This window comes from Tachypleus tridentatus, chromosome 3 (assembly GCF_004210375.1).
Source record: "Tachypleus tridentatus isolate NWPU-2018 chromosome 3, ASM421037v1, whole genome shotgun sequence".
Lineage (NCBI taxonomy): Eukaryota > Metazoa > Arthropoda > Merostomata > Xiphosura > Limulidae > Tachypleus > Tachypleus tridentatus.
The window spans coordinates 48,759,982-48,904,160 of record NC_134827.1 but is presented as its reverse complement, the minus strand read 5'-3'; the positions used below and the strand labels follow the sequence as shown (position 1 = coordinate 48,904,160).

At 33.4% G+C, this 144,179-nt stretch overlaps 1 protein-coding gene across 1 annotated transcript; it reads left to right on the top strand.

The window, feature by feature from the left end:
- Window positions 1–43,923: 43,923 nt before the first annotated feature.
- On the top strand, window positions 43,924–119,449 carry LOC143246812 (uncharacterized). Its single transcript, XM_076493981.1, has 18 exons — window positions 43,924–44,145; window positions 58,393–58,582; window positions 65,054–66,558; window positions 69,070–69,187; window positions 74,566–74,689; window positions 75,820–76,325; window positions 78,918–79,076; window positions 85,038–85,221; window positions 90,909–91,005; window positions 97,479–97,638; window positions 98,563–98,679; window positions 99,073–99,192; window positions 108,610–109,004; window positions 110,097–110,247; window positions 110,953–111,042; window positions 114,366–114,561; window positions 116,451–116,532; window positions 116,902–119,449. Exons 5-18 carry the CDS (start codon window positions 74,611–74,613, stop codon window positions 118,616–118,618), a joined length of 4,053 nt encoding a protein of 1,350 aa, XP_076350096.1. The 5' UTR covers window positions 43,924–44,145; window positions 58,393–58,582; window positions 65,054–66,558; window positions 69,070–69,187; window positions 74,566–74,610; the 3' UTR covers window positions 118,619–119,449.
- Window positions 119,450–144,179: the final 24,730 nt, after the last annotated feature.

The following is a 144,179-nucleotide window of genomic DNA, read 5'->3' as shown; positions in this document are numbered from 1 at the left end:
TGTACTCTGGTGTATGACACAATGTTGTACATTGTTTTTTAACCAGAACAGTTTAACACATGTGTGTACTCTGAAGTATCACACAGTGTTGTACATTGTTTTTAACCAGTCAGTTTAACACATGTGCACTCTGTGGTATCACTTGAGTGTTGTACATTGTTTTAACCAGTCAATTTAACACATGTGTACTCTGGTGTATGACACAATGTTGTAAATTGTTTTTGCTCAGTCAGTTTAACACATGTATACTCTGGTGTATCACACAATGTTGTACATTGTTTCTAACCAGTCAATTTAACACATGTGTACTCTAGGGAATCACACAATGTTGTACATTGTTTTTTAACCAGTCAGTTTAACACATGTGTACTCTGGTGTATATCACACAGGTAACATTTACCATTGTTTCTTAACCAGTCAGTTTAACACACATGTGGCTCTGGTGTATCACACAACTGTTTTTTTAACGCTGCTCGTAAACTTTATATCCTTTGGGTTTTTTTCTCAGCAACGTCTAATTTTCCATCTATTTATTTTTAAATAAAATATTATTATCATATATATAATAAAATATATTGTAGTTCTGTATGGTTAGTGTTACAACTACACTATAATATTAGAACAAAAATTGAAACAAAAAATACGTTGTTACAGGTACGTTACAGCAGAAATAACTACATTACATGTGGTTATATATTAAACACATACTCTAATATTAAACAGTTGTTTTATATTAACCCTGAGAAAATAGCAAAGGCAAAACTTTGGTTGGGTTAAAATAAAATTAAACCTATATATCTGCAGTAGGCTTGCTTTCTTCTGTCAATTTATTTGTCAAGAATCATATCAAGAGTATTACTGAAACCAGAAATAGAAATCTTGTCAAGTATTATTGAAAACCAGAAATAGAATCTTGTCAAGTTATTAGTGAAACCAGAAATAGAATCTTGTCAAGTATTGGTGAAACCAGAAATAGATCTCGTCAGAGTATTAGTGAAACCAGAAATAGAATCTTGTCAAGTATTACTGAAACCAGAAATAGAATCTTGTCAGAGTAGTAGTGGAACCAAGAAATAGAATCTCGTCAGAGTAGGTGTGGAGCCAGAAATAGAATCTTGTCAAGTATTGCTGAAACCAGAAATAGAATCTTGTCAAGTATTGCTGAAACCAAGTGGAATCTTGTCAAGTATAGGTGAAACCAGAAATAGAATCTTGTCAAGTATTACTGAAACCAAAAAATAGAATATTGTCAAGTATTACTGAAACCAGAAATAGAATCTTGTCAAGTATTGGTGAAACCAGAAATAGAGATCTTGTCAAGTATTACTGGAAACCAGAAATAGAATCTTGTCAAGTATTAGTGAAACCAGAAATAGAATCTTGTCAAGTATTACTGAAACCAGAAATAGAATCTTGTCAAGTATTAGTGAAACCAGAAATAGAATCTTGTCAAGTATTAGTGAAACCAGAAATAGAATCTTGTCAAGTATTGGTCAAACCAGAAATAGAATCTTGTCAAGTATTAGTGAAAGCAGAAGTAGAGATCTTGTCGTGGTATTAGGGGAACCAGAAATGAGAATCTTGTCAAATTGTACAGAAACCAGAAATAGAATCTTGTCAAGTATTATTAAAACCAGAAATAGAATCTTGTCAAGTATTAATTGAAACCAGAAATAGAATCTTGTCAAGTATTGGTGAAACCAGAAATAGATCTTGTCAGAGTATTACTGAAACCAAAATAGAATATTGTCAAGTATTGCACTGAAACCAGAAATAGAGATCTTGTCAAGTATTGGTGAAACCAGAAATAGAATCTTGTCAAGTATTGGTGAAACCAGAAATAGAATCTTGTCAAGTATTAGTGGAACCAGAAATAGAATCTTGTCAAGTATTACTGAAACCAGAAATAGAATCTTGTCAAGTATTACTGAAACCAGAAATAGAGATCTTGTCAAGTATTGGTGAAACCAGAAATAGAATCTTGTCAAGTATTGGTGAAACCAGAAATAGAATCTTGTCAAGTATTATGAAACCAGAAATAGAATCTTGTCAAGTATTACTGAAGAATAGAAATAGAATCTTGTCAAATTATTGGTGAGAACCAGAAATAGAATCTTGTCAAGTATTAGTGAAACCAGAAATAGAATCTTGTCAAGTATTACTGAAACCAGAAATAGAATCTTGTCAAAGTATTAGTGAGAAAACAGAAATAAGAATCTTGTCAAGTATTGGTAGAACCAGAAATAGAATCTTGTCAGAGTATTAGTGAGACCAGAAATAGAATCTTGTCAAGTATTACTGAAACCAGAAATAGAATCTTGTCAAGTATTAGTGAAAACCAGAAATAGAATCTTGTCAAGTATTAGTGAAACCAGAAATAGAATCTTGTCAAGTATTACTGAAACCAGAAATAGAATCTTGTCAAGTATTGGTAAACCAGAAATAGAATCTTGTCAAGTATTAGTGGAAACCAGAAATAGAATCTTGTCAAGTATTACTGAAACCAAAAATAGAATCTTGTCAAGTATTACTGAAACCAGAAATAGAATCTTGTCAAGTATTAGTGAAACCAGAAATAGAATCTTGTCAAGTATTACTGGAAACCAGAAATAGAATCTTGTCAGAGTATTAGTGAAACCAGAAATAGAATCTTGTCAAGTATTACTGAAACCAGAAATAGAATCTTGTCAAGTATTAGTGAAACCAGAAATAGAATCTTGTCAAGTATTAGTGAAACCAGAAATAGAATCTTGTCAAGTATTAGTGAAACCAGAAATAGAATCTTGTCAAGTATTAGTGAAACCAGAAATAGAATCTTGTCAAGTATTAGTGAAACCAGAAATAGAATCTTGTCAAGTATTACTGAAACCAGAATAGAATCTTGTCAAGTATTATTGAAACCAGAAATAGAATCTTGTCAAGTATAAGTGAAACCAGAAATAGAATCTTGTCAAGTATTAGTGAAACCAGAAATAGAATCTTGTCAAGTATTACTGAAACCAAAAAAAATAGAATCTTGTCAAGTATTACTGAAACCAGAAATAGAATCTTGTCAAGTATTAGTGAAACCAGAAATAGAATCTCGTCAAGTATTAGTGAAACCAGAAATAGAATCTTGTCAAGTATTAGTTTGAAACCAGAAATAGAATCTTGTCAAGTATTACTGAAACCAGAAATAGAATATTGTCAAGTATTACTGAAACCAGAAATAGAATCTTGTCAAGTATTAGTGAAACCAGAAATAGAATCTTCGTCAAGTATTGGTGAAACCAGAAATAGAATCTTGTCAAGTATTACTGAAACCAGAAATAGAATCTTGTCAAGTATTACTGAAACCAGAAATAGAATCTTGTCAAGTATTAGTGAAACCAGAAATAGAATCTTGTCAAGTATTAGTGAAACCAGAAATAGAATCTTGTCAAGTATTACTGAAACCAGAAATAGAATCTTGTCAAGTATTAGTGAAACCAGAAATAGAATCTCGTCAAGTATTAGTGAAACCAGAAATAGAATCTTGTCAAGTATTACTGAAACCAGAAATAGAATCTTGTCAAGTATTAGTGAAACCAGAAATAGAATCTCGTCAAGTATTAGTGAAACCAGAAATAGAATCTTGTCAAGTATTAGTGAAACCAGAAATAGAATCTCGTCAAGTATTAGTGAAACCAGAAATAGAATCTTGTCAAGTATTACTGAAACCAGAAATAGAATCTTGTCAAGTAGTATTGAAACCAGAAATAGAATCTTGTCAAGTATTAGTGAAACCAGAAATAGAATCTTGTCAAGTATTAGTGAAACCAGAAATAGAATCTCGTGAAGTATTATTGAAACCAGAAATAGAATCTTGTCAAGTATAAGATGAAACCAGAAATAGAATCTTGTCAAGTATTACTGAAACCAGAAATAGAATCTTGTCAAGTATTAGTGAAACCAGAAATAGAATCTTGTCAAGTATTAGTGAAACCAGAAATAGAATCTTGTCAAGTATTACTGAAACCAGAAATAGAATCTTGTCAAGTATTAGTGAAACCAGAAATAGAATCTCGTTAAGTATTAGTGAAACCAGAAATAGAATCTTGTCAGGTATTAGTGAAACCAGAAATAGAATCTCGTCAAGTATTACTGAAACCACAAATAGGATCTTGTCAAGTATTATTGAAACCAGAAATAGAATCTTGTCAAGTATTACTGAAACCAGAAATAGAATCTTGTCAGTATTATTGAAAACCAGAAATAGAATCTTGTCAGAGTATTAGTGAAACCAGAAATAGAATCTTGTCAAGTATAAGTGAAACCAGAAATAGAATATTGTCAAGTATTACTGAAACCAGAAATAGAATCTTGTCAAGTATTAGTGAAACCAGAAATAGAATCTGTCAAGTATTAGTGAAACCAGAAATATAATCTTGTCAAGTATTACTGAAACCAGAAATAGAATCTTGTCAAGTATTAGTGAAACCAGAAATAGAATCTCGTCAAGTATTAGTGAAACCAGAAATAGAATCTTGTCAAGTATTAGTGAAACCAGAAATAGAATCTTGTCAAGTATTACTGAAACCAGAAATAGAATCTTGTCAAGTATTATTGAAACCAGAAATAGAATCTTGTCAAGTATTACTGAAACCAGAAATAGAATCTTGTCAAGTATTAGTGAAACCAGAAATAGAATCTTGTCAAGTATTAGTGAAACCAGAAATAGAATCTTGTCAAGTATTACTGAAACCAGAAATAGAATCTTGTCAAGTATTAGTGAAACCAGAAATAGAATCTTGTCAAGTATTAGTGAAACCAGAAATAGAATCTTGTCAAGTATTAGTGAAACCAGAAATAGAATCTCGTCAAGTATTAGTGAAACCAGAAATAGAATCTCGTCAAGTATTACTGGAAACCAGAAATAGAATCTTGTCAAGTATTATTGAAACCAGAAATAGGATCTTGTCAAGTATTATTGAAACCAGAAATAGAATCTTGTCAAGTATTAGTGAAACCAGAAATAGAATCTCGTCAAGTATTATTGAAACCAGAAATAGAATCTTTTCAAGTATAAGTGAAACCAGAAATAGAATCTTGTCAAGTATTACTGAAACCAGAAATAGAATCTTGTCAAGTATTAGTGAAACCAGAAATAGAATCTTGTCAAGTATTACTGAAACCAGAAATAGAATCTTGTCAAGTATTAGTGAAACCAGAAATAGAATCTCGTCAAGTATTAGTGAAACCAGAAATAGAATCTTGTCAAGTATTACTGAAACCAGAAATAGAATCTTGTCAAGTATTACTGAAACCAGAAATAGAATCTTGTCAAGTATTACTGAAACCAGAAATAGAATCTTGTCAAGTATTAGTGAAACCAGAAATAGAATCTTGTCAAGTATTAGTGAAACCAGAAATAGAATCTCGTCAAGTATTACTGAAACCAGAAATAGGATCTTGTCAAGTATTATTGAAACCAGAAATAGAATCTTGTCAAGTATTACTGAAACCAGAAATAGAATCTTGTCAAGTATTAGTGAAACCAGAAATAGAATCTTGTCAAGTATTAGTGAAACCAGAAATATAATCTTGTCAAGTATTACTGAAACCAGAAATAGAATCTTGTCAAGTATTAGTGAAACCAGAAATAGAATCTCGTCAAGTATTAGTGAAACCAGAAATAGAATCTTGTCAAGTATTAGTGAAACCAGAAATAGAATCTCGTCAAGTATTACTGAAACCAGAAATAGAATCTTGTCAAGTATTATTGAAACCAGAAATAGAATCTTGTCAAGTATTACTGAAACCAGAAATAGAATCTTGTCAAGTATTATTGAAACCAGAAATAGAATCTTGTCAAGTATTATTGAAACCAGAAATAGAATCTTGTCAAGTATAAGTGAAACCAGAAATAGAATCTTGTCAAGTATTACTGAAACCAGAAATAGAATCTTGTCAAGTATTATTGAAACCAGAAATAGAATCTTGTCAAGTATTATTGAAACCAGAAATAGAATCTTGTCAAGTATAGAGTGAAACCAGAAATAGAATCTTGTCAAGTATTACTGAAACCAGAAATAGAATCTTGTCAAGTATTATTGAAACCAGAAATAGAATCTTGTCAAGTATAAGTGAAACCAGAAATAGAATCTTGTCAAGTATTACTGAAACCAGAAATAGAATCTTGTCAAGTATTACTGAAACCAGAAATAGAATCTTGTCAAGTATTAGTGAAACCAGAAATAGAAACTCGTCAAGTATTAGTGAAACCAGAAATAGAAATCTTGTCAAGTATTAGTGAAACCAGAAATAGAATCTTGTCAAGTATTAGTGAAACCAGAAATAGAATCTTGTCAAGTATTACTGAAACCAGAAATAGAATCTTGTCAAGTATTAGTGAAACCAGAAATAGAATCTTGTCAAGTATTAGTGAAACCAGAAATAAAATCTTGTCAAGTATTACTGAAACCAGAAATAGAATCTTGTCAAGTATTAGTCAAATCAAACCAGAAATAGAATATTGTCAAGTATTAGTCAAACCAGAAATAGAATTTTGTCAAGTATTACTGAAACCAGAAACAGAATCTTGTCAAGTATTAGTGAAACCAGAAGTAAAAAATATCACATATTACTGAAACCAGAAATAGAATCTTATACATTGTTAGTGAAACCACAAGTACAATCCAATCAAGTAATCTGGGTTGATTTACACGGTGTATTAAAAAATGTTGTACACATAAAACAATGTATATAAAATGTGGTAACAGATAACACACTGTATTAAACAATACAGTACGCATAACATAGTGTATTAAACAATACAGTACACATAACACAGTGTATTAAACAATACAGTACACATAACACAGTGTATTAAACAATACAGTACGCACAACACAGTGTGTTAAAACAATACAGTACGCATAACACAGGTGTATTAAACAATACAGCACGCATAACATAGTGTATTAAACAATACAGTACAGATAACACAGTGTATTAAACAATATAGTACACATAACACAGTGTATTAAACAATACAGTACGCATAACACAGTGTATTAAACAATACAGTACACATAACACAGTGTATTAAACAATATAGTACACATAACACAGTGTATTAAACAATACAGTACGCACAACACAGTGTATTAAACAATACAGCACACATAACACAGTGTATTAAACAATACAGTACGCATAACACAGTGTATTAAAACAATACACAGTACGCACAACACAGTGTATTAAACAATACAGTACACATAACACAGTGTATTAAACAATACAGTACGCATAACACAGTGTATTAAACAAGACAGTACGCATAACACAGTGTATTAAACAATACAATACGCATAACACAGTGTATTAAACAATATAGTGTTTATCCTTTGTGTGTGTGAATAATTGTGGACCAGCTGATTATCGGTGCACTTGAACCTCTACTTCACAACTTGCGATTGCAGAGTATCGTCCTTCTCTGTGTTCTGCAGAAAAAAAGTAAAATATCGGTCGCTGAATCTCACGACATGTTGTACGATTTGTCTTGGTGAGACACAGTTTAGTTTTTAACAATAGAAAATGACAGAATTATATCAAAATATTTGGGTTGTATACAAGTGATAGTTAGGGAAGAACAGTAATTGTTATAGTATTGTCGTGAAATCACTTACAACGATGTACTGTCTGCATTTACAGAACTCTGTGGGAAGAATCCTTGCTCTTTCAGAATGAAAATACATCATTCCATACTTGAGAAAGTCCATGGTTCTATCAGTACGATGATACAGCATGCCATAATGCAGAAAGTCCATGGTTCTATCAGTACGATGATACAGCATGCCATAAAGCAGAAAGTCCATGGTTCTATCGGTACGATGATACAGCAAGCCATAATGCAGAAAGTCCATGGTTCTATCAGTACGATGATACAGCATGCCATAAAGCAGAAAGTCCATGGTTCTATCAGTACGATGATACATCATGCTATACTGAGAAATTCCATGGTTCTATAAGTGAAGAAGTGTTGACCCACTACCTTTCTTGGAGAAGTGTTGACTCACTCCTTTTGTGAAGAAGTTTTGACCCGTTACCTTTTGTGAAGTAGTGTTGATTCACTACCTTTTGTGAGGAAGTGTTGACCTACTACCTTTCGTGAAGAAGTGTTGACCCATTACCTTTTGTGAGGACGTGTTGACCTACTACCTTTTGTGAAGTAGTGTTGATTCACTACCTTTGTGAGGACGTGTTGACCTGAAGAAGTGTTGACCTACTACCTTTCGTGAAGAAGTGTTGACCCATTACCTTTTGTGAGGACGTGTTGACCTCAAGAAGTGTTGACCTATTACCTTTTGTAAAGAAGTGTTGACCCACTAACTTTTGTGAGGAAATGTTGACCTACTAACTTTTGTGAGGAAATGTTGACCTACTACCTTTTGTGATGAAGTGTTGACCCGTTACCTTTTGTGAGGAAGTGTTGACCTGAAGAAGTGTTGACCTACTACCTTTTGTGAAGTAGTGTTGATTCACTACCTTTTGTGAGGACGTGTTGACTTGAAGAAGTGTTGACCTACTACCTTTTGTGAAGTAGTGTTGATTCACTACCTTTTGTGAGGACGTGTTGACCTGAAGAAGTGTTGACCTACTACCTTTCGTGAAGAAGTGTTGACCCATTACCTTTTGTGAGGACGTGTTGACCTGAAGAAGTGTTGACCTACTACCTTTCGTGAAGAAGTGTTGACCCATTACCTTTTGTGAGGACGTGTTGACCTGAAGAAGTGTTGACCTACTACCTTTTGTAAAGAAGTGTTGATCCACTAACTTTTGTGAGGAAATGTTGACCTACTAACTTTTGTGAGGAAATGTTAACCTACTACCTTTTGTGAGGAAGTGTTGACCTACTACCTTTTGTGAGGAAGTGTTGACCCGTTACCTTTTGTGAAGTAGTGTTCATTCACTACCTTTTGTGAGGAAGTGTTGACCTACTACCTTTTGTGAGGAAGAGTTGACCTACTACCTTTTGTGAGGAAGAGTTGACCTACTACCTTTTGTGAAGTAGTGTTCATTCACTACCTTTTGTGAGGAAGTGTTGACCTGAAGAAATGTTGACCTACTACCTTTTGTGAGGAAGTGTTGACCTACTACCTTTTGTGAGGAAGTGTTGACCTGAAGAAGTGTTGACCTACTACCTTTTGTGAAGTAGTGTTGATTCACTATCTTTTGTGAGGAAGTGTTGACCTACTACCTTTTCTAGTACCTTCCGTTTTCTTTTCAACCGGCATTACATTTTAACTCAAAATTTATTTCGGTAAAATTCTCATAACTCGTTGCTCACTTCCCGCATAATGTAAATATGGTAAATGTTTGAAATATAGTTTTATAAAGAAATTCGATCTCTACACAACTTCTATCTTCTTATGTTAATGAATGACGTGTTCCAAACACAAAACAGGACCAGAAGTTTCCTAATGTGTTATAATATATTCATCCTTACCTAAAACAGATATATCATCTTGTCGTATGTAACCATCTATAGGTTATTTTTTTCACCTTTTCCTCAGTTAGTTAACATTCAAACCCGAATCTGTGGTTATGATTGGTTAAGTCAATACCTCTGCTCAACTCAGTAAAACCCTGAGATAAACTCACACTGTATAACATCGCTTCTCGTCACTATTAAACAAAAGTGATCAATGGGTAACAAGACAGATATTTTTCCTAACTCAAGGTATCGATTTTCGAAAATTATAGACTAAGTTACCAGAATAGATTTTGTTGTCAAGGCAACAAATAATATATTATATAAACAAAAGACAGTAGTAAACAATTAAATCCGATAAAATCAAACAGTTGTTATGGTGAAATTCTAATTTTAGTATAGGAAGGACAATTTGGGGTAGAAATAAAGTATGTCAGTATGTGTTGCTTGAGATAACTACTTTGTTATGTAATTCTAACCACTAGAGTATATCAGTATTTGTTGCTTGAGATAACTACTTTGTTATGTAATTCTAACCACTAGAGTATATCAGTATTTGTTGCTTGAGATAACTACTTTGTTATGTAATTCTAACCACTAGAGTATATCAGTATTTGTTGCTTGAGATGACTACTTTGTTATGTAATTCTAACCACTAGAGTATATCAGTATTTGTTGCTTGAGATAACTACTTTGTTATGTAATTCTAACCACTAGAGTATATCAGTATTTGTTGCTTGAGATAACTACTTTGTTATGTAATTCTAACCACTAGAGTATATCAGTATCTGTTACTTGAGATAACTACTTTGTTATGTAATTCTAACCACTACAGTATATCAGTATATGTTGCTTGAGATAACTACTTTGTTATGTAATTCTAACCACTAGAGTATATCAGTATCTGTTGCTTGAGATAACTACTTTGTTATGTAATTCTAACCACTAGAGTATATCAGTATTTGTTGCTGAGATAACTACTTTGTTATGTAATTCTAACCACTAGAGTATATCAGTATCTGTTGCTTGAGATAACTACTTTGTTATGTAATTCAAACCACTAGAGTATATCAGTATTTGTTGCTTGAGATAACTACTTTGTTATGTAATTCTAACCACTAGAGTATATCAGTATTTGTTGCTTCAGATAACTACTTTGTTATGTAATTCTAACCACTAGAGTATATCAGTATTTGTTGCTGAGATAACTACTTTGTTATGTAATTCTAACCACTAGAGTATATCAGTATCTGTTGCTTGAGATAACTACTTTGTTATGTAATTCTAACCACTAGAGAATATCAGTATTTGTTGCTTGAGATAACTACTTTGTTATGTAATTCTAACCACTAGAGTATATCAGTATTTGTTGCTTGAGATAACAACTTTGTTATGTAATTTTAAACACTAGAGTATATCAGTATTTGTTGCTTGAGATAACTACTTTGTTATGTAATTCTAAACACTAGAGTATATCAGTATCTGTTGCTTGAGATAACTACTTTGTTATGTAATTCTAACCACTAGAGTATATCAGTATTTGTTGCTTGAGATAACTACTTTGTTATGTAATTCTAACCACTAGAGTATATCAGTATTTGTTGCTTGAGATGACTACTTTGTTATGTAATTCTAACCACTAGAGTATATCAGTATTTGTTGCTTGAGATGACTACTTTGTTATGTAATTCTAACCACTAGAGTATATCAGTATTTGTCGCTTGAGATAACTACTTTGTTATGTAATTCTAACCACTAGAGTATATCAGTATTTGTTGCTTGAGATAACTACTTTGTTATGTAATTCTAACCACTAGAGTATATCAGTATCTGTTACTTGAGATAACTACTTTGTTATGTAATTCTAACCACTAGAGAATATCAGTATTTGTTGCTTGAGATAACTACTTTGTTATGTAATTCTAACCACTAGAGTATATCAGTATTTGTTGCTTGAGATAACAACTTTGTTATGTAATTTTAAACACTAGAGTATATCAGTATTTGTTGCTTGAGATAACTACTCTGTTATGTAATTCTAAACACTAGAGTATATCAGTATCTGTTGCTTGAGATAACTACTTTGTTATGTAATTCTAACCACTAGAGTATATCAGTATTTGTTGCTTGAGATAACTACTTTGTTATGTAATTCTAACCACTAGAGTATATCAGTATCTGTTGCTTGAGATAACTACTTTGTTATGTAATTCTAACCACTAGAGAATATCAGTATTTGTTGCTTGAGATAACTACTTTATTATGTAATTCTAACCACTAGAGAATATCAGTATTTGTTGCTGAGATAACTACTTTGTTATGTAATTCTAACCACTAGAAAATATCAGTATTTGTTGCTTGAGATAACAAATTTGTTATGTAATTCTAAACACTAGAGTATATCAGTATTTGTTGCTTGAGATAACTACTTTGTTATATAATTCTAACCACTAGAGTATATCAGTATTTGTCGCTTGAGATAACTACTTTGTTATGTACTTCTAAACACTAAAGTATATCAGTATTTGTTGCTTGAGATAACTACTTTGTTATGTAATTCTAACCACTAGAGTATATCAGTATTTGTCGCTTGAGATAACTACTTTGTTATGTAATTCTAACCACTAGAGTATATCAGTATCTGTTGCTTGAGATAACTACTTTGTTATGTAATTCTAACCACTAGAGTATATCATTATTTGTTCCTTGAGATAACTACTTTGTTATGTAATTCTAACCACTAGAGAATATCAGTATCTGTTGCTTGAGATAACTACTTTGTTATGTAATTCTAACCACTAGAGTATATCAGTATTTGTTGCTGAGATAACTACTTTGTTATGTAATTCTAACCACTAGAGTATATCAGTATCTGTTGCTTGAGATAACTACTTTGTTATGTAATTCAAACCACTAAAGTATATCAGTATTTGTTGCTTGAGATAACTACTTTGTTATGTAATTCTAACCACTAGAGTATATCAGTATCTGTTGCTTGAGATAACTACTTTGTTATGTAATTCAAACCACTAGAGTATATCAGTATTTGTTGCTTGAGATAACTACTTTGTTATGTAATTCTAACCACTAGAGTATATCAGTATTTGTTGCTTGAGATAACTACTTTGTTATGTAATTCTAACCACTAGAGTATATCAGTATCTGTTACTTGAGATAACTACTTTGTTATGTAATTCTAACCACTAGAGTATATCAGTATATGTTGCTTGAGATAACTACTTTGTTATGTAATTCTAAACACTAGAGTATATCAGTATTTGTTGCTTGAGATAACTACTTTGTTATGTAATTCTAACCACTAGAGTATATCAGTATTTGTCGCTTGAGATAACTACTTTGTTATGTAATTCTAACCACTAGAGAATATCAGTATCTGTTGCTTGAGATAACTACTTTGTTATGTAATTCTAACCACTAGAGTATATCATTATTTGTTCCTTGAGATAACTACTTTGTTATGTAATTCTAACCACTAGAGAATATCAGTATCTGTTGCTTCAGATAACTACTTTGTTATGTAATTCTAACCACTAGAGTATATCAGTATTTGTTGCTGAGATAACTACTTTGTTATGTAATTCTAACCACTAGAGTATATCAGTATCTGTTGCTTGAGATAACTACTTTGTTATGTAATTCAAACCACTAAAGTATATCAGTATTTGTTGCTTGAGATAACTACTTTGTTATGTAATTCTAACCACTAGAGTATATCAGTATTTGTTGCTTGATATAACAACTTTGTTATGTAATTTTAAACACTAGAGTATATCAGTATTTGTTGCTTGAGATAACTACTTTGTTATGTAATTCTAAACACTAGAGTATATCAGTATCTGTTGCTTGAGATAACTACTTTGTTATGTAATTCTAACCACTAGAGTATATCAGTATTTGTTGCTTGAGATAACTACTTTGTTATGTAATTCTAACCACTAGAGTATATCAGTATTTGTTGCTTGAGATGACTACTTTGTTATGTAATTCTAACCACTAGAGTATATCAGTATTTGTCGCTTGAGATAACTACTTTGTTATGTAATTCTAACCACTAGAGTATATCAGTATTTGTTGCTTGAGATAACTACTTTGTTATGTAATTCTAACTACTAGAGTATATCAGTATCTGTTACTTGAGATAACTACTTTGTTATGTAATTCTAACCACTAGAGAATATCAGTATTTGTTGCTTGAGATAACTACTTTGTTATGTAATTTTAAACACTAGAGTATATCAGTATTTGTTGCTTGAGATAACTACTTTGTTATGTAATTCTAAACACTAGAGTATATCAGTATCTGTTGCTTGAGATAACTACTTTGTTATGTAATTCTAACCACTAGAGTATATCAGTATTTGTTGCTTGAGATAACTACTTTGTTATGTAATTCTAACCACTAGAGTATATCAGTATCTGTTGCTTGAGATAACTACTTTGTTATGTAATTCTAACCACTAGAGAATATCAGTATTTGTTGCTTGAGATAACTACTTTATTATGTAATTCTAACCACTAGAGAATATCAGTATTTGTTGCTGAGATAACTACTTTGTTATGTAATTCTAACCACTAGAAAATATCAGTATTTGTTGCTTGAGATAACAAATTTGTTATGTAATTCTAAACACTAGAGTATATCAGTATTTGTTGCTTGAGATAACTACTTTGTTATATAATTCTAACCACTAGAGTATATCAGTATTTGTCGCTTGAGATAACTACTTTGTTATGTAATTCTAAACACTAGAGTATATCAGTATTTGTTGCTTGAGATAACTACTTTGTTATGTAATTCTAACCACTAGAGTATATCAGTATTTGTCGCTTGAGATAACTACTTTGTTATGTAATTCTAACCACTAGAGTATATCAGTATCTGTTGTTTGAGATAACTACTTTGTTATGTAATTCTAACCACTAGAGTATATCATTATTTGTTCCTTGAGATAACTACTTTGTTATGTAATTCTAACCACTAGAGAATATCAGTATCTGTTGCTTGAGATAACTACTTTGTTATGTAATTCTAACCACTAGAGTATATCAGTATTTGTTGCTGAGATAACTACTTTGTTATGTAATTCTAACCACTAGAGTATATCAGTATCTGTTGCTTGAGATAACTACTTTGTTATGTAATTCAAACCACTAAAGTATATCAGTATTTGTTGCTTGAGATAACTACTTTGTTATGTAATTCTAACCACTAGAGTATATCAGTATCTGTTGCTTGAGATAACTACTTTGTTATGTAATTCAAACCACTAGAGTATATCAGTATTTGTTGCTTGAGATAACTACTTTGTTATGTAATTCTAACCACTAGAGTATATCAGTATTTGTTGCTTGAGATAACTACTTTGTTATGTAATTCTAACCACTAGAGTATATCAGTATCTGTTACTTGAGATAACTACTTTGTTATGTAATTCTAACCACTAGAGTATATCAGTATATGTTGCTTGAGATAACTACTTTGTTATGTAATTCTAACCACTAGAGTATATCAGTATCTGTTGCTTGAGATAACTACTTTGTTATGTAATTCTAACCACTAGAGTATATCAGTATTTGTTGCTGAGATAACTACTTTGTTATGTAATTCTAACCACTAGAGTATATCAGTATCTGTTGCTTGAGATAACTACTTTGTTATGTAATTCAAACCACTAAAGTATATCAGTATTTGTTGCTTGAGATAACTACTTTGTTATGTAATTCTAACCACTAGAGTATATCAGTATCTGTTGCTTGAGATAACTACTTTGTTATGTAATTCAAACCACTAGAGTATATCAGTATTTGTTGCTTGAGATAACTACTTTGTTATGTAATTCTAACCACTAGAGTATATCAGTATTTGTTGCTTGAGATAACTACTTTGTTATGTAATTCTAACCACTAGAGTATATCAGTATCTGTTACTTGAGATAACTACTTTGTTATGTAATTCTAACCACTAGAGTATATCAGTATATGTTGCTTGAGATAACTACTTTGTTATGTAATTCTAAACACTAGAGTATATCAGTATTTGTTGCTTGAGATAACTACTTTGTTATGTAATTCTAACCACTAGAGTATATCAGTATTTGTCGCTTGAGATAACTACTTTGTTATGTAATTCTAACCACTAGAGTATATCAGTATCTGTTGCTTGAGATAACTACTTTGTTATATAATTCTAACCACTAGAGTATATCATTATTTGTTCCTTGAGATAACTACTTTGTTATGTAATTCTAACCACTAGAGAATATCAGTATCTGTTGCTTGAGATAACTACTTTGTTATGTAATTCTAACCACTAGAGTATATCAGTATTTGTTGCTTGAGATAACTACTTTGTTATGTAATTCTAACCACTAGAGTATATCAGTATCTGTTACTTGAGATAACTACTTTGTTATGTAATTCTAACCACTAGAGTATATCAGTATCTGTTGCTTGAGATAACTACTTTGTTATGTAATTCTAACCACTAGAGTATATCAGTATTTGTTGCTGAGATAACTACTTTGTTATGTAATTCTAACCACTAGAGTATATCAGTATCTGTTGCTTGAGATAACTACTTTGTTATGTAATTCAAACCACTAAAGTATATCAGTATTTGTTGCTTGAGATAACTACTTTGTTATGTAATTCTAACCACTAGAGTATATCAGTATCTGTTGCTTGAGATAACTACTTTGTTATGTAATTCAAACCACTAGAGTATATCAGTATTTGTTGCTTGAGATAACTACTTTGTTATGTAATTCTAACCACTAGAGTATATCAGTATCTGTTACTTGAGATAACTACTTTGTTATGTAATTCTAACCACTAGAGTATATCAGTATATGTTGCTTGAGATAACTACTTTGTTATGTAATTCTAAACACTAGAGTATATCAGTATTTGTTGCTTGAGATAACTACTTTGTTATGTAATTCTAACCACTAGAGTATATCAGTATTTGTCGCTTGAGATAACTACTTTGTTATGTAATTCTAACCACTAGAGTATATCAGTATCTGTTGCTTGAGATAACTACTTTGTTATGTAATTCTAACCACTAGAGTATATCATTATTTGTTCCTTGAGATAACTACTTTGTTATGTAATTCTAACCACTAGAGAATATCAGTATCTGTTGCTTGAGATAACTACTTTGTTATGTAATTCTAACCACTAGAGTATATCAGTATTTGTTGCTGAGATAACTACTTTGTTATGTAATTCTAACCACTAGAGTATATCAGTATCTGTTGCTTGAGATAACTACTTTGTTATGTAATTCAAACCACTAAAGTATATCAGTATTTGTTGCTTGAGATAACTACTTTGTTATGTAATTCTAACCACTAGAGTATATCAGTATTTGTTGCTTGATATAACAACTTTGTTATGTAATTTTAAACACTAGAGTATATCAGTATTTGTTGCTTGAGATAACTACTTTGTTATGTAATTCTAAACACTAGAGTATATCAGTATCTGTTGCTTGAGATAACTACTTTGTTATGTAATTCAAACCACTAGAGTATATCAGTATTTGTTGCTTGAGATAACTACTTTGTTATGTAATTCTAACCACTAGAGTATATCAGTATTTGTTGCTTGAGATAACTACTTTGTTATGTAATTCTAACCACTAGAGTATATCAGTATCTGTTCCTTGAGATAACTACTTTGTTATGTAATTCTAACCACTAGAGTATATCAGTATATGTTGCTTGAGATAACTACTTTGTTATGTAATTCTAACCACTAGAGTATATCAGTATCTGTTGCTTGAGATAACTACTTTGTTATGTAATTCTAACCACTAGAGTATATCAGTATTTGTTGCTGAGATAACTACTTTGTTATGTAATTCTAACCACTAGAGTATATCAGTATCTGTTGCTTGAGATAACTACTTTGTTATGTAATTCTAACCACTAGAGAATATCAGTATTTGTTGCTTGAGATAACTACTTTGTTATGTAATTCTAACCACTAGAGTATATCAGTATTTGTTGCTTGATATAACAACTTTGTTATGTAATTTTAAACACTAGAGTATATCAGTATTTGTTGCTTGAGATAACTACTTTGTTATGTAATTCTAAACACTAGAGTATATCAGTATCTGTTGCTTGAGATAACTACTTTGTTATGTAATTCTAACCACTAGAGTATATCAGTATTTGTTGCTTGAGATAACTACTTTGTTATGTAATTCTAATCACTAGAGTATATCAGTATTTGTTGCTTGAGATGACTACTTTGTTATGTAATTCTAACCACTAGAGTATATCAGTATTTGTCGCTTGAGATAACTACTTTGTTATGTAATTCTAACCACTAGAGTATATCAGTATTTGTTGCTTGAGATAACTACTTTGTTATGTAATTCTAACTACTAGAGTATATCAGTATCTGTTACTTGAGATAACTACTTTGTTATGTAATTCTAACCACTAGAGAATATCAGTATTTGTTGCTTGAGATAACTACTTTGTTATGTAATTCTAACCACTAGAGTATATCAGTATTTGTTGCTTGAGATAACAACTTTGTTATGTAATTTTAAACACTAGAGTATATCAGTATTTGTTGCTTGAGATAACTACTTTGTTATGTAATTCTAAACACTAGAGTATATCAGTATCTGTTGCTTGAGATAACTACTTTGTTATGTAATTCTAACCACTAGAGTATATCAGTATTTGTTGCTTGAGATAACTACTTTGTTATGTAATTCTAACCACTAGAGTATATCAGTATCTGTTGCTTGAGATAACTACTTTGTTATGTAATTCTAACCACTAGAGAATATCAGTATTTGTTGCTTGAGATAACTACTTTATTATGTAATTCTAACCACTAGAGAATATCAGTATTTGTTGCTGAGATAACTACTTTGTTATGTAATTCTAACCACTAGAAAATATCAGTATTTGTTGCTTGAGATAACAAATTTGTTATGTAATTCTAAACACTAGAGTATATCAGTATTTGTTGCTTGAGATAACTACTTTGTTATATAATTCTAACCACTAGAGTATATCAGTATTTGTCGCTTGAGATAACTACTTTGTTATGTAATTCTAAACACTAGAGTATATCAGTATTTGTTGCTTGAGATAACTACTTTGTTATGTAATTCTAACCACTAGAGTATATGAGTATTTGTCGCTTGAGATAACTACTTTGTTATGTAATTCTAACCACTAGAGTATATCAGTATCTGTTGCTTGAGATAACTACTTTGTTATGTAATTCTAACCACTAGAGAATATCAGTATCTGTTGCTTGAGATAACTACTTTGTTATGTAATTCTAACCACTAGAGTATATCAGTATTTGTTGCTGAGATAACTACTTTGTTATGTAATTCTAACCACTAGAGTATATCAGTATCTGTTGCTTGAGATAACTACTTTGTTATGTAATTCAAACCACTAAAGTATATCAGTATTTGTTGCTTGAGATAACTACTTTGTTATGTAATTCTAACCACTAGAGTATATCAGTATCTGTTGCTTGAGATAACTACTTTGTTATGTAATTCAAACCACTAGAGTATATCAGTATTTGTTGCTTGAGATAACTACTTTGTTATGTAATTCTAACCACTAGAGTATATCAGTATCTGTTGCTTGAGATAACTACTTTGTTATGTAATTCTAACCACTAGAGTATATCAGTATCTGTTGCTTGAGATAACTACTTTGTTATGTAATTCTAACCACTAGAGTATATCAGTATCTGTTGGTTGAGATAACTACTTTGTTATGTAATTCTAACCACTAGAGTATATCAGTATCTGTTGGTTGAGATAACTACTTTGTTATGTAATTCTAGCCACTAGAGAATATCAGTATTTGTTGCTTGAGATAACTACTTTATTATGTGATTCTAACCACTAGAGTATATCAGTATCTGTTGCTTGAGATAACTACTTTGTTATGTAATTCTAACCACTAGAGTATATCAGTATTTGTTGCTTGAGATAACTACTTTGTTATGTAATTCTAACCACTAGAGTATATCAGTATTTGTTGCTTGAGATAACTACTTTGTTATGTAATTGTAACCACTAGAGTATATCAGTATTTGTTGCTGAGATAACTACTTTGCTATGTAATTCTAACCACTAGAGTATATCAGTATTTGTTGCTTGAGATAACTACTTTGTTATGTAATTCTAACCACTAGAGTATATCAGTATCTGTTGCTTGAGATAACTACTTTGTTATGTAATTCTAACCACTGGAGTATATCAGTATTTGTAAAGAAAGCGTGCAGGGTCGATCACCTGAAAATTGTCAAATAACTCTAAATAACTCCTTAATAATTTCTAAATAACCCTAAATAACTCCTGAGGGTGAGTGATAAAGAAACTGACGTCATAACCACTTAGTTCCTGGGGATTTCTTTTTTTTACATTACTGTTAGAACGATAAATGTTATAAGCTTTCATTAATTGTCTGTAAGCAAAACTTAATTTTACCAGCAAGAAATGATACGAAACTTCGCTGTTTGCTCAGTTCTACTATAATAAATAACAGTCCATAGAACAAGATATCTGCTTTCAACAATTATAAACATATTGATTGAGTCGTTACTTTAAAGAAATAAGTTCTTCTTTGAAATGTGAAAACATAAAACTCAAACCTGTAAACTTTAGGACTGGTGATGTTAACTTAATTGTCATTACTACAGTACCAAGATAAATATCATTACTACATCAGAGTTAATCTAATTGTCGTTACTACAGTACCAAAATAAATGTCATTACTACATCAGAGTTAATCTAATTGTTATTACTACAGTAGCAAGACAATTGTCATTACTACATCAGAGTTAATCTAATTGTCATTACTACATCAGAGTTAATCTAATTGCCATTACTACAGTACCAAGATAAATGTCATTACCACATCAGAGTTAATCTAATTGTCGTTAATACAGTACCAAGATAAATATCATTACTACATCAGAGTCAATCTAATTGTCGTTACTACAGTACCAAAATAAATGTCATTACTACATCAGAGTCAATCTAATTGTTATTACTACAGTACCAAGACAAATATCATTACTACATCAGAGTCAATCTAATTGTCGTTACTACAGTACCAAAATAAATGTCATTACTACATCAGAGTTAATCTAATTGTTATTACTACAGTACCAAGACAAATGTCATTACTACATCAGAGTTATTCTAATTGTCATTACTACATCAGAGTTAATCTAATTGTCATTACTACAGTACCAAGATAAATGTCATTACTACATCAGTGTTAATCTAATTGTCATTACTACAATACCAAGATAAATGTCATTATTACATCAGAGTTAATCTAATTGTCATCACTACAGTACCATGATAAATGTCATTACTACATCAGAGTTAATCTAATTGTTGTTACTACAGTATCAAGATAAATGTCATTACTACATCAGAGTTCATCTAATTGTCATTACTACAGTACCATGACGAATGGATACAGGATCAGTTTGATCTGTAACGTTAGTGGTTCTTTGGATACAGGATTAATTTGATTCTAACGTTACTGGTTCTTTGGATACAAGATCAGTTTGATCGTAAAGTTACTGGTTCTATGGACACATAATTAGTTTGATTCTAACATTACTGGTTCTTAGGACAAAGCCTGATGGCTGACAAACTATATTCAGTACCTAAAGTCTTGATGGCTGACAAACCATATTCAGTACCTAAAGTCTTGATGGCTGACAAACTATATTCAGTACCTAAAGTCTTGATGGCTGACAAACCATATTCAGTACTTAAGTCTTGATAGCTAACAAACTATATTCAGTACCTAAAGTCCTGATGGCTGACAAACCATATTCAGTACCTAAAGTCCTGATGGCTGACAAACCACATTCAGTACCTAAAGTATTGATAGCTGACAAACCAAATTCAGTACCTAAAGTCCTGATAGCTGACAAACCATATTCAGTACCTAAAGTCTTGATAGCTGACAAACTACATTTAGTACCTCAAGTCCTGATGGCTGACAAACCATATTCAGTACCTCAAGTCCTGATGGTTGACAAACTATGTTCAGTACCTAAAATCTTGATCGCTGACAAACCATATTCAGTACCTAAATCCTGAGGGCTGACAAACTATATTCAGTATCTAAAGTCCTGATGGCTGACAAACTATATTCAGTATCTAAAGTCCTGATGGCTGACAAACCATATTCAGTACCTAAAGTCCTGATGGCTGACAAACTATATTCAGTATCTAAAGTCCTGATGGCTGATAAACTACATTCAGTACCTAAAGTCCTGATGGCTGACTAACTACGTTCAGTATCTAAAGTCATGATGGCTGACAAACCATATTCAGTATCTAAAGTCCTGATGGCTGACAAACTATATTCAGTATCTAAAGTCCTGATGGCTGATAAACTACATTCAGTACCTAAAGTTCTGATGACTGACTAACTGTATTCAGTACCTAAAGTCTTGATGGCTGACAAACCATATTCAGTACCTAAAGTCTTGATAGCTGAGAAACTATATTCAGTATCTAAAGTCTTGATGGCTGACAAACCATATTCAGTAACTAAAGTCCTGATAGCTGACAAACCGTATTCAGTACCTAAAGTCTTGATAGCTGACAAACCATATTCAGTACCTAAAGTCTTGATAGCTGACAAACTACATTTAGTACCTCAAGTCCTGATGGCTGACAAACTATATTCAGAACCTAAATTCCTGATGGCTGACAAACTATATTCAGTAACTAAAGTCCTGATAGCTGACAAACCATATTCAGTACCTAAAGTCTTGATAGCTGACAAACCATATTCAGTACCTAAACCCTTGATAGCTGACAAACTACATTAATTACCTCAAGTCCTGATGGTTGACAAACTATGTTCACTACCTAAAATCTTGATCGCTGACAAACCATATTCAGTACCCAAAGTCCTGATGGCTGACAAACTATATTCAGTATCTAAAGTCCTGATGGCTGACAAACTATATTCAGTATCTAAAGTCCTGATGGCTGACAAACCATATTCAGTACCTAAAGTCCTGATGGCTGACAAACTATATTCAGTATCTAAAGTCTTGATGGCTGATAAACTACATTCAGTACCTAAAGTCCTGATAGCTGACTAACTATGTTCAGTATCTAAAGTCCTGATGGCTGACAAACCATATTCAGTATCTAAAGTCTTGATGGCTGACAAACTATATTCAGTATCTAAAGTCCTGATGGCTGATAAACTACATTCAGTACCTAAAGTCCTGATGGCTGATTAACTATGTTCAGTATCTAAAGTCCTGATGGCTGACAAACCATATTCAGTATCTAAAGTCCTGATGGCTGACAAACTATTTTCAGTACCTAAAGTCTTGATATATAAAATACAATATTTTCTTGCTGGCTAAAAAGCTGTCTTTATTGATTTATTGAAATCTGATACTAATCCTCATAGCTAAAACTAGTTAAAAACAATATAGTTTCAGATACCAAGTATGAAAGCTTTCCTTATGTTTTTTATATAAATAATTTTTCTTACAAGCTGTAGGTTTGATGTACGACAATGGCTGGCTTTAAAGATTTTTAACAGTAACTGGTTTCGTTATTTTGTATCTATATTTAGCTTACTCCAAGAGATAAGACACTAATAGCGTTCTTGTGTACCTGACACTCGTGTTAGGATAACAAGAAACCCGGATCGAAACTCTCTCAGGTTGATAATGCTTGGTCACGATAGACAGTCGTCCATAATTTTAACATTCTTTAGTCTGCTATATTGGAATGGGTTTATAGTTTCAAATATTCTTTGCGTTGCGTGTCCATAGTTTCTTTTTTCACCAAACATACAACATAAGCAGGTTATAACTCTCTCCTTCTTAGATATAACCTTCATTATCTACTGTTAGATATAACTTTCATTAGCTACTGTTATAACACTATCCTTCTTAGATATAACCTTCATTATCTACTGTTAGATATAACTTTCATTAGCTACTGTTATAACTCTCTCCTTCTTAGATATAACCTTCATTATCTACTGTTAGATAAAACTTTCATTAGCTACTGTTATAACACTATCCTTCTTAGATATAACCTTCATTATCTACTGTTAGATATAACTTTCATTAGCTACTGTTATAACACTCTCCTTCTTAGATATAACCTTCATTATCTACTGTTAGATATAACCTTCATTATCTACTGTTAGATATAACCTTCATTATCTACTGTTAGATATAACTTTCATTAGCTACTGTTATAACACTATCCTTCTTAGATATAACCTTCATTATCTACTGTTAGATATAACTTTCATTAGCTACTGTCATAACTCTCTCCTTCTTAGATATAACCTTCATTATCTACTGTTAGATATAACCTTCATTATCTACTGTTAGATATAACTTTCATTAGCTACTGTTATAACTCTCTCCTTCTTAGATATAACCTTCATTATCTACTGTTAGATATAACTTTCATTATCTACTGTTAGATATAACCTTCATTATCTACTGTTGGATATAACTTTCATTAGCTACTGTTATAACTCTCTCCTTCTTAGATATAACCTTCATTATCTACTGTTAGATATAACTTTCATTAGCTACTGTCATAACTCTCTCCTTCTTAGATATAACCTTCATTATCTACTGTTAGATATAACCTTCATTATCTACTGTTAGATATAACTTTCATTAGCTACTGTTATAACTCTCTCCTTCTTAGATATAACCTTCATTATCTACTGTTAGATATAACTTTCATTATCTACTGTTAGATATAACCTTCATTATCTACTGTTGGATATAACTTTCATTAGCTACTGTTATAACTCTCTCCTTCTTAGATATAACCTTCATTATCTACTGTTAGATATAACTTTCATTAGCTACTGTTATAACTCTCTCTTTCTTAGATATAACCTTCATTATCTACTGTTATAACGCTATCCTTCTTAGATATAACCTTCATTATCTACTGTTAGATATAACCTTCATTATCTACTGTTATAACACTATCCTTCTTAGATATAACCTTCATTATCTACTGTTATAACACTATCCTTCTTAGATATAACCTTCATTATCTACTGTTATAACACTATCCTTCTTAGATATAACCTTCATTATCTACTGTTAGATATAACTTTCATTATCTACTGTTAGATATAACCTTCATTATCTACTGTCAGATATAACTTTCATTAGCTACTGTTATAACACTATCCTTCTTAGATATAACCTTCATTATCTACTGTTAGATATAACCTTCATTATCTACTGTTATAACACTATCCTTCTTAGATATAACCTTCATTATCTACTGTTAGATATAACTTTCATTAGCTACTGTTATAACTCTCTCCTTCTTAGATATAACCTTCATTATCTACTGTCAGATATAACTTTCATTAGCTACTGTTATAACTCTCTCCTTCTTAGATATAACCTTCATTATCTACTGTTAGATATAACTTTCATTAGCTACTGTTATAACTCTCTCTTTCTTAGATATAACCTTCATTATCTACTGTTATAACACTATCCTTCTTAGATATAACCTTCATTATCTACTGTTAGATATAACCTTCATTATCTACTGTTACAACACTCTCCTTCTTAGATATAACCTTCATTACCTACTGATAGATATAACCTTCATTATCTACTGTTACAACACTCTCCTTCTTAGATATAACCTTCATTACCTGCTGTTATAACACTATCCTTCTTAGATATAACCTTCATTATCTACTGTTAGATATAACCTTCATTATCTACTGTTACAACACTCTCCTTCTTAGATATAACCTTCATTACCTACTGATAGATATAACCTTCATTATCTACTGTTACAACACTCTCCTTCTTAGATATAACCTTCATTACCTGCTGTTATAACACAACCAACACTGGTTATCATAAACCTTTTGTTCAGTCATAATTCAAGAAATCTTTTCACCACTTACAATTGGACAATTTACATCACATGTTTTACTGATTCAATGTTTTAAAAATTAAAACGTTTTCATCGTTAATTTAGTTAACTACTAATTGTTAAAGAAGACTTGCGTTTCATGATGCTGAAACAGGCATAAAATCAACATATGAAAAATCCAAGGTTCTAGCTTAAGATCAAATGCTGAACACTTTCAACTAGTGATGAAACCAGCAGTAAACTGATTTACTAGCTTAAGATCAAACGCTGAACACTTTCAACTAGTGATGAAACCAGCAGTAAACTGATTTACTAGCTTAAGATCAAACGCTGAACACTTTCAACTAGTGATGAAACCAGCAGTAAACTGATTTACTAACGTAATTTTTCAACTAGTGATGAAACCAACAGTAAACTGATTTACTAACGTAACCTTTAGACAAGATGGATATCCCTGAACCTTGAAATCTCTGGACTAGCTGTAAGTAAAATATGTTTTGACTGGCTCTCTTCCTACTGGTTAGAAGTTCTAAACTAGGGATATATATCCCTGAACCCTGGGCTCTCTAATCTGGCTGGTTAGTCCATGTATCACATGAGGCACGTTCAGGAGAAAATTACCAGATAATATTTAAAGATATATTGTTCTGTTCTTTATTGATTAAAATTATTCAAAACAAAGTTTCTATAGATATCCCTAAAATATGTCAGCTTAATAAGTTACTACAGAACCCATCATTTTGATGAACATTGTAGTAGTTCCTATTGTGACCTCCAACCCTAACTAATAAAGCATCAGATATTGTTGTAACTTATAACTTTGCGAAATAAAATCACACATAGTATTGGAAACTACAATCCTGACTATTAAAACCACAGATAATACATGTGGTTTTATTGAACAATAAATCCTCTGATTCAAAATGTAATAGTGTTGGTTTCAAAATTTAATAGTGTTGAGTTCAAAATGTAATAGTGTTGGTTTCAAAATGTAATTGTGTTGAGTTCAAAATGTAATAGTGTTGGTTTCAAAATGTAATAGTGTTGAGTTCAAAATGTAATAGTGTTGAGTTCAAAATGTAATAGTGTTGGTTTCAAAATGTAATAGTGTTGAGTTCAAAATGTAATAGTGTTGGGTTCAAAATGTAATAGTGTTGAGTTCAAAATGTAATAGTGTTTATTCAAAACGTAATAGTGTTGGTTTCAAAACGTAATAGTGTTGAGTTCAAAATGTAATAGTGTTGGTTTCAAAATGTAATAGTGTTGAGTCCAAAATATAATAGTGTTGGGTCCAAAATGTAATAGTGTTGAGTTAAAAACGTAATTATGTTGGTTTCAAAACGTAATAGTGTTGGTTCCAAAACGTCATAGTGTTGAGTCCAAAATGTAATTATGTTGGTTTCAAAACGTAATAGTGTTGGTTCCAAAACGTAATAGTGTTGAGTCCAAAATGTAATAGTGTTGGGTCCAAAATGTAATAGTGTTGGTTCCAAAACGTAATAGTGTTGAGTCCAAAATGTAATGGTGTTGGTTTCAAAACGTAATAGTGTTATTCAAAACGTAATAGTGTTGAGTCCAAAATGTAATAGTGTTGAGTTCAAAATGTAATAGTGTTGGGTCCAAAATGTAATAGTGTTGAGTTCAAAATGTAATGGTGTTGAGTCCAAAATGTAATAGTGTTGAGTTAAAAAACGTAATAGTGTTGGTTTCAAAACGTAATAGTGTTGAGTCCAAAATATAATAGTGTTGGGTCCAAAATGTAATAGTGTTGAGTCCAAAATGTAATAGTGTTGGTTTCAAAACGTAATAGTGTTGAGTCCAAAATGTAATAGTGTTGAGTCCAAAATGTAATGGTGTTGAGTTCAAAATGTAATAGTGTTGAGTTAAAAATGTAATAGTGTTGAGTTCAAAATGTAATAGTGTTGGTTCCAAAATGTAATAGTGTTGAGTCCAAAATGTAATTATGTTGGTTTCAAAATATAATAGTGTTGAGTTCAAAATGTAATTATGTTGGTTTCAAAATGTAATAGTGTTGGTTTCAAAATGTAATAGTGTTGAGTTCAAAATGTAATAGTGTTGGTTTCAAAATGTAATAGTGTTGAGTTCAAAATGTAATTATGTTGGTTTCAAAATGTAATAGTGTTGAGTTCAAAACGTAATTATGTTATTCCAAAATGTAATAGTGTTGGTTTCAAAATGTAATAGTGTTGAGTCCAAAATGTAATAGTGTTGGGTCCAAAATGTAATAGTGTTGGTTTCAAAACGTAATAGTGTTGAGTCCAAAATGTAATTGTGTTGGGTCCAAAATGTAATAGTGTTGGTTTCAAAATGTAATAGTGTTGAGTTCAAAATGTAATAGTGTTGGTTTCAAAATGTAATAGTGTTGGGTTCAAAATGTAATAGTGTTGAGTTCAAAATGTAACAGTGTTGAGTTCAAAATGTAATAGTGTTGGTTTCAAAATGTAATAGTGTTGGTTTCAAAACGTAATAGTGTTGAGTCCAAAAAATGTAATTATGTTGGTTTCAAAACGTAATAGTGTTTATTCAAAATGTAATAGTGTTGAGTCCAAAATGTAATTGTGTTGGGTCCAAAACGTAATAGTGTTGAGTCCAAAATGTAATAGTGTTGAGTCCAAAACGTAATTGTGTTGGTTTCAAAACGTAATAGTGTTGAGTCCAAAATGTAATGGTGTTGGTTTCAAAATGTAATAGTGTTGGTTTCAAAATGTAATAGTGTTGAGTTCAAAATGTAATAGTGTTGAGTTCAAAATGTAATTATGTTGGTTTCAAAACGTAATAGTGTTGAGTCCAAAATGTAATTGTGTTGGGTCCAAAATGTAATAGTGTTATTCAAAACGTAATAGTGTTGAGTTCAAAATGTAATAGTGTTGGTTTCCAAAATGTAATAGTGTTGGTTTCAAAACGTAATAGTGTTGAGTCCAAAACGTAATTGTGTTGGTTTCAAAACGTAATAGTGTTATTTTCAAAACGTAATAGTGTTGAGTCCAAAATGTAATAGTGTTGGGTCCAAAATGTAATAGTGTTGAGTCCAAAATGTAATAGTGTTGAGTCCAAAATGTAATTATGTTGGTTTCAAAACGTAATAGTGTTGAGTTCAAAACGTAATATGTTATTCAAAATGTAATAGTGTTGGTTTCAAAACGTAATAGTGTTGAGTCCAAAATGTAATAATGTTGGGTCCAAAATGTAATAGTGTTGGTTTCAAAACGTAATAGTGTTGAGCTCAAAATGTAATTGTGTTGGGTCCAAAATGTAATAGTGTTGGTTTCAAAACGTAATAGTGTTGAGTTCAAAATATAATAGTGTTGTTATTCAAAACGTAATAGTGTTGGGTTCAAAATGTAATAGTGTTGAGTTCAAAATGTAACAGTGTTGAGTTCAAAATGTAATAGTGTTGGTTTCAAAATGTAATAGTGTTGGGTTCAAAATGTAATAGTGTTGGTTTCAAAATGTAATAGTGTTGAGTTCAAAATGTAATTATGTTGGTTTCAAAATGTAATAGTGTTGGTTTCAAAATGTAATAGTGTTGAGTTCAAAATGTAATAGTGTTGGGTTCAAAATGTAATAGTGTTGAGTTCAAAATGTAATAGTGTTGAGTTCAAAATGTAATTATGTTGGTTTCAAAATGTAATAGTGTTGAGTTCAAAATGTAATTATGTTGGTTTCAAAATGTAATAGTGTTGGTTTCAAAATGTCATATTCGTTAAATAATCAAAAAATCAGGATTAAAAGTTGAAACCGATAAAACTCTAGAGAAAGAAACCGATCCATGTGTTGAAATATCTTTTTGTATTTAATGTGATTTACCAAACGCTTAGAACTAATGTGAAAGATCTTTATATATTACTTGCCATGTGTCTTACGAAACATCAAATGAAGTGCTTGTTTCCAGTGACGGTAGAACCTCACATTAATCTATCAAACCAACTTACTTCATGGACTTTTTTGAAACATTAACTGTGTTATAGTCTTGGTTCCACTTGTCTGAGTTACGTATATCTTCCACCACGTAATGTAATTGTAAACATTTCATCTGCCCAACAGTTACATACAGTAAATATATATTTTTATTATTTACGTGTGAATGATAGTATGATTAATTCCTAAATGTTTAGTATACAATGTCATCAATATTCATGATTGTTCTCCCGTCAGTTCAAAAGTTATTGTACACCTTTGACTGAATGCGCAGCTTTTCAGTCACCATGAGACAGACGAACATTTGGACAGACACAGCTGTTGGTAATATACATAAGATTTCCTCAGATGCCTATTTCTACACCATCATGTCACTACAATAGAAACAGAAAAACTTACAACAATCACTGATAATTGATTCTTACGATAAAAATAAACTGTACTTCTCAACAATACAAACTACTTAATTGTGCATGTCATACCAGTGAATCTTAAGCTGTACTTCTCAACAATACAAGCTACTTAATTGTGCATGTTATACCAGTGAATCTTAAACTGTACTTCTCAACAATACAAACTACTTAATTGTGCATGTTATACCAGTGAATCTTAAGCTGTACTTCTCAACAATACAAACTACTTAATTGTGCATGTCGTACCAGTGAATCTTAAACTGTACTTCTCAACAATACAAACTACTTAATTGTGCATGTTATACCAGTGAATCTTAAACTGTACTTCTCAACAATACAAACTACTTAATTGTGCATGTTATACCAGTGAATCTTAAACTGTACTTCTCAACAATACAAACTACTTAATTGTGCATGTCGTACCAGTGAATCTTAAACTGTACTTCTCAACAATACAAACTACTTAATTGTACATGTCGTACCAGTGAATCTTAAACTGTACTTCTCAACAATACAAACTACTTAATTGTACATGTCGTACCAGTGAATCTTAAACTGTACTTCTCAACAATACAAACTACTTAATTGTACATGTCGTACCAGTGAATCTTAAACTGTACTTCTCAACAATACAAACTACTTAATTGTGCATGTTATACCATTGAATCTTAAGCTGTACTTCTCAACAATACAAACTACTTAATTGTGCATGTAATACCATTGAATCTTAAACTGTACTTCTCAACAATACAAACTACTTAATTGTGCATGTTATACCAGTGAATCTTAAACTGTACTTCTCAACAATACAAACTACTTAATTGTGCATGTTATACCAGTGAATCTTAAGAACAAACTTCTAAGATATTTGTCGTCCTTGTGAGTCATCACTTTGGTTTCTTATCTGTATCTCTCGTCCTTGTGAGTCACCACTTTGGTTTTTTAACTGTATCTCTTGTCCTTGTAAGTCATCACTTTGGTTTTTTAGCTGTAGCTCTCGTCCTGGTTAGTCATCATTTCGGTTTCTTAACTGTATTTGTCATCCTTGTGAGCCATCTATTCGGTTTTTTTACCTGCATGTTTCGTCATGGTGAGTCACCACTCCAAGCATTTTAACTGTTTCTTGAATAGTTTTCTCATCACTAAATGTGAAGTTATGCTGGATAAAAATGAGAATCACTTTCAGAATAAAAACTCACAGTTTTAACAGTCTTAACCGTAAACTGTTTGTGTGTGAAATTCGTGCAAAGCTACACGAGGGTTATCTGCGATAACCGTCCCTAATTTACCAGTGTATGCTAGAGGTAAGGCACCTAGTCATCACCACCCACCGCCAACTCTTGGCCAACGAATAGTGGAATTGACTGTCACATTATAACGTCCTGATGACTGAAATAGCGAGCATGTTTACTGCGACGGGTGTTCGAACCCGTGACCTTCAGATTACGAGTTGAATGCCTTAACCACCTGGCCGTGCGGAGCCAAAATCTGTCTGTTTGTTTCAATCACCACAAGTTATCTGCTATGTCCACTACGGAGAATCGAGCCCTGAATTTTAGCTTTCCAAGTCCGTTTACTTTATGGCTGACCCATCATAGGTCAGAGAAGACACGAAACTTAACCACGTGACCAAACTCAGACAAAATGTATCCCCGAATACTGATTTTTACCAATCAAAATAAAATAATTAGAATAAGTTAATATTATCATGAAACTTCAAATTGTTTGACAGGAGAGAGTGAAATTCTTGATAGATTTTGAAAGAGAAATTAATTTTTTCAATAATTATAAATTTATCTCATTATAATTTTTCAATATCTGAAACTAAAATAAATTCACACATGTTATTATCTTTAACTGTACAGTACAATTTTGAAATATCGACTTGTTTCTCGATGTCTCATTAAAAATGTTCTGTTGCTTTTCATCTGTAAAATCGATAAATATCGAACAGTTTATGTTTTGCTAATTTTTATTTAATGTTAACTAGAACACTTCAAAACATGGATATTTTCTGACTTCTAGAGAAATATTCCAGAATAAATTCAAAATCAATCATGGCTCTACAATCAAACAAATTAGTAAAATGTAGCTGGTCAATATTAATCCATACTGATAGTCCTAACTCCTAACAGAACAAACCAATTGAACAATTATAATCAAAGTACTATCAGTTCATCTGCACTAAACAAGATCTTTTAAAACAAATGCTTCCGCCGCAAGCTACAGGTTCAGGTTTTTAAGTCATATGGTCTATCATAATTCACTATTTACTGCTTGTTAACGTAGGGCTTGGTGAACTGTAAGAAATAACACAATTATTCTGTGTATATAAGTGTGTGATATTAGTGTGCAGATGTTGGGAGGGATAATAATCTGTATAGATTACAAGATATTCAGGTCTTTTGTATTAATAATCTGTATAGATTACAAGATATTCAGGTCTTGTGTATTAATAATCTGTATAGATTACAAGATATTCAGGTCTTGTGTATTAATACACTGTATAGATTACAAGATACTCAGGTCTTGTGTATTAATAAACTGTATAGATTACAAGATATTCAGGTCTTGTTGATTAAGCTTTGTGGGATTACTGACTAGTGAATGTATCGCTTTAATGTTCCCTGTTTCTGGTCTTTATTTGTTTTTAGCGAAGTGTTTTCATTATGTTAGTTATTATCCTTATTGCTGGACTAATTCAGGCAAAATGTTTTTATAAACTAAGTATTACATATCTCTACTCATTTATTTCACACCTGATATTTAATAGAATTAAATAAACACGTAGTCGTGAATGAAAATAATAACAAAATTATCTTTGCCATTCGTCACAACCATTAAGACGTGTCCTGCCATCTATTCGGACTAATTACAACTAATACTTATTTTCGCAAATTTTATTTTGTATTATTTAACTGTACCTAAATTAAATGTATATATTTTTTCATAAATAAATATCTTTATATTTAACATTGTGTAAGAGGAGGAAACACTGTGCTACATTAGTGGATAGTAAGATTCATGATGTTATAAAATCACGCACGTTTAAGAACTCTTGATGAAAATGAAATATAAACCCTATAAATGGGATAAAGGAATTTGTTTTTCATTTCAGTGGAAGGTAAGAGAACTTAAACGTCTCTATAAATTTAAAAATATATATTAATAAACTTTGTAAATAAAATATTGTCCTCACACATCTCTGAAATAATCACAGAACGATGATCCATAAACCCAAGTCATTCATGCAAATTGTAATTTGTTAATGATTGATTCATTGGGCAGAAATTCACACGTTTATTTTCTCTCTAAAACGTAAGTGCATGTACGTATAGACGCATGTATTAACAAATAATTGTCTATAATGTTACTAGTTATATTAACTGTGAGATGGAGATCAAATCAACTCTATAAAAGAAAAGTGAAATTAATATAAAACAAGCATTACAATACCACTAAAATAAACAACGTTTCTGAATTAGCAGTCTTTGGTTGGTTGTTTGTTTGTTTGTTTTTGAATCTCGAGCAAAGCTACACGAAGGCTATCTGTGCTAGCCGTCCCTAATTTAGCAATGGGAAGGCAACTAATCATCACCACCCACCGCCAACTCTTGGGCTATTCTTTTACCAATGAGCAGTGGGATTGACCGTCACTTTATAACGCCCCCACGACTGAAAGGGCGAGCATGTTTGATGCCATGGGAAATCGAACCCGCGACCCTCGAGTTACGAGTCGAACGTCTTAACACACCTGGTCATGCCGTGCCCAGCAGTCCCAGTTGTCAAAATTAAGTTTTTGGTCATAACAAGTAAATAGATTTTGAATATTCTATACTAGATCGTGCTTCACAGCTTAATAAGATGAACTATGATCTGTCACGTGGCGTGTACAGTCAACTCATCAACTAGATTGAGCTTTGTCTAACTGTTCATTGCATGCCACGTGACCAGTAAACTAATGAACAAGTTGGAGCTTTGTCTAACTGTTCATTACACGTCACGTGACCAGTAAACTAATGAACAAGTTCGAGCTTTGTCTAACTGTTCATTACACGTCACGTGACCAGTAAACTAATGAGCAAGTTGGAGCTTTGTCTAACTGTTCATTGCATGCCACGTGACCAGTAACCTAATGAACAAGTTAGAGCTTTGTCTAACTGTTCATTACACGTCACGTGACCAGTAAACTAGTGAACAAGTTCGAGCTTTGTCTAACTGTTCATTGTATGCCACGTGACCAGTAAACTAATGAACAAGTTGGAGCTTTGTCTAACTGTTCATTACACGTCACGTGACCAGTAAACTAATGAACAAGTTGGAGCTTTGTCTAACTGTTCATTGCATGCCACGTGACCAGTAAACTAATGAACAAGTTGGAGCTTTGTCTAACTGTTCATTACACGTCACGTAACAAGTAAACTGATGAACAAGTTAGAGGTCAGGTCATCTTCAGGTTCACAAAGAGAGTTTGCAGCTAACCGTTGTCGTACACATGTCTTAAGGACGAGAGTATATATTGGTACGGTATTATAGGTGGCGTTGCAGTACATTTTTGGTTATTAATTAAATTAGGTATAACGGTGTCTTTATATTGGTTTAATTTTGGTTTTAGTTCTTGTATAAATAAATAAACAGCCACAAAACTTTGCTCACCCGATGAAATTAAGAAAATAAAATAACGCTTCATCAACTTCAACAAATGTCCTCAAAAAACGTTGAAAAAACTACACACACCTAGATCAACAACAAACAAACGACAGTAAATCCCAAGATAGAACAAACTACAACACCAAATTTATTCAAAAAACAGATAAAAAATTAAAATCTATACTATGTAAAAACTACACTGACAAACATAATCTATAAAATACAATGCAACAAGTACCATAACTTTGAGTAACAAGCAGTAAAATGGAAACTAGATTCAAAGAACATAAAAAAACATCTTCCCACGTTTTCAATACTGAAAATCAAATAAACAACATAACCAAAGAAAACTCCCAGATACTAAGCAGACAAACAAATATAAATAAATGCAAAATCAAAGAAGCCCTGCTTATACAACAACTTAAACCATAATTAAACCAATATAAAGGAACATCTTTATACCTATACTAATTAATAACCTAATGTATACTGCAACGCCCCCTACAATCTCGTATCCATTTATACTCTCGTTCCGAAGACATGTGTCTGGAAACGGTCAGTTGCAAACTGTCTTTGTTAACCTGAAGACGATCTAAGATGGCCGAATGATTGTTCTGTTATTTATTTTAATAACAGTTTTATTACCCATACCAGCCATCTCGAGATACGGTGTTACTACCAGTGGGTTTCTCGTCACTATCAATAACTGAATGTAATAACGCTTCACACCATAACATTAGTCAAAGATCATGATGTTGGATGTATATTTCGTATATTACCAAATGTATAATACATATAAATAATGTGTATCGATCTTTGTGTCTTTATATGTATAGCAAGAGTTTCATTCCAGGACAGTTCTCTTCCTTCTATTACATATCATCTAATTATAATACGATTATCTTCGAACACTTCACTTAAAACTAGAAATGCTGTATATTATTACTTTCGTTGTCTTGTCCTTCTTATCTGCTCAGCCAGAAGTCAGAATGTAAAATAAAACTAATTTTCTCACTCAGAGCTTTCGTTTACAGACTGACGAGCACGAGGGCTCGTTCAAGTCATGCGTGACTTCTAGAGTGTAGGAGATATACAGACTTACGACCTAAGCCGAAGTTTGAAAAACGTTCACTCATAGCCAACCTCAACTTTGGTATGTATAAAAACAGAACTTACTGGTACATCATACCAAGAAAATATTTTAAAAGCTCTTAATTACCACATAGCTTTTACACTCAATTAAAACAGGAACAGAAGTTTCCGTAGATATAATCTGAAGAACTTCAGTACATGATATCACATAAATATAATCTGAAGAACTTCAGTACATGATATCACATAAATATAATCTGAAGAACTGTAATACATCATATCACGTAGATACAATCCAAAGAACTGTAGTACATGGTATCACGTAGATACAATCCAAAGAACTGTAGTACATGATATCACGTAGATACAATCTATAGAACTGTAGTACATGGTATCACGTAGATACAATCTATAGAACTGTAGTACATGATATCACGTAGATACAATCCAAAGAACTGTAGTACATCATATCACGTAGATACAATCTATAGAACTGTAGTACATGGTATCACGTAGATACAATCCAAAGAACTGTAGTACATGGTATCACGTAGATACAATCTATAGAACTGTAGTACATGGTATCACGTAGATACAATCCAAAGAACTGTAGTACATGGTATCACGTAGATACAATCTATAGAACTGTAGTACATGATATCACGTAGAACTGTAGTACATGGTATCACGTAGATACAATCCAAAGAACTGTAGTACATGGTATCACGTAGATACAATCCAAAGAACTGTAGTACACCATATCACGTAGATACATTCTATAGAACTGTAGTACGCCATATCACGTAGACACAATCCAAAGAACTGTAGTACATCATATCACGTAGATACAATCTATAGAACTGTAGTACATGATGTCACGTAGATACAATCTATAGAACTGTAGTACATGGTATCACGTAGATACAATCTATAGAACTGTAGTACATGGTATCACGTAGATACAATCTATAGAACTGTAGTACATGGTATCACGTAGATACAATCCAAAGAACTGCAGTACAATTGTTACAAGACATGACTAGTATCATTACTAGTATCATACAAGTTTAAAATTCAGTTATAATTTACTATTTAACACAACTAAAATAAGACAAGTAATGACAACACATTTAACAAGATAATAAAGATAAGACGTGAAGAACGGCTGCGCTTATACATACCGTAGAAATGGTTGATAAAAAATTACCCTTAAATCTGAACCTATGAATACATATATATACAAACTTCTATCGTAAAGATACATTTGAAACACCAAATTAATTGCACAAATATACGTATAAAGTCACTAATTTTATGATTTATGAATGAAAATAAAGCCAATCTCATAGAAGACAGCAAGTCATCCATTGTATCTGCACCTCTTTTGAAAGCTGTAATAGCCTAGGAGATAAACTCTCACGAGGACTTTCAGAGTTTGTGTAAGACACTCTAGGTAATAACACGAGGACTTTCAGAGTTTGTGTAAGACACTCTTGGAAATAACACGAGGACTTTCAGAGTTTGTGTAAGACACTTTAGGAAAAAACACGAGGACTTTCAGAGTTTGTGTAAGACACTCTAGGAAATAACACGAGGACTTTCAGAGTTTGTGTAAGACACTTTAGGAAATGACACGAGGACTTTCAGAGTTTGTGTAAGACACTCTAGGTAATAACACGAGGACTTTCAGAGTTTGTGTAAGACACTTTAGGAAATGACACGAGGACTTTCAGAGTTTGTGTAAGACACTCTAGGTAATAACACGAGGACTTTCAGAGTTTGTGTAAGACACTTTAGGAAATGACACGAGGACTTTCAGAGTTTGTGTAAGACACTCTAGAAAATAACACGAGGACTTTCAGAGTTTGTGTAAGACACTCCAGGAAATGACACAAGGACTTTCAGAGTTTGTGTAAGACACTCTAGGTAATAACACGAGGACTTTCAGAGTTTGTGTAAGACACTTTAGGAAATGACACGAGGACTTTCAGAGTTTGTGTAAGACACTCCAGGAAATGACACGAGGACTTTCAGAGTTTGTGTAAGACACTCTAGAAAATAACACGAGGACTTTCAGAGTTTGTGTAAGACACTTTAGGAAATGACACAAGGACTTTCAGAGTTTGTGTAAGACACTCTAGGTAATAACACGAGGACTTTCAGAGTTTGTGTAAAACACTTTAGGAAATGACACAAGGACTTTCAGAGTTTGTGTAAGACACTCTAGGTAATAACACGAGGACTTTCAGAGTTTGTGTAAGACACTTTAGGAAATGACACGAGGACTTTCAGAGTTTGTGTAAGACACTCTAGAAAATAACACGAGGACTTTCAGAGTTTGTGTAAGACACTCCAGGAAATGACACGAGGACTTTCAGAGTTTGTGTAAGACACTGTAGGAAGTGACACGAGGACTTTCAGAGTTTGTGTAAGACACTGTAGAAAGTGGCACGAGGACTTTCAGAGCTTATGTAAGACACTCTAGGAAATGACATCCTCCTTTCTATAGCTGTGTTGACATCTCATTTCTCAACAACGGTAAACCTTTCTATTTACCGCAGTGGAACGTTAACACTGTCATCTGTTAGAGTGTTAGCTACTATTTTACGGCCATTAAGAATTCGTGGAGAACACAACCTTCTCTATAGGATTGCTATTTATGACACCAGAGTGGACTAGAAAAGGTTACTTTCGTATCTTCTGTCAGCATTCTCAATGTTTAACTGGATACTCTTGGAGCTGTGAGTAGGAAATGCTGCAGGGTGTTTTGTTGTTGTTGTTGGATAGGAGTCAGATTCCTCGTTTTCATGTGATAATACATGATTCTCTCCAATTAGTATACTTAGCCATCAGGTTACTGAGACAACAGTACTGAGTTTATTCTGGGTTGGTGTTAAAATAATCAACAAACAATTTCAGATGCGCTGGGAGAATACTGTTCATCTTTGGATCTAATACAATTCTAATTTTAGATCTAAAATCGACCCCTTTCTCTTTGTTTGCTGTTTTGATGGCTATAACAAGGTAGATAGTAATCATTTATAATTACATAGTAGCATTGGGACTCCATTTCCTGATGAACATATTACAACCAATGCTACTGCCTTCTTTCCGTGTGAAAGACAGTATCTCTTGTGCAATAGGATTACAACCACTCAGTCTGGTACAAAGTAAACAGTAGCATATCGCTTGTATACTTTTGTTCCCTGCTGGGTACATAAGAAACTCTCACTGTTTCTAGAGCAGTCCTGACTGGATGGATTTTTCCAACAAAACTCGATTCACTGCCACACACAAAACTGACAGAGAGTTTCTGCGGCACATGCTTAGTATAAGCAGAGCTAAATAAGGGTTATCTACAGTAGCTGTCCCTAATTTAGTAATAACAGACGAGGGACAATATTCTACAACACTCCTTTATTTCTGTAGATACAAAGTTAAATTCTGTTACTAGTAATAACACATCGTTTGGGCAACTCTTAAGACTAATCAACTAAAACACAAAGATTATTTTCTTCCATAACACTGTGGAGGTTATTTCCATCAAGAGTATAGTCATGATATAAGTTATTATATCTGGCATGCATTATCACGTGTATCTTATAATCAAAAGCTATCTACGATGTGTTCTCCCAACTCACCAGATAAATCTTTTATGAGGCTGTGAAACACTTCTCACCACTGATATAAAACAAATGTATCTATAATTACTGTGAATTTCATTTTACCTCAATTAGCTAATATGTAATCCTTTGGTAACAGTCCAATATTCAAGGACTTGCTACAAATAGTAGAAACTGGCTCACATATCCAATCTTTAACCTTGATGAAAGGTGGAAGACTTTCGAAACGTCGTCCTCTACACTTGTGTCTCCACAACAGGCAGCTGCAGTCCATTCCACGAAGTTTTGCCATGTATACTCTGCTTAAACAATCTGTCAAAGAATCTTTAACCTTCTTCAAAACCTTCGGGGAAATATGCTTTGCCTTAGTTTACCATTCTTTAAAGTTCCTTGTTTTTCCATATGAAGCTCAGAATTAACGTGATAATATTGTTCGACTTTGTTATATCCAGTAACTCTTCAAGATCAGAAAAACTTATTAAATGCTCATCAATTAAAATGTGATAACCCCACCACCTCACGATCGTCAAATATAAGCATTCTTTTAGCCAATCAATTTTCGTATTGGTTTTCGATTTCGTGAATATCCTTTCGAACAACTTTCTTGGTTCATATATATGTACACTGCTGGCCAAAAACTTAAGGCCAATGAACATAAAAAAAAATATGCATTTTGCGTTGTTAGACTCAACCACTTATTTGAGTAGAGCTTCGAAAGATGACAATAAGAAAAGTGAAAAAAAAATTATAGCATTTAATAGGGAAAATGTGAACACTATGAAATTAGCCTAAATATTAGATGGTCGAAAGTTTAAGATCATATTGAAAAGAAGCGTTAATCGGTAAACACGTAACAAAATTTAGTCATTTGTGTTCAAGCATTAGCGTTGTCAACATCTCCTACTGACATCTTTTGTGTTACATTTGGTAAAAATACGGCAAAGGCTAAAAAGTTAACAGAGTTTGAACGTGGCAGAATCGTCGAGCTGCAAAAGCAAGGTCTCTCTCAACGTGCCATCGCTGGTGAGATTGGGCGTAGTAAAACTGCTGTTGCAAATTTCTTAAAAGATCCTGAGGGATACAGAACGAGAATTTCTAGTGGTCGGCTTAAGAAAATTTCGCCAGCGTTGAGCAGAAGGATTCGACGGGCTGTCCGACAAGACACCAGCCGATCGACGAACCAGATTATGGCCCTTACGGACACAAAATGGAGCTCGAGAACAATAAAACGGTATCTACGAGAGAAAGGCTTTAAAAACCGTAAACATCTTCAAAGTCCACGCCTCCTTCCACATCATGAAGCAGCTCGGTTAAACTTTGCTGAGAAGCACCAAACATGGGACGTAGAAAAGTGGACACTTCTGATAAGAAAACATTTAAGCTGGATGATCCAGATAACTTTCAACGTTACTGGCACGATAAGGATATCCCACCGGAGACATTTTCTACACGACACAGTGGAGGAGGTTCCATCATGATCTGGGGTGCTTTCTCCTTCCATGGAACAATGGAGCTTCAGGTTACACAGGGGTGTCAAACAGTAGCTTGCTACATTGGCATGTTGGAGAGAGCATCCTTATTAACTGAAAAAAATTGTTTGTAAATGACTGAATCTTTCAGCAGAACAATGCTGCAATCCACAATGCCCGCAGGACAAAGGACTTTTTCATGGCGAATAACATGATTCTTTTGGACCATCCAGCGTGTTCGCCCGAACTGAACCCCATTGAAAATGTTTGGTGGTGGATGGCAAAGGAAGTCTATAGAAATGGACGTCAATTCCAAACAGTGCATGATCTTCGTGAAGCCATCTTCACCACTTTGGGTAACATTCCAGCCAGCCTTCTCGAAACGCTTATACCGACCATGCCAAAGCGAATGTTTGAAGTTATTCTCAATGACGGCCGTGCAACTCACTACTGAGACCTCTTTTTGAACATATCCTACTCTGTCTAGGACTTTTTTTTGGTATGTTCTTAAACTTTTGACCAGCTAGTGTTTAGGCTAATTTCATAGTGTTTACATTTTCCCTGTTAAATGCCAAAAAAGTTTTTTTTTTTATTTTCCCTTTTCTTATTTTCATCTTTCGAAACTCTACTCAAATAAGTGGTTGAGTCTAACAACGCAAAATGAATATTTTTTTCTTTATGTTCATTGGACTTAAGATTTTGGCCAGCAGTGTATATCACAAATATCTGTTCTGTTTGTTCGTTATCTAATTACTCCTGGGTCGCTAAGCCAATCATACAGAAACTTTATGGAATGATAGTTTGGAACAAGGAGCATGTTAATGGGGTCACAACCCCTTCCCCTGATTATTGCTCTTATTGAACATTGATTATATTTAACGTATGCTAACTTTAACTGAATTCATAAATGGCGGTATGCACTTACACAAAAAACAAAAAACTATTAATTTTCTATAACACAACATATACAGTTTAAGGGGGGCACCTAAACATCTTACATATCTCAAAGAGCACTATGAACGAATGCAAAAGGGAAAACAAATGGTCGCTACTACTACAGTAACACATAAACTCACCTAAAGTTTCTACTTCAACAGTCACCAAAAAGCTGATATGAAGAGCCATTTTTTGAGTTATACTCAGTTCATACTTTCTCGAGGGATCTTTCAACTTCGCCCCGTAAGACATTCCTGCGGCCAATGACCGTCAATTAATTATTCATGTGAAACATTGGGGAAGGGCATTAAAAGCCAAGTGTTAAAATTGGGTAAGAGAAACCATTCCTAACGCCCCCCCTAGTTTTCTGCTACTTCTTCATACAAAATCACTTTGACCATCGCACAATTATATGATGCTTTAAGTATATACATAGTTAGTTCTTGAGGATTGTACAAAAGTTTTGATGACGTAGTAAATACCCACTGAAATATTATGTTATGCTATAAACAACTTGTGCGAAAGTCAGTATTTCTGTATTACTTATTATAGCAGGGGCGTAGATTTTTTACACCCGATGTGGGGATGATTTTTGCAACCACTTATGTGGACTGTTTAATTTGCAAATTGGTAATCTCTGATTACGTGAACCTGAAAGCTGTAAACATGCAGTCACAGAGTAATCTTTTTGCCACGATACGTGCATGTATACTTAGGCCTACTGGCTGATATTTACGAACTATCGCTTAGATCTAAAAGCTTAGAAGCACGCCTATATTAGAGATATACATTTCGGCTGCTGAAAAAGCCTACATCTAGGCCTAATTATGTAATTCGATTGGTAAAAACACGAGAATCACAAGAACAAACACACAATTTGTAGGCCTGTGATACAATAAAACAATTCAACAGACCAAACTTTAGGGGGGATGATTGTATGCACTATACCCCCCACCTAAAATGAAGGGGGGGAAGTATACTCTCCATCCCCCTAGGATCCACGCCCCTGTATTATAGCATCCGTTCCCTTTCAAATCATAGGAGTAAAAAATGTTTAAATTTATAACGTTTTTTTAATCTTCTTCTTAACACACTTTGTGAGCCAACCCGGTTTTTGATTTGGTTTCTTTCATGTGCACGCGCCCTTTTTTCTATAAGGAACATGCCCGTCTTTAATATTTGGAAATTAATTTTAAAATGTTTTCTAATTTTGATGAAAATCTCCAGTTAAATCTGTGCGTGTGTGTTTCTTTATAGGAAAGCCACATCGGGGCATCTTCTGAGTTCAATGAGGGGAATCGAATCCCTGATTTTAAGTTTTAAATCCGTTGACTTACCGTTGTGACAGTATGGGATCAGTTAAATCTCTCACCCAATTAAAAACGGATAATTCTTGTCTCATCTCTTCAAAATTAGAGAATTTTGAAACCTAAATCTCCATATGCAGCAAATCATCTAACATAATCGAGCAATGATCACTTTCACCCTGCCCCAGCAACGGAGTGATATACCTAGGGACGTACAAAGCTAGAACCCTGTTTCGTGGAGGGCAGACCATAGATAGTCCATTGTATAACTGTGTGGATAACTTAAAACAAACATTTTTCTTCAGATGTTTCCCAATTTGACTATGCCAACCATAAACAATAAATCTAAACAGATTGTGTTTAGTATGTTAACAATTGGTGGAGAAAACCAACCTAAAAAGTTTATAAAACCTGACTCTTCCATGATTTGACTTCAATACCCCATGGTTATGGCCTGATTAACTATTGTAATGTTTATCTCACTTTTGCCTTTTCTTAATTTCACTTGGCGGGTCTTTAAGAAAGTAAAAATAAAAGCATTCTTCCTTCATAACCGCAATAATATAAATATTATTTTTGCATTGTTAACTTAGCGCCTTGCTTTAGAGCTACTTTAAATTCTTAAGCTGGCCGAACCTCGTAATATTATTCAGATTATTGCCGAATATATCAAGAAGGATGCTTCACTTATAAATAAATGCAACAAGTTATAATCATGATGAGTATTTTTTGTGTAATACTTACATTGATATATCAAAGTAGTGACATTATTCATTTGTTTAGTTTTATTTCTGATCATAACATATTGAAATACTGATACAATTTTGCTGTTGCTGGAAATTGTGAATCTTGAAACAGCCGAAGATCAAGTGCATTTCTGGTTTTTGAGTAATGTTAAAGAGAGGCTAATTTATCAAAATTTCACTGTATCAGCATACGAAATATGTTTTTAAGTACTATTAATTTCAAAAGTCCGATTTTTTATACTTGGATATATATGTATATTAGATTTATTTAATTAATTTTTGATTTTCATATACCTTTTTTAATTTCATAGTTTTAGCTTCAGTCACGTGAAATAAATGTCTGAATAACTGCAGCTGAATGTATTAACTCCAGGAGCGAAAAGTTGTAGTATCCATGTTTGTTTAGAAAACAAAGTGTAAAGTGGAAACACTTTTCTTTTGTTAATTTGGTATTTTCAAGAAGAATTTTATCATTTCCAGTTTTCATTAAGAGTTATAATAATTAATGAATCCGTAACGTACGGACTTATGTTTTACTTTTAGGTAAGTTTATTTACTGCAACTTACAAGGTCGAGTTAGCTTTATTCTTTAATAGTAAGTAATATTATTCCACAACACAGTGGCCGAGTAAGTTGCATTTAAGTGATCCTGTTACTAATAAATACAGTATTAACAGTATTACTAAAATAATTAGAATGATAAGGAGTCGTAGTACTAAAAACCCTAAGCCTAATTTATCCTCATTTTAATTTTTAATTATTACGATGTTAATGTTCTAAAATTTTAGTCTTTCGTTGTAATGATACTGCTATCTTATTAACGGTTATTCTGCCTCTGATCAGAGTAATTTCTGAGCAAATAACCATGTTATTTTGCCACATTATTGGACCTAGCCTAAGATGGGTAACTTTTCATAGGTTATAAGTAATGAGTATTCTATTTTTGTTTGTTTGTTTCAAATGGCTTTTTACCATTATATTAAGTTATAGTAAAATTTGTTTCAAGGCAAATTAAGGTTAGAGATGTTTAAATATAAAGCTTAAAGTTTGTATAATAAAGTAATATAACTACTACAACACAGTGCAACATATGAACAACAGGGAACCATTTGGTTCTTTAACTTATTTTTAAGGCTGACCATGTTTGAAAAAAAGTGAAATTTTAACATACCTTTAGGTTTTCAAGATATTAGTCATTTCTCTGTTAAGTTAATTGTTTTTTTAGGAATGTAAAACTGTTTTAATTGGAGCTTAGCTTGATTTAACCAAGTCTTTTAACTTGTGGCTTCTTATCATATTATTTTCAGAACTAAGCAAAAACAAGTCATAGACCTTCATTCTACTGATATCCTGGTAACCTTATAAACTTAGACAAACATGCATTACTTTACTGTTCTCAAATAAATTTGAGAGCTTAACCTACCACATAAAATAACCTCTCCTTCTCCAGAATTAATAGTATCGATATACTTTCCTTTGTTATATTAAGATTAGCAACAGTGTACGTTGTATTTCAAGTAAGGTGTGACTGATGATTTATGAAGAGTTAAGGCTGATGTTACGTGCCTGATTGTCAGATGAAAACAACTGAGCAGCCATTATTCAGGAAATCTATAACTTTCATTGTATATACTATTTTAAAATGTTACATACTACTATGTTAGTTATGTCCGCATATACAATATCATCCACAATATTGTATATAGTCTTGAAATGTTATGAAAAGAATGTTTTCTTTCCTACAGTACTTGCATGACCACTTTGAAATCAGTTTACAATATACATCCGGCCATCCCTTAAGTAATGTCTGATTTTAGGTTCAGAAAAAGAGAAAGGATTTCAAACACTTTTAATGTTATTTAATCAATAATGTATGTTCTATTATTATTAATTACTTCCTGTGAATGATTCACAAGCTTCTGAATGTCACTTCTATAAAATTCTTGGGGTTTGGAGGAACAGAATGTATACACGGTAGTTTTGAAAATACTCGTGTTCCAAGCTCTTTTCCATCAAGATAGTTCTGCAAACTTTGGAACAGGTGATAATCAGATGGAGAAGATCTGAAGAATAAGGAGGATGTGGAAGTTTTTCTCACTCTAGCTCTTCAATCTTTGCAGATGTGATCCTTGCTGTATGGGGCCGTGCATTATCCTGGTGTAACACAACACCTTTACGATTGATCAAAGCATGCCTTTTTCTTTTCAATGCAATATTCAAGCATTCTAACTGCTGACAATAGAAGTCTGATGTAATCATTACATTGATTGGCAACAACTCAGAGTGGATCACGCCAACATCCCACTAAAACACCAAATGGTTAACAAGACTTTCCTAGGGTGGAGATCCATTTTGGGCTGTGCTTTAACCAGTTTACCTGCACTGAGCCACTGTCTGAAACACTTAACATTTTTATAATATATCCATTTTCCATCTCCTGTTGGCATCTGTCAAATTATGCGGGAACCCATTTTCGCAGTTTTGATACATTTCCAAGCTGATGCGGGGGATGGTGTACTATTGAATATTGAATTAAGCTTCTGTGCTAATTCTTCAAGTGTTACAGCACAATAATCATCAACAGCAAGTCATCATTAAACTCAACAGGACTACCTGAATGTGGTGCATCACTTAAGCTGTAGTCACCTGATCTGAACTTGTGAAACCATCTTGACATTTTCTTTCATTAAGAGACTCCGCACTATAAACACCTTGAATGTTTTGTGTAGTTTCTGCTGCACTATTGCCTTTCTTGAACTCATAAAGCATCATATGTCTAATGGGCTCCTCAGATATCCATCTTCACAAGGGTTTATTTGAATAGTGATCTGAAAAAGTGGAGTTGGGTTAATTTCATTTGCTGAACATTTTTATATACATCCTACTACATGTTTTAGTCGTTAAATACTTCTACAAAGACAGAAATGATGATGTATTTTCTGTACATGATGGGCACACACAGACAAACTACTGTGTAACTGTATTTTACTGAAAACACACACAGCAATCACTTGAACTACATAATAATCAAACAACTCCAATTAATCATTGTTTCACTAACATCCAACAAAACCCTACTGTGGTGATGTAGAAAATATACGCTCCTTACGGTCAATCATTGTTCTACATGGAAACAGACAGGGGTAGACAACAGTTACTATTTTAATACTGTCTGTCATTGATCTACATGGAAACAGACAGGGTAGACAACAGTTACTATTTTAATACTGTCTGTCATTGATTTACATGGAAACAGACAAGGGTAGACAACAGTTACTATTTTAATACTGTCTGTCATTGATCTACATGGAAACAGACAAGGGTAGACAACAGTTACTATTTTAATACTGTCTGTCATTGATCTACATGGAAACAGACAAGGGTAGACAACAGTTACTATTTTAATACTGTCTGTCATTGATCTACATGGAAACAGACAAGGGTAGACAACAGTTACTATTTTAATATTGTCTGTCATTGTTCTACATGGAAATAGACAAGGGTAGACAACAGTTACCATTTTAATATTGTCTGTCATTGTTCTACATGGAAACAGGCAAGGGTAGACAACAGTTACTATTTTAATACTGTCAGTCATTGTTCTACATGGAAACAGGCAAGGGTAGACAACAGTTACTATTTTAATACTGTCTGTCATTGTTCTTCATGGAAACAGGCAAGAGTAGACAACAGTTATTATGTTAATACTGTCTGTCATTGTTCTTCATGGATACAGGCAAGGGTAGACAACTGTTATTATTTTAATACTGTCTGTCATTGTTCTTCATGGATACAGGCAAGAGTAGGCAACAGTTACTATTTTAATACTGTCTGTTATTGTTCTACAGGGAAACAGGCAAGGGTAGACAACAGTTATTATTTTAATACTGTCATTGTTCTACATGGAAACAGGCAAGAGAAGGCAACAGTTATTCTTTTAATACTGTCATTGTTACACATGGAAACAGGCAAGAGTAGGCAACAGTTATTCTTTTAATTCTGTCATTGTTATACATGGAAACAGGCAAGAGTAGACAACAGTTACTATTTTAGTATTGTCAGTCATTGTTCTTCATGGACACAGGCAAGGGTAGACAACAGTTACTATTTTAATACTGTCTGTCATTGATCTATATGGAAACAGACAAGGGTAGACAACAGTTACTATTTTAATACTGTCTGTCATTGATCTACATGGAAACAGACAAGGGTAGACAACAGTTACTATTTTAATACTGTCTGTCAGTGATCTACATGGAAACAGACAAGGGTAGACAACAGTTACTATTTTAATACTGTCTGTCATTGTTTTACATGGAAACAGACAAGGGTAGACAACAGTTACTATTTTAATACTGTCTGTCATTGTTCTTCATGGACACAGGCAAGGGTAGACAACAGTTACCATTTTAATATTGTCTGTCATTGTTCTACATGGAAACAGACAAGGGTAGACAACAGTTACTATTTTAATACTGTCTGTCATTGTTCTTCATGGCCACAGGCAAGGGTAGACAACAGTTATTATTTTAATACTGTCTGTCATTGATCTACATGGAAACAGACAAGGGTAGACAACAGTTACTATTTTAATACTGTCTGTCAGTGATCTACATGGAAACAGACAAGGGTAGACAACAGTTACTATTTTAATACTGTCTGTCATTGTTCTTCATGGACACAGGCAAGGGTAGACAACAGTTACCATTTTAATATTGTCTGTCATTGTTCTACATGGAAACAGACAAGGGTAGACAACAGTTACTATTTTAATACTGTCTGTCATTGTTCTTCATGGATACAGGCAAGGGTAGACAACAGTTATTATTTTAATACTGTCTGTCATTGTTCTTCATGGAAACAGGCAAGAGTAGACAACAGTTACTATTTTAATACTGTCTGTCATTGTTCTACAGGGAAACAGGCAAGGGTAGACAACAGTTATTTTAATACTGTCATTGTTCTACATGGAAACAGGCAAGAGTAGGCAACAGTTATTCTTTTAATACTGTCATTGTTATACATGGAAAGAGGCAAGAGTAGACAACAGTTACTATTTTAATATTGTCAGTCATTGTTCTTCATGGACACAGGCAAGGGTAGACAACAGTTATTATTTTAATACTGTCATTGCTATACATGGAAACAGGCGAGTAGACAACAGTTACTATTTTAATACTGTCTGTCATTGTTCTTCATGGACACAGGCAAGGGTAGACAACAGTTACCATTTTAATATTGTCTGTCATTGTTCTACATGGAAACAGACAAGGGTAGACAACAGTTACTATTTTAATACTGTCTGTCATTGTTCTTCATGGACACAGGCAAGGGTAGACAACAGTTACCATTTTAATATTGTCTGTCATTGTTCTACATGGAAACAGGCAAGAGTAGACAACAGTTACTATTTTAATACTGTCTGTCATTGTTCTACAGGGAAACAGGCAAGAGTAGACAACAGTTATTATTTTAATACTGTCTGTCATTGTTCTACATGGAAACAGAGAAGAGTAGACAACAGTTACTATTTTAATACTCTCTGTCATTGTTCTACATAGAAATAGGCAAGGGTAGACAACAGTTACTATTTTAATATTGTCAGTCATGCTTGTAATTTACATGCTGGGTCTGACAAGAGAAAGATAAAAAAATCATTTGTGATAGGTTAGGTTCAGATTGTAAACCCCTGAAACCTTGAAAACTACCTACTACACGAAAGCCTGTTCCCAATCAGTATTTCAATAATCACAGTGTAGTCAAGTTTTGATCATTAAAATGGTTTATATAAACACTTTATATCTACACTTGATTTGTTCTGTACATAAAAACTGTTTTGTTTTCACATAGAAAGAAATGCCCAGAGCCTCTACTCTTATTCATTTTATCCCATGTCTACAGAGCTAACAAAAATAAAACAAGTGGTACTCTGCACTGAATAATAAACATTAAATAGATCCATTATTATTAGTGAAACTTTATTTGGTATCATTTGTGTTTGTTTATCTTTATTTCTGTTTTTTGTAATGATTTATTTTGTACAACTGGTGGTAAGAAGTAGTACTTATAATTATTGGATCAACAACTCTGTAGAATTTCATGACCCACAGTGATTGGATGTTTGTCGTGCATATACCCTGTTGAAGACTGTGACCTTCTTGTGATGAGCGTGTGTTATCCAAATCTGTTACCTTCACCACTATACCTCTCCAGTTCTGGTTATAATATGTGACTCATATTATAGTCTCAGTCAATTCTTTCCTTATAATTTCTAATACAACATAAAATATTTGTAGTAACATAGTTAAAAATAAGTATTTTATATTTATACTGGCTAGTACTGGGTGTTTAGAAAGTCACTTCTATATTTTTTACAAACAAAACTGCACAGTGACTTTCCGAACACCCTGTATAATACTGGTATAGATGGTGTTGGATGGTAACCGTAAGAGTTATTGGTAGACATAAATGTGTAGATTCGCATTAATACTTCTCAGTGCTGCAATATCACATTTATAATGGACCAAAAAGTAATAAATATTTGTAGTTGTCAAGTTGTGAGCTCTATACAAACTTTCAGTTATTAAGGAGAAGTGTAGAAAATAACTTACAATAATCTAGTACAAACCAGTAGGACTCTATTACCTTTTCAGTCTTTCCAATACAGAAATGAGGACTTATGACACCAATTAAATTTGAAGGATATTGAAGGAACTGTTGGCATATTTGGGTTGTTCCATCAACTAAACAAAAACAAATCCCTAAATAAGACATTTATCATAAATTAACTGCAACCACCACATCTGGAACAACCCATTCCAAAGGCCAACCACCCAAAAATAAAACTGTCATAGCTCAAGATGACCTTTGCCCTTCCTAAAGTTGTGTTCTTCAGTCCTACCATTCTAAATGTTCTGTACAAAATAAATCTAACAAAACCATCAGCCTCTTTACAATATCTTAAGTACCTTAATTAGAGTCCTCCTAACTCTTGTTGTTACATCCAAGAGAAATTTTCAGGGGACATAAGACAATTTTGTATAACAAACTTTCTATCCCAAGTGTCATCTTTGTAACCCTCCTTTTGTCTAGAATTCCAGTCCTCATCAGGTAGAGACAGAGACTGAACACAAAGACAGTTTTGACAAGTGTGGTATATGATATTTCATAAGATATCAGTTGGGAGCATTACAAGTTATCTGCAACAAAAATTACATGAAAACTAAACCATCTGGGCTCGTTTTGTTATGTTTATCTTATACAGGGTGTTCGGAAAGTCACTGTGCACTTATATATTTATTAACAGACACGTTTCAATATAGAATACAGGGGTAAATATGAATGACAATTATAAACAATGTTGAAAGTGACCCCCGTTGGTATCAATACAGGTTTGGATCCTTCTTATTTTGTTTGTAAACACCGCTATCAGTTGCTGGCTTGAAATAGACTGAATGAATGCTGTTATCACTGCTTTCCAAACTGCACAGTGACTTTCTGAACACCCTGTGTAACCTGTTCCAACCATTACTTTGTTTATTGTGTACCAGCTGGCTCAATTAGCTCTTGATTATCGTTAGCAGTGAAAGTGATGAACATGTGATTATTATACCCTGAAAGGACTAGGTAAAGAATGTGGTGTTAAAATATAACATAATATCTAATTACAAGAGTAATTAGTTGTCACCCTTACTGAATAAAATTGATTTTGATGTTTTATTTGTGGTAAACAGTAAGACAATGTTTTGTCAAATATCAGGCCATCCCATAAGTAATGTCCAAAGGTTTAATACAGAAAGTGTATCATTTCTGTCTTTGTAGAAGGCTTTTATGATAATATCTAGTAGGACGTGTATAAAAATGTTCAAATAAATGAAAGAAACTCGCCTAACTCCACTTTCTCAGATCATTAATCAAATAACCCCTTATGAAGATGGATGTATCAGAGGAGCACATTAGACATATAATGCTTTATGAGTTTAAAAAAGACAATAGTGCAGCAGAAACTACATGAAACATTCAAGGTGTTTATGGTGCGGAGTCTCTCAATGAAAGAAAATGTCAAAGGTGGTTTCAGAAGTTCAGTGACCACAGCTTAAGTGATGTGTCACGTTCAGGTCATCTTGTTGAGTTTAATGATGACTTGCTGCTGACTTCACTTGATGAAGATTGTGCTGTAACAGTTGAAGAACTAGCATGGAAGCTTAATTCAATCCTTTCAACAGTTCACTGTTGTCTGCAACAGCTTGAAAAGGTGTCAAAACTTGGAGAATGGGTCCACCATGATTTGACAGAAGCCAACCTCAGAGCAAGAGTGGACATTTGCACTTTTCTGCACTCTTGTGAACGTAACTCACCTTTATTGGACAGGTTAGTGACTGGAGATGAAAAATTGATATTTTATAAACATATTCAGCACTGTAGACAATGGCTCGATGTGGGTCAACTGGCTAAAGCACAGCACAAAATGGACCTCCACCCTTGGAAAGTCTTGTTAAGCATTTGGTGAGATATTGTTGGTGTGATCCACTTTGAGTTACTGCCAATCAATGTAACGATTACATCGGACTTCTGTTGTCAAAAGGTAGAGTGCTGGAATGTTGCAGTGAAATAAGAGGCCTCGTAAAGGTGTTATGTTACACCAGGAAAATGCACAGCCCCATACAGCAAGGATCACATTTTCACCGATTGAACAGCTAGGCTGGGTAAAACTTCCACATCCACCTTATTCTCCAGACCTTGCCCCATCTGATTATCACCTGTTCCAAAGTTTGCAGAACTATCTTGATGGAAAAGAGCTTGGAACACATGAAGATTTCAAAATTACCCTCTCTACATTCTTTTCCTTCAAACCCCAAGAATTTTATAGAAGTGACATTCAGAAACTTGTAAATCATTGGCAGGAAGTAATTAATAATAATGAAGCATACATTATTGATTAAATAACATTAAAAACGTTTGAAATTCTTTCTCTTTTTCTGAACCTAAAATTGGACATTACTTAAGGGGATGGCCGATACTATTAATGAAAAGATTCCTAACCAACATTTTTATACTATTAAGACAATTATGACATTTGATGAATGGTGACTGTTATGGTCTTCATAATATTAATGTTCATTAGAAACTTGTTGCCACTGTATATTTGAAACAATAATGACAACCAATTCAAAAGTAAATAAATCACAGTTTATTGGGTTTTGTTATTGTAGTATTATAAGTTATCAGAATATTGTGTCACAGTATGCCATATCTGGTAAAATCTAAAAATTGTGGATACGAATTGTCTTGGGACTTCTTTTGTATAATTTGAGTTTTTCATTATTCTTGTACTTATGTTTTTAGTTTATTACTTAGCTTTTGTTAACTATGTATCCTTTTTTTTTTCTATTGCTATTTGTTGGGGTTTTGTCTCTTTGAGTCTTTACCCTCCCCCCTGTAATGGTCATATTGATGTTGGTTGTCTTTATTTCTATATGTATATAAATAAAAGTTTTATGTACATCTTAATTCAACTACTGTTTTTACATACTTACAAGTTCCAGTTGTTACTGTTTTTAAGTGTTGTAACTCTTCAAGTAACCATAATTATTTGTCATTGTTTTTATTTTTCAGTAAATTCGAAAGTTTTTTAATTTGTGCTAACGTGACTTCGGGTTGCCTCATAATTTGAGGGTCTCAGTTTTGATTTCCTATGTCTCCAAACATGCTTCTTTTTTCAGCCCTGAGGTCATTACATTTATTTGTTTTTGAGTTAATGGTAAAGCTATTATCTTCTCATCACTGTCCTAAACTCTGAACTTCTTGTCAGAAGGAATGTGATCTATTAGTAGCACTGGTCGATTTGTCATTGTTTTTATTTTTCAGTAAATTCGAAAGTTTTTTAATTTGTGCTAACGTGACTTCGGGTTGCCTCATAATTTGAGGGTCTCAGTTTTGATTTCCTATGTCTCCAAACATGCTTCTTTTTTCAGCCCTGAGGTCATTACATTTATTTGTTTTTGAGTTAATGGTAAAGCTATTATCTTCTCATCACTGTCCTAAACTCTGAACTTCTTGTCAGAAGGAATGTGATCTATTAGTAGCACTGGTCGATTTGTCATTGTTTTATTTTTCAGTAAATTGAAAGTTTTTAATTTGTGCTAACGTGACTTCGGGTTGCCTCATAATTTGAGGGTCTCAGTTTTGATTTCCTATGTCTCCAAACATGCTTCTTTTTTCAGCCCTGAGGTCATTACATTTATTTGTTTTTGAGTTAATGGTAAAGCTATTATCTACTCATCACTGTCCTAAACTCTGAACTTCTTGTCAGAAGGAATGTGATCTATTAGTAGCACTGGTCGTGAACTCTTGGGTTAGTTTAATGATAGAGTAAACTTACTTATTCTTGCATTGTTTTATGTTTATATCTTTATTCTCTAATTAAACTATTTATTTTTTTCTACATTATGTTTGTAATATTACACCTCATAATTTACTAAAATTGTATCCTGGTTGAAGTTGTGACACATTTTGAACCTGTAACTGTGTTATTTGCAGGACACGTACTCCTGAGCCAATACCTTTACAAACTCGGTTGTGCCAACATCTTAACCATGTAGTAAAATAAATACATAAATAGAAGGTCATATGCATTACTTTTCTGTTTCTTCAATCCTGATTTAATACATATATTTTCAACAGTAAAAGAGATCTTATTTGGAATACTATTATAAAGTTTTGGTGGTCAATACGAAGAACTTCTTGGATTTGTTTTTATACTTTAAGAACTTGTGGTTTCCCGAATCCTTCAACTCATTTCATATGTTGATTTTAAGCTGTATAATATTTTATAAATACACAGTTTACATTAAAAGTTGTTTTTTTTATTCTATTATTATTGTATTAATAAGCCGTAATGGAATAATTAATTGTAAGAAGTTTGTTTTTTTCTGCACATTAGTTTTAGTTTATTGGTGAGAACTGTACTAGTATTCTAAACAGGTTTTGAATACCAATCTCTCACAACACTGTACAGTTGTACTGCTAAGTGTGGTAGTATCTAATTATGTGTGGCCGTACGTCTTTCATTAATGTTGTTGCCAAATAAGGAGCTTTCTTTCTCAGAGAAACAGCTTAATGTGCAAGCCTCGCATACTCAGGCTTTCATGTATTGTGTTGACCAATGGGGTATTTATACACAAGTCATTAGGGCATGTTGTATTATTTACTCACCCTACATACAGAAGTCTTGTTGCATGAAGGTAATGGTCACTTTGCCTGACCTGGCTAGTCAAACCACCAGGAAACTGATGTATTATATTGAACTACTCTGTCAAGACATGGACACCCTTTCCCTGCTTCCCATTGTTTTGTGCTGGCTCTACAGGGATTGATGTGGAATCCTCCAATTTGATCATCTTCAGAGTGGTAAGGGTCTCCTGTGTTCCTCGTGATACTTGAGGGAGACACCAGAGAGATGCCCCAGACTCAGTCACTGCAAATAACTTTTACTGTAAAAAGTGCAAAATGTAATTTTGATGAAAATTTATTGAGAGAAATCGACACAATGTAATTAATAATATTTTCAGTTCAAAGTTTTATACCATGTTGCACATACAAAACAAAATAAGTTTCTTCTAACTTAATATATGTAAAGACAGAATTTTCTCAAGCTTTTAATGTACCATCACTATTTCAGATTTACTATTTTTGCCCTTTAGATTTCTTTTAGCCAAAAATCTACACATGCACTTTATGTACTGATTATAATTCTATTTCAAAAAATTTATCTCAAAAACATATTACAGTCAACATCTTGTAACTTTCATTTATTGTAATTTATAAATTAAAAGTTCATATATTTATTCCAGTCGGTTACTTTGTCTTCTTATATTATACCTTAATTAACTTATGCTGCCTTTTTGCCAAACACGTTTAGAACCATTCTTTTGTTCCTATTTCTATGGATGGTTCAAAATCAGGTGACTCTCGTGGTTTGTTGCATCTCCTCTACAGATTGTGTTCACTGCTACGTTGTACACCATTTCTCTTGCTTTGGATTATAGAAGCTAATAAGTAGAGTAACTGTTCAGTTTACACAGACTCTCTTAGCTCTGTTCTTGGCTTAGAATAACTTAATGTAAATTCTCACCATGTTCTTGTAAACATTCACAAATGATTGGTTCAGTTTTCCCTGTCATCTGTTCCTATACAGTTTTTCTGAACTCATTGGTATTCCAAGGATGTTGACACAGCAGTTAGATCTGTCTGCTCTGGTGCTGTCACATCCTTACTTATATATAAGCTGAGCTCCTGGATTTAGAGTGAACTGAACCTCTTTGTAGTTTATTTTTCCAGCTCAACCACACCATTGTTATTTGGTTAGTTAGTTCACATAAGATCAATGGTTGGCTAACCACTGGTCACACATTTTTTATGTGCAACTTATTCATCTCCTGTAAACAATCCGTTTGTTAATGTTTCTAAATATTTTTCTGTTTGTTTCAAACACAGCTTTATTTTTGGTGAGAAATTAATCACCCCTTGAGAACCTAGCATCCATTTTTTTGATTTTCATGTTTTTTTGTACACATCAAGTGGTATTGGACATTTATTAATGACTCTGCTTTGGAACCAACTATAAAAAAAGTTTAATTATGATTGGACAGAACAACAACTCCTTATCATAATATAGTAGTAAGGTGGTTCGATCTGTAGTTTGTGGTTTAGTGAGAATGTTTCCAGTTGTTACCTATAGCGTTGGCCAAATACATTTGGTAAGAAGTCTTGAAGCCTTAGCAACAAGTAACAGAATTGGAAATTTATTTATAGATTCTTTAAACATCTATTCATTCATGAAAGAGTTTGTTAAATTATATGTTTTATATACATTTTGTTTGATAAGGTTATGTGTGATTCTCAACTTTATATACCAATGTAGAAGTATAGGGTGGTTTATTTCTACTATAAGATTATTTTTGACAACTGCTTTCTCACAACTATTTCGTTTTATTTTTTCAAATTTTTTGATTGAGAGGCTAAAGTAAAGCCTATACTAGAAAGTCATGAAATATACCACAAAGTGTGTTAATGAAATGGTTAGAAAGTCATGAAAGATACCACAGAAAGTGTGTTAATGAAATGGTTAGAAAGTCATGAAATATACCACAGAAAGTGTGTTAATGAAATGGTTAGAAAGTCATGAAAGATACCACAGAAAGTGTGTTAATGAAATGGTTAGAAAGTCATGAAAGATACCACAGAAAGTGTGTTAATGAAATGGTTAGAAAGTCATGAAAGATACCACAGAAAGTGTGTTAATGAAATGGTTAGAAAGTCATGAAATATACCACAGAAAGTGTGTTAATGAAATGGTTAGAAAGTCATGAAATATACCACAGAAAGTGTGTTAATGAAATGGCTAGAAAGTCATGAAATATACCATAGAATGTGTGTTAATGAAATGGTTAGAAAGTCATGAAATATACCATAGAATGTGTGTTAATGAAATGGTTAGAAAGTGTGTTAATGAAATGGTTAGAAAGTGTGTTAATGAAATGGTTAGAAAGTGTGTTAATGAAATGGTTAGAAAGTCATGAAATATAGCATAGAATGTGTGTTAATGAAATGGTTAGAAAGTCATGAAATAGACCATAGAAAGTGTGTTAATGAAATGGTTAGAAAGTGTGTTAATGAAATGGTTAGAAAGTCATGAAATATACCATAGAATGTGTGTTAATGAAATGGTTAGAAAGTCATGAAATATACCATAGAATGTGTGTTAATGAAATGGTTAGAAAGTCATGAAATATACCATAGAATGTGTGTTAATGAAATGGTTAGAAAGTCATGAAATGTACCATAGAATGTGTGTTAATGAAATGGTTAGAAAGTCATGAAATAGACCATAGAATGTGTGTTAATGAAATGGTTAGAAAGTCATGAAATAGACCATAGAAAGTGTGTTAATGAAATGGTTAGAAAGTGTGTTAATGAAATGGTTAGAAAGTGTGTTAATGAAATGGTTAGAAAGTCATGAAATATACCATAGAATGTGTGTTAATGAAATGGTTAGAAAGTCATGAAAATATACCATAGAATGTGTGTTAATGAAATGGTTAGAAAGTCATGAAATATACCATAGAATGTGTGTTAATGAAATGGTTAGAAAGTCATGAAATGTACCATAGAATGTGTGTTAATGAAATGGTTAGAAAGTCATGAAATAGACCATAGAATGTGTGTTAATGAAATGGTTAGAAAGTCATGAAATAGACCATAAAAAAGTGTGTTAATGAAATGGTTAGAAAGTCATGAAATAGACCATAGAAAGTGTGTTAATGAAATGGATAGAAAGTCATGTAATATACCACAGAAAGTGTGTTAATGAAATGGTTAGAAAGTCATGAAATATACCATAGAATGTGTGTTAATGAAATGGTTAGAAAGTCATGAAATATTCCATGGAATGTGTGTTAATGAAATGGTTAGAAAGTCATGAAATATACCATAGAAAGTGTGTTAATGAAATGGTTAGAAAGTCATGAAATATACCATAGAAAGTGTGTTAATGAAATGGTTAGAAAGTCATGAAATATACCATAGAATGTGTGTTAATGAAATGGTTAGAAAGTCATGAAATATACCATAGAATGTGTGTTAATGAAATGGTTAGAAAGTCATGAAATGTACCATAGAAAGTGTGTTAATGAAATGGTTAGAAAGTCATGAAATGTACCATAGAATGTGTGTTAATGAAATGGTTAATATCCATGGTTTTCAGGGTAACAACATTTTTAATTTTTTCAGGTGTAAACTGGTACATTTACACTGTGAAACATTTTCTTTCAAAGAAGATCTGCTGTAGAAATAGAAGATGGCATCTGAGTCTGGAGAGGAAGAAAATTCAGATCCATCATTCCATCTTGATGCAGTGATGATGGACCATTGTTATTCAGTACTGCATGAAGAATATACTGAGACGATTTAGACTAACTGAGTATGCTGTTTTCCTTTAATTTACTGGAGAAAGAAATGTCTATAGGGCTTTTAAAAATCATATCATACCAGAATTCTAATTTTTCATAAAAATAGATAAATCCACAACAAAGTATTTTTTTTTCCTGTTAATTAATTTGAGGAATAAATTGGTTATGACGTATTTTTCATTAGTTGATCTGTTCCATTAAATACAAAACACCCACCTACTCTTCATGTGTGTTTGACAAAGGTAGTGATATAAACAGGCTAAACCTCATCTTTGTTCTGTGTGACAGCACCAGTTACTTGTGTGAGAAAATTTTAGAATCATTTTAAATATACTGGTGATTGTTTTGTTACCAAGTGCTATTTGGATTGTAACACTTATAATGTAATTACTGAAAATATAAAAAACATTAACTGACTTACCCACTGGTTTGTAGTTTATAATATATACACTTTTTGATTTGAACTGAAATGTAAGATGTCATGGTATATGATATGTTTGTTAGAATGCTTGTGAAAAGTCTGGTTAATCATGAAACTTCTACATGCAGTGCCAGTAGTTTCTCTATTTATGAGATATATATAATACTGTCTCCTTCCTTCCTGTACATCAGACATCCAAGTCAACATGAGTTTTTGCCTCTCTACATCTGTGTATTATCTAATGTTAGAAGCTGTTGTGAATTTTTGTATAGTAAGATATTGGTCATAGAATCCATACTTTAATCCATAGTACCAATGTTTAGCTATTACCACATCACTAGGTTCTGATGTTAACAACTGGCCCAACATTTTAATTGTAGTTTTTAAGTTTTGTTTTAAAAAATCTAAAATGCATACAAGTGTTAATTTATTAGAAACCAAGACGTATCTTGTGCCAGGTGAGCACTTTTCCAGGTCAGAGTGTTAACCAGTAATTCTTCTTAAAAACTTGACCGCTACGTATAAACAAAAATCAGTCACTGACATAACCCTGAAGGCTGATAACTGCCAACACATTGTACCATTAGCTGATGCACGGCAGTGTGCAGTCATTGCACTTAAGAAATGGTTGGTGATATTTATTTTTAAAGTTTCTTTCAAAAATCACTCATGCCCTTCAGTAGTTTTTGATGTCATAGATTCAAAGACATTTGTTGATAAATCATAACATTTGATTTTATGTTTGTTTTTCAGAATCATTACTGCAGCTTTTGGTTATTTTTGTAAATTCTGTGAAGACACGAGAAGAGTTTTGACTGCTTCCAGTGCCCATTTGAGTAACTGACATCACAAATAAATGTTTGTTTTTAATATGTCAGTTTTATCAGATAAAAATCAGCTTTATAGTTTTTACACAATGTTTAATCTTCCGGTGTGTGTGTGTGGAAGGTGTTTGAAGAATTATCTAACATTGAACCTGTGAGCTTGTATCTCAGTTGAAATGTTAGAAGTTCCATTTTCATCATTAACTTTTCTGAATCCCAAGTTAACACTTCAATACTTCAAGAAGTGCAGCTCTCCACTGACACAGCAGTGTATCTGCAAATTTACAATGCTGAAAAACAGGTTTTGTTATCTGTGGTGGGCATATCACAAATAGCCCATTGTGTAGCTTTATGTTTGATATCAAACAAACAAGAAATAGTCAGCTATAATAATATGCAAAAAAAAGTGTGGTACCTGGAGTACTCTGTTTTATAATATTTAGTACCTGGAGTACTCTGTTTTATAACATGTAGTACCTGGAGTACTCTGTTTTATAACATGTAGTACTTGAGTACTCTGTTTTATAACATGTAGTACCTGGAGTACTCTGTTTTATAACATGTAGCACCTGGAGTACTCTGTTTTATAACATGTAGTACCTGGAGTACTCTGTTTTATAACATGTAGCACTTGGAGTACTCTGTTTTATAACATGTAGCACCTAGAGTACTCTGTTTTATAACATGTAGTACCAGGAGTACTCTGTTTTATAACATGTAGCACTTGGAGTACTCTGTTTTATAACATGTAGCACCTAGAGTACTCTGTTTTATAACATGTAGTACCAGGAGTACTCTGTTTTATAACATGTAGCACCTGAGTACTCTGTTTTATAACATGTAGTACCTGGAGTACTCTGTTTTATAACATGTAGTACCAGGAGTACTCTGTTTTATAACATGTAGTACCTGGAGTACTCTGTTTTATAACATGTAGTACCAGGAGTACTCTGTTTTATAACATGTAGTACCAGGAGTACTCTGTTTTATAACATGTAGTACCAGGAGTACTCTGTTTTATAACATGTAGTACCTGGAGTACTCTGTTTTATAACATGTAGTACCAGGAGTACTCTGTTTTATAACATGTAGTACCAGGAGTACTCTCTCTTATAACATGTAGTACGTGGAGTACTCTCTTTTATAACATGTAGCACCTGGAGTACTCTGTTTTATAACATGTAGTACTTGGAGTACTCTGTTTTATAACATGTAGCACCTGGAGTACTCTGTTTTATAACATGTAGCACCTGGAGTACTCTGTTTTATAACATGTAGTACCAGGAGTACTCTGTTTTATAACATGTAGTACCTGGAGTACTCTGTTTTATAACATGTAGTACCAGGAGTACTCTGTTTTATAACATGTAGCACCTGGAGTACTCTGTTTTATAACATGTAGCACCTGGAGTACTCTGTTTTATAACATGTAGTACCTGGAGTACTCTGTTTTATAACATGTAGTACCTGGAGTACTCTGTTTTATAACATGTAGTACCTGGAGTACTCTGTTTTATAACATGTAGTACCAGGAGTACTCTGTTTTATAACATGTAGCACCTGGAGTACTCTGTTTTATAACATGTAGTACCTGGAGTACTCTGTTTTATAACATGTAGTACCTGGAGTACTCTGTTTTATAACATGTAGTACCAGGAGTACTCTGTTTTATAACATGTAGTACCAGGAGTACTCTGTTTTATAACATGTAGCACCTGGAGTACTCTGTTTTATAACATGTAGCACCTGGAGTACTCTGTTTTATAACATGTAGTACCAGGAGTACTCTGTTTTATAACATGTAGTACCAGGAGTACTCTGTTTTATAACATGTAGTACCAGGAGTACTCTGTTTTATAACATGTAGCACCTGGAGTACTCTGTTTTATAACATGTAGCACTTGGAGTACTCTGTTTTATAACATGTAGCACTTGAGTACTCTGTTTTATAACATGTAGCACCTGGAGTACTCTGTTTTATAACATGTAGTACCAGGAGTACTCTGTTTTATAACATGTAGTACCAGGAGTACTCTGTTTTATAACATGTAGTACCAGGAGTACTCTCTCTTATAACATGTAGTACGTGGAGTACTCTCTTTTATAACATGTAGCACCTGGAGTACTCTGTTTTATAACATGTAGCACCTGGAGTACTCTGTTTTATAACATGTATAACACGTGGAGTACTCTGTTTTATAACATGTAGTACCTGGAGTACTCTGTTTTATAACATGTAGTACCTGGGTACTCTGTTTTATAACATGTAGTACCTAGAGTAGTTCCTAAAACCTTGACACGCGTTTTCTACAGTATTTTTTGTCCTTGGTGGAATTTTGCATGCCACATGGCAAGGAAAGCTCATAAAGGGCCTTGAGATATCTTTTTTAGGTATCTCACACTTTTAAAGTGCACTGCATTTCAGTGGACTAATTGTCTCTATGACTATAATCATCCCTCTATGCTGGTGGAACTAAAGCACTGCACTGCATATCAGTGGACTAATTGTCTCTATGACTATAATCATCCCTCTATGCTGGTGGAACTAAAGCACTGCACTGCATATCAGTGGACTAATTGTCTCCATGACTATAATCATCCCTCTATGCTGGTGGAACTAAAGCTTGCTCTTCATTGGTCTGGCAGTACATCAGTCGGACCCAATGATATTTATTACAAGATGCCTCATGTCTCTCTTGCTATTGTTCTGGTTGATTTTAACTGGAGCTGGCAGGAGAATGTTTTTCTTGATACTTGGTGCCATGTTATTGTTCTCCATTTTCCTAAGCCTGGGAATGATCCCGAGATTCCTTCGAACTACTGTCCAGTTAATTTCATGAGCTGGCTCTGTAAGATCTTGGAGAAGATGGTTAATGCTTGTTTTGTTTGGGTCCTCAAATCAAACAACCTCCTCTTAGTGTGGGTTCAGACAACTGTGCTCCACTATGGACCACCTGATTCAACTTGAATTATCAATCAGCGAAGCCTTTCTCAAGAGACAACATCTCATTTCTGTATTTTCTGGCCTTGAGAAAGCTTATGATACAACATGAAGGTATACCATCTTAGACCGCAACTCGTACAGGTAAATGGCGATCATATAAAAGCTATGCGGTACATGAACTGTACTATTTATACTGACTCACTTAGCTCACTGTTGGCCCTGGAATCACTTCATATTAGTTCTCACCTTGTTCTTGCCAATATTCAAAACCAACTGGCCCATTTCTCTCTATCATCTACTTCTATCTATTTTTTTTTGGACACCACGCCATGTCGGTATTCACAGAAATAAGCTTGCTGACATTGCAGCTAAGTCTGTCTGTTTTGGTACTATCACTGTCATGCCTGTCCCATACATGGACTGCAGTTCTGTATTCAAGTCTCAGCTCTGCACCATTTGGCAGTTGACTAAAAGTGAGCAACATGATAACAAGCTTTTCCAGATCAAACCTTCTATTGTTCTTTGGTCATCTTGCTTCTGTAAGGATTGTAACAAGGAAGTTATCTTGACTAAGCTACACATTAGTCAGTTTTTTAACTCATTGCTTTCTTTTATCAGGGACTGCACCAATATGTGTGACACTAAAGCTATAATAATCCACATTTTACTGTCATGCCATTGTTACAATTAAAAGCAATGGCACAGTTTTCAACATCTTTTTACCTTGGGTTCACCGTTGACATTGGACAGTGTCATTGAAGATGGTGACACTCTTCATCTCACTTGTATTTTAGGGTCATTGATCCTTTTGACTGTATTTAAGATTTTAATTTGAAAATTGGACTGTTTTAGCATGATTTCACATATTTTAACGATTTTACTTTTTTACTACTTTAGTGCATATAGCCCAGTTGCTCTGCACCATTAAATGCTAAACAATCAACCAACATGTACTACTTGGAGTATACCTCATTTTATAGCCTGTACTACCTGGAGTACACTTCATTTTATAACCTGTACTACCTGGAGTACACTTCATTTTATAACCTGTACTACCTAGAGTACACTTCATTTTATAACCTGTACTACCTAGAGTACACTTCATTTTATAACCTGTACTACCTGGAGTACACTTCATTTTATAACCTGCACTACCTGGAGTACACTTCATTTTATAACCTGCACTACCTGGAGTACACCTCATTTTATAACGTGCACTACACTTCACTTTGTAACATGCACTACCTGGAGTGATTCTGCCTTCTTATTCAGGTTCAGTTTTTTTTTCTTGATCAATTTTATATCCTCAATATCCTCTTATACTTACATTAATAATAAATATTGAACTGTAGTTAGTGCAGGATTTACTTTAGTATTGTCTCCAAGGAATAAAAATAAGCAAGAACGTTTTTTTAAATTTTTAACACTTAACTTGATCCCTAATACAAGTTGGTAGATTGTCACATTTGACACTTGGTCTCATACAACAGTTGGTAGATTGTCACGTTTGACACTTGGTCTAATATAATAGTTGGTAGATTGTCACATTCGACACTTGGTCTAATACAACAGTTGGTAGATTGTCACGTTCGACGCTTGGTCTAATACAACAGTTGGTAGATTGTCGCGTTCGACACTTGGTCTAATACAACAGTTGGTAGATTGTCTCGACAATACAACAGTTGGTAGATTGTCACGTTCGACACTCGGTCTTATACAACAGTTGGTAGATTGTCACGTTCGACACTCGGTCTTATACAACAGTTGGTAGATTGTCACATTCGACACTCGGTCTTATACAACAGTTGGTAGATTGTCACATTCGACACTCGGTCTAATACAACAGTTGGTAGATTGTCACGTTCGACACTTGGTCTAATACAACAGTTGGTAGATTGTCACATTAGTTATAAATTGTAACAACTTGAAGCTAATTTTGATTTTTGAAAAAGTCTTTTACATTTTTGTTAAAATTATCTATTTACTAGACTTTAATTTGCACAAAAAATGAAAGATTCACAATGGTTGATGCTTTAAACATGTAAATATGTACAAGTGGTAACCTTAGCTACAATTGGATATCATTTATTTTTTATGTCATAAACCATTACAATCACCTCAGTCAGTTATTAGTTAGTGACAAATTGGAAAGTGATAAAAATAGTTGAACAACCTTCCTTGCATGCTGATTGTGTTGAATAATATAAGTGGTCAAAGAGTCTTATGTCTAATGTTTTTATCAGAATCTAATATGTTTAAGAAATGATATTAAAAATAATTATACATTTTTCAGAGAAACTGAAAGCCCTAAAGAAGAAGAATGTAATAAGTCTGTCGAGACATTTGCCCCAATTCCTGGAGCATTGTCTAAGGAGCAGGTAAAGAACGATTCTGATAAGGTTGTTATTGAACAAACAAGAAATGAGGAAAGTTTAGATGATAACGAAGGTAAGGAAGAAGTTGATGAAAAGAAAAATGAAACAGAAGATTTCCTTGAAGTACCTGTTCAAACTAGAAGACAGAAGAAGAAACTTGAAGAGATTATGACTGGAAATTTATCACCTGAAAGGTTGGAGAAAGATGGTTTCTGTAAAATGGTTGAACCAGATGGAGCCAAGTTGCACTCTCCCAATAAAGGAACTAGACCCCTTTTAACTAAAAATCGGGAAGACATTTCCAACGAACCGCCTACAACACCCAAAAAACGAGGTCGACCCAGAAAGAATACTGTTTCCAATCAAAAGGAAAGTGAAGAGAGATTGGAAAAAACAGAAGTAAAGGAAGAGAAGACTATGGCTGATTCTGGAGTGGTACGCTCACCGCGAGGAAGGGGAAGACCTAGACGCTCATCTGTTCAGTTAACTGTTTATGAATCAACTGCTGTTGTCAGAAAAACACAAGTGACAAGTGGTACTCCTCTTCCTGTAAATAAGGAAAGCCAAGAGCAAAAATACGAATACCAGGAACAAAATGATGTTGGAAAACAAAATGAAACAGAAGAATTTAGACAAGAGGATGAAGTGTCATCTACGAAAATGGAACAGAAAGGTGTAAGTCTGTCCCCCAAACTGGAACAGGACAAGAACACAAGTGAAAGCAGAAGTTTGGAACAAGTTGAACATGAGGACAATGAAAATAAAGCTAGTTTCAAACAAACCACAAAATCTAAAACAAAACAACAATCAAAGAAGGGAGATAAAAATGAAGACAAGCACACTAAATCAGGTGACAAAGATGGAACCAGAAAAGAAGAAACTAAATCAGAGAAGGTAAAAGAGCAAAAAGCTGAAAGTAGTCAGTCAAAGACAAAAACAACGAAAAAGAAACTTGTGAGAAGAGAGTCTCGAACTCTGTCAGTGGAAGCTTTAGCTATTGAACCATCCTTGTTTAGCAATCCAGATGTAATGATTAAAGATAGTGTAGGAGGTCATGTTGAAAACCAATCAGAATCTGATACAAAATTACAAGCTACACCTAAAATACCATCAATAAAAAAGGAAGATTCTGAAGAGTCTCCTGATAAAACCAACCTCGCTTGTCAGGTTGATGACAATCCTGTGGCACGGGCCTTGAAGTACGAAGATGTTTTACATGGGACTAATCCACTGAAAACTGAATCTCCTAATCTGGATGAAAGTCAACATCCATGTGGGTCCATAGAAGAGAGCAGTAGTTGTCAGTTGAAGTCAACATTTGAGAATACACAATCAGTTGAGAATGAAAAAGATACAGAAGCATTTGAAAGTGATGTAAAAGAAGATAAAGACAATGAAAAAATTACACAGGAATGTGAAAGAGGTAAGGTACTCTATTTTTGTAAAGTTAGATTATTGTCCAAAAGCCTGACTGTCATGCTAGATTGTGACGTGATGATTGACTGGTTCACTAACTTATTCCCTGATGGCTTGACTAGTTCACTTGATTTATCGTTCAGTTATTGTCTTAATATTATCAGATATTTTGACTGGCTCGCCACATTATTGTTTCTTAGCTCGACTACTTTACTAGATATTTTTGTACATCTGTTTAAATGTGGTTCAAGTTTGTGAATAAAATAGTAATGTAGATATCAGATGGTTTTTAAGGAACAATTACACCTTTTTTAGTGATGTAGATATCAGATGGTTTTTAAGGAACAATTAGACCTTTAGTGATGTACATATCAGATGGATTTTGAGGAACAATTTGACCTTCTTTAGTGATGTAGATATCAGATGGTTTTTGAGGAACAATTAGACTTTTAGTGATGTAGATATCAGATGGTTTTTGAGGAACAATTAGACTTTTAGTGATGTAGATATCAGATGGTTTTTGAGGAACAATTACACCTTTTTAGTGATGTAGATATCAGATGGTTTTGAGGAACAATTTGACTTTTAGTGATGTAGATATCAGATGGTTTTGAGGAACAATTAGACCTTGTTTAGTGATGTAGATATCAGATGGTTTTGAGGAACAATTTGACTTTTTAGTGATGTAGATATCAGATGGTTTTGAGGAACAATTAGACCTTCTTTAGTGATGTAGATATCAGATGGTTTTTGAGGAACAATTAGACCTTCTTTAGTGATGTAGATATCAGATGGTTTTTGAGGAACAATTAGACCTTCTTTAGTGATGTAGATATCAGATGGTTTTTGAGGAACAATTAGACCTTCTTTAGTGATGTAGATATCAGATGGTTTTTGAGGAACAATTAGACCTTTAGTGATGTACATATCAGATGGATTTTGAGGAACAATTTGACCTTCTTTAGTGATGTAGATATCAGATGGTTTTTGAGGAACAATTTGACCTTTAGTGATGTAGATATCAGATGGTTTTTGAGGAACAATTAGACTTTTAGTGATGTAGATATCAGATGGTTTTTGAGGAACAATTAGACTTTTAGTGATGTAGATATCAGATGATTTTTGAGGAACAATTAGACCTTCTTTAGTGATGTAGATATCAGATGGTTTTTGAGGAACAATTAGACTTTTAGTGATGTAGATATCAGATGGTTTTTGAGGAACAATTAGACCTTTAGTGATGTACATATCAGATGGATTTTGAGGAACAATTTGACCTTCTTTAGTGATGTAGATATCAGATGGTTTTTGAGGAACAATTAGACTTAGTGATGTAGATATCAGATGGTTTTTGAGGAACAATTAGACTTTTAGTGATGTAGATATCAGATGGTTTTTGAGGAACAATTAGACCTTCTTTAGTGATGTAGATATCAGATGGTTTTTGAGGAACAATTAGACCTTCTTTAGTGATGTAGATATCAGATGGTTTTTGAGGAACAATTAGACCTTCTTTAGTGATGTAGATATCAGATGGTTTTTGAGGAACAATTAGACATTTAGTGATGTAGATATCAGATGGTTTTTGAGGAACAATTAGACCTTCTTTAGTGATGTACATATCAGATGGATTTTGAGGAACAATTAGACCTTTAGTGATGTAGATATCAGATGGTTTTTGAGGAACAATTAGACCTTCTTTAGTGATGTACATATCAGATGGATTTTGAGGAACAATTAGACCTTCTTTAGTGATGTAGATATCAGATGGTTTTTGAGGAACAATTAGACTTTTAGTGATGTACATATCAGATGGTTTTTGAGGAACAATTAGACTTTTAGTGATGTACATATCAGATGGTTTTTGAGGAACAATTAGACCTTCTTTAGTGATGTAGATATCAGATGGTTTTGAGGAACAATTACACTTTTAGTGATGTACATATCGGATGGTTTTGAGGAACAATTACACCTTTTAGTGATGTAGATATCAGATGGTTTTGAGGAACAATTACACCTTTTTTAGTGATGTAGATATCAGATGGTTTTTGAGGAACAATTACACCTTTTTTAGTGATGTAGATATCAGATGGTTTTTGAGGAACAATTAGACTTTTAGTGATATAGATATCAGATGGATTTTGAGGAACAATTAGACCTTCTTTAGTAATGTAGATATCAGATGGTTTTTGAGGAACAATTAGACCTTCTTTAGTGATGTTTACAAAAGTAAGGACATTTATAATTTCAACTCTTGGTATGTTTTACTCATAATATGGATGTAAGAAACCATCAGATGGTTTTTGACATTGGGTAATGTTTTTAAGTGAAGTTATTCCTTCTCCTCACATCTGGCATATTTAACATTTATTTTTTGTTTTTCATGTGTTACAAGAAATAATAGATTTAATAATTTTGGCCATGTTTTAGTTGCAACTCTAGTAAGACTGATATATTTAGGAATCTAACTTAAAATGTTAACTGTTTTTCTAAAATTCTTCTTTATTATTTTCTTCAGTAAATTCTTCCAACGAAGACCAGAAAGTTACAACTGGTGATGAAAGTGTCAGTGATGATTCAAGTGAAGATGACCCAGATAGGCTCTGGTGTATCTGTCGAAAACCTCATAATGGAAGGTTTGTTTAATCAGCTGGTTCAGTGTTTCTTAACATTATACCTTGTTTTATCCCCTACTAGTAAAAATGATTATCACTACAATATGTAAAGGTAAGTACGAATATCTGTAGATACTGTTTTTTGTATCGGTTTATTTCACCAGATCAAGATGATGTTAGTATCGCTACTACAGAGCTTCTGTGAAGAACTGGGGTGAACAACATGAAACGTGTGTTTTTGTTCTTGTACCAAAATGATGAATAACATGTTGAAAGTAATAATTTGAACATATGAACTAGAAGATTATTGCATTAACTGTCCATATTTACCAGTATGTGTTTACTTATGATTTACCAGTATGTGTTTACTTATGATTTACCAGTATGTGTTTACTTGTGATTTACCAGTATGTGTTTACTTGTGATTTACCAGTATGTGTTTACTTGTGATTTACCAGTATGTGTTTACTTAGGATTTACCAGTATGTGTTTACTTGTGATTTACCAGTATGTGTTTACTTGTGATTTACCAGTGTGTTTACTTATGATTTACCAGTATGTGTTTACTTATGATTTACCAGTATGTGTTTACTTATGATTTACCAGTATGTGTTTACTTATGATTTACCAGTATGTGTTTACTTATGATTTACCAGTATGTGTTTACTTATGATTTACCAGTATGTGTTTACTTATGATTTACCAGTATGTGTTTACTTATGATTTACCAGTATGTGTTTACTTATGATTTACCAGTATGTGTTTACTTATGATTTACCAGTATGTGTTTACTTGTGATTTACCAGTATGTGTTTACTTGTGATTTACCAGTATGTGTTTACTTGTGATTTACCAGTATGTGTTTACTTATGATTTACCAGTATGTGTTTACTTGTGATTTACCAGTATGTGTTTACTTATGATTTACCAGTATGTGTTTACTTATGATTTACCAGTATGTGTTTACTTGTGATTTACCAGTATGTGTTTACTTAGGATTTACCAGTATGTGTTTACTTATGATTTACCAGTATGTGTTTACTTGTGATTTACCAGTATGTGTTTACTTATGATTTACCAGTATGTGTTTACTTGTGATTTACCAGTATGTGTTTACTTATGATTTACCAGTATGTGTTTACTTATGATTTACCAGTATGTGTTTACTTGTGATTTACCAGTATGTGTTTACTTAGGATTTACCAGTATGTTTACTTAGGATTTACCAGTATGTGTTTACTTGTGATTTACCAGTATGTGTTTACTTGTGATTTACCAGTATGTGTTTACTTGTGATTTACCAGTATGTGTTTACTTATGATTTACCAGTATGTGTTTACTTATGATTTACCAGTATGTGTTTACTTGTGATTTACCAGTATGTGTTTACTTGTGATTTACCAGTATGTGTTTACTTGTGATTTACCAGTATGTGTTTACTTGTGATTTACCAGTATGTGTTTACTTGTGATTTACCAGTATGTGTTTACTTATGATTTACCAGTATGTGTTTACTTGTGATTTACCAGTATGTGTTTACTTGTGATTTACCAGTATGTGTTTACTTGTGATTTACCAGTATGTGTTTACTTGTGATTTACCAGTATGTGTTTACTTGTGATTTACCAGTATGTGTTTACTTGTGATTTACCAGTATGTGTTTACTTGTGATTTACCAGTATGTGTTTACTTGTGATTTACCAGTATGTGTTTACTTGTGATTTACCAGTATGTGTTTACTTGTGATTTACCAGTATGTGTTTACTTATGATTTACCAGTATGTGTTTACTTATGATTTACCAGTATGTGTTTACTTATGATTTACCAGTATGTGTTTACTTATGATTTACCAGTATGTGTTTACTTGTGATTTACCAGTATGTGTTTACTTGTGATTTACCAGTATGTGTTTACTTGTGATTTACCAGTATGTGTTTACTTGTGATTTACCAGTATGTTTACTTGTGATTTACCAGTATGTGTTTACTTGTGATTTACCAGTATGTGTTTACTTGTGATTTACCAGTATGTGTTTACTTGTGATTTACCAGTATGTGTTTACTTGTGATTTACCAGTATGTGTTTACTTATGATTTACCAGTATGTGTTTACTTATGATTTACCAGTATGTGTTTACTTATGATTTACCAGTATGTGTTTACTTAGGATTTACCAGTATGTGTTTACTTGTGATTTACCAGTATGTGTTTACTTGTGATTTACCAGTGTGTGTTTACTTGTGATTTACCAGTATGTGTTTACTTGTGATTTACCAGTATGTGTTTACTTGTGATTTACCAGTATGTGTTTACTTGTGATTTACCAGTATGTGTTTACTTATGATTTACCAGTATGTGTTTACTTATGATTTACCAGTATGTGTTTACTTATGATTTACCAGTATGTGTTTACTTAGGATTTACCAGTATGTGTTTACTTGTGATTTACCAGTATGTGTTTACTTGTGATTTACCAGTGTGTTTACTTGTGATTTACCAGTATGTGTTTACTTGTGATTTACCAGTATGTTTACTTGTGATTTACCAGTATGTTTACTTGTGATTTACCAGTATGTGTTTACTTGTGATTTACCAGTATGTGTTTACTTAGGATTTACCAGTATGTGTTTACTTGTGATTTACCAGTATGTGTTTACTTGTGATTTACCAGTATGTGTTTACTTGTGATTTACCAGTATGTGTTTACTTGTGATTTACCAGTATGTGTTTACTTGTGATTTACCAGTATGTGTTTACTTATGATTTACCAGTATGTGTTTACTTATGATTTACCAGTATGTGTTTACTTAGGATTTACCAGTATGTGTTTACTTGTGATTTACCAGTATGTGTTTACTTGTGATTTACCAGTGTGTTTACTTGTGATTTACCAGTATGTGTTTACTTGTGATTTACCAGTATGTTTACTTGTGATTTACCAGTATGTGTTTACTTATGATTTACCAGTATGTGTTTACTTATGATTTACCAGTATGTGTTTACTTATGATTTACCAGTATGTGTTTACTTATGATTTACCAGTATGTGTTTACTTGTGATTTACCAGTATGTGTTTACTTGTGATTTACCAGTGTGTTTACTTGTGATTTACCAGTATGTGTTTACTTGTGATTTACCAGTATGTTTACTTGTGATTTACCAGTATGTTTACTTGTGATTTACCAGTATGTGTTTACTTGTGATTTACCAGTATGTGTTTACTTAGGATTTACCAGTATGTGTTTACTTAGGATTTACCAGTATGTGTTTACTTAGGATTTACCAGTATGTGTTTACTTGTGATTTACCAGTATGTGTTTACTTGTGATTTACCAGTATGTGTTTACTTGTGATTTACCAGTATATGTTTACTTGTGATTTACCAGTATGTGTTTACTTGTGATTTACCAGTATGTGTTTACTTATGATTTACCAGTATGTGTTTACTTATGATTTACCAGTATGTGTTTACTTAGGATTTACCAGTATGTGTTTACTTGTGATTTACCAGTATGTGTTTACTTGTGATTTACCAGTGTGTTTACTTGTGATTTACCAGTATGTGTTTACTTGTGATTTACCAGTATGTTTACTTGTGAGTTACCAGTATGTTTACTTGTGATTTACCAGTATGTTTACTTGTGATTTACCAGTATGTGTTTACTTGTGATTTACCAGTATGTGTTTACTTAGGATTTACCAGTATGTGTTTACTTAGGATTTACCAGTATGTGTTTACTTGTGATTTACCAGTATGTGTTTACTTGTGATTTACCAGTATGTGTTTACTTGTGATTTACCAGTATGTGTTTACTTGTGATTTACCAGTATGTGTTTACTTGTGATTTACCAGTATGTGTTTACTTGTGATTTACCAGTATGTGTTTACTTATGCTGTCACTGTGTGTGACAAATATGTTACTTTTTTACTGATTTAACTTTTCATGTTTTATCCATAATTTCCTCATTCATTTGTATAGATTATTGTTTTTATTCTCACACTTTGGGATTACGTTTATCTCAACAGTTACACCTAATAGTGTTACTCTCGGTGAGTGTTACACCACAAGCAAGAGATTTAGAACCTGTATATTTATTTTACCTAGGATACAAAACAGTGTAATGATACTGTAGAAATTGTATGGTTATAGAGATGTCTTTTTCTGAAGAAAATTCACAAATCTCAGAAGCCAACATCTGTATACAGTGGAATATATATACATTTTTATCACTGTCTTTTATGTACACTCATTGAAATAGAAATTATAATATTGGGCCATGCAGTATGTTCACCACCTGTGGTAACAAACCTAGGATGAGCATCTAGATTTTACAGCCACATGTCAGGGATGTTCCTCAGTTACTGAATGTAGCTCTGTAGCATAGGAGGCTTTTCATGCTGTATATTGACATCAGTGTTGTCAAAGATTACAAACCTGAGTAACTAACGACTGAATTGGGTTTGTTTGTTTCAAATGTTCTTCTTTCCTTTAGCTGTCTTGGTTGTATTTTTGTCTTTCATTTGTCAAATTCTCATGAATTATTCTATCAGACTTAAACTTCCAGATGGCCTAGTCAGAAATTGATTTTACGTCAGATATTTAAGGAAGTTGTGACTTCTAGTGGATCAAATGGGAGATCTAACATAATGTTATCTGTGCTGTTTGGTTTTGTGAATTCATGGTTCAATGTATACTTGTGCAGTATCCTCAATCTCACACAAAAATGTGTTTGAATGTTGTATTAACAAGTAATGTTTTGTAATATGTTTAAATTAGTAAAATGTTTAAGTTGTGTTTAAAACTTGTACAGTATCCTCAATCTCACACAAAATGTGTTTGAATGTTGTATTAACAAGTAATGTTTTGTAATATGTTTAAATTAGTAAAATGTTTAAGTTGTGTTTAAAACTTGTACAGTATCCTCAATCTCACACAAAAATGTGTTTGAATGTTGTATTAATAAGTAATGTTTTGTAATATGTTTAAATTAGTAAAATGTTAAAGTTGTGTTTAAAACTTGTACAGTATCCTCAATCTCGCACAAAAATGTGTTTGAATGTTGTATTAATAAGTAATGTTTTGTAATATGTTTAAATTAGTAAAATGTTAAAGTTGTGTTTAAAACTTGTACAGTATCCTCAATCTCACACAAAAATGTGTTTGAATGTTGTATTAACAAGTAATGTTTTGTAATATGTTTAAATTAGTAAAATGTTTAAGTTGTGTTTAAAACTTGTACAGTATCCTCAATCTCGCACAAAAATGTGTTTGAATGTTGTATTAACAAGTAATGTTTTGTAATATGTTTAAATTAGTAAAATGTTTAAGCTGTATCACATTACTAATTGATACATTTGGTCTTCACTGGTTTTCATATTTTTCTATATTTTATGTAAGGTTTATGATTGGCTGTGATGGTTGTGAGGAGTGGTTTCATGGATCATGTGTTGGAATTACCGTCAGAAAGGTCAGCTGATGGAAAAGGAAGAAATAGAATGGCTGTGTCCAAAATGTAAAGAAGGTAAGAATTAGATAAGAAAACCTATTTTAAATATTTGTATTTTATTATAAAGAAATAGGTTTGCAGGTTATTGTGTTTTATCATAAAGGGACAGGTTTATAGTTTATTGTGTTTTATCATAAAGGGACAGGTTTATAGTTTATTGTGTTTTCAACTGTCTATGTATCTTTTGAAGATATATATTTTACAGTGTTTAGAATCAACCTGCTAGTATAATGGAAACTGAAAAGTATAATTTACCTGAGATCAATTGTTAAATTACCTTTCAGACTCGGCTGTTGGAGAACTTTGATTCGTTTACTTGTTCAGGATTATCACAAGTAGAAATATTCTGTTGATGTTGACAACTCTTAAATTACTTTTGTCAGTATATTCATATATTTTGTTATTAGTTGATAACATCATATCTCAAAAGCACTGTTGTTTAATTAACTTGTGTAATAATTCAGAATAGTGTTTCAGTGTGTGATTGTCAGACTCTGTTTTGAGTACCTTGGATTTTTAAGACAGAAGAATGTCAGTGTTACACCATATCAGATCAGTATTGATATTATGAAGTGTTCATTCGAGAGTCCACTTTGAGTTACTGTTATTATTTGAATGGACTTAAGTAAACTTTAGAAGCTTTTCTTTAAGAGTAAATTTGAAGTTATTGTTTTGTAAAACATTTATTAAATTTGAAGTTATTGTTTTGTAGCTATGTAAAACATTTATCTGAAAATTAGCAAGTTAAATATTTTAATTTTGTAGAACATATAGTTTATAGCACAAATGGAGGTGATATGATGCTTTTGTTTTCTGCCTCAACAGGCTTCGCAGATTGATAATTGTTTTATCTGCATCTTGAAACTCTTTAGCAAACTTGTAGTACAATACTTGCAATACAGTATTTTTATAAACTGTAAAATATTGTATAAATGTTTTGAAAATGCAAAAACTGAATCTGTATCAATGGAAAATTTGATTGTTTTTATGTACGTGATTCTCATACATTTTTCCGTTAAGATGACTTGTATGACACTTTGTTGTCACGTTATTAATTTAACATTGGATAATTTTTAAAACTTCAAATATATTCTGTACTCTTTGAATGTAGTAAAATTATTTTTTGTTACATTTTTATTATTTAGAACAAGACTCTGAAGTGAAGTGGACACAAACAACTGAAGTAAAGGATGTCGGAAGTAACAGTGAAACAAATGTGAGGTTTGTCGAGAAAGATGATGACAAAGATACGAAGAAGGAAGAAGTTAAAACTGTGAAGAAAGAGGATGTTAAAGCTGTTAAAAAAGATATGAAGAAAGGTGATATGAAGAAGGAAGACGTGAAATCTGTTAAAGTTACAAAGAAAGGTGATATGAAGAAGGAAGATAGTAAAACTGTGAGAAAAAAAGATGTTAAAGCGGTGAAGGTCGTTAAAACAGAAAAGTATGATGTTAAAAGTGTGAAAGATGAATGGTTTAAAACTGTTAAAAAAGATAGTGTTGAAGTGCCACAGAGAGAAGGTGATGTTAAAACTGAGAAACATGGTGTAACTGTTAAAAGAGTGGACACAAAGTCATCGAGAAAAGAAGAACCCAGAAGTGTGAAAGATGAATCAAAGTCATCTGTATTATATCATTCTCCTCTGTCCAAGGTAATGTCTTCTTTATAGCTTCTATTAAAGAAAACTTACATATTCAACTGTAATTATTTAGTACTGCTGACTTATCTAACAAACTGCTGTCCAATGGATGATTCAGTGCATTTCTTAACGTTTGTTGTTTCCTGGTCTATATAATGTCCAGTGTTTCTGTTCAAGTTGCTAAGATAGATTTTTTATCATTAAAATATATATATTCTGCTTCATATCAGTTATATTTCATACAGGACTTCCAATGTGAAAGGGTTCAGTACCTTTCAAGAGAGGTTATTAAAGCTACCACATTAGGTTGTTGCTGGTGTTCACTAAATGGGAGGTTATTAAAGTTATTGCATTAGATTGTTGCTGGTGTTCACTGAAAGAGAGGTTAAAGTTATCACATTAGATTGTTGCTGGTGTTCACTAAAAGAGAGGTTATCAAAGTTATCACATTAGATTGTTGCTGGTGTTCACTGAAAGAGAGGTTAAAATTATCACATTATATTGTTGCTGGTGTTCAGTAAAACAGAGCTGTAGGTTTTATTTATCCCAATTTATAAAAGAGGTTCAAAACGAAAACCAAACTTTTCATCAAGTTTCTCAAACATTAAACTCCTGCAGTTTTGTTAGATACAGGAACACAATGGTACTAACCATTAACATGTCAAGACTACAATACAGTTTTGTTAGATGCAGGAACACAATGGTGCTCACCAGTTAACGTGTCGAGACTGCAATACAGTTTTGTTAGATACAGGAACACAATGGTGCTCACCAGTTAATGTGGCGAGACTGCAATACAGTTTTGTTAGATACAGGAACACAATGGTGCTCACCAGTTAATGTGTCCAGACTGCAATACAGTTTTGTTAGATATAGGAACACAATGGTGCTAACCATTAACGTGTCAAGACTACAATACAGTTTTGTTAGATACAGGAACTCAATGGTGCTCACCAGTTAACGTGTCAAGACTGCAATACAGTTTTGTTAGATACAGGAACACAATGGAGCTTACCAGTTAACGCGGTCGAGACTGCAATACAGTTTTGTTAGATACAGGAACACAATGGTGCTCACCAGTTAACGTGTCGAGACTACAATACAGTTTTGTTAGATACAGGAACACAATGGTGCTCACCAGTTAAGTTTTACATGGCTGTGAAAAAGGTAAAAACAAAAACTGGATAGTCTGAAAATTTTAGAAATAAATAGAAGTTTGAGAAGAAATCCAGAAAAGATTTGAAATGACCAACACAAGCTTCTCTTATTCCACTCATGTCTAGGTGAATGTTGGGGTCACTCAACCGTGGTTGTAATAAGTGATGTAACATACAATTGTCTTGTTTTTCTACAGTTCTGTTGTATATTCCTGTGATACGTTTTTAAGTATTATTTAAAGTTATCTATCTCACTACAAATGTGCCGATTTTTTTAAAAATCTAGATCTCTAGCCACTACCAGGGTCAATGTACACTATGGTTTTAATATTGAAATCTCTAGCCACTACCAGGGTCAATGTACACTATGGTTTTATTATTGAAATCTCTAGCCACTACCAGGGTCAATGTACACTATGGTTTTAATATTGAAATCTCTAGCCACTACCAGGGTCAATGTACACTATGGTTTTAATATTGAAATCTCTAGCCACTACCAGGGTCAATGTACACTATGGTTTTAATATTGAAATCTCTAGCCACTACCAAGGTCAATGTACACTATGGTTTTAATATTGAAATCTCTAGCCACTACCAAGGTCAATGTACACTATGGTTTTAATATTGAAATTTCTAAAATATTTCAACAAATCCTTTCACGTTTGTTCCCAGAACTAGTTTAATGAACCAAGTTTGAAATTGAAATGGAAAGTTTTGTTATTCAACAGTTGTGAACAGTTAAAGTGTTGATTTTAATCCCAGACTTGTGTTTATTAGCAATGTTTTATATTTAAAATGTGTTATCACTGACATGCTCTTTTAAACTTTCTGAACAGAAACACAAGAACATTATACATTCATTTGTTGGTTGCATAAACTCCTCACCATCTGTTGCTCATATGGCTTATAAAACAAAAAAATTTGGTTTCAGTTCCCACTGTTGGCCAGAATGCAGCTAGCCCATCTTGTAGCTATGTACTTCACAACAAACAGATATATGGATAGACTATATCTTCACAGTTTTTATATTAGGCTGCATTTTTGATAACATAGGTACATTTTGGTTTGTTTCTCACTGTGTCAGCAGTAAGTTTGGATTTACAATACTAAAATCAGGAGTTCGATTCCTGATAGCCTGATATAGCTGTAAGAAAACACATTTTACTTCAGACACTTATTGATAAATTAGAATAAAAATTTTATTTTTGCACATATATCGGACATGTACAAAAAGCAAGATAAAGATATATTAATACCACTGGTAATATACTGGAGTTCGTGGTACATTAGTAAAAGGTTAACTGTGTGTCTGTAATAAAGTTAAAGATACATCTATTACTGCATGTTTTCTATAAATCATTGAAAAATTTAAAAAATGTTTCTTAACACTGTTTCTGGATTTACGATAGTGCTATCTTGTTGAAATGTTTCTGCCTTGGAATTTTAGCCACTTGATAACACGGTTAAATCAAAGAAGAAGGCCGACAGAAAATGTGTCGAGTGTAAAAAGCTAGTGACTATCCCGGGAATATTTTGCAGCTTGGAGTGTCTGGAGAAGCATGTTAAAGAATCTTTGGAGGCAATTACTCTAGAGAGAGAAAGGAAAGTAAGAACATTTGTATTACAGAGTAAGATGATGTAGTGTTACTTCATACAGAGTAAGATGATGTAGTGTTACTTCATTACCAGAGTAAGATGATCTAGTGTTACTTCATTACCAGAGTAAGATGATGTAGTGTTACTTCATTACCAGAGTAAGATGATGTAGTGTTACTTCATTACCAGAGTAAGATGATGTAGTGTTACTTCATACAGAGTAAGATGATGTAGTGTTACTTCATACAGAGTAAGATGATGTAGTGTTACTTCATACAGAGTAAGATGATGTAGTGTTACTTCATACAGAGTAAGATGATGTAGTGTTACTTCATTACCAGAGTAAGATGATGTAGTGTTACTTCATTACCAGAGTAAGATGATGTAGTGTTACTTCATTACCAGAGTAAGATGATGTAGTGTTACTTCATTACCAGAGTAAGATGATGTAGTGTTACTTCATACCAGAGTAAGATGATGTAGTGTTACTTCATTACCAGAGTAAGATGATGTAGTGTTACTTCATTACCAGAGTAAGATGATGTAGTGTTACTTCATTACCAGAGTAAGATGATGTAGTGTTACTTCATTACCAGAGTAAGATGATGTAGTGTTACTTCATTACCAGAGTAAGATGATGTAGTGTTACTTCATTACCAGAGTAAGATGATGTAGTGTTACTTCATTACCAGAGTAAGATGATGTAGTGTTACTTCATACAGAGTAAGATGATGTAGTGTTACTTCATTACCAGAGTATGATGTAGTGTTACTTCATTACCAGAGTAAGGTGATGTAGTGTTACTTCATACCAGAGTAAGATGATGTAGTGTTACTTCATACCAGAGTAAGATGATGTAGTGTTACTTCATTACCAGAGTAAGATGATGTAGTGTTACTTCATTACCAGAGTAAGATGATGTAGTGTTACTTCATTACCAGAGTAAGATGATGTAGTGTTACTTCATACAGAGTAAGATGATGTAGTGTTACTTCATACCAGATTAAGATGATGTAGTGTTACTTCATACAGAGTAAGATGATGTAGTGTTACTTCATACAGAGTAAGATGATGTAGTGTTACTTCATTACCAGAGTAAGATGATGTAGTGTTACTTCATACCAGATTAAGATGATGTAGTGTTACTTCATTACCAGAGTAAGATGATGTAGTGTTACTTCATACCAGATTAAGATGATGTAGTGTTACTTCATTACCAGATTAAGATGATGTAGTGTTACTTCATTACCAGAGTAAGATGATGTAGTGTTACTTCATACCAGGGTAAGATGATGTAGTGTTACTTCATACAGAGTAAGATGATGTAGTGTTACTTCATTACCAGAGTAAGATGATGTAGTGTTACTTCATACAGAGTAAGATGATGTAGTGTTACTTCATTACCAGGGTAAGATGATGTAGTGTTACTTCATACCAGAGTAAGATGATGTAGTAATCAGTAAAGTAATTTTACTGATAATGTTAAGTAGGTGAGTAGTTTTATTATATTATTTTTAATAGTGTCCCTCCATTCTCTAGTGAATAAGTTTAGTAATTATCTCCACTAGAGAGTGAGTGTTCATAAAGATATTATGGTTTATTCACTGACATGAAAGACAATGTAATACATTTGCAAGCATTTCTAGTAATGATGTAATATCATTACTTTTCCATCAGTCAGTCTAATGGATATACCATATATTGAAGATGAGATGTTGACTATAATTCCAAATTTACAATATGTGGTAACAAATCTGTTGTATACAAGAAATAAGAAGTGATACAAAATAACGTATAATCGGGATATTTCTGTAAAGTTGATCTGACTCGGACAAGTTGGACCACAAGGTGGTGTTCATGTGCAGAATAAAAGTACATCAGTCAATCTTCGTGTCAGTATTACATTCACGTAATCTCTACAGTGTCTGAGATACACACTTGGTGTTTTTGTATTCCATACATACTGTATCTGATATGTATTATGCACCATGTTTAATGACACCCTGTAAGATATATACCTTTGACATTCATCCATGCATGTAAGGTTAAACAGAAACACTACAAGTACAGGAAAGTTCAGTAAATGTTTGCTAAACCTTGTATTCATAAAACAGCTAGTATAGGTATTAAAACTTTAATTAAACTAATGTTTCAGCTGTTTTAGGTCATCTTCAAGTTAACAAAGACAGTTTGCAAATGTCTTACGGACAAGGATGTAAATTGATAAAATATTATAGGGGGTGTTGCAGTTAGATGTTTGGTTATTAATTAGTATAGGTATTAATGTGTTCCTTTATATTGGTTTAATTTTGGTTTTAGTTGATGTATTGTAGGGCTTCTTTGATTTTGCATTTATTTATATTTGTTTGTCTGCTTGGTATCTGGGAGTTTTCTATGGTTATGTTGTTTATTTGATTTGCAATATTGAAAAATGTGGGAAGATGTTTTTTATGTTCTTTGAATCTAGTTTCCATTTTTCTGCTTCTTACTCGAATATAGAATGTAGAAGTCGTGGCAGTTGTTGCATTGTATTTTATAAATAATGTTGGTGTTGTGTTTGTCAGTGTAGTTTTTACATAGTATGGACTTTAGTTTTGTACCTGGTTTGTGAATAAGTTTAATATCTGGAATGTTTGTTATTTTGTTGCTAATATCAGTAATATATAGTATGCAGCAGTGTAAGGTTTTCTAGTTTCTTTGAATTTATTATTGTTTGTTTATTGTTGACTGTGTTGTTCTTGGTGTGTGTGTAATTTTTTCATTGGTTTTTTTGAGGAAATTTGTTGTTGTTGATGGAGTGTTGTTTAATTTTATTGGTTTCATCATTGAAAATAGTTTTATGGCTGTGTTTATTTGGTTTCTTAATGTGTTGAGTTTTTGTTTCATGTGCTGGGTCCCAGGGAATGTATAGTCTAGTATGGGTGATTTTTCTTTTGATTTCTGTTTTGAATTATGTATTGGTTCTTGTGATCTTGAGGTTGAAAAGTGTTATCTGATTAGTTTTCTTCCTGTTCACATGTGAACTTAATGTTGGGGCGTAGAAAGTTAACGTAGTTAAAAAACACTAAGTGTGTGTTGTGTAGATGTGAATTCAGCAACTGTATCATCTACATACCTGTACCAGTATATTGGTGGGTGTAAGGCTGAATTGATTGCTTGTAATTCAATCTGTATCATTAAAATGTTACTTATTTACTGGGGGCTGTTTCAGGCACAGTTACTTGACAGTGAATGTTTGTTAAACATTATTTATTAGGGGCTGTTTCAGGCACAGTTACTTGACAGTGAATGTTTGTTGAACATTATTTACTAGGGGCTGTTTCAGGCACAGTTACTTGACAGTGAATGTTTGTTAAACATTATTTATTAGGGGCTGTTTCAGGTGGAGTAACTCTTAAGAGAACATTTGCTTGGTTCACTTTCTACTTTGGTGATTAAAATGAGAAATTAGAGTGGTTTGACTTTCCCAGTGTCACGGTTCTCATACATTTTATTTCATCTGTATTTGATGTATCAAATCTGTTTTAAAGTTGCAGTGAAGGAAGATGTTGAGTGTTACATTTATTCATGGCTCCGAGGAGTCTTGCATCCCAAGAACGTTTAGATTGATATTCAGTTTATCTGTCAGTTCTAAAACTTTGGTTTATATATTTACTGAACAGTTATCTCTTGAGAATGTAATTGTCCATCTTATTTCTTACTGATTGTTTTCCTTTATTTGAGGTTTTATTTTTACAGTCCTATCTTTTATGATTTCAAAGAATGTGCCATGAATAATTAATTACTCATATAAATAACTACAGATGAATTTTATGTACAGTTGGATAGAGCAGATTATAAAATGTTTGTATTAATGTACAGGAAATAAATTTGTGTGATTTGTAACTTATAGGTTTCATGCAAAAACAACTAGATGGAGCCTCTGCAAATGTAAATAATAGAACCCATTGGAAAGTTTACAAAATCTAGAAGTAAACCATAGATCTGTGAATGTTTTATTGTTTTATGAATGCCCTTTTCATCACTGAAGGTGTTTTTTTCCCTTTCGAATTGTATTTGTTTCAAAGCTGTGGGAATTTTATTGTGTAGCAGGAACATCAAATGTTTAGGTTTAGTGAGTTTGGTAAGAGATGAGTAAAATACCTGTAAGTTCAAACCATATATTGATAATAAAATTTCGTATTTATTGGAAAACTATCTTATTTTATCTTAATCGAGAATATTGTTACTTAGCCTTACAGAAGTAATTGTGAATGGCCAAGTCTGTTTTGTTGTGTTCTTTTTATAACTTATAGCAGGAAGTGATGGGTACTACAACCAGAAAAATAAATGATCAAAAGAAAACTTTTTAATGAATACTGATCTAACTGCAACTGACTTGATATGTCAGTGATGTCGAAACCCACTTGTTGAGAATTTATATAAAGCGGCTCGCTTGGGTTGAGACTTCTATGTAAAATATTTTCAACCCAAACGAGCCATTTTTGCATATAAATGACTGGATATGTTTAATGAATTACTGATCTAACTGAAACTAACTGAATATATTTAATGAATACTGATCCAACTGAAACTGACTGGATATATCTAATGAACACTGATCTAACTGAAACTGACTGGATATATTTAATGAACACTGATCTAACTGAAACTGACTGGATACATTTAAAAAAGTTTTCTGATTAACAGTAAAAATATTTAAATTCTTTAGACAGAAGGAAGTGTTCTGAATGTTTTTCCAAAACAGTGTTTCACCACAGGATTCTTGGATAGTTCACAGTGCAGCAAATGATATTAAAACTAAACTAGATTGATCTTATAACATTGCACCAGTTACAATTTGTTTCTAGTTTCAAATGGTTTGATATTTCCTTTGTGAGAAGGAAAACATCAATGGATATTGCTGACAAGTCCCCCCCCAAAAAAAAAAAAGTGGAATGGATTACTGAACAAAGAATCAACGGAAGAGACTTTGGGAATAAATTAGGGTTAATGAGTAAATGTTTTAACATTTCCTTACCTGTTTTGACGAAATTAGGGTTAGTGAGTAAATGTTTTAACATTTCCTTACCTGTTTTGACCAAATTAGGGTTAATGAGTAAATGTTTTAACATTTCCTTACCTGTTTTGACCATATTAGGGTTAATGAGTAAATGTTTTAACATTTCCTTACCTGTTTTGATGAAATTAGGGTTAATGAGTAAATGTTTTAACATTTCCTTACCTGTTGTGACCAAATTAGGGTTAATGAGTAAATGTTTTAACATTTCCTTACCTGTTTTGACCAAATTATGGTTAATGAGTAGATGTTTTAACATTTCCTTACCTGTTTTGACCAAATTAGGGTTAATGAGTAGATGTTTTAACCTTTCCTCACCTGTTTTGACCAAATTAGGGTTAATGAGTAGATGTTTTAACATATCCTTACCTGTTTTGACCAAATTAGGGTTAATGAGTAAATGTTTTAACATTTCCTTACCTGTTTTGACCAAATTAGGGTTAATGAGTAAATGTTTTAACATTACCTTACCTGTTTTGACCAAATTAAGAATTAATGAATAAATGTTTTAACATTACCTTACCTGTTTTGACCAAATTAGGGTTAATGAGTAAATGTTTTAACATTTCCTTACCTGTTTTGACCAAATTAGGGTTAATGAGTAGATGTTTTCACATTTCCTTACCTGTTTTGACCTCTATTTCCCCAATTCTACATTTGTGTCTTCATTAAACGGAATATTTAATATGATCATAAGTAATTCTGAGTAATGTACTAATGATCTCGAGAAATGGTGATTTTATTTAATAAGTAATTAGATGAACGTTGATTTGTGTGGACACTTGGTATTTCTGTTGCTTAATACATTGTTTTAAAAATGTACATAGCATTTAGAAAATTGTGTTCTGACCTGTGGAATCTGGTTGGCTGTAGAATTATTTTGATGCTATATGACAGATGTTAATTTTACAGAAAGAACCTCCAATAAAACCCAGTGAACACAGAATATTGGTATTAGAACATGATTCTGGAAAGCTGTTAGCTGGTCCTCATGCACCCTTAGCAGAACATTTGTTTGAGTGGTTAAAGGTGAATCCTACATTCCAAATACTCAGACCAAGACATATTTCAATGCCAAAAGACAGTTTCATAAAAAGTAAGTGTTGTTTTATTTTTCACTGTTCTGTATACAGACCAGGAAATTTCAGTGATATTGAAATAGTTCAACCAGCCTTCTGAACACCAGTTTTCTTCCAGTTTGTACATGAGTTAAACAAACTCTTTAAACATTCACCCTTTCCCATTTCAACCAGCTTTCTAATTGCTGGTTCTTTCCATGTACAACCAATTTTTGATACACCAGCCCTTTTCCACTTCAACCAAATCTCCAAGTGTTATGCCTTTTTCCAGGTGAAACAACTTTCCTTACGTTAACCCATTCCCAGATCATCTAGTTCTAATGTCACCAGCCATTTTCCCATTTTAATCAAATTAATGAATATTAACCACTTTTTCTATTTACTACTATGCATCAACCTTATTTTAACGTTGTCATTTTCCCAAATCATCAGTACTGTTTCAGTTCTGTACTCCCAAACAAACCATCTATAATCAAGCAGACAGTAGCACGACCTGTGTAGGGATGACCCAGTTTGTTGATCACAATCTACGTTAAATATCTCCTCAATAGATCACCACAACTTTAAAATACTGTATAGTTACCTTTTAAAACAATATTTATGTAACAATTGAATCACAAGTTCTAGAAACGTCTGTAAATATCATAATAATAAGTTTGAATTTCTTATTCTTTCTACATAATAATACAATTAAGAATTAATGTATAGTGGTATGTATATAACCATTGAATCACATTTCAGTTTAACCTATAGTTATGAGGATGTCATCCTTAATATCTTGTCTCTGGTTGTTTTTGGAGCCATCCCTACATCTACTTTCTTTTCTTGTAAAGGTTTTCTTTTATACCTTGTATATGTTTTTATCACATGTGAAAGCAGTAATGAAAGTCATAAGTACATTACTCTGTTTCTTCAGTTTTCTGTTAAAATGATTCGAATGTGATATTTATAAACCTTTATCTCTCTCCTAAATAAGTGGTTTACTGCTTGTCGTATAAGTACCTTCTGTGTAATGTAATATGTGTTAATATATTAAAATCATTTGTCACTAATAACAGAGTATGTGCTACTTGTTTGTTGGTCATTGGGTTGAATGTTCTACCATATTAACTGCAGTAGTATCATGACAACCCTGTTTTAGTTTCTGTACTTGTAAGCGATAGTTCACTGTTGTTTGTATGTATGTCAGTTTAAGAATGTTTTACTACTCTGTTGGTAAGCTAATATTACAAAACCTTAGTCTATAAAGGTACAAGTTATATAAAAAATTTCTGACTATTATTTCATTTCTTCATTAACAGAAATTTAAAACTTTGTTGAAATAAAGATTTCTATTTTCATTTAATAACCATACAGTACTACCAGACAGTAAAGTGTAACAACTTATTCAATACCAGAACTACCAGACAGTAAAGTATAACAACATATTAAATACCAGTACTACCAGACAGTAAAGTGTAACAACTTATTCAATACCAGTACTACCAGACAGTAAAGTGTAACAACTTATTCAATACCAGTACTACCAGACAGTAAAGTGTAACAACTTATTCAATACCAGTACTATCAGACAGTAAAGTGTAACAACTTATTCAATACCAGTACTACCAGACAGTAAAGTGTAACAACTTATTCAATACCAGTACTATCAGACAGTAAAGTGTAACAACTTATTCAATACCAGTACTACCAGACAGTAAAGTGTAACAACATATTCAATACCAGTACTACCAGACAGTAAAGTATAACAACTTATTCAATACCAGTACTACCAGACAGTAAAGTGTAACAACTTATTCAATACCAGTACTACCAGACAGTAAAGTGTAACAACTTATTCAATACCAGTACTACCAGACAGTAAAGTGTAACAACTTATTCAATACCAGTACTATCAGACAGTAAAGTGTAACAACTTATTCAATACCAGTACTACCAGACAGTAAAGTGTAACAACTTATTCAATACCAGTACTACCAGACAGTAAAGTGTAACAACTTATTCAATACCAGTACTATCAAACAGTAAAGTGTAACAACTTATTCAATACCAGTACTACCAGACAGTAAAGTGTAACAACTTATTCAATACCAGAACTACCAGACAGTAAAGTATAACAACTTATTCAATACCAGTACTATCAGACAGTAAAGTGTAACAACTTATTCAATACCAGTACTACCAGACAGTAAAGTATAACAACTTATTCAATACCAGTACTATCAGACAGTAAAGTGTAACAACTTATTTAATACCAGTACTACCAGACAGTAAAGTGTAACAACTTATTCAATACCAGTACTACCAGACAGTAAAGTATAACAACTTATTCAATACCAGTACTATCAGACAGTAAAGTGTAACAACTTATTCAATACCAGTACCACCAGACAGTAAAGTGTAACAACGTATTCAATACCAGTACTACCAGACAGTAAAGTATAACAACTTATTCAATACCAGTACTATCAGACAGTAAAGTGTAACAACTTATTCAATACCAGTACTACCAGACAGTAAAGTATAACAACTTATTCAATACCAGTACTACCAGACAGTAAAGTATAACAACTTATTCAATACCAGTACTATCAGACAGTAAAGTGTAACAACTTATTCAATACCAGTACTATCAGACAGTAAAGTGTAACAATTTATTCAATACCAGTACTATCAGACAGTAAAGTGTAACAACTTATTCAATACCAGTACTACCAGACAGTAAAGTATAACAACTTATTCAATACCAGTACTATCAGACAGTAAAGTGTAACAACTTATTCAATACCAGTACTATCAGACAGTAAAGTGTAACAACTTATTCAATACCAGTACTACCAGACAGTAAAGTATAACAACTTATTCAATACCAGTACTATCAGACAGTAAAGTGTAACAACTTATTCAATACCAGTACTACCAGACAGTAAAGTATAACAACTTATTCAATACCAGAACTACCAGACAGTAAAGTATAACAACTTATTCAATACCAGTACTATCAGACAGTAAAGTGTAACAACTTATTCAATACCAGTACTACCAGACAGTAAAGTATAACAACTTATTCAATACCAGTACTATCAGACAGTAAAGTGTAACAACTTATTCAATACCAGTACTACCAGACAGTAAAGTATAACAACTTATTTAATACCAGTACTACCAGACAGTAAAGTATAACAACTTATTTAATACCAGTACTACCAGACAGTAAAGTATAACAACTTATTTAATACCAGTACTACCAGACAGTAAAGTATAACAACTTATTCAATACCAGTACTACCAGACAGTAAAGTATAACAACGTATTCAATACCAGAACTACCAGACAGTAAAGTGTAACAACTTATTCAATACCAGTACTATCAGACAGTAAAGTATAACAACTTATTCAATACCAGTACTATCAGACAGTAAAGTGTAACAACTTATTCAATACCAGTACTACCAGACAGTAAAGTATAACAACTTATTCAATACCAGTACTATCAGACAGTAAAGTGTAACAACATATTCAATACCAGTACTACCAGACAGTAAAGTGTAACAACTTATTCAATACCAGTACTATCAGACAGTAAAGTGTAACAACTTATTCAATACCAGTACTATCAGACAGTAAAGTGTAACAACTTATTCAATACCAGTACTACCAGACAGTAAAGTATAACAACTTATTCAATACCAGTACTATCAGACAGTAAAGTGTAACAACTTATTCAATACCAGTACTACCAGACAGTAAAGTATAACAACGTATTCAATACCAGTACTACCAGACAGTAAAGTATAACAACGTATTCAATACCAGTACTACCAGACAGTAAAGTGTAACAACTTATTCAATACCAGTACTACCAGACAGTAAAGTATAACAACTTATTCAATACCAGTACTACCAGACAGTAAAGTGTAACAACTTATTCAATACCAGTACTACCAGACAGTAAAGTGTAACAACATATTCAATACCAGTACTACCAGACAGTAAAGTGTAACAACATATTCAATACCAGTACTATCAGACAGTAAAGTGTAACAACTTATTCAATACCAGAACTACCAGACAGTGAAGTGTAACAACATATTCAATACCAGTACTATCAGACAGTAAAGTGTAACAATATATTCAATACCAGTACTACCAGACAGTAAAGTATAACAACGTATTCAATACCAGTACTACCAGACAGTAAAGTGTAACAACTTATTCAATACCAGTACTACCAGACAGTAAAGTATAACAACTTATTCAATACCAGTACTACCAGACAGTAAAGTGTAACAACTTATTCAATACCAGTACTACCAGACAGTAAAGTGTAACAACATATTCAATACCAGTACTACCAGACAGTAAAGTGTAACAACATATTCAATACCAGTACTATCAGACAGTAAAGTGTAACAACTTATTCAATACCAGAACTACCAGACAGTGAAGTGTAACAACATATTCAATACCAGTACTATCAGACAGTAAAGTGTAACAATATATTCAATACCAGTACTACCAGACAGTAAAGTATAACAATATATTCAATACCAGTACTATCAGACAGTAAAGTGTAACAATTTATTCAATACCAGTACTATCAGACAGTAAAGTGTAACAATTTATTCAATACCAGTACTATCAGACAGTAAAGTGTAACAATATATTCAATACCAGTACTATCAGACAGTAAAGTGTAACAATTTATTCAATACCAGTACTATCAGACAGTAAAGTGTAACAATTTATTCAATACCAGTACTATCAGACAGTAAAGTATAACAATTTATTCAATACCAGTACTATCAGACAGTAAAGTGTAACAATTTATTCAATACCAGTACTATCAGACAGTAAAGTGTAACAATTTATTCAATACCAGTACTATCAGACAGTAAAGTGTAACAATTTATTCAATACCAGTACTATCAGACAGTAAAGTGTAACAATTTATTCAATACCAGTACTATCAGACAGTAAAGTGTAACAATTTATTCAATACCAGTACTATCAGACAGTAAAGTGTAACAATATATTCAATACCAGTACTATCAGACAGTAAAGTGTAACAATATATTCAATACCAGTACTATCAGACAGTAAAGTGTAACAATATATTCAATACCAGTACTATCAGACAGTAAAGTGTAACAATATATTCAATACCAGTACTATCAGACAGTAAAGTGTAACAACTTATTCAATACCAGTACTACCAGACAGTAAAGTGTAACAACATATTCAATACCAGTACTACCAGACAGTAAAGTATAACAACTTATTCAATACCAGTACTACCAGACAGTAAAGTATAACAACTTATTTAATACCAGTACTACCAGACAGTAAAGTATAACAATATATTCAATACCAGTACTATCAGACAGTAAAGTGTAACAATTTATTCAATACCAGTACTATCAGACAGTAAAGTGTAACAATATATTCAATACCAGTACTATCAGACAGTAAAGTGTAACAACTTATTCAATACCAGTACTACCAGACAGTAAAGTGTAACAACTTATTCAATACCAGTACTACCAGACAGTAAAGTATAACAACTTATTCAATACCAGTACTACCAGACAGTAAAGTATAACAACATATTCAATACCAGTACTACCAGACAGTAAAGTGTAACAACTTATTCAATACCAGTACTACCAGACAGTAAAGTGTAACAACTTATACTTCATTACAGAAGATGGAGATCAGGTGAAAGACGATGAAGGTTTAGTGAGCCCAGAGCCAATTCGGTTGAATGTTCGAAAAACATTACTAGAATGTTTAAGTGCCAGGTAAGTTTGGTTAACCTTGTCATAATTTCAGACTTACTGGATCATCAAGTAGAAATATGTATGTTAATAGAGTATGAATTCTTTACAATGTTGTGTGTTTCAGAACTGGTACGGCTGTCATGTTAAAGTTAAGATTCTTGTGGTATGTGGTAAATGTAGGCTAAAATGTGATTTTTCTAAATTCGTAACAAAAGTTATTTCATTATATTAGCTACTAAAGTAGGAAACACAACAGCTGTTGTTATAAGATACGAGATATTTGGAGGAAAGTGTTAAATATGAAGTTTTGGACGAGGTACGCATTGTTTAACCATGAAATACATCACATGCAGTAGTGACTTATGAAACTGTGAACCCTCTTTAGGCATTAACTGCAATACTGCATGTCATATTTTAAGATGACAAAATAATAATTTCAACAATGTTTTACTGGAATAAGTTTCTAATTCATATTGTATTATTATATAAAATGGTTTTAGCCCACTTTATGATTTGTGCCATATTGGCTATCCAGACCCTCCTATTGGAGTAAATGGTTTTAGCTCACTTTATGATTGTTGCCATACTGGCTATCCAGACCCTCCTATTGGAGTAAATGGTTTTAGCCCACTTTATGATTGTTGCCATACTGGCTATCCAGACCCTCCTATTGGAGTAAATGGTTTTAGCCCACTTTATGATTGTTGCCATACTGGCTATCCAGACCCTCCTATTGGAGTAAATGGTTTTAGCCCACTTTATGATTGTTGCCATACTGGCTATCCAGACCCTCCTATTGGAGTAAATGGTTTTAGCCCACTTTATGATTGTTGCCATACTGGCTATCCAGACCCTCCTATTGGAGTAAATGGTTTTAGCCCACTTTATGATTGTTGCCATACTGGCTATCCAGACCCTCCTATTGGAGTAAATGGTTTTAGCCCACTTTATGATTGTTGCCATACTGGCTATCCAGACCCTCCTATTGGAGTAAATGGTTTTAGCCCACTTTATGATTGTTGCTATACTGGCTATCCAGACCCTCCTATTGGAGTAAATGGTTTTAGCCCACTTTATGATTTTTGCCATACTGGCTATCCAGACCCTACTATTGGAGTAAATGATTTTAGCCCACTTTATGATTCTTGCCATACTGGCTATCCAGACCCTCCTATTGGAGTAAATGGTTTTAGCCCACTTTATGATTTTTGCCATACTGGCTATCCAGACCCTCCTATTGGAGTAAATGATTTTAGCCCACTTTATGATTTTTGCCATACTGGCTCTCCAGACCCTCCTAACGGAGTAACTGGTTTTAGCCCACTTTATGATTTTTGCCATATTGGCTACCCAGACCCTCCTAACGGAGTAAATGGTTTTAGCCCACTTTATGATTTTTTCCATATTGGCTCTCCAGACCCTCCTATTGGAGTAAATGGTTTTAGCCCACTTTATGATTTTTGCCATACTGGCTACCCAGACCCTCCTATTGGAGTAAATGGTTTTAGCCCACTTTATGATTTTGCCATATTGGCTACCCAGACCCTCCTATCGGAGTAAATGGTTTTAGCCCACTTTATGATTTTTGCCATACTGGCTACCCAGACCCTCCTATTAGAGTAAATGGTTTTAGCCCACTTTATGATTTTTGCCATATTGGCTACCCAGACCCTCCTATTGGAGTAAATGGTTTTAGCCCACTTTATGATTTTCGCCATATTGGCTACCCAGACCCTCCTATTGGAGTAAATGGTTTTAGCCCACTTTATGATTTTTGCCATATTGGCTACCCAGACCCTCCTATCGGAGTAAATGGTTTTAGCCCACTTTATGATTTTTGCCATACTGGCTACCCAGACCCTCCTATTAGAGTAAATGGTTTTAGCCCACTTTATGATTTTTTACATATTGGCTCTCCAGACCCTCCTATTGGAGTAAATGGTTTTAGCCCACTTTATGATTTTTGCCATACTGGCTACCCAGACCCTCCTATTGGAGTAAATGGTTTTAGCCCACTTTATGATTTTTGCCATACTGGCTATCCAGACCCTCCTATTGGAGTAAATGGTTTTAGCCCACTTTATGATTTTTGCCATACTGGCTATCCAGACCCTCCTATTAGAGTAAATGGTTTTAGCCCACTTTATGATTTTTGCCATACTGGCTACCCAGACCCTCCTATTAGAGTAAATGGTTTTAGCCCACTTTATGATTTTACCATACTGGCTACCCAGACCCTCCTATTGGAGTAAATGGTTTTAGCCCACTTTATGATTTTTGCCATACTGGCTATCCAGACCCTCCTATTAGAGTAAATGGTTTTAGCCCACTTTATGATTTTTTCCATATTGGCCCTCCAGACCCTCCTATTGGAGTAAATGGTTTTAGCCCACTTTATGATTTTTGCCATACTGGCTACCCAGACCCTCCTATTGGAGTAAATGGTTTTAGCCCACTTTATGATTTTTACCATACTGGCTACCCAGACCCTCCTATTGCAGTAAATGGTTTTAGCCCACTTTATGTTTTTTGCCATACTGGCTATCCAGACCCTCCTATTGGAGTAAATGGTTTTAGCCCACTTTATGTTTTTTGCCATACTGGCTATCCAGACCCTCCTATTGGAGTAAATGGTTTTAGCCCACTTTATGATTTTTGCCATACTGGCTATCCAGACCCTCCTATTAGAATAAATGGTTTTAGCCCACTTTATGATTTTTGCCATACTGGCTATCCAGACCCTCCTATTGGAGTAAATGGTTTTAGCCCACTTTATGATTTTACCATACTGGCTACCCAGACCCTCCTATTGGAGTAAATGGTTTTAGCCCACTTTATGATTTTGCCATACTGGCTATCCAGACCCTCCTATTGGAGTAAATGGTTTTAGCCCACTTTATGATTTTACCATACTGGCTACCCAGACCCTCCTATTGGAGTAAATGGTTTTAGCCCACTTTATGATTTTTACCATACTGGCTACCCAGACCCTCCTATTGCAGTAAATGGTTTTAGCCCACTTTATGATTTTTGCCATACTGGCTATCCAGACCCTCCTATTGGAGTAAATGGTTTTAGCCCACTTTATGTTTTTTGCCATACTGGCTATCCAGACCCTCCTAACGGAGTAAATGGTTTTAGCCCACTTTATGATTGTTGCCATACTGGCTATCCAGACCCTCCTATTGGAGTAAATGGTTTTAGCCCACTTTATGATTTTTGCCATACTGGCTATCCAGACCATCCTAACGGAGTAAATGGTTTTAGCCCACTTTATGATTTTTGCCATACTGGCTACCCAGACCCTCCTATTGGAGTAAATGGTTTTAGCCCACTTTATGATTTTTGCCATACTGGCTATCCAGACCCTCCTATCAGAGTAAATGGTTTTAGCCCACTTTATGATTTTTGCCATACTGGCTACCCAGTCCCTCCTATTGGAGTAAATGGTTTTCGCCCACTTTATGATTTTTGCCATACTGGCTATCCAGACCATCCTAACGGAGTAAATGGTTTTAGCCCACTTTATGATTTTTGCCATACTGGCTACCCAGACCCTCCTATTGGAGTAAATGGTTTTAGCCCACTTTATGATTTTTGCCATACTGGCTATCCAGACCATCCTAACGGAGTAAATGGTTTTAGCCCACTTTATGATTTTTGCCATATTGGCTATCCAGACCCTCCTATCGGAGTAAATGGTTTTAGCCCACTTTATGATTTTTGCCATACTGGCTATCCAGACCCTCCTATTGGAGTAAATGGTTTTAGCCCACTTTATGTTTTTTGCCATACTGGCTATCCAGACCCTCCTATCGGAGTAAATGGTTTTAGCCCACTTTATGTTTTTTGCCATACTGGCTATCCAGACCCTCCTATTGGAGTAAATGGTTTTAGCCCACTTTATGATTTTTGCCATACTGGCTACCCAGACCCTCCTATTGGAGTAAATGGTTTTAGCCCACTTTATGATTTTTGCCATACTGGCTATCCAGACCATCCTAATGGAGTAAATGGTTTTAGCCCACTTTATGATTTTTGCCATACTGGCTACCCAGACCCTCCTATTGGAGTAAATGGTTTTAGCCCACTTTATGATTTTGCCATACTGGCTACCCAGACCCTCCTATTGGAGTAAATGGTTTTAGCCCACTTTATGATTTTGCCATACTGGCTATCCAGACCATCCTAACGGAGTAAATGGTTTTAGCCCACTTTATGATTTTTGCCATACTGGCTACCCAGACCCTCCTATTGGAGTAAATGGTTTTAGCCCACTTTATGATTTTTGCCATACTGGCTATCCAGACCATCCTAACGGAGTAAATGGTTTTAGCCCACTTTATGATTTTTGCCATATTGGCTATCCAGACCCTCCTATCGGAGTAAATGGTTTTAGCCCACTTTATGATTTTTACCATACTGGCTACCCAGACCCTCCTATTAGAGTAAATGGTTTTAGCCCACTTTATGATTTTTTCCATATTGGCCCTCCAGACCCTCCTATTGGAGTAAATGGTTTTAGCCCACTTTATGATTTTTGCCATACTGGCTATCCAGACCATCCTAACGGAGTAAATGGTTTTAGCCCACTTTATGATTTTTGCCATACTGGCTATCCAGACCCTCCTATCAGAGTAAATGGTTTTAGCCCACTTTATGATTTTTGCCATACTGGCTATCCAGACCCTCCTATTGGAGTAAATGGTTTTAGCCCACTTTATGTTTTTTGCCATACTGGCTATCCAGACCCTCCTATTGGAGTAAATGGTTTTAGCCCACTTTATGTTTTTTGCCATACTGGCTATCCAGACCCTCCTATCGGAGTAAATGGTTTTAGCCCACTTTATGTTTTTTGCCATACTGGCTATCCAGACCCTCCTATTGGAGTAAATGGTTTTAGCCCACTTTATGATTTTTGCCATACTGGCTACCCAGACCCTCCTATTGGAGTAAATGGTTTTAGCCCACTTTATGATTTTTGCCATACTGGCTATCCAGACCATCCTAATGGAGTAAATGGTTTTAGCCCACTTTATGATTTTTGCCATACTGGCTACCCAGACCCTCCTATTGGAGTAAATGGTTTTAGCCCACTTTATGATTTTTGCCACACTGGCTATCCAGACCCTCCTATCGGAGTAAATGGTTTTAGCCCACTTTATGATTTTTGCCATATTGGCTATCCAGACCCTCCTATCGGAGTAAATGGTTTTAGCCCACTTTATGATTTTTGCCATACTGGCTACCCAGACCCTCCTATCAGAGTAAATGGTTTTAGCCCACTTTATGATTTTTGCCATACTGGCTACCCAGACCCTCCTATTGGAGTAAATGGTTTTAGCCCACTTTATGATTTTTGCCATACTGGCTATCCAGACCATCCTAACGGAGTAAATGGTTTTAGCCCACTTTATGATTTTTGCCATACTGGCTACCCAGACCCTCCTATTGGAGTAAATGGTTTTAGCCCACTTTATGATTTTTTCCATATTGGCTCTCCAGACCCTCCTATTGGAGTAAATGATTTTAGCCCACTTTATGATTTTTGCCATACTGGCTACCCAGACCCTCCTATTGGAGTAAATGGTTTTAGCCCACTTTATGATTTTTGCCATACTGGCTATCCAGACCCTCCTATTGGAGTAAATGGTTTTAGCCCACTTTATGATTTTTGCCATACTGGCTATCCAGACCCTCCTATCGGAGTAAATGGTTTTAGCCCACTTTATGATTTTTGCCATATTGGCTCTCCAGACCCTCCTATTGGAGTAAATACAGCATAATAACAAACCACACACTGATAGTTTTTGTGTTAAATTATAACTCTTAAAACTACATGTATTTGCTGAGACGAGGAATGAGTTGCGTTTAGTGAGCACAGTAGTCAACAGATAGTTTTATATCGACAATCGTTGCTGGGAGTCGCACAACAGTCACAAACAATATGTAATAAAGTGGTCTTGAGCAAGAATAATGTTGGTAAAAATAACCTAGTCTGCCAGATAATAACATTCCATTCAAAGGTCTGGCCATGGGTCAATGAACACCTATCAGACTGTGATGTTTTTCAGTTGACACAATAAGTGTATTCAAACAGTTTGAATTTTATTATATATATCTAAAGTGAAAAACAATCAAATTCTGAGAAATATGGCTAATAATTTTGCAAACTGTATATCATAAATGTTTCAGGATTTCACAACCTAACGTATAAATTAAAATATAAGCTGTAAGAATCTTTTTAAGTAGAAACAGGATAGTTGCAGTAAGTTTTACTTATTTGGTTAATATCTCCATTGTGAGAAAAAACATCGAGCAATACAAGTAACATCTGTCCAGTCCAGAAAGTAGAAATTCATATTACTGTTTAGAAAATAATACATTAGGTTGAAAGTCACTAACACTTGTTTCTTTTATTTTATTTTTTTTCCATAAAAAATAGAAATCCAGCTTATGTAAAAAAACAGTATTACATATTGAATTTTTGTTAGGCTGAAAACTGCTGAAATCTTCTGCGTGTCTTCAGAAGAAATAAAAGATATTGCTGTTAAAATAGAAGAGGAGTTGTTCCGTTACTTTAAAGACACTGGATCCAAATATAAAGCTAAATATCGAAGTTTAATTTTCAACATCAGGGACCACAGAAATGAAGTTAGTTTTTATTTTAACTCTCTTGAGTAAAATGTCTTACAAAATCAGCTCTGTTTTATAACCTTAGTGTAAAACATAAAAACTTTACAAACAAACTGAGAAATGTGTTTATATCATTTTTTCTGAAGATTCTATTTGTAATAATGTGTTCAGTAAATTTTCTTGGAAATTAAAGTAATTTCAGAATGTTTAAAATCAATATATTTTCGTACAGTATGTTATTTTAAAACTAGAAAACAGCTTTACACTTCACATGCTGTTTTCATGTTAGGCTAATGTTACAAGTAGAATATGTTGGATGTTCTGTACAAATTGCTTAACAGATACTGTATTGATAAGTTATTGTTATGTAACAGATACTGTATCGTCAAGTTATTGTTATGTAACAGATACTGTATCGTCAAGTTATTGTTATGTAACAGATACTGTATCGACAAGTTATTGTTATGTAACAGATACTGTATCGACAAGTTATTGTTATGTAACAGATACTGTATCGACAAGTTATTGTTATGTAACAGATACTGTATCGACAAGTTATTGTTATGTAACAGATACTGTATCGACAAGTTATTGTTATGTAACAGATACTGTATCGACAAGTTATTGTTATGTAACAGATACTGTATCGACAAGTTATTGTTATGTAACAGATACTGTATCGACAAGTTACTGTTATGTAACAGATACTGTATCGACAAGTTACTGTTATGTAACAGATACTGTATCGACAAGTTACTGTTATGTAACAGATACTGTATCGACAAGTTACTGTTATATAACAGATTGCGTTATATCAGTGTCTTGGTACATTCAAACAGATAATTTGTGTTGTGGGAAGTTTATGGTACATGGTCGCCAGAGACTAGTTTATAATTATTAAATAAGACCTTAGTTTGTTTTAACACTACTTGTTTTACACAGGGACTCTTCCGCAAGATTGTGAAGTCTGTCATTTCACCAGAGAAGTTGGTGCGGATGTCACCAGGGGAGATGGCTTCAAAGGAACTTGTGAAATGGAGAGAACAAGAAACCAAGCATGTACGTCACTATTAAATGTTAACATTTTATTCATCTTCACATAGTGATGGTGATTTTGTTTTATTACACATGTTGTGGTGGTGACTGTAATTTTGTTTTATTACACATGTTGTGGTGATGGTGATTTTGTTTTATTACACAGGTTTTGGTGATGATGGTGATTTTGTTTTATTACACAGGTTGTGGTGGTGATGGTGATTTTGTTTTATTACACAGGTTGTGGTGGTGATGGTGATTTTGTTTTATTACACAGGTTGTGGTGGTGATGGTGATTTTGTTTTATTACACAGGTTGTGGTGGTGATGAAGATTTTGTTTTATTACACATGTTGTGGTGGTGACTGTAATTTTGTTTTATTACACAGGTTGTGATGGTGATTTTGTTTTATTTCAGACATTAGAAATCATAAAACGAGAACAGATGGAGCAGGTAAATAATCCACATCACACCAAAAAAACTCACAAGGGAGAAATTGAAATAGAAGAGGAAAGTTTGGTGACTTTGGATCAACAGGTAACTTTTTAGAAACCTGTATTTGTCTGTTCTATAGTGGTAACTTATCTGATATTAGTTAGTGGTATTGTGACATACTGTTACAAACCATTACTAGCAGACCCTTTACTTGGTACGTGTAGGATCAACAGGTAACTTTTTAGAAACCTGTATTTGTCTGTTCTATAGTGGTAACTTATCTGATATTAGTTAGTGGTATTGTGACATACTATTACAAACCATTACTAGCAGACCCTTTACTTGGTACGTGTAGGATCAACAGGTAACTTTTTAGAAACCTGTATTTGTCTGTTCTATAGTGGTAACTTATCTGATATTAGTTAGTGGTAGTGTGACATACTATTACAAACCATTACTAGCAGACCCTTTACTTGGTAATGCGTGTAGGATCAACAGGTAACTTTTGGAAACCTGTATTTGTCTGTTCTATAGTGGTAACTTATCTGATATTAGTTAGTGGTATTGTGACATACTGTTACAAACCATTACTAGCAGACCCTTTACTTGGTAATGTAGGATCAACAGGTAACTTTTTTAGAAACCTGTATTTGTCTGTTCTATAGTGGTAACTTACCTGATATTAGTTAGTGGTATTGTGACATACTATTACAAACCATTACTAGCAGACCCTTTACTTGGTACATGTAGGATCAACAGGTAACTTTTGGTAACCTGTATTTGTCTGTTCTATAGTGGTAACTTATCTGATATTAGTTAGTGGTATTGTGACATACTATTACAAACCATTACTAGCAGACCCTTTACTTGGTACGTGTAGGATCAACAGGTAACTTTTTGGTAACCTGTATTTGTCTGTTCTATAGTGGTAACTTATCTGATATTAGTTAGTGGTATTGTGACATACTATTACAAACCATTACTAGCAGACCCTTTACTTGGTATGCAGTAGGATCAACAGGTAACTTTTAGAAACCTGTATTTGTCTGTTCTATAGTGGTAACTTATCTGATATTAGTTAGTGGTATTGTGACATACTGTTACAAACCATTACTAGCAGACCCTTTACTTGGTGCATGTAGGATCAACAGGTAACTTTTAGAAACCTGTATTTGTCTGTTCTATAGTGGTAACTTATCTGATATTAGTTAGTGGTATTGTGACATACTATTACAAACCATTACTAGCAGACCCTTTACTTGGTACATGTAGGATCAACAGGTAACTTTTTGGTAACCTGTATTTGTCTGTTCTATAGTGGTAACTTACCTGATATTAGTTAGTGGTATTGTGACATACTATTACAAACCATTACTAGCAGACCCTTTACTTGGTACGTGTAGGATCAACAGGTAACTTTTAGAAACCTGTATTTGTCTGTTCTATAGTGGTAACTTATCTGATATTAGTTAGTGGTATTGTGACATGCTGTTACAAACCATTACTAGCAGACCCTTTACTTGGTATGTGTAGGATCAACAGGTAACTTTTTAGAAACCTGTATTTGTCTGTTCTATAGTGGTAACTTATCTGATATTAGTTAGTGGTATTGTGACATGCTGTTACAAACCATTACTAGCAGACCCTTTACTTGGTATGTGTAGGATCAACAGGTAACTTTTAGAAACCTGTATTTGTCTGTTCTATAGTGGTAACTTATCTGATATTAGTTAGTGGTATTGTGACATGCTGTTACAAACCATTACTAGCAGACCCTTTACTTGGTATGTGTAGGATCAACAGGTAACTTTTTAAAAACCTGTATTTGTCTGTTCTATAGTGGTAACTTATCTGATATTAGTTAGTGGTATTGTGACATACTATTACAAACCATTACTAGCAGACCCTTTACTTGGTACATGTAGGATCAACAGGTAACTTTTTAGAAACCTGTATTTGTCTGTTCTATAGTGGTAACTTATCTGATATTAGTTAGTGGTATTGTGACATACTGTTACAAACCATTACTAGCAGACCCTTTACTTGGTACGTGTAGGATCAACAGGTAGATTTTTGGTAACTTATCTGATATTAGTTAGTGGTATTGTGACATACTATTACAAACCATTACTAGCAGACCCTTTACTTGGTACATGTAGGATCAACAGGTAACTTTTTAGAAACCTGTATTTGTCTGTTCTATAGTGGTAACTTATCTGATATTAGTTAGTGGTATTGTGACATACTGTTACAAACCATTACTAGCAGACCCTTTACTTGGTACATGTAGGATCAACAGGTAAATTTTTAGTAACTTATCTGATATTAGTTAGTGGTATTGTGACATACTATTACAAACCATTACTAGCAGACCCTTTACTTGGTACGTGTAGGATCAACAGGTAAATTTTTAAAAACCTGTATTTGTCTGTTCTATAGTGGTAACTTATCTGATATTAGTTAGTGGTATTGTGACATACTATTACAAACCATTACTAACAGACCCTTTACTAGCAGACCCTTTACTTGGTACGTGTAGGATCAACAGGTAAATTTTTGGTAACTTATCTGATATTAGTTAGTGGTATTGTGACATACTGTTACAAACCATTACTAGCAGACTTTTTACTTGGTACGTGTAGGATCAACAGGTAACTTTTTGGTAACCTGTATTTGTCTGTTCTATAGTGGTAACTTATCTGATATTAGTTAGTGGTATTGTGACATACTATTACAAACCATTACTAGCAGACCCTTTACTTGGTACATGTAGGATCAACAGGTAACTTTTGGTAACCTGTATTTGTCTGTTCTATAGTGGTAACTTATCTGATATTAGTTAGTGGTATTGTGACATACTATTACAAACCATTACTAGCAGACCCTTTACTTGGTAATGTAGGATCAACAGGTAACTTTTGGTAACCTGTATTTGTCTGTTCTATAGTGGTAACTTATCTGATATTAGTTAGTGGTATTGTGACATACTATTACAAACCATTACTAGCAGACCCTTTACTTGGTACGTGTAGGATCAACAGGTAATTTTTTGGTAACCTGTATTTGTCTGTTCTATAGTGGTAACTTATCTGATATTAGTTAGTGGTATTGTGACATGCTGTTACAAACCATTACTAACAGACCCTTTACTTGGTACATGTAGGATCAACAGGTAAATTTTTGGTAACTTATCTGATATTAGTTAGTGGTATTGTGACATACTATTACAAACCATTACTAGCAGACCCTTTACTTGGTACGTGTAGGATCAACAGGTAACTTTTGGTAACCTGTATTTGTCTGTTCTATAGTGGTAACTTATCTGATATTAGTTAGTGGTATTGTGACATACTGTTACAAACCATTACTAGCAGACCCTTTACTTGGTACATGTAGGATCAACAGGTAACTTTTTAGAAACCTGTATTTGTCTGTTCTATAGTGGTAACTTATCTGATATTAGTTAGTGGTATTGTGACATACTATTACAAACCATTACTAGCAGACCCTTTACTTGGTACATGTAGGATCAACAGGTAACTTTTAGAAACCTGTATTTGTCTGTTCTATAGTGGTAACTTATCTGATATTAGTTAGTGGTATTGTGACATACTATTACAAACCATTACTAGCAGACCCTTTACTTGGTACGTGTAGGATCAACAGGTAACTTTTGGTAACCTGTATTTGTCTGTTCTATAGTGGTAACTTATCTGATATTAGTTAGTGGTATTGTGACATACTATTACAAACCATTACTAGCAGACCCTTTACTTGGTAATGTAGGATCAACAGGTAACTTTTGGTAACCTGTATTTGTCTGTTCTATAGTGGTAACTTATCTGATATTAGTTAGTGGTATTGTGACATACTATTACAAACCATTACTAGCAGACCCTTTACTTGGTACGTAGGATCAACAGGTAACTTTTAGAAACCTGTATTTGTCTGTTCTGTAGTGGTAACTTATCTGATATTAGTTAGTGGTATTGTGACATACTGTTACAAACCATTACTAGCAGACCCTTTACTTGGTACATGTAGGATCAACAGGTAACTTTTCAGAAACCTGTATTTGTCTGTTCTGTAGTGGTAACTTATCTGATATTAGTTAGTGGTATTGTGACATACTGTTACAAACCATTACTAGCAGACCCTTTACTTGGTAACGTGTAGGATCAACAGGTAACTTTTAGAAACCTGTATTTGTCTGTTCTGTAGTGGTAACTTATCTGATATTAGTTAGTGGTATTGTGACATACTGTTACAAACCATTACTAGCAGACCCTTTACTTGGTACGTGTAGGATCAACAGGTAACTTTTCAGAAACCTGTATTTGTCTGTTCTATAGTGGTAACTTATCTGATATTAGTTAGTGGTATTGTGACATACTATTACAAACCATTACTAGCAGACCCTTTACTTGGTAATGTAGGATCAACAGGTAACTTTTAGAAACCTGTATTTGTCTGTTCTGTAGTGGTAACTTATCTGATATTAGTTAGTGGTATTGTGACATACTGTTACAAACCATTACTAGCAGACCCTTTACTTGGTATGCGTGTAGGATCAACAGGTAACTTTTCAGAAACCTGTATTTGTCTGTTCTATAGTGGTAACTTATCTGATATTAGTTAGTGGTATTGTGACATACTATTACAAACCATTACTAGCAGACCCTTTACTTGGTACGTGTAGGATCAACAGGTAACTTTTTAGAAACCTGTATTTGTCTGTTCTGTAGTGGTAACTTATCTGATATTAGTTAGTGGTATTGTGACATACTGTTACAAACCATTACTAGCAGACCCTTTACTTGGTACATGTAGGATCAACAGGTAACTTTTCAGAAACCTGTATTTGTCTGTTCTGTAGTGGTAACTTATCTGATATTAGTTAGTGGTATTGTGACATACTGTTACAAACCATTACTAGCAGACCCTTTACTTGGTAATGTAGGATCAACAGGTAACTTTTAGAAACCTGTATTTGTCTGTTCTGTAGTGGTAACTTATCTGATATTAGTTAGTGGTATTGTGACATACTATTACAAACCATTACTAGCAGACCCTTTACTTGGTACGTGTAGGATCAACAGGTAACTTTTCAGAAACCTGTATTTGTCTGTTCTATAGTGGTAACTTATCTGATATTAGTTAGTGGTATTGTGACATACTATTACAAACCATTACTAGCAGACCCTTTACTTGGTACATGTAGGATCAACAGGTAACTTTTGGTAACCTGTATTTGTCTGTTCTATAGTGGTAACTTATCTGATATTAGTTAGTGGTATTGTGACATACTATTACAAACCATTACTAGCAGACCCTTTACTTGGTAATGTGTAGGATCAACAGGTAACTTTTGGTAACCTGTATTTGTCTGTTCTATAGTGGTAACTTATCTGATATTAGTTAGTGGTATTGTGACATACTATTACAAACCATTACTAGCAGACCCTTTACTTGGTACGTGTAGGATCAACAGGTAACTTTTTAGAAACCTGTATTTGTCTGTTCTGTAGTGGTAACTTATCTGATATTAGTTAGTGGTATTGTGACATACTGTTACAAACCATTACTAGCAGACCCTTTACTTGGTACGTGTAGGATCAACAGGTAACTTTTCAGAAACCTGTATTTGTCTGTTCTGTAGTGGTAACTTATCTGATATTAGTTAGTGGTATTGTGACATACTGTTACAAACCATTACTAGCAGACCCTTTACTTGGTAATGTAGGATCAACAGGTAACTTTTAGAAACCTGTATTTGTCTGTTCTGTAGTGGTAACTTATCTGATATTAGTTAGTGGTATTGTGACATACTGTTACAAACCATTACTAGCAGACCCTTTACTTGGTAATGTAGGATCAACAGGTAACTTTTTAGAAACCTGTATTTGTCTGTTCTATAGTGGTAACTTATCTGATATTAGTTAGTGGTATTGTGACATACTGTTACAAACCATTACTAGCAGACCCTTTACTTGGTACGTGTAGGATCAACAGGTAACTTTTTGGTAACCTGTATTTGTCTGTTCTATAGTGGTAACTTATCTGATATTAGTTAGTAGTATTGTGACATACTATTACAAACCATTACTAGCAGACCCTTTACTTGGTATGTAGGATCAACAGGTAACTTTTGGTAACCTGTATTTGTCTGTTCTATAGTGGTAACTTATCTGATATTAGTTAGTGGTATTGTGACATACTGTTACAAACCATTACTAGCAGACCCTTTACTTGGTAATGTAGGATCAACAGGTAACTTTTAGAAACCTGTATTTGTCTGTTCTATAGTGGTAACTTATCTGATATTAGTTAGTGGTATTGTGACATACTGTTACAAACCATTACTAGCAGACCCTTTACTTGGTATGTGTAGGATCAACAGGTAACTTTTTAGAAACCTGTATTTGTCTGTTCTGTAGTGGTAACTTATCTGATATTAGTTAGTGGTATTGTGACATACTGTTACAAACCATTACTAGCAGACCCTTTACTTGGTACATGTAGGATCAACAGGTAACTTTTGGTAACCTGTATTTGTCTGTTCTATAGTGGTAACTTATCTGATATTAGTTAGTGGTATTGTGACATACTGTTACAAACCATTACTAGCAGACCCTTTACTTGGTAATGTAGGATCAACAGGTAACTTTTAGAAACCTGTATTTGTCTGTTCTGTAGTGGTAACTTATCTGATATTAGTTAGTGGTATTGTGACATACTGTTACAAACCATTACTAGCAGACCCTTTACTTGGTAATGTAGGATCAACAGGTAACTTTTAGAAACCTGTATTTGTCTGTTCTATAGTGGTAACTTATCTGATATTAGTTAGTGGTATTGTGACATACTGTTACAAACCATTACTAGCAGACCCTTTACTTGGTACATGTAGGATCAACAGGTAACTTTTGGTAACCTGTATTTGTCTGTTCTATAGTGGTAACTTATCTGATATTAGTTAGTGGTATTGTGACATACTGTTACAAACCATTACTAGCAGACCCTTTACTTGGTAATGTAGGATCAACAGGTAACTTTTGGTAACCTGTATTTGTCTGTTCTATAGTGGTAACTTATCTGATATTAGTTAGTGGTATTGTGACATGCTGTTACAAACCATTACTAGCAGACCCTTTACTTGGTAATGTAGGATCAACAGGTAACTTTTGGTAACCTGTATTTGTCTGTTCTATAGTGGTAACTTATCTGATATTAGTTTGTGGTATTGTGACATACTATTACAAACCATTACTAGCAGACCCTTTACTTGGTACGTGTAGGATCAACAGGTAACTTTTTGGTAACCTGTATTTGTCTGTTCTATAGTGGTAACTTATCTGATATTAGTTAGTGGTATTGTGACATACTATTACAAACCATTACTAGCAGACCCTTTAGTTGGTACGTGTAGGATCAACAGGTAAATTTTTGGTAACTTACCTGATATTAGTTAGTGGTATTGTGACATACTGTTACAAACCATTACTAGCAGACCCTTTACTTGGTACGTGTAGGATCAACAGGTAACTTTTTAAAAACCTGTATTTGTCTGTTCTATAGTGGTAACTTATCTGATATTAGTTAATGGTATTGTGACATACTGTTACAAACCATTGCTAACAGCATTCCAAACACTGGATTTTACTTACCTCTCAGTAGGTACAGAAAACTGATGAGGAATGAGACCCTTTACTGACGGTTTCCAAGACAATGTAAAAATATCTATTTTAAGTCAATAGAAGTGATAAGTACACACTTTACATGTATCAAATGTATATTTTGTCAAATTGGGATTATTATAAAAATCTGAAACATGAACATTTATTTCAATAGGTTTGAAATCAAGTTATGAAATACCCCTTGGAGTGTGTATTTTGAATAATCACTAGTAATACAATAAAGTTATTATTCAAGAGTAACATGTGCTTGACGTCTCAGTAGTGGCTTTTACATCAGTAACTAACCTAGTGTGTCAGTACGTGTAGGACCAAGTAACTTTACATCGGTAATTAATCTAGTCTGTCAGTACGTGTAGGACCAAGTAACTTTACATCAGTAATTAATCTAGTCTGTCAGTACGTGTAGGACCAAGTAACTTTACATCGGTAATTAATCTAGTCTGTCAGTACATGTAGGACCAAGTAACTTTACATCAGTAATTAATCTAGTCTGTCGGTGCGTGTAGGACCAAGTAACTTTACATCAGTAATTAATCTAGTGTGTCAGTACATGTAGGACCAAGTAACTTTACATCAGTAATTAGTCTAGTCTGTCGGTGCGTGTAGGACCAAGTAACTTTACATCAGTAATTAATCTAGTGTGTCGGTACGTGTAGGACCAAGTAACTTTACATCAGTAATTAATCTAGTGTGTCGGTACGTGTAGGACCAAGTAACTTTACATCAGTAACTAACCTAGTGTGTCAGTACATGTAGGACCAAGTAACTTTACATCAGTAATTAATCTAGTCTGTCGGTACGTGTAGGACCAAGTAACTTTACATCAGTAATTAATCTAGTCTGTCGGTACGTGTAGGACCAAGTAACTTTACATCAGTAATTAATCTAGTGTGTCGGTACGTGTAGGACCAAGTAACTTTACATCAGTAATTAATCTAGTGTGTCAGTACGTGTAGGACCAAGTAACTTTACATCAGTAACTAACCTAGTGTGTCAGTACATGTTGGACTATGTAACATTACAGTGTAACAGTCAGTTGTCGTAATACCATGATAACTGGCTTGTTTAACTTATTAGTCTTGTTAAATTCAAACCCATAATCTTACTTCAGAAGGTTTTATCACCCGTTGTAAGGCAAAAAAATCTTAAAGAAAATAGACCATATACTTTATTGTAATAAAGCCTTCCATACAGTAAATTATATAGTTGAACTAATTCTAACATTTATTAACATATTTGATTGTAGAGATATTAAATATTTTAACTTCTGTGTAAAAAAATTGTATGTGTGTGTGTTGTAAGTTACAGGAACCCATACCTTGTTGAATGTGTATGTTATAAAGTACATTGACTAGTATGGAGAGATATGCAAGTTATTGAGGTTAGAGTGTATTTCATGTGTAAGTTAAAACTTGTTTAAAATTACAGTTGCAAGATACTGTATCTTATCTGATATGATAACTTTACCTGTGAATATTATTTTGTGTCAGCCACGACCTACATCTATAACACGACTGTTCATGACAGCTTAAGGTTTAAAAGATTATGTAAATTGCTAACTGCAAAATTTTCTCTTTAACTGTAATTTTTTTTTGTACAAATGAGGCTAAAGCAGGTTATACTATCACAAAGAATGCATATTTGAGTGCAGAATTTTATGACGTGAAACATGTAGTGACCGAAAATAAAGCATGACTCAGAAAGTTTGAGACATGCTGTTAATAGAAAAATGAATGTTTTAATTGTTCTACAACAGTTGTAGTGAAATATTAGTGCAGTGTGATGTGACTGTATTTTAAGTGTGGGTAAATCACTTTTGTAGAAGAACATGGAGAAAGAACTCGTTTCTTCGACCCTCGGAACACCCGTGATCATGTCGGCTGACACAGCATCTCCGGGAACACCTGTTGACACCACTGACCAACATCGATCTCATCTGTTTGACCTGAGTTGTAAAATATGTACAGGCAAAGTGGCTCCTCCTTTAAAGGAGCCAGTAGTTAAAAAAGTGCATGTTGCTCATACAATAGCTGTGGAAACAAAGGAGAAACCTTCTTCAACCAAAACTGATCTGGATATTAGAATAGCTGAAATCCTACGACAGGGAGAGTTAGAGTTTGTTAAGGAACGACACAAACGTTCAGAAAAGAATAAACACAAAAAAGATATAGTGGAGGAGAAGTCTGATCAAGAACCTAGTTCAACAGTTTCGTTTGGGTAAGTTAATGTCTGTTAAACTTAGTCAATAATGTAATCTGTCCTGCTAAAGAAGTGACAATAGAGGAAACATTAGTACAGCGGTAAGTCTATAGATTTACAACACTAAAATAAGGGGTTCGATTCCCCTCAGTAGGCTCAGCAGATAGCCCCATGTGGCTTTGCTATAAGAAAAAGCACAAGCACTTTGAAGTTGTATGTGTAAATTCAGCACTAACAGAACTATGACCCAAAAACTTCAAACAGTTTCTGTTCCTGTTCTTTTCAAAGATCTACTAAGAGAAACAGTCAATTTTACTAATGTACATTTAACCAAAAGTGAGCTTGTCAGAAATTTTGTACGATAGGAATATGAGCAAGTATCGACTGAAGTTGTGGCTCAGTTGTTTGTTTGTTTTATTTGGTGTGTCATCTGTCTTCTTATTGTTTGTTTGTTTTATTTGGTGTGTCATCTGTCTTTTTATTGTTTGTTTGTTTTATTTGGTGTGTCATCTGTCTTCTTATTGTTTGTTTTTTTATTTGGTGTGTCATCTGTCTTCTTATTGTTTGTTTGTTTTATTTGGTGTGTCATCTGTCTTCTTATTGTTTGTTTTTTTATTTGGTGTGTCATCTGTCTTATTGTTTGTTTTATTTGGTGTGTCATCTGTCTTCTTATTGTTTGTTTTATTTGGTGTGTCATCTGTCTTCTTATTGTTTGTTTGTTTTATTTGGTGTGTCATCTGTCTTCTTATTGTTTGTTTTTTTATTTGGTGTGTCATCTGTCTTCTTATTGTTTGTTTTTTTATTTGGTGTGTCATCTGTCTTCTTATTGTTTGTTTTATTTGGTGTGTCATCTGTCTTATTGTTTGTTTGTTTGTTTTAGTAGTTTATTGATAACAGCAATTAATGTACATGTGGAAGGTTTCTGTCTGATTGTAACGTCCAGTTTATGTAGGTATTCAGTGGTTTTGAACAAAGATTATTACTATGTAGTGTGTTCATTTACTCTCTTACCTGCTCTGTGATAGATGAATTCTACTTGGATATTGTTGTGATTTATTACTTGTTCAAGTAACAGAACTTAGTTCTGTCCTAAATTAAAAAAATTTTCAGATCTCCTGACTCGGGAAGTACCACTTGTAGCCAGATAAAACCAAGTAGAACCCAGCCTTCTGTGTGGAAAGGATTCATCTACATGCAGGATGTAGCCAAATTTGTTACGTCTGCCTACAAAGTATCTGGCCCTACAGACTTTCTCACACAGGTAGCTGTTTAAGGTTATTCTATACCAACTGTTCAGTTTCATTTTTCACAAACCTTTAATATATTATCTACATAACTATTTTTTTTCCCTACTTAAATTCCTATTTGCTTTAATAATAACATTACACATGCTGTCTAATTACTGTATGAACAAACTGAACAAAGCTAGGGTATTACAATCAAATCTGTTCCTTGATCTTTTAGTTTTTACACGAGTATACTGACTCGGGAGAAGTTCCTACAACAAAATCTGCCCCTTGTATTTTGTCACTAAAGTACGTTTAAAAAAACGATAGATAAATAATTTATTTCAATTACATATTAGTAAAACAGACTTAAAATTTAGTACATATGCATTCTGGGTCTTGCTGCTCTGTTTTTGTTTTGTGATTTTCAGGATATTCCAGATACAGTACAGGTGTTTCTGTAACTGTCAGGATATTCCAGACACAGTACAGGTGTTTCTGTAACTGTCAGGATATTCCAGATACAGTGCACGTTTCTGTAATTGTCAGGATATTCCAGACACAGCGCAAGTTTCTGTAATTGTCAGGATATTCCAGACACAGCGCAAGTTTCTGTAATTGTCAGGATATTCCAGATACAGTGCAAGTTTCTGTAATTGTCAGGATATTCCAGATACAGTACAAGTTTCTGTAATTGTCAGGATATTCCAGATACAGTATGAGTTTTTGTTATATTTCAGGATATTCCAGATACAGTGCAGGTTTGTGGTCGTGTCACTCAGGAACAGATCTGGGATTACCTTGGCAGGACTAAACAGTCAGGAAATAAGGTATATTTTACCTTTGTGTGTTAATGAAACATTTTACACAGATAATGTTATGCTACACACTTAGATAATGTTATACATTCTGTAACATTTAGTTCTGTAGAGAACTAAGATTCAAACTTTACGTTGGTGTAGTTCACAGGTTTTCACGGCACAATAAAACTTGTGTCCAAAAATATCCTTTTTTGCACAGATATTTTTTATTAATTAAAATTAGAATAATAAAGGTGAAACCAGCAGGTTTAATTATATATTTTTTCTGAATAATCTTTTTAAAACTGTATGTGTGAACCTTCTTCATAAAAAGATATATTAAAACTTTTCTATGTCTAGTGTTATTCAGAGATAAAAGTTAGTTAAATTCATCGGTGATAGTTTAATACTGTTTCGTGGGTGGAACACAAGGAAGATATTCTATGACAAAATGTTGATTTCACATTCCCTTCTTCAGATGGATGAAAAACCTATTAAACATTGTTTGTCAAGTTTGACTATTGTTATTTGTGACAGCTAGGTCTAATTTTGAAACTGTTAGTCAGAAACTTTATTTTTCTGTAATTTTTCTCCATGTAAACATTGTTTAATGTAATGCTCCTTCTATTGCTGTGATACATAACATTATCTAGCATTGTGCTTTCTATTTTATGTATCTAATCCTTACAGAATGTTACTTACAACACTATGGTAATGATTCACTGGTTAACAGCTGAATGAGTCAGGGTGAGAATACTTGTAATCCACATGTACTTATACCAAGTGCATGTCATGAGGGTTCTGTTGAATGAACACACTGATCAAATTTAGGGTTTGAAATAACTGTCATGCAGTGTCTTATCTACATGGAAAGAAACCACAATATGGTACAGTGTATGTTAAATCAGTTTAGCAACACTCAAAGAAAGATTTCATAAAACAGTGTATAGTATAAATACACTGTGTATTAAGTTTTGTCATCGTGCCACTGTCCACAAAGCTAGAGAACTACCAGTAAAGGTGAGAGTTGATATGAAAGTTTTATGTGATGCTGGTTGGACTTGGACAAATTACTACAGACTTGAAATGGCCCCCAAACACTGTCAAGTACACCCTAGATTGTAAGACCAAGACAAGTAAATTTCAAAATAGTAAAGGAAAAGACAGAACACCTAAACTCAATGATATGGATGCTAAGTGTTTTTGTTTATGTAAACTTTAGGACAAAAGGAAGCGTGACACTGATCTCAAGCATGAGATAAACAACCATGTACCAAATGATAGAAAAGTGTCCAGATCTACAGTAACAAAGACTCAAACCTTTATTTTGAAGTACAAATGTTGTCAAGAGACTGAAATTTGCTAAAAAGTACAAAAACTGTTGATGATAGGAAAAGGTTGTTATGAACAGATGAGTCCACGTTTGAAATATCTGGTTCAAAGTGCAAGTTGTACATCAGATGGAAGAAAGGTGAAAAATACTTACCTCAGGGCATGGCACCTATCATGAAACATGGGGGAGTCAGTGTGATGGTTTGAAGGTGTGAAAAATACTTACCTCAGAGCATAGCACCTATCATGAATCATGGGGGAGTCAGTGTGAAGGTGTTTTTCTCCTGATGCAACAGGAGTTATTTATAAAATAGGTAGAATAATGGACTGGTACATCAGATACTGTCATGGTATACTCAGTGTTTTTCTGTTGAAGCAACAGGAGTTATTTACAAAATAGGTAGAATAATGGACCAGTACATCAGATACTTTCATGGTATACTCAGTGTTTTTCTGTTGAAGCAACAGGAGTTATTTACAAAATAGATAGAATAATGGACCAGTACATCAGATACTTTCATGGTATACTCAGTGTTTTTCTGTTGAAGCAACAGGAGTTATTTACAAAATAGGTAGAATAATGGACCGGTACATCAGATACTGTCATGGTATACTCAGTGTTTTTCTGTTGAAGCAACAGGAGTTATTTACAAAATAGGTAGAATAATGGACTGGTACATCAGATACTGTCATGGTATACTCAGTGTTTTTCTGTTGAAGCAACAGGAGTTATTTACAAAATAGGTAGAATAATGGACTGGTACATCAGATACTGTCATGGTATACTCAGTGTTTTTCTGTTGAAGCAACAGGAGTTATTTACAAAATAGGTAGAATAATGGACTGGTACATCAGATACTGTCATGGTATACTCAGTGTTTTTCTGTTGAAGCAACAGGAGTTATTTACAAAATAGGTAGAATAATGGACTGGTACATCAGATACTGTCATGGTATACTCAGTGTTTTTCTGTTGAAGCAACAGGAGTTATTTACAAAATAGGTAGAATAATGGACTGGTACATCAGATACTGTCATGGTATACTCAGTGTTTTCTGTTGAAGCAACAGGAGTTATTTACAAAATAGGTAGAATAATGGACCGTACATCAGATACTGTCATGGTATACTCAGTGTTTTTCTGTTGAAACAACAGGAGTTATTTACAAAATAGGTAGAATAATGGACTGGTACATCAGATACTGTCATGATATACTCAGTGTTTTTCTGTTGAAACAACAGGAGTTATTTATAAAATAGGTAGAATAATGGACTGGTACATCAGATACTGTCATGGTATACTCAGTGTTTTTCTGTTGAAGCAACAGGAGTTATTTATAAAATAGGTAGAATAATGGACTGGTACATCAGATACTGATTCATCCTGGTGCACCCAGTGGTTTGTGTATTATTGATAAATGATTCTAGTACCAAGAAGATAATGACCCCAAACATTCATCCAACCTATACAGAAATTACTTAACTAAGAAAGAAGCTGCAGGAGTCCATTAAGTGATGGAATGGGCCCCATACAGCCCCGATCTCAACCTAGTGGAGCAGATCTGGGATTTGATATATGAAAAACTCGACAAATCAGTGGCTACTTCCAAAGAAACCTTATGGAAACGTATTAGATATTTGTGGTAAAATTCCAAATGACATTTTAATTAAATATGTTATAACAATACTTGAAATTCTGTCTGTAGTTATTAAAGTAAAAGGGTGACACACAAATTATTAACTGTTTGCTGAACTTGGTCACTTCCACCGAGTTTCTGTTTTACTAGATACGAAGACTAATAATTGTTTATGTTTCACTAGTGATCATCTACCTCCCATTGTTCTTTAGAAGTAGCCTGAAATGTAATTTTTGACTTTATCCTAACACTTTTGCACAATACTAAATACAAAAAAAATAATTGTTTATATTAGCAAATATTTTAGTATCTTTAAAACATCTGACACAGATTATCACTAACTGTAACCTTCTAGAAATTATTACTGTTTATTCTGTATTTTGTAGGAGTTAATTGTAATACGGTTTCAACCTGCTAATGATGAAGAGAAAGTACCTTACGGAGCATTTTATTCTTACCTAAACTCTCGTAAACGATTTGGTGTTGTTGGAAACGCTTCCAAAATGATAAAAGATTTCTATATACTACCTCTACCTTCATATAGTCCTGTACCAACTGTATTAATGCCATTTGATGGTCCTGGTAAGTTACTTGTCTGTTTCTTCCCCTTAAGAGTTTGTTTAATACCTTTGTTATGGAAGTTTGTATCATATAAAAATATAGTTATATTACTTCTTTTAGCTTTTCTATGTATTTGTCATTATACGTCTTATATCCTCAAGAAATATTCAACAGTGCAGAAATGTGACATCAGTTCCATTGTGTGAAGGTTCTAGAATAAGCCAGTGTCACACTGTGCTATAGTTTAACTTAAAGGTCCTGAATTAAGTCAGTGTCACACTGTGCTATAGTTTAACTTAAAGGTCCTGAATTAAGTCAGTGTCACACTGTGCTATAGTTAAATTAAAGGTCCTGAATTAAGCCAGTGTCACACTGTGCTATTGTTTAACTTAAAGGTCCTGAATTAAGTCAGTGTCACACTGTGCTATAGTTAAATTAAAGGTCCTGAATTAAGCCAGTGTCACACTGTGCTATTGTTTAACTTAAAGGTCCTGAATTAAGTCAGTGTCACACTGTGCTATAGTTAAACTTAAAGGTCCTGAATTGAGCCAGTGTCACTGTGCTATTGTTTAACTTAAAGGTCCTGAATTAAGCCAGTGTCACACTGTGCTATAGTTTAACATACAAGTCCTGAATTAAGCCAGTGTCACACTGTGCTATTGTTTAACTTTAAGGTCCTGAATTAAGGCAGTGTCACACTGTGCTATAGTTTAACTTAAAGGTCCTGAATTAAGCCAGTGTCACACTGTGCTATTGTTTAACTTTAAGGTCCTGAATTAAGCCAGTGTCACACTGTGCTATTGTTTAACTTAAAGGTCCTGAATTAAGTCAGTGTCACACTGTGCTATAGTTTAACTTAAAGGTCCTGAATTAAGCCAGTGTCACACTGTGCTATAGTTAAACTTAAAGGTCCTGAATTAAGCCAGTGTCACACTGTGCTGTTGTTTAACTTAAAGGTCCTGAATTAAGTCAGTGTCACACTGTGCTATAGTTAAACTTAAAGGTCCTGAATTAAACTAGTGTCACACTGTGCTATTGTTTAACTTAAAGGTCCTCAATTAAACCAATGTCACACTGTGCTATAGTTTAACATACAAGTCCTGAATTAAGTCAGTGTCACACTGTGCTATAGTTTAACTTAAAGATCCTTAATTAAGCCAGTATCACACTGTGCTATAGTTTAACCTAAAGGTCCTGAATTAAGCCAGTGTCACACTGTGCTATTGTTTAACTTTAAGGTCCTGAATTAAGGCAGTGTCACACTGTGCTATTGTTTAACTTTAAGGTCCTGAATTAAGGCAGTGTCACACTGTGCTATAGTTTAATTTAAAGGTCCTGAATTAAGCCAGTGTCACATTGTGCTATAGTTAAACTTAAAGGTCCTGAATTAAGCCAGTGTCACACTGTGCTATAGTTTAACTTAAAGGTCCTTAATTAAGGCAGTATAACACTGTGCTATAGTTAAACTAAAAGTCCTGAATTAAAGTAGTGTAACACTGTGCTATAGTTAAACTAAAATTCCTGAATTAACCCAGTGTCACTGTGCTAGATTTAAAGTCCTTGATAAAGTATATCTGTTTCTCATGCAGATGTTGTCTGTTTGATTGTCATGTAATTATAACTGTAATAACTGTAAAATATGATACCATACGTGACACTTGGAAGGTTTGGAATAAAACAAATCAGATACCAATCCACATTCTCCTGTGAGAAGGTAAAGAATAGCCCATTGAAGATTACTTGTATATTGGTTTTGGTTTCTGTCTGAATGTAACAAAAGATTAGTTTTAAAACATCCTGTTTGAAGTACAGTATAGAGTGAATATTGTGTGAGTTGGGTACAGTAACTTAATTTGTAATAAATCAGTTTTATTATAGAAACTTTTCATGTAACATCACCTATTTTTCAGGCTTAAGTCCTTCAAGACCCCATATTCTCCTTGGTGTGATAGTTAGACATAAAAATCGACCACTGAGACAAGTTACAGAAAGGTATGAACAGTCCTAAAACAGAATTTCAATCAACTGTAGATATGATAGCAGACAAACTGTATGCTGTTGATGTCATCTGTGTTTTTTAATGTAAATATTCCAATATACGTCAGTGTATAACTTGTGTAACGTTCTAGTTCAGTGTGTAACATGTACATAGCAGTAAGTAAGTTTATTCTTTATGTTTTATACCCTTTAATCTTCAAACATTATGGTTAAACTGAATTTAATAAAATTTAAGTTTAATTAATACAGAGTAAATTCCCTCTTTTGTTCAGGGGTCTTGTGGGCATTTGGTCGTGATGGGAGTTCTTTGTTTAACATATTGTACAATCTGGATGTACACAGATGTATGCTTGTCTGTTTCAGCCATCTCCATATGGAGAATGCAGATCCGTATGAGCCATCATACACTCCACCCTTAGAAACCTTTCCAGATGAAAAAACTCCCAAACTTACTGATGACCACTTTAACACTTTTCACACATCTGCCATCAGAAAGCGGTCAGTATCAGATAGTGGTGACCCCACACGCACACCTCCAGTAGAAAAGCTTTCACGAGAAGATGACTTTGAAGATGTTGCTATCAGCCAATCTAGAGAGAGTAATTTTGGAGTGTCGCAGCCAGTAGGCAGCTGTGATAGAGACAAGCCCGAAACGTGGAAAAATCGGGCATCGTTGACACGTTCGTCTTCAGCCACTGAACAGTTTCCTAACTCTGTTCAAACACGACTTGAACATTCCCCACTGTCCAGTCATCATAAAGAAAATTTAGAAACTGAGAAGATGGAAGTTGAACAGCCAAATTTTCAAGGTGTAGGACACACCTTAGGAACTATACAAGGGCCTATAAATCAAAATGTCACTTGCTCAAGTAGTCACCAGATTTCTGCTACACCATCATTAGTGACAAATAAAGTGTGTAGTTCCCAGAAAACTGTAGAAAGTAATATTGGTTCTGAACAGCATTTAAAGAAAGAGACCACAGAAGGCATTGATGACATTTTCACAAAATTATCATCGGGCTTACCACCCAACTTACGAACCATCATAAAAGCCATCAACAAGGTTACTCAGCAGTTTACTAGTGGTACTCTTGCAACACAAAATGTTGGTCAGAACACAGAAAAAACATCTTCAGTGTCTGAAAGTCAAGAGAAGGTCTCGCGGGTTTCCGTCGAAGAATCTAGACAAGAGACTTCATTTAACTCGGACAAGAACAAACTCCATCAAAGTGTATTGTCTACAAAAATTCAAGATCAAAGAACTCGAGTCCAGACTACTGACAATAATGTAGTTCACAGCTCGCCTCACGTGATTCCTCCTGTTGGGGAACCCATAAGCCTCCCTCAGCATGCTCCTCCAGTAATTCCAGCAAATAATAGCTCTTTACCATACAAACCAACTCCATTACCGTTCAATGATCCAAATGGTGGAGCTGAGAGAAGCTCCTTACCTTTACCACCAAGAAAAACACCGCTGGTGGAGCCATTACCACCGGGGGTTGACCCAGAAGAGCTGGAGAATTCCCTCACGTCCCCATCCTTTCCTTTGGTTCCTTGTTTACCAGGACCCGTAGGAACGACTTTGGGTCCACGACTTCCACCTGCCCCACCTTGTAATGCAACTGTACAACCCCCCCTTCCACCATGTGATCCCTCTGGTTTAAACTATCCCAGACCCCCACACTTTGGTAATCCTTTTCCAAGCCCTAACATATATCGCCAACCTGTGAGACCACAGTTCTGTCCTCCTCTGCAACAACAACAACAACAAATGGGTGGTTATAATTCTTTTCGGCACCCTTTTGGTGGTGTTGGTGAACATTACCTTGCTAATTCCACAACAAATCGGGCATCATTTGGCAATGTTCCAAGACATCCTAACCCTGCTGAATGGCCAACAAATTGGAGACCACGACCGTGGGGTAGCAATAACATGTGGAACGAGCAAGAACAGATGAGGAGACAGGAGTACAAGCATGGTCGAGGAGGTGGAGAGGGTAACTGGAGACTGAAAGACAAGAGGAAGCATTACCAAAGTTACGAAGGCAGCAACGGTAGTAAACGAAGGAAACACGACTGAACTCTGATTATCTGCTTTTAATGTTGTACATCAGAAACTATATCGGCCTTTCATTTATCATAATATTTTTCCTGGATTTTTAAATAATGGTTTTATCAATGTAAATTTTACAGAAAGTTCGTTTTCTCTAGTGATGCTTACGTAAACACCACTGTCACTTGCACAGTTTGTTTATTTTCATTTTCTTGTTTTAGGTTAATATGTATTGATATAAATACAGTCCTGTTACCTTACTCAGTCTATAAACATTTTAAAAACATTTTAATGCTTCTATAGCAAACTAAAACTGATGAATACATACTAAAGGATTAAAACATACAAAACATTAGAGTTCAACATTTTCTGATTGTGACTTCAGACTAAGTTTGTGATTTTGTGTGGGAACCTTGTAAATATTGTGTCCTCTCATCGACAAGGTTTAGAAATAACCCAGTGTATGGTAATTATAATGTTAAGAGTTATTGTATCCATTTCTAAGAAAATAATGTATAATGTTACTTTATATATTCTGTGACCATAAATTATGTATCCAAACCTTTCCAAAGAATTCTAGCCTCAAAGTTTTCATTTATTTCTAATCATCAGGCTAATACATAGAAACACTGTTCACACTTGAACAAAGCTGTTGCTTTATTAGTCTGTGTGTTAGGCCTTGTGTATAGAAGTTGCTACAATGTGTACATATATATAATTTGATAAGTAATGTAGTGATATTTTGTGATTTTTGTATATACTTCATTGAGCCTGGTTAAACTGCCAGGTCCAAACCCCATGTCAAATGTTGATGTAAACATTGAACCTGCAACAGACATAAAACTGATTTTCTTGGAACGTAAGTTTGTATGTTACTTATTCATTTGAATGGATCAGAGACCTCTAGTGTTAAAGGAGAACATTAAGTCAGACAAACCTTTTAGTTATATGCTTTGAAAATAATGGTTAAGTACTACATGAGTAGACACACAGAAATCAAGTTAAGTCCTTACACAGTGTAACGTAACTGTTTCTGCAGTTACAAAACAGATCAAAAAAAGAAAATTCTTACACTTACGAGAAAGTCTACCACTAGTATATCACAGACTAGTCAAGAGTAGTCAGTGATTTAGTTAACTTACAAGAAAGTCTACCACTAGTATATCACAGAGTAGTCAGTGATTTAGTTAACTTACAAGAAAGTCTACCACTAGTATATCACAGAGTAGTCAGTGATTTAGTTAACTTACAAGAACGTCTACCACTAATATATCAGAGTAGTCAGTGATTTAGTTAACTTACAAGAACGTCTACCACTAATATATCACAGAGTAGTCAGTGATTTAGTTAACTTACAAGAAAGTCTACCACTGGTATATCACAGAGTAGTCAGTGATTTAGTTAACTTACAAGAAAGTCTACCACTAGTATATCACAGAGTAGTCAGTGACTTAGTTAACTTACAAGAACGTCTACCACTAATATATCACAGAGTAGTCAGTGACTTAGTTAACTTACAAGAACGTCTACCACTAATATATCAGAGTAGTCAGTGATTTAGTTAACTTACAAGAACGTCTACCACTAGTATATCACAGAGTAGTCAGTGACTTAGTTAACTTACAAGAACGTCTACCACTAATATATTACAGAGTAGTCAGTGATTTAGTTAACTTACAAGAACGTCTACCACTAATATATCAGAGTAGTCAGTGATTTAGTTAACTTACAAGAACGTCTACCACTAATATATCACAGAGTAGTCAGTGATTTAGTTAACTTACAAGAAAGTCTACCACTGGTATATCACAGAGTAGTCAGTGATTTAGTTAACTTACAAGAAAGTCTACCACTAGTATATCACAGAGTAGTCAGTGACTTAGTTAACTTACAAGAAAGTCTACCACTAGTATATCAGAGTAGTCAGTGACTTAGTTAACTTACAAGAAAGTCTACCACTAATATATCACGAAGTAGTCAGTGACTTAGTTAACTTACAAGAAAGTCTACCACTAATATATCACGGAGTAGTCAGTGATTTAGTTAACTTACAAGAACGTCTACCACTAATATATCAGAGTAGTCAGTGATTTAGTTAACTTACAAGAAAGTCTACCACTAGTATATAAGAGTAGTCAGTGATTTAGTTAACTTACAAGAACGTCTACCACTAATATATCACAGAGTAGTCAGTGATTTAGTTAACTTACAAGAAAGTCTACCACTAGTATATAAGAGTAGTCAGTGATTTAGTTAACTTACAAAAAAGTCTACCACTAGTATATCACAGAGTAGTCAGTGATTTAGTTAACTTACAAGAAAGTCTACCACTAATATATCACAGAGTAGTCAGTGATTTAGTTAACTTACAAGAACGTCTACCACTAATATATCACAGAGTAGTCAGTGATTTAGTTAACTTACAAGAACGTCTACCACTAATATATCACAGAGTAGTCAGTGATTTAGTTAACTTACAAGAAAGTCTACCACTAGTATATCACAGAGTAGCCAGTGATTTAGTTAACTGGTTTCATATTAATGTCATTGAACTCAAATCTAAAAGTTTAAAAGAAATGAAAGTGAAGTGTGCCATGTTTTTTTACCCTTCTGTCTTAGTGGTTAGTGTTCAAATCCATGTTACCGGACATGTTCTACCTTTTGGTAACAAGATCATTATAATATGTTATTCAGAACTGGTGGTGTTGACTAGCTACCTTTCCTCTGGGTCTGAGTTAGGGATGGCTAGCACAGATAACTCTGATTGTAGCAGTGGGTGAACAAACAAATCTCCTTCGTGTATAAAAGTCTTAAAACAAAATAACACATCTAAACCATTGGAAATTTTCTAGTTACTATATAAAAAAATTATAGTAATCAAACCAGTGAGCTCTGGGTGTTTTAAAGAGTGGCCTTTGTTAAGTGTAAAGTTTTTAGATGGACTATCTCAGTTCTAACTACCATAAGAACCAAAACTGACGATTTAGTGGTGTTAGCTTCCAGACTTAAAGTTGGAACCACACACACACTGGATGGCTACGTTATGGAAACCATGAGTACAACAAGATGGAAAGTACTCTTTCCTGAGCTATTTTTATTTTTCATCTCGGGCAAAACTGCAACAAAATATCCCTTGTTGGACAGCTTCCGCGAATCTAGCCAGTGTGATGGTTGTCAACACACAGTGTAGCATGTTTACAGTAAAGTTTGTTATTTCTGTGTGGAATTGTTTAACTATCCATATATCCTATTTACCATGTTAATTTATTGAAAGAATAGGTTTACTCTGGTGTTTATTTAAAGAATATTTACTTTTTGTTACATCCTAAAGGATAAGGTTTATTTATAGTTTTTATGAAGTAATTTGTTTGTTGGAAGACTAGGTTTTGTGAGTTTTACTTAATTGTATGACTTATTAAAGGATTTATCATTGGAAGTGTTTAGTAAGTTGTTTTTCTACATAAACTAAGTAGAGCCGAGACTGATAGCTGTTCTGAAAATATGCAGTATATGTTCTGATGAACTTTGGCTTTCAAATCAATCTCTTTACGCAGTGAAGATTTGAACGTTAGGGAAAACCAGATAAAAGAGTTCTTAAGTCCGACATGGCCAGATGGTTAAGACACTCGACTCGCAGTCCGAGGGTCGCGGGTTTGAATCCCTCTCACACAAAACATGCCCGCCTTTTCAATTATGGAAGCATTATAATGTTATGGTCAATCCAACTATTCGTTGGTAGAAAAGTAATCCAAGAATTGGCGGTGGGTGGTGATGACTAGTTGCCTTCCCATTGCTAAATTAGGTACGGATGGTGCTCCTGTAGGCCCGACATGGCCAAGCGTGTTAAGGCGTGCGACTTGTAATCTGAGGGTCGCGGGTTCGTATCCCAGTCGTGCCAAACATGCTCGCCCTTTCAGCCGAGGGGGCGTTATAATGGTACGGTCAATCCCACTATTCGTTGGTAAAAGAGTACCCTAAGAGTTGGCGGTAGGTGGTGATGACTAGCTGCTTTCCCTCTAGTCTTACACTGCTAAATTAGGGACAGATAGCCCTCGAGTAGCTTTGTGCGAAATTAAAAAAAAAACAGTTCTTGTCTTCAAAAGAGCTTAAGTTATTACTAGGGAAGTAATATTGGGTTATAAAATATCTTTAAAAAACACCTTAAAATGGTTTCAGTGGGAGGGAGAGATGGTGTTATTCTGATAAGTGTTGAGAAAAAAGTGTCGTTCACACAGTTATCGGTGTCTCGATAATAACAATATAGTGATGCTTGTTGAGCTGAACCTTCACTCATGGCTGAAGATTCAACAGTTTCTCCATACTATTGTTTAGCATCATATCCTCTGAACAGTAGACTTGTATGTGTACGTTTTAAACATATGTAACGATTCATTGTTACAAGAAATAATTATTGTAAGAATATGTTATATAATTTCCCTAACACTAACCACTTATATTAGTGTATCTCTATTTTTTATAGTGAGTATGTAGTTAGGGTAGTTTTATGCCACCAGGTGGTCAACTACATTATTTTTTTTAAACTGTCAGATAATAGATCAGGAGAATATAAAACTATACGAGGCCAACGGAATCATGGGAAGAGGGCCCTCACGAGCAAAGCTTCCCCAAGCAAAAATGAAAGTCATGTCTTTTCTGAAAGTTAATATACAGGTTATAAGTAATTTGATTTAGTACGTTGTATTTAATATAAGGTTCCTCACGGTAAACATTTAAAGTGCAACTTTATCACTATTGTGAAATACTTAATGTTGTTTTTTTGATTGGCTGTTTACTTCGATATGATATATTAGTGAAATATATAACTTGCTACAGTCAGTTGTTAAAACGTCGTCGTATTTTCGAGTTCCATCAAGACTCCCCAAATCTCTAGCAGCAGGAGTGGTTACGTGCAATATATAAGAAAATATCTCGGGAGAAGACGTATGATGCTCTCACGTCAGAATTTGGATTTTTAATTTTAATTATCACAAAACATCAAAAACAAGAAAGCAGGTTCCACCCCTAACGGTGCTTCATGATGGAGAAACCATATCATGAAACCACGTGGACCGCTTCACGTGGTAACATCATGTTATAGAATTGTGAGTCGCAGTGACTGGCCGTTTTACAAACTGTTAGAAACGATAATATGACAAAACATAAGAAACAACAACCAAATAATTTGCATGTGAGACAATTAACACTTGACGGTTTGATTGAGTTGTTCTCAAATATCCAAACAAAAATTTGGTAAAAGAAGAAATACAGTTAAGTTAGACAGATACCACAAGAAATATTATTGGGTAACAATAACACGCAGAGATAACTCCACTACTTCTAAAATTTTGTTTGTTTTTAAGCATAAAACGACATAATGGACTATCTGTGCTTTGCCTACCACGGGTATCGAAACCCGGTTTTAACGTTAAAAGCCTTTGGTTTCTGAGTTTTGAGGTTATTTCTGAATATGCCCTATTTTTCTTCCAGACTTCTTGCTTGAAAGAGTCTCCAAAATTAAAAACCAAAATCGGTCGAGTCGTTAATAAAGATACTTATTACAGCAAGAAGAGTGAAACGGCTTTCACTTATTAAACAGTTTTTCATGTACTGTGTGATGTTTAATGTAATAACAACAGCTGTCAGTGATTTACCTTTCACCAAATCATCCTTCCTAGTTGTGTCAGTAATTCATTCATTTGATAGAAATTGAGTTTTTTTTAGTTCCATGTTATCCATTTGATCGGAAACATTCGTTTCTACAATACTATATTTTAAGGAAAACTGGAACCACAGGAGATATAACTTTATTTGTACAAAGACAGGACCTTTCTTAGAGGTTTATTTCCTGGCTGTCCTTGACAGACGCGCCATCTTTAGCTAGAACGTCTAACGAAACGTTGGTTTTTCGTTTTGTTGCAGAAACACGCACACAGGTCTAAATGTAACTGTGTAATATACAGAAGTTCAAACAACAACAAATATAGGGTCCATTAGGTTGAAAATGTAAAGTAAGTAGGTCAAGTTACTTTTAATTATACTATTTTACACTTTCAGTAAATAGGTAAAGTTACTTTTAATCACACTATTTTACACTTTCAGTAAGTAGGTCAAGTTACTTTTAATCACACTATTTTACACTTTCAGTAAATAGGTAAAGTTACTTTTAATCATACTATTTTACACTTTCAGTAAATAGGTCAAGTTACTTTTAATCATACTATTTTACACTTTCAGTAAATAGGTAAAGTTACTTTTAATCACACTATTTTACACTTTCAGTAAGTAGGTCAAGTTACTTTTAATCACACTATTTTACACTTTCAGTAAATAGGTAAAGTTACTTTTAATCATACTATTTTACACTTTCAGTAAATAGGTCAAGTTACTTTTAATCATACTATTTTACACTTTCAGTAAATAGGTAAAGTTACTTTAATCACACTATTTTACACTTTCAGTAAAGTAGGTCAAGTTACTTTTAATCACACTATTTTACACTTTCAGTAAATAGGTAAAGTTACTTTTAATCATACTATTTTACACTTTCAGTAAATAGGTCAAGTTACTTTTAATCATACTATTTTACACTTTCAGTAAATAGGTCAAGTTACTTTTAATCATACTATTTTGCACTTTCAGTAAATAGGTCAAGTTACTTTTAATCATACTATTTTACACTTTCGGTAAATAGGTCAAGTTACTTTTAATCATACTATTTTACACTTTCGGTAAATAGGTCAAGTTACTTTTAATCATACTATTTTACACTTTCAGTAAATAGGTCAAGTTGCTTTTAATCATACTATTTTACACTTTCAGTAAATAGGTCAAGTTGCTTTTAATCACACTATTTTACACTTTCAGTAAATAGGTCAAGTTACTTTTATTCATACTATTTTACACTTTCAGTAAATAGGTCAAGTTACTTTTAATTATACTATTTTACACTTTCAGTAAATAGGTCAAGTTACTTTTAATCTCACTATTTTACACTTTCAATAAATAGGTCAAGTTACTTTTAATCTACTATTTTACACTTTCAGTAAATAGGTCAAGTTACTTTTAATCTACTATTTTACACTTTCAGTAAATAGGTCAAGTTACTTTTAATCTACTATTTTACACTTTCAGTAAATAGGTCAAGTTACTTTTAATCATACTATTTTACACTTTCAGTAAATAGGTCAAGTTACTTTTAATCATACTATTTTACACTTTCAGTAAATAGGTCAAGTTACTTTTAATCACACTCTTTTACACTTTCAGTAAATAGGTCAAGTTACTTTTAATCACACTATTTTACACTTTCAGTAAATAGGTCAAGTTACTTTTAATCTCACTATTTTACACTCTCAGTAAATAGGTCAAGTTACTTTTAATCTACTATTTTACACTTTCAGTAAGTAGGTCAAGTTACTTTTAATTATACTATTTTACACTTTCAGTAAATAGGTCAAGTTACTTTTAATCTCACTATTTTACACTTTCAGTAAATAGGTAAAGTTACTTTTAATCATACTATTTTACACTTTCAGTAAATAGGTAAAGTTACTTTTAATCACACTATTTTACACTTTCAGTAAATAGGTAAAGTTACTTTTAATCATACTATTTTACACTTTCAGTAAATACGTAAAGTTACTTTTAATCACACTATTTTACACTTTCAGTAAATAGGTCAAGTTACTTTTAATCATACTATTTTACACTTTCAGTAAATAGGTCAAGTTACTTTTAATCATACTATTTTACACTTTCAGTAAATAGGTCAAGTTACTTTTAATCATACTATTTTACACTTTCAGTAAATAGGTCAAGTTACTTTTAATCATACTATTTTACACTTTCAGTAAATAGGTCAAGTTACTTTTAATCATACTATTTTACACTTTCAGTAAATAGGTCAAGTTACTTTTAATCATACTATTTTGCACTTTCAGTAAATAGGTCAAGTTACTTTTAATCATACTATTTTACACTTTCGGTAAATAGGTCAAGTTACTTTTAATCATACTATTTTACACTTTCGGTAAATAGGTCAAGTTACTTTTAATCATACTATTTTACACTTTCAGTAAATAGGTCAAGTTACTTTTAATCATACTATTTTACACTTTCAGTAAATAGGTCAAGTTACTTTTAATCATACTATTTTACACTTTCAGTAAATAGGTCAAGTTACTTTTAATCTCACTATTTTACACTTTCAATAAATAGGTCAAGTTACTTTTAATCTACTATTTTACACTTTCGGTAAATAGGTCAAGTTACTTTTAATCATACTATTTTACACTTTCCGTAAATAGGTCAAGTTACTTTTAATCTACTATTTTACACTTTCAGTAAATAGGTCAAGTTACTTTTAATCACACTATTTTACACTTTCAGTAAATAGGTCAAGTTACTTTTAATCACACTATTTTACACTTTCAATAAATAGGTCAAGTTACTTTTAATCACACTATTTTACACTTTCAGTAAATAGGTCAAGTTACTTTTAATGATACTATTTTACACTTTCAGTAAATAGGTCAAGTTACTTTTAATCATACTATTTTACACTTTCAGTAAATAGGTCAAGTTACTTTTAATCATACTATTTTACACTTTCAGTAAATAGGTCAAGTTACTTTTAATCATACTATTTTACACTTTCAGTAAATAGGTCAAGTTACTTTTAATCATACTATTTTACACTTTCAATAAATAGGTCAAGTTACTTTTAATCTACTATTTTACACTTTCAGTAAATAGGTCAAGTTACTTTTAATCTACTATTTTACACTTTCAGTAAGTAGGTCAAGTTACTTTTAATCTACTATTTTACACTTTCAGTAAGTAGGTCAAGTTACTTTTAATCTACCATTTTACACTTTCAGTAAATAGGTCAAGTTACTTTTAATCATACTATTTTACACTTTCGGTAAATAGGTCAAGTTACTTTTAATCATACTATTTTACACTTTCGGTAAATAGGTCAAGTTACTTTTAATCATACTATTTTACACTTTCGGTAAATAGGTCAAGTTACTTTTAATCATACTATTTTACACTTTCGGTAAATAGGTCAAGTTACTTTTAATCATACTATTTTACACTTTCAGTAAATAGGTCAAGTTACTTTTAATCATACTATTTTACACTTTCAGTAAATAGGTCAAGTTACTTTTAATCATACTATTTTACACTTTCAGTAAATAGGTCAAGTTACTTTTAATCTCACTATTTTACACTTTCAATAAATAGGTCAAGTTACTTTTAATCTACTATTTTATACTTTCGGTAAATAGGTCAAGTTACTTTTAATCATACTATTTTACACTTTCCGTAAATAGGTCAAGTTACTTTTAATCTACTATTTTACACTTTCAGTAAATAGGTCAAGTTACTTTTAATCACACTATTTTACACTTTCAGTAAATAGGTCAAGTTACTTTTAATCACACTATTTTACACTTTCAATAAATAGGTCAAGTTACTTTTAATCACACTATTTTACACTTTCAGTAAATAGGTCAAGTTACTTTTAATGATACTATTTTACACTTTCAGTAAATAGGTCAAGTTACTTTTAATCATACTATTTTACACTTTCAGTAAATAGGTCAAGTTACTTTTAATCATACTATTTTACACTTTCAGTAAATAGGTCAAGTTACTTTTAATCATACTATTTTACACTTTCAGTAAATAGGTCAAGTTACTTTTAATCATACTATTTTACACTTTCAATAAATAGGTCAAGTTACTTTTAATCTACTATTTTACACTTTCAGTAAATAGGTCAAGTTACTTTTAATCTACTATTTTACACTTTCAGTAAGTAGGTCAAGTTACTTTTAATCTACTATTTTACACTTTCAGTAAGTAGGTCAAGTTACTTTTAATCTACCATTTTACACTTTCAGTAAATAGGTCAAGTTACTTTTAATCATACTATTTTACACTTTCGGTAAATAGGTCAAGTTACTTTTAATCATACTATTTTACACTTTCGGTAAATAGGTCAAGTTACTTTTAATCATACTATTTTACACTTTCAGTAAATAGGTCAAGTTACTTTTAATCTACTATTTTACACTTTCAGTAAATAGGTCAAGTTACTTTTAATTATACTATTTTACACTTTCAGTAAATAGGTCAAGTTACTTTTAATCATAGTATTTTACACTTTCAGTAAATAGATCAAGTTACTTTTAATCTACTATTTTACACTTTCAGTAAATAGGTCAAGTTACTTTTAATTATACTATTTTACACTTTCAGTAAATAGGTCAAGTTACTTTTAATTATACTATTTTACACTTTCAGTAAATAGGTCAAGTTACTTTTAATTATACTATTTTACACTTTCAGTAAATAGGTCAAGTTACTTTTAATTATACTATTTTACACTTTCAGTAAATAGGTCAAGTTACTTTTAATCATACTATTTTACACTTTCAGTAAATAGGTCAAGTTACTTTTAATCTACTATTTTACACTTTCAGTAAATAGGTCAAGTTACTTTTAATCATACTATTTTACACTTTCAGTAAATAGGTCAAGTTACTTTTAATTATACTATTTTACACTTTCAGTAAATAGGTCAAGTTACTTTTAATCTACTATTTTACACTTTCAGTAAGTAGGTCAAGTTACTTTTAATCTACTATTTTACACTTTCAGTAAGTAGGTCAAGTTACTTTTAATCTACTATTTTACACTTTCGGTAAATAGGTCAAGTTACTTTTAATCTCACTATTTTACACTCTCAGTAAATAGGTCAAGTTACTTTTAATCTACTATTTTACACTTTCAGTAAGTAGGTCAAGTTACTTTTAATCATACTATTTTACACTTTCAGTAAATAGGTCAAGTTACTTTTAATCATACTATTTTACACTTTCAATAAATAGGTCAAGTTACTTTTAATCTACTATTTTACACTTTCAGTAAATAGGTCAAGTTACTTTTAATCTACTATTTTACACTTTCAGTAAGTAGGTCAAGTTACTTTTAATCTACTATTTTACACTTTCAGTAAGTAGGTCAAGTTACTTTTAATCTACTATTTTACACTTTCGGTAAATAGGTCAAGTTACTTTTAATCATACTATTTTACACTTTCGGTAAATAGGTCAAGTTACTTTTAATCATACTATTTTAAACTTTCGGTAAATAGGTCAAGTTACTTTTAATCATACTATTTTACACTTTCAGTAAATAGGTCAAGTTACTTTTAATCTACTATTTTACACTTTCAGTAAATAGGTCAAGTTACTTTTAATTATACTATTTTACACTTTCAGTAAATAGGTCAAGTTACTTTTAATCATAGTATTTTACACTTTCAGTAAATAGATCAAGTTACTTTTAATCTACTATTTTACACTTTCAGTAAGTAGGTCAAGTTACTTTTAATCTACTATTTTACACTTTCAGTAAATAGGTCAAGTTACTTTTAATTATACTATTTTACACTTTCAGTAAATAGGTCAAGTTACTTTTAATTATACTATTTTACACTTTCAGTAAATAGGTCAAGTTACTTTTAATCACACTATTTTACACTTTCAGTAAATAGGTGAAGTTACTTTTAATCACACTATTTTACACTTTCAATAAATAGGTCAAGTTACTTTTAATCACACTATTTTACACTTTCAGTAAATAGGTCAAGTTACTTTTCATCTACTATTTTACACTTTCAGTAAATAGGTCAAGTTACTTTTAATCTCACTATTTTACAATCTCAGTAAATAGGTCAAGTTACTTTTAATCTACTTTTTTACACTTTCAGTAAGTAGGTCAAGTTACTTTTAATTATACTATTTTACACTTTCAGTAAATAGGTCAAGTTACTTTTCATCTACTCTTTTACACTTTCAGTAAATAGGTCAAGTTACTTTTAATCTCACTATTTTACACTCTCAGTAAATAGGTCAAGTTACTTTTAATCTACTATTTTACACTTTCAGTAAGTAGGTCAAGTTACTTTTAATTATACTATTTTACACTTTCAGTAAATAGGTCAAGTTACTTTTAATCTACTCTTTTACACTTTCAGTAAATAGGTCAAGTTACTTTTAATCTCACTATTTTACACTATCAGTAAGTAGGTCAAGTTACTTTTAATCTACTCTTTTACACTTTCAGTAAATAGGTCAAGTTACTTTTAATCTCACTATTTTACACTTTCAGTAAGTAGGTCAAGTTACTTTTAATTATACTATTTTACACTTTCAGTAAATAGGTCAAGTTACTTTTAATTATACTATTTTACACTTTCAGTAAGTAGGTCAAGTTACTTTTAATCATACTATTTTACACTTTCAGTAAGTAGGTCAAGTTACTTTTAATTATACTATTTTACACTTTCAGTAAATAGGTCAAGTTACTTTTAATCTACTATTTTACACTTTCAGTAAGTAGGTCAAGTTACTTTTAATTATACTATTTTACACTTTCAGTAAATAGGTCAAGTTACTTTTAATCTCACTATTTTACACTTTCAGTAAATTGGTCAACTTACTTTTAATTATACTATTTTACACTTTCAGTAAATAGGTCAAGTTACTTTTAATCTACTATTTTACACTCTCAGTAAATAGGTCAAGTTACTTTTAATCTACTATTTTACACTTTCAGTAAGTAGGTCAAGTTACTTTTAATTATACTATTTTACACTTTCAGTAAATAGGTCAAGTTACTTTTAATCTACTATTTTACACTTTCAGTAAATAGGTCAAGTTACTTTTAATCTCACTATTTTACACTTTCAGTAAATAGATCAACTTACTTTTAATTATACTATTTTACACTTTCAGTAAATAGGTCAAGTTACTTTTAATCACACTATTTTACACTTTCAGTAAGCAGGTCAAGTTACTTTTAATCATACTATTTTACACTTTCAGTAAGCAGGTCAAGTTACTTTTAATCATACTATTTTACACTTTCAGTAAATAGGTCAAGTTACTTTTTAATCTACTATTTTACACTCAGTAAATAGGTCAAGTTACTTTTAATCATACTATTTTACACTTTCAGTAAATAGGTCAAGTTCCTTTTAATCATACTATTTTACACTTTCAGTAAGCAGGTCAAGTTACTTTTAATCTCACTATTTTACACTTTCAGTAAATAGGTCAAGTTACTTTTTAATCTACTATTTTACACTCAGTAAATAGGTCAAGTTACTTTTAATCATACTATTTTACACTTTCAGTAAATAGGTCAAGTTACTTTTAATCATACTATTTTACACTTTCAGTAAGTAGGTCAAGTTACTTTTAATCTCACTATTTTACACTTTCAGTAAATAGGTCAAGTTACTTTTTAATCTACTATTTTACACTCAGTAAATAGGTCAAGTTACTTTTAATCATACTATTTTACACTTTCAGTAAATAGGTCAAGTTACGTTTAATCTACTATATTACACTTTCAGTAAATAGGTCAAGTTACGTTTAATCTACTATTTTACACTTTCAGTAAATAGGTCAAGTTACTTTTAATCATACTATTTTACACTTTCAGAAAAGCATACTTCTGGTTATAACTGAGACAAACGTACAACGAATGAAATTTTCCAGACATTAATAATACCAAACGTATTGTAATTTAAACACGTAAGAGATGTTGTGTTATGATCCAACCAAGATACATCCTATAGTAACATCTACTTTAATCTAAAACAATATATAAGGTATACATTTTTGTATCACTATTAATATTTCTGCACACTTTATTTCTCAGGTTCGGCTCACCCTAGACAATTTGCCACCTAGTGAACATTAAGCTATTTTTTATAGTACAGTGACACGAGGTTCCCCTAGTGGTGACATATGGATACTACGTTTATGATAAATTATGCAAAATAAAATCACGTAGTTAGTTGTGTGACATGCAATTTCCTGGTCTGTAAGGACAACCTACTAGTTTAAGACTTGATGTAGGGGTATTACGTTTACAATACGTAAAATATTTGATTATTTAAAATATATTTTCCCAAATACTGGTTACGCTTCATTTAGAACAATCCTTAAAATTATACGTATCTTCTAATCATAATGTTTGTAATAACCCACATACAACGTTCTCTTTGTAAAGGATTTTGGTTTCGAGTTTAGGAACTGTATTTATAACATCCAGTTAATATACTGTTTGATTACAGTTGAATATTTAGTGAAAGTTTATTGTATTATGTTTATTAAATCTTTGTTTTTAATATTCTGGTTAGAACACAGCTAGTAAGTTACGTACATTAGTGTACTTCTAGCAATGTAATTAGTCAAAACACCTCTGTGTAGAAAGTCTTAGAAACATAATTAAAACATCTTATGTAATAGGACTTCTAGAAACATAAAGTAATATCCACACTATTCTTCAAATGTTAATAAATTAAGACAATTTATTTTCTGTTGTTTTTGCTGTCATTTGAAGGAAAACTTAAAAAGTTCACTCACATGCTGACTGTCAATCGGAACCACTTCTCTTCACGTCCTTTATTCAATCAAGAAAAGAACAGAAATTACGTTTACAAATATCTAACTCGTATCAAACCTTTTGTGTCACGTCTCTCTTGATTTACCGAAATAGTAGTCATAAGAACCAAAGTGCACTTATTCAGATAGAATAGCTCGATCACTCCATTATCTCTCAGTGACGGGCTGCAAGAGTGCCGTGAAAGTGTATAAGTGTTAGTATACTAAGCCTAAAGTGCAGATGTAGTGTTACATCACCTAGCCGCGAGCCAAGTACATCAAATTTATCACGAAGGCAAAAATATCGATTCCATTTTACACTTAAATCGTTTCTGAATTAAGATATTTTCTCTTATTTCATCAACGTTTTTTATTTTAAAAAAACCACCAACAACAAAACTCTTTAATCAAAGAGTTATTTGATTCTGAAATAATCAGAATTCTGAATTAAGAAATCAGGAAATATTATTCCAGTTTTCTTGTCTATACATTGCATATTACAATTTCAGAACATAGGCTAACATCAATATTAGATTATACTTATGCTATTGAGGCATAAGACATTGTTGGAACATAGTATTACCAATACGGACTGGCTTTATTGTATATTAGAAGTTGGTTGGTTCGGTGTTTAATAGCGCAAAGCAGCTAGGCTATCTGCGTCTATATATTAGAAGTTGTTAATATAACCGATAGTTATTCTTTGAATACACCACGAAGTCATTCCATGGATGATTTTAATTTTGATTCATTCACAAGGAATTTACCAACGGATAGCACGTTTCTACCAATTTGTTGTTGAAACTTGATTTCGCAAAATGTATTTATTTCAGTTAGCTACGAAATTTGAGGTTAGGGTTAAGTCTTGAACAACAGATGTGTGTGCAAATATTAGATAATTACAACCATTGACTTGGGATTTGGTGTTGATCGGTTGAACAGTAAATGTATGTATACAAGGAGAATTTGGCAAATCTCAACCAAAATTTGTTTTTAAACACTATAAAATATATAGAATGTTTTAAAAAAGATCATACTTGAACTTAACCCTATTTGTATTTTGTAAGGACTGTTGTGTTAATTACTTCCAGTGTATTGAGTCAATCTCAAACGATATTGACAAGTTTGCGGTTTATACAATGTTGAATATTCTTACTGGATTCAAGATCAAAGTCAAAAGATACTGGATTTCCTCAAATAACCGTGATTATCTCATGAACAATGAGATATAGGGTATTCAAAGGTAGGATCACATCAAAATATTTGTTGGTTGATGGAAAGTAAACCGTAAATATTTATGAAAAGGCTTTAAATTTTTGAGATAAAGTTTGTTCAAGTTATTACTTTGAAATATTGTTTAACTTTTATTGCTTTAATTAAATTAAAACTTTCCTCGTCAGTTGAGGGACGTTACAATATTTGCAACAGAGTCGCCGTTACGTGGTAGACATGTTTATCTCACTTAATAATATTCAAATATAATACTGTCCACATTGTCACACAATAATAAAATATAAATAGTATTTTATGAGGAGTAAAAGTATTATTTTATGAACGACCATTTTATTTTGTAGAATATTTCTGGAAATCCTGGTTTCCGGTGTTTTCACATGGCATGAACGTTTGATTCTACATGTTTCCATATGGCACTAGATGAATTCTGTTCTATAAACAGTGTAATGTTTCTAGTTTATCATGGATCTTTAAATAGAACACTGGTGGCGCATGTGCACTTGAAATTATCTTACTGTTTACGTTAGACGTGAACATTGACTTGTAAGTATATATAAACTAAATTTTATCATTTGTCTTGTGTTTAAAGCCTCGACGGTATACACGATAGAATCAGTTTTGTTTGGATACGAGACATAAGATTTAATTTGGATGTACTTTAAATCTCCCGTATTACTCAATCATTAACCAGCATACCGAGGGAAAAACACAAAAACCTCAAGGTCATGAAGCTTGTTTACTGTAAAAACTGCGTTAAGAGCACTTCGAGGTCATTTAGTCTGTTCTCTGTGAGTATCAGTTTGAAACCACTTCGAGCCACCAAACATGTTCGCCATTTCTTCTGTGGGTTCGTTATAATGTCCAATCAAGCCTACTATTTGTTATAAAACTAGTAGTCCAAGAGTTGGCGGTAAGAGGTGTTGACTAGGTGCCTTCCTTCTAGTTTTACACTGCTAAGTTAGGAGTACAGTTCATAGTTTTACACTGCTAAGTTAGGAGTACAGTTCATAGTTTCACACTGCTAAGTTAGGAGTACAGTTCATAGTTTCACACTGCTAAGTTAGGAGTACAGTTCATAGTTTCACACTGCTAAGTTAGGAGTACAGTTCATAGTTTCACACTGCTAAGTTAGGAGTACAGTTCATAGTTTTACACTGCTACGTTAGGAGTACAGTTCATAGTTTCACACTGCTAAGTTAGGAGTAAAGTTCATAGTTTCACACTGCTAAGTTAGGAGTACAGTTCATAGTTTCACACTGCTAAGTTAGGAGTACAGTTCATTGTTTCACACTGCTAAGTTAGGAGTACACTTCATAGTTTCACACTGCTAAGTTAGGAGTACACTTCATAGTTTCACACTGCTAAGTTAGGAGTACAGTTCATAGTTTTGCACTGCTAAGTTAGGAGTACAGTTCAAACCAGAGCACTTATAGTCTGTTTAGCTGGTTCACTATAAATATGGATTATTTATTCTAAACTTTTAAAGTCCAGCTAATAACGAACTGTAGGCTTACAGCACGTTAGAACATTACCCTGAGCTTTCAAAAGGCTAACGTTTGTTTGTTTGTTTTTGAATTTCGCGCAAAGCTACTCGAGGGCTATCTGCGCTAGCCGCCCCTAATTTAGCAGTGTAAGACTAGAGGGAAGGCAGCTAGTCATCACCACCCACCGCCAACTCTTGGGCTACTCTTTACCAACGAATAGTGGGATTGACCGTCACATTATAACGCCCCCATGGCTGTGAGGGCGAGCATGTTTGGTGCGACCGGGATTCGAACCCGCGACCCTCGGATTACGAGTCGAACGCCTTAACACGATTGGCCATGCCGGGCCCAAAAGCTAACGTAGTGAAACTTTCTCGGCCTTTAAAAGGAATCGTTCTGAAATCTACATCCAGAAGAAATGGAACAGTGAACAGTGTTGGATTACTCGGACAATTCTATATAACAGAATTTTAATGAATTAATCGCACTGATCTTTAGAAACCTGGTAGCGGAGAGAAAACTGTTTTCTAACATCCAATCCTTGCAACTCGGTTCTATTTAACCTTTGACTAAGAAGAAATATAGAAAACGGAAGGGCTAATAAGACCGGATCTTTACTACGTGAGCCCACAAATAATGCCCACAACAGGCACCTCAGCTTACAGGAGATTATACAAAAAATAGTAAAAAACCCGATGATATAAACCTTGTACAAGAGACCTGACGACGTGAGTTCTTTGTTTCCTTGTGCTATCATGAAAATTTACCACCAAACTACTGATTCTATTTTGACTCATTGTACCCATTCAGAGACGACCCTCCGTGGCGAAACGGCATGTTTGGGGATTTATAACATTAAAATAATATTATCAATACTATATATAGGCAGAGCACCTATGGCCAATCATATAACTTTGCGCTTGAAAATAGAAATAATTCAGTGCTTAACGTACATCTTGGTTATGAATAATACGGCTATGAAGAAAAATACCAGTCTCTTGTGGACAGACTTAAAACTTTATGTACAAATCTAGTGTGACAAGATCGAGTGTCCTTTGTTGAAAGGTTAAACACCTTCTACTATTAATGTTTAGTGGTGACATATTTGTTGAAATGACCTTTCCTGACCACAGAATACATGCCATTCATCTCTGGTATTGATATTTACTGGTGACACATTATTGCATTAACAAAGTTTTACCTACTTCGGTCATCGTCAGGTTCACAAAGACGATAGATTTCTCTACAAGTGGATTTTCTCGACATCACTGGTGACACATTAGTTAAAGCGACTTTTCCTGACCACACAAGACTGCCATTTGTCTCTGATATCGATGTTAAGTGGTGGCACTGGTCACTCTACAGATAGAATTAATCTAACAGACAAAATTACCAAGATATTGTTTACCACTAACGTGAAAAACCTTAAAAGGAGGTATTTCATTTCAGATGCTCATCTGGAAGTTATGGTGTTGGCAATGACATTGAAGTGTTAATACCCATACCAGCCGTCTTGAGAATACATTTTTACTTCAAGTGGGTTTCTCATTATAAAGAACCTTTGGCCTAAGTATGAATTGTCCATGTTTTTAAGAAACATTTTGATACAATCTAAATCACAAGGAACCGTTCATCTAAATCACAAGGAACCGTCAATCTAAATCACAAGGAACCGTCAATCTAAATCACAAGGAACTGTCAATCTAAATCATAAGGAACCGTTAATCTAAATCACAAGAAACCGTTAATCCAAATCACAAGGAACCGTTCATCTAAATCACAAGGAACCGTTAATCTAAATCATAAGGAACCGTTAATCTAAATCACAAGGAGTTGTTTTCTTGAATTTCGCGCAAAGCTACACGAGGGCTATCTGCGCTAGTCGTTCCTGCTTTAGCAGAGTTAGAGTAGAGGAAAGGTAGGTAGTCATCACCACCCACCGACAACACTTTTACCAACGAATATAAGGGCTGAAAGGGCAGGCATGTTTGGTGTGACGATGATTCGAACCCGCTACCCTCAGATTACGAGCCGAGCGTCTTAACCCAGCTGGCCATTAGATCCCAAGGAATTATTATAAAGGAAGTTATTAACACTGTTTTAGTGAGAAAAACTGTTATTTTATATCTTAAATTGACGCTGCTAAGTAAGTGTCTGAAAAACGTGTTAAGAGAATGTGCGGCCAATAAGAAACGAGCATGCGAGATTAATAAAACGTCATAACATGAAAAACGTCTTCAGAAAAGGTTCGGCCAATAAGAAACGAGCATACGACAGTAACAAAACGTCATAACATGAAAAAACGTGTTAAGAAAAAGTGCGGCCAATAAGAAACGAGCATGCGACAGTAACAAAACGTCATAACATGAAAAACGTGTTAAGAAAATGTGCGGCCAATAAGAAACGAGCATGCGAGATTAACAAAACGTCATAACATGAAACACGTGTTAAGAAAATGTGCGGCCAATAATAAAAAGAACGTGCGAGATAAAGTAATAAAAATTACACTGGTAGCTACACTTACAGCACTGATAATAGTTTTACAGCAAATGTCAGTTTATTACTTGGCTCAACAGCGTATCGTGTTTCACCCACAATCATGCGACAAGTTGATCAAAATAGCGGCCTGGTTACCCTTATCAGATATTCTGAATTTTCACACAGTAAAAAGCCCCAAGAGCAGTAACTAACTTGTTTTATAAATATTGAATATATGTTTGTTTTAGGCCCGGCATGGCCAAGCGTGTTAAGTCGTGCGACTCGTAATCTGAGGGTCGCGGGTTCAAATCCCGGTCACACCAAACATGCTCGCCTTTTCAGCCGTGGGGGCGTTGTAATGGTACGGTCAATCCCATTATTCGTTGGTAAAAGAATAGCTCAAAGAGTTGGCGGTGGGTGGTGATGACTAGCTGCTTTCTCTCTAGTCTTACACTGCTAAATTATGGACGGCTAGCGCAGATAGCCCTCGAGTAGCTTTACGCGAAATTCAAAAACAAACAATGTTTGTTTCGTTTTTTAAGGACAAAGCTTCACAACGGCCTATCGCTGCTCTGTCCATCGTGGGTGTTGAAACCCGGTTTCTAGCAGACATACTGGTGCTATTGAAATTATAAACACACACACATAAAACAACAAATATTGTGTACTTCTGACGTATAGTTTACGTCTGTTTACATGTTTTTAAGGGGTTTGTAACTAAAGTTTTTGTGTTGTAAGCCCTCAAGAGTACGGCTGAGGCGTCTTTCCCCTACAAAATGTTTTTAATCTGGATTAAGGTACTTATACATTAATGGTATAGTGTCAATTATATGCATTATTAATACACTCATAAAATAACATAGACCCGGCATGGTCAAATAGGTTATGGCGTTCGACTCATAATCCGAGGGTCGCGGGTTCGAATCCCCGTCCCACCAACCATGCTCGCCCTTTTAGCCGTGGGGGCGTTATAATGTGATGGTCAATCCCACTGTTCGTTGGTAAAAGAGTAGCCCAAGAGTTGGCAGTGGGTGGTGACGACTTGCAGCCTTCCTTCTAGTCGTCTGCTAAATTAGGGACGGCTACCGCAGATAGCTCTCGAGTGGCTTTCACGAAATTCAAAAATAAAGTAACAATTCTAAAAATCACAATATTTGTGCATTACTGGTTTTGTGTCAATTATGTGCTTCATTAGTTAAATATACTCAAAATTTAACAATTCTAAAAATATACTGGTATAGTGTCATTTGTATGTATCGTTAATAAACTGATAAAGTAACAATTTTAAACAATGCACTTACAATACTTGTACATTACTGGCATAATGTCAACTCTGTGTATCATTAATAATATGAGGAAGTAACAATTTTTTTATTATATAAAATATTTTTAGTGTAGATATTATTTATTTATTTTGTAAATGAATAGTTTGAGTGTTTAGTAACAATAGATTCAGCAGCAATTACTTTAAAGCAAATTTTATCACGTAAGACTCGTTCGTTAGGTTTGTAACTCAGTGGTGCAGAGATCGTTGAACGATAGCGAACACACGATTAAATAATAAACATATAAATGAAATGAGCGGGAAAAGTAGACCAACAATCAAAGACGGAAGTGACGCGATATACAGGAGAGCCACGTAAAAAGAGACGTTTGGACAGAGAAGGAAGGCTTAACGGTTGATAAATATTAGAGTGAAACTAACGGTGTCGTAAGAGATAAAATTAATAGTTTATTTCGTGAAAAAGAGTTTTAAAGTAATCGAACCTGTCTCCATGGACTTTGACAAAAAGTAGGTGTTTACAGGCAGTAGGCCTAAATACAAAAAAACAAAGCAGACAATTTTAGAAGTACAAGAGAGTCGTAGCAACTCAATGAAACATAAGTGAACTATGCTCGGATAGTTTGATAGAGAAAAATAGTTCAACTTATCAACTGAAATTCTAAAGCAATGGTGTCCGACCCGCGATGTCCAACGGGAAAGTCAAACATGGAGAGTTCGCGCCTGCGCGAAGATTAAGCGCTATAGAAGAATATGCATTAGATTAGATACTTGATGGTTCCATATTTGTGTTGAGCAATAAAGCAAAGTTAATAAGAAAATTTCGTTAATATATAGGTATTTAATCATTGGCTTAATGACGTAATATTTCTGTAATTACGAAATCTCACGCGTTCCAATTGTTCTTAGAGATTTACTTACGAGCCCTATTTTGATATTATTTCGTAACAAAAGTGGCAGCTAATCGTAAAAGAAAAGTTGACGATGAAAACCGGCAGTTTCATGATGACTGGACTGTTCAATACTGTTTTGTTCAACAACAAAAGAACGTGATTTGTCTGCTGTGTCATTCGACAGTAGCAGTAGCGAAGGTATCCAATATAAAATGTCACTATGAGTCGAAGCATAAAGATTTCCACAACATTGTCGGTGATGAACGAACAGCTCGAATTGAATCTCTGCAGCGGTTGCTGAATCACCAGCAGAACGTTTTCTCAAAGCAGTCAGCAGACTTAGGTGCAGCATGTGAGGTCAGTTACGATATTTCGTTGATGATAGCGAAATCTGGCCAACCGTTCACTGATGTTGATTTTTGTTGAGCAATGTATGATTACTGCATCGGAAAAGTTGTGTCCGAAAGCAGTTCGCAAGCTACAGACAGTGGCTTTGAATTGTATGACAGTTTAATGAAGAATTTCCCACCTCTCAGCAGACGTGACAAGGTAGCTTACAAATAAAGCAACCAACTTTGTCTTCTTCTCATTGGCAGCAGACGAGTCGACTGACATCAGTTCAACAGCACAGCTACTAGTTTTTGTTCGTGGTGTGTCGTCATCGTTTGATATCACAGAGGAACTAATCAGCCTAATCAGCATGGGTTCCATGAAGGGTCAGACAACTGGGTCTGCTCTATTTGAGGAGACAGTACGACTGTGTAGTAGTGTCTCATTGGATTTCACGAAACTGGTAAGTGTGACAACTGATGGAGCACCAGCCATGACCGGAGAAAGTAGCGGGCTGGTAGCACTGTTGATGAAGCATCGAGGAAAGCAGAACAGACAGTTGGTGAAGTTGCACTGTATTATTGACCAACAGAACCTGTGCTGCAAAGAACTTGGTTTTCAGGCACTGATGGCATTAGTGACGAAAACCATTAATTTCATCAAATCACAAGGGCTCAATCACCGTCAGTTTCGAAGTCTTCTTGAAGAAATTGATTCAGACTATGGTGACCTTGTGTATCACTGTGAAGTACGCTGGCTGAGTTGATGTTCAGAAGATTCTGGGAGTTGATTGATGAGGTGATGGAATTCCTCAGAAGCAAGAACAAAGACACAGAAGTGATTTCCATGACTGATCCAGCATGGCAAACCGATTTGACCTTTCTGGTCGACATGACACAACACTTGAATGATCTGAATTTGAAGATGCAAGGCAAAAACAAGCTTGTCTGTCAGCTTGCAAATCACGTCTCAGCTTTCAGGACAAAGCTGCAGTTGTTCTGGCAGCAAGCAGCATCAGGTAACTTCGTGCACTTTTCCACTTTTCAGTCACAGCTACAGAAGAATCAGGACATTGACACACAGGTTCATGTTGGAAAGCTAGATACCTCGATGCAATCCTTCAACTCACGGTTTCACGACTTTGACCAATGCAGATTGTTGATGAAACTTTTTGCTGATCTGTTCAGTGTGTCAGTGGATGACTTGTCAGCAGAATATCAGCTCGAACTTACTGATCTCCAGGTATCTGATGAACTGCGTGCTATTTATTGAGAAAACAGTTTGCTTGACTTCTACAAAACGTTGCCCGATACATTTGCTAATCTGAAAGAGAATGCACTTGTCCACACCAGCATCTTTGGTGGCACGTACTGCTGCAAACAGGCTTTCTTGCATGTGAAAATGAATAAAAACAACACTCGCAATCTGTTGGCTGATGATCATCTGGAAGCAGTCTTACGTCTTTCAACGTCAAGCATCAAGCTGGACATTTGTAAGCTCGTAAATGACATGCAGCACCATCCATCGCACTGACTTTGTGACAGTTGACGTATTATAACATTTCTTAGAATAATGTGCAAACTCTTTAATGTAATCGTTATTTGTGTGTTCTTATGTGATGGCCATCTTGTATGAAACAACTGTGGGACGATTTTAATCTTCACTTTTTTGTGGCCCCCAACGGTTACGAGAAGTCTGTTTGTGGCCCCTGACTCAAAAAGTTTGTGCACCACTGTTCTAAAGCAATTGAATAGGCCTAAGTGGATTTTTGACAGTAAGATGAGAATTATATAGTTTAATATAGGCCTGTAATGATCTACAGTTTGAACAATTTGTTGTACATACGTTTAACTAGTTTCGAATATATACATATTATTTTCTAAACAAGTTAACCGAGTGCTGTTTATTTTCTAAGAATTTACCAACAACAAGTCATAGACACTGCAATAATTCAACTTAAGACACAGTTGATCCAGATATAATAAATCAACTTAATACAAACATGATCCAACTATAAAAACTGAATTTAACGCACAGTTGATCGAACTATAATAATTCAACTTAAGACACAGTTGATCCAACTAAAACTTTCTCATGTCATGGGACAGGAACAGTAATTCATCCAATGTACTTCACGTCTAATTTTGAGATGTTTGGTAATTTGAAGTTTTTAGAAATTAAACAAACACATGTAAGTTGTGCGAGTTTCTAAATCGACTTTTTTAACGTATTGAAAACTCCACAATAGCAAAGAGGTCCACTCTATTGGTTACTTTATCACTTGTGACAATCGTATCTTACCTTCATCAAAACGTTTGTTCTAAGAAAACAAAATAAATAAAACCATTTTGGAAATTTATAATTTCACCAAACTTAAACATATATCTACAAATATCGCAGGACTAACAGTTCAGTAAAACCAGAGTATTAGTGTACGTAGATCATAGGACGAACAGTTCAGTAAAACCAGAGTATTAGTGTACGTAGATCATAGGACGAACAGTTCAGTAAAACCAGAGTATTGGTGTATGTAGATCATAGGACGAACAGTTCAGTAAAACCAGAGTATTAGTGTACGTAGATCGCAGGACGAACAGTTCAGTAAAACCAGAGTATTAGTGTACGTAGATCATAGGACGAACAGTTCAGTAAAACCAGAGTATTAGTGTATGTAGATCATAGGACGAACAGTTCAGTAAAACCAGAGTATTAGTGTACGTAGATCATAGGACGAACAGTTCAGTAAAACCAGAGTATTAGTGTACGTAGATCATAGGACGAACAGTTCAGTAAAACCAGAGTATTAGTGTACGTAGATCGCAGGACGAACAGTTCAGTAAAACCAGAGTATTAGTGTACGTAGATCGCAGGACGAACAGTTCAGTAAAACCAGAGTATTAGTGTACGTAGATCATAGGACGAACAGTTCAGTAAAACCAGAGTATTAGTGTACGTAGATCATAGGACGAACAGTTCAGTAAAACCAGAGTATTAGTGTACGTAGATCGCAGGACGAACAGTTCAGTAAAACCAGAGTATTAGTGTATGTAGATCATAGGACGAACAGTTCAGTAAAACCAGAGTATTAGTGTACGTAGATCGCAGGACGAACAGTTCAGTAAAACCAGAGTATTAGTGTACGTAGATCATAGGACGAACAGTTCAGTAAAACCAGAGTATTAGTGTACGTAGATCATAGGACGAACAGTTCAGTAAAACCAGAGTATTAGTGTACGTAGATCGCAGGACGAACAGTTCAGTAAAACCAGAGTATTAGTGTATGTAGATCATAGGACGAACAGTTCAGTAAAACCAGAGTATTAGTGTACGTAGATCGCAGGACGAACAGTTCAGTAAAACCAGAGTATTAGTGCACATAGATCATAGGACGAACAGTTCAGTAAAACCAGAGTATTAGTG

What these genes read in the sequence shown, in the direction of transcription:
- LOC143246812 (XM_076493981.1), top strand. Translation starts at nt 74,611, where the DNA reads ATGTGTTGGAATTACCGTCAGAAAGGTCAGCTGATGGAAAAGGAAGAA. An exon ending in CTAGAATGTTTAAGTGCCAG is followed by an intron (nt 91,006 to 97,478) that starts GTAAGTTTGGTT and finishes AATTTTTGTTAG; the next exon opens with GCTGAAAACTGCTGAAATCT. An exon ending in CTACAGACTTTCTCACACAG is followed by an intron (nt 110,248 to 110,952) that starts GTAGCTGTTTAA and finishes GTTATATTTCAG; the next exon opens with GATATTCCAGATACAGTGCA.